At 46.4% G+C, this 118,274-nt stretch overlaps 1 protein-coding gene across 2 annotated transcripts; it reads left to right on the top strand.

Annotated features, from left to right (window-relative positions):
* The first annotated feature begins 7,096 nt into the window (after positions 1-7,096).
* LOC134572459 (torsin-1A-like) lies at positions 7,097-101,025 on the top strand. 2 transcript variants are annotated; one of them, XM_063431442.1, is made up of 5 exons: positions 7,097-7,142; positions 86,905-87,170; positions 94,434-94,609; positions 95,772-95,899; positions 100,485-101,025. In XM_063431442.1, the coding sequence occupies exons 1-5, from the start codon at positions 7,136-7,138 to the stop codon at positions 100,727-100,729; spliced, it is 822 nt and encodes a 273-aa protein (XP_063287512.1). In that variant the 5' UTR covers positions 7,097-7,135; the 3' UTR covers positions 100,730-101,025. The 2 variants fall into 2 exon arrangements, with proteins under 2 accessions (XP_063287512.1, XP_063287511.1); XM_063431441.1 differs by lacking the exon at positions 7,097-7,142 and adding an exon at positions 22,361-22,581.
* Positions 101,026-118,274: the final 17,249 nt, after the last annotated feature.

Genomic DNA, 118,274 nt, shown 5'->3' with positions numbered 1-118,274 from the left:
TTTGTTTGCCTGTGAGTGTGTGTGTCTGTTAGTGAGTGTGTGTGTGTGTGTGTGTGTGTGTCTGACTGTGTGTGTCTGTTAGTGTGTGTGTGTTTGCCTGTGAGTGTGTGTGTATGTTAGTGAGTGTGTGTGTCTGCTAGTTTGTGTCTGCTAGTGAGTGAGTGTGTGTCTGTTAGTGAGTTTGTTTGTCTGTTACTGAGTGTGAGTAGGTCTGTTAGTGTGTGTGTGTTTCTGTTAGTGTATGCGTATCTGTCAGTGAATGTGTGTGTGTATTTAGAATGCGGGGCGGGGTAAAGGTTGGGTGGGGGTGGTGCTGATGTAGATTCATTTAGAAATAAACAAATATGTTTAAATGTCTATCTGTTCCTGTCCAAATCTGAGATGATTAAATTGCGTATACGCAGAAGTAAGTTCACACTGACACATGCAGTTCAGGTTAAAAATAACTTCAGAAAATGTAATGGCATCTGACAAAAAACAGGCTTGCAAGCCCTTATAAGAGCAGAATTACATCATCATTGAATATCAAGATAGCAGTAAATAAACATCATTAATTGGATTAAATGTTAAGTGGTAGGTTAAATGCCCTCCCATCTGTATTAGTAATTGGTTTAGGGATTTGAGTGACTAGTGGGGCATCCTCCCATCATGGGATGTCGTAATTTCTGACCAGGATTCAGTCGCCATTGCTCTTTAGCACGAGGCTTTACTCGATGGGAGGGGGAATCTGGCAGCTAGCCATTTTAAGTACTTGGCATGGTTTTTGGGCAGTTAGTGATGTCAGACTCGTGATCAGGCTCAGGGTTCTTTTTATGAATAGAACATTTCATTAGGCCAGCTTCCCATGGCCTTCAGATTATACTATGTTGCAAATTACAGGAGATTCAGCAATTCCGGGGTCAGTCATGTCTTTATAGAAAATACAGTCTCTATTCATTACACTAAATGCTGTTAGGAAATTCTGTCATGTAATGTGGACAAAATGGAGGGTCTGTCATGGTGATGTGGGTTAAAATGGAGTTAGTACAATAATTCAATACAGGTTCAATAAAGATTTTTCAATAATTCTACATCAGCGCGGTGGGGGGGGAGGGGCTATAATGGAGCATGTAGGGGGCTAGGAGCTGAAGTAGGGGGATAGGGGCTGTAGTTGAAAGTTAGGTGCTATAATTGGAGTGTTAGTAAATGTACTGGGAGATAGGGGCTGTAGCGGAGCTCCAATACCACATCTAGGTATCTCTGCTGAATCCTCCTTGAAGCTAGAAGAAGCACTGGACAGTAATTATAGCTCTCCCTGGGGTTAGAGGATGTAGTAGGGGATAAGGGGTGCACGTGGAGGAAAAGAGGCTGTAGTGATTGGAATGTGTAGTAGAGGTTTTAGGGGCTGTAGAGGGGGTACAGGGGCTATGGAGGGGGTACATAAGCAGTAGAGAGGGGCTTCTTAAAAATAACTTTTTGATTCCCCCCTCCCTGAGGCTTACCTTGGGCCAGGGAGGTAGGAAACCTTATGCCTGGTGGTCGGGTGGGACAGGAGCTGGAGGCTGGAGCTGACTCCTGCAGGTAGAGTCAGGTCCGCTGGGGAGTCTAGGAGAATAACAGTGGAAATCACGCCCTCCTCCTGACATTATCAGAAGAGGCCAGCTGACTTCACTGCGAATCTGATGTGTGCTGGCTGCAGGGACAGTGAGGTAGGCTGCAGACAGTGATTTTATAAATTCCAGTCCCCAGCCAAAGGCATGGGATTTGGGTTTTTGCACCCCCCCCCCCCCCCCCCCTGCTCTGGCTCCCTAAGGTGGCTGCCTGTGTTGCCTTATGGGCGCGCCGGCCATATACTTCATAGAATGAAGTATACAAGTTACTGAAGGTATATAGTAAAAAGCCATTTAAAATGAAGGAGTATTGTAGCATCAACATGCATAGCATAGAGATAAGTTCCACCAGTAAACAGAAAACAGGTTACAAAATGGAAATCAAAATAAGTAGAACATAGAATTGAGAAATTTAGAGCAAAGTTCCAAAAATATATAAGGGTTTATTTACCAAAGTGAATGTTTAAAGTGATTTCAAAATTAATTTAAAATTTAAGATCAAAATAGACGAACAGGAAAAATTATCTAAGCTCTCAGTTTGGCTACTCTGACCTAAAATTAGAAATTCACTTTGATTTCTCACTTTAGTGAATAATCCTGATAAAGAAAGTGATAAAAGTTGGTTAACATTCATTAACACAATTAGGCCCTGTTGTATGCTGTAGAACTGGATACACAGTATCAAAGTAAATGTATTCAGAGTTATGTTATGGCTGGTACATAATCCAATTCGAACCATGATGTGTAAAACGTGTTTCCATTGAAGGAGCTTGGAGTTTCTTACCTTTCAGGACCCTGGACAGCACCCCAATATACCATTATAAACGTTACAATAAGACTGATGCTTATAACTTCAGTATATGTATCAGTTTACCATCTGGAATTTTACTAAACAAATCGAGGATGTTCCCACTAAAAGCTTGATTTAATTATTTTGGATAAACTTTTCAAATGATCACAATCTACAAGAAAAATGTTTTAAATGATTGATCTACATAAGTCACTATTGAAGTTTGTGGAGATCTTTGTAGATATATAATTTAAAAAGGTTTTTTATTTTTTATTTAATACATATATTTAATAATATTTTATCCAAGATATGTGTATACACAAGAAGCACAACCTGTTTATCTCAACAGACAGATCATGTTTTGAACTTAATTCAGTCATATAGTTTATTATAATGTGTTTAGAACTAACCATTCATTGGCTATAATTTCACACAATACATGCTTCACCATTATGTACATAAAACACCTTTTTTTGCTGGTTAGGCATGAAAGAAAGTTTGGAATGTCTTTGATATAGAGTAACAAAAGTAGTATTTAATAACACAAGTTAAAAGAGCCTAGTGAATGAATCAGCAGAGACAGGCAGATTAGAAATTCAATATACCATAAATCTCCATAATTGTATACATACAAATCTAGAAATGTCAGCTAAGGAGCAAAGATGGGGCTGTTGAGAAAGACTGGATACCACAGTAATATGTATAGCACGAGATATTAAAGGTTTACATACAATAACCACTTCAGTATTGTGTACGTGGTCATGGTGCAAATATTCTCTATATACAAAGTTTCAATATAAAATGCTGTCCCCTTAGATGGAAACAGTCCCAGGGTACTCCTAGAATCATAACCAGTGCACACCACCACTGTAGCCTGGAGGCTGAAACAGATATGGTTATATTTGTGAATGAATGTATGACAGTTGTGACACATAAATTATGCAAGGTGTTGTGACAAATTTCGTTTTACCCTTCAAGGCATACAATTTCCAAAGCTCTGACCATATATCCCAAACTTTATCATCAGAAATAGCAGTAGAATTATACTGAACAAAATTATAAACGCAACACTTTTGTTTTTGCCCCCATTTTTCATGAGCTGAACTCAAAGATCTAAGACTATTCCTATGTACACAAAAGGCCTATTTTTCTCAAATGTTGTTCACAAATCTGTCTAAATCTGTGTTAGTGAGCACTTCTCCTTTGCCGAGATAATCCATGCGATGAATCCCCGTTTTCACAGTACAGGGCAGATGGCAGACAGTGTGTATGGCGTCGTGTAGGTGAGCGGTTTGCTGATGTTAATGTTGTGGATCGAGTGGCCCATGGTGGCGGTGGGGTTATGGTATGGGCAGGTGTATGTTATGGACGAGATCCTGAGGCCCATTGTTGTGCCATTCATCCACGACCACCACCTCATGTTCCACCATGTTGCAAGAATCTGTACACAATTACTGGAAGCTGAAAACATCCCAGTTCTTGCATGGCCAGCATACTCACTGGACATGTCACCCATTGAACATGTTTGGGATGCTCTGGATCGGCGTATACAACAGCATGTTCCAGGTCCTGCCAATATCCAGCAACTTCAGGCCACAATCACCAACCAGAACACCGAAGGAGAGGTGTTGCACTGCGTGAGGCAAATGGTGGTCACCCCAGATACTGACTGGTTTTCAGACCCCTCCCCCCGATCCCTCCAATACAGTAAAACTGCACATTTTAGAGTGGCCTTTTATTGTGGCCAGCCTAAGGCACACCTGTGCAATAATCATGCTGTCTAATCAGCATATTAATATGCCACACCTGTGAGGTGGATGGATTATCTCGGCAAAGGAGAAGTGCTCACTAATACAGATTTAGACAGATTTGTGAACAATATTTGAGAGAAATATGCCTTTTGTTTACATAGAAAAAGTCTTAGATCTTTGAGTTCAGCTCACGAAAAATGGGGGCAAAAACAAAAGTGTTGCGTGTTCGACATGCTTGGTGTAAAGCCTCATGCAAATAATCCTTTTTTTTTAGAACTACCACACAACCTCCCTTGTCTGCCTGACTTCAGTATAACAATACTGAATTCATGTTTAAGTGCTTTGATAGCCTGATGCTCAAGATTAGACAGATTAGCTATTTATTCGTTTGTTTTACATTTTATAAATTAAACGTACAATTAGCTAGACAACATATATCCTTTTCAACCAGTGAGCTTTATAGCTCAATTGTTTTACCGCTAAATTGTATGGGGTAAAAATGACTTTCATTTTTGAATTTATCACAAAGAGAATTACTGATACAACTCTAATCAATTACCTGTAAAGCTTCATGAGTACTATCAAAGGCTAATGACTCTAAATTAAATTGACTCAGTTGATCTGAAAACACAGCTGGACTATCAGACAAAACCTCATTAGAAGAAGAATTCAAAAGGCCATATTCCTCAGAAGTTAGCTGGGAGAAATGGCCAGAGAGCGTAAGTTTTCTAACAAACCGATTAACATCCACCACAGTTTGAAACAAATTAAAATCTTCACAATACAACTTGCTGTGCCACCTGACCACAGAGTTAAGTGGTGTTTCTAGGCATTAATGTAAAGCATGTACAGTACTCAGCCTGCAGGGACTACTTTGTCTGATGTATGTATTTTTCCTGTGCCTGACATTCTCTGACACAAGGAAGAGTTTAGGTTACCTCCATTTCCTGTGTCAGAGAAAATTTTCCCACAATACTTACCCCCTCCATGTTCTCACGTATACTCGATTTGCGATTTTGAACGTCCTGTCATTTAGACTAGGGTGCCGGCAAATTGACCAATTTCGTCTGAACCAATTTTTTTTTATTATAATAGGTGCCCCATCATGTGGACAAGGGGGACCTGTGCAATGTCCCCCTTTATTGGATTTGGGGTGTCTTTTTTTTTTTTTTTTACAACAGTGAGCAGTCACTGGCTGCTTACTGTTTACTAGATATGCCCTGTAACGGATCGCCTGGCACCCCGACTGGGTACCTCCGTTAAAGGATGCTCCTAGCGTTTCCTGAGGACTCCAAGCACTCTGGCAGACACCACAATCACCGTATCGGAGAAGCATAGGAATCCTCTCAAGCCTCTGAATGCTGTAGACAGTTGAATAGGAACCATACGAATAGGTTTGCACTCCTAGCAGTCAAACTGGAACAGCATGCAATAAATCCTCCCCCAATAATGAGACGACACTTCACTTTGAGGGTTAAACAGGAACTCCCTGTACTGGCCCATACGGCCTCTTTTATTCCCAATCCCCAAACACATTACAGCCCACAGGGTTTTGCAGAACAACCAATAAACACATTACAACTCATACAATGCAAGTACATCGGCCAATCAGACACAATGGGACAATAGAAACACACCCAGCATATTCCTCCCCTCTGCTTAGGAGATAATTGAGTCAATTACTGTATCTACTCAATTATCTCCAAGCTGAAAAGTTACACTTTTTATACATTTTAATAACTCCCTGATCTTACATCACATACGGATAAAACAGGGACCAAAGGGGAAGAAAAATTGTCCAAAAAGTTTCCATGTGTCCGTACACTGTTTTTTAAAAGGGCCAGCACTGTACAATAAAAGTACCATAAGCCCAAATGCAGTTCTTAAAGGATCAGCAATGTATAATAGTAGTCCATGATTCCCAACTCAGTCCCTTAAAGGGCAATATCTCCCAGGGGCCATAGTCGCAGGGCAGGAGGCTAGCAACCAGGCTTCTCCAGTTCACAGTGGCGAGGTTGGTTCCGCCACATGCCCCCTCTCACAGCATAGCGAGGCAGGGGTGGTCAGTACTTATAAGGTGCGAACAAGGTAACCACACAGAGTTGGTTCGATAAACAAGCGGGGGTGTACGGACAGCCGAACAAAAGGGAATAAAAGTGTATTAAGAGCGTCCATTCCGCTAAAAAGAAAAGACTGGATATACCCCATTTTGAATTCTCGGGGTTGTCTACTTTTACAAATAGCATGACATGATGGGGTAATTCTCATTCATGGGCTGCCATATGGTCTCAAAGGCAACATAACTAGTCTGGCAAATTTCAGTGTGTTAAAAGTCTAATTGGGCAAGCCTCATATTTGACCCTGTAACTTTCCAAAAACCCCTAAAACCTGTATGTGGCTGGCATCATTCAACTTCTCATGTGATGGGATTTCAGCTTGTCCCAAAATTTAGTAGGCCTAAAATCTCCATGTGGCATATACAAGTACAGGTGTCAGTTAGTTACGTGTAGCTAAGTTACTGTCATCAATGTACTGAGCATGTGCGAGACCTGAAACCACATTCCAATTTCTCCTAGTTCCATATTGCCTGTCCATATAAGGTAATGCTGTAAATAGGATCCTGTTTGCTGATTGGTGTAAGGATACAGATGGGGGATGTATAGTCTATAAAAAGCCTGTACTCCATGTGATCTGAACATTTTGGTTCAGCTGAGACCCGATTGGTGAGAATAAAGACCTTTGCTTCCTGAACTGACCTGTGTCCGGACTCTCTGTGTGTGGTTCCCCTATAACAATGCTAGTGCTTATAGGCCGGGAAGTCATCGCAGGACCGCCGATACGGTGATATTTTACCCACCTCTCCACAGCAACACCCCTGGGCCGATACTGCGTGGACTTCCTTTCGTCTCTGTGCCACTGGGCCTACTTCGTCCAGGATACCACCTGCTTTTGCGCAGTGGGTATTGGGGTGTCCCTGTCGATGAATTCTGATCCCAGGTCCAGGAATGGAAGGTAAACCCATTACGGGTTAGATCTGTATCTGGTATCTGACCTTTCCGAATTGGAAAGAAGAGAGGGCTAATCACTTACTTAAGCTAAATGCTCTGTAGCTAGCCCGTTTAGCATAGGGTCTGTTTGTCCGGCGGAATTCTGGTGTATATATGTTCAGTCGGATTCCGGTTTCTGGACTAGTTGAACTCTGTTGTAAATTCCGTTCACTAGATCGCGGATTCTGGAGTAGACTAGTTGAATTCTGGCTAGACTGCAGACCACCCACTGATGCACCTTTGATGACTAGCGCACTTATGCATACGGATTACTTACATGCCTCAACGAACGCAATCTATCAGCAGTGGTGAGACCTGGGTGTTCAGACGTTTTGATGTTCTGCTTTAGTAACAGATAGTGACAGCCAGATTTCTTCTCTGACAGGTGCCTTGAAGGCACAGAATAGTCTATCATTGCAGGGTTTCTATCTGCCGATCAGCCAATATATTTCTTCAGCTACAGATAGAGCTAGAAGAACTTACTTCTTTTCAGGTGCCCTTGAAGGCACAGAGTAGCGAACCCTTGCCTAAATATTATTTATTTATTCTCCTTTAGTGCACAGCTACCTTTAGGCACCACTGTTTATATATATCTCTAGCTGAATTATTTCCCGTCCTTTTAGTGACCCTGATTACCAACTTTATTTACTCTGCCCTAACAGTCCTTACTAGGACCTCACCTTCTACTATATTTAGCAGCCGTTGTACTCTGCCTGCAATTCTATATTGCCGAGGGTTTCTCCCTGGCATTACATTGTAAACATGATGATACTGTTTCAGGTTGCACTTCAAAGATGAACTGCAACAAAGTATATACATACAGTTGCAAGAAAAAGTATGTGAACCCTTTGGAATTATATGGATTGCTGCACAAATTGGTCATAAAATGTGATCTAATCATCATCTAAGTCACAACAATAGACAATCACAGTCTGCTTAAACTAATAACACACAAAGAATGAAATCTTGCCATGTTTTTAATGAACACACCATGTAAACATTCACAGTGCAGGTGGAAAAAGTATGTGAACCCCTAGACTAATGACATCTCCAAGAGCTAATTGGAGTGAGATGTCAGCCAACTGGAGTCTAATCAATGAGATGAGTTTGGAGGTGTTGGTTACAGCTGCCCTGTCCTATAAAAAAGACACACCAGTTCTGGGTTTGCTTTTTACAAGAAGCATTGCCTGATGTGAATGATGCCTCGCACAAAAGAGCTCTCAGAATACCTATGATTAAGAATTGTTGACTTGCATAAAGCTGGAAAGGGTTATAAAAGTATCTCTAAAAGCCTTGCTATTCATCAGTCCACGGTAAGACAAAATGTCTATAAATGGAGAAGGTTCAGCACTGCTGCTACTCTCCCTTGGAGTGGCCGTCCTGTAAAGATGATTGCAAGAGCACAGCGCAGACTGCTCAATGTGGTGAAGAAGAATTCTAGAGTGTCAGCTAAAGACTTACAAAAGTCACTGGCAAATGCTAACATCCCTGTTAGCGAATCTACAATACGTAAAACACTAAACAAGAATGGATTTCATGGGAGGATACCACAGAGAAAGCCACTGCTGTCCAAACAAAACATTGCTGCACGTTTACAGTTTGCACAAGAGCACCTGGATGTTCCACAGCAGTACTGGCAAAATATTCTGTGGACAGATGAAACCAAAGTTGAGTTGTTTGGAAGAAACACACAACACTTTGTGTGGCAAAAAAGAGGCACAGCACACCGACATCAAAACCTCATCCCAACTGTGAAGTATGGTGGTGGGGGCATCATGGTTTGGGGCTGCTCTGCTGTGTCAGGGCCTGGACAGATTGCTATCATCGAAGGAAAAATGAATTCCCAAGTTTATCAAGACATTTTGCAGGAGAACTTAAGGCCATCTGTCTACCAGCTGACGCTCAACAGGAGATGGGTGTTGCAACAGGGCAATGACCCAAAGCATAGAAGTAAATCTACAACAGATTGGCTTAAACAGAAGAAAATACCCCTTCTGAAGTGGCCCAGTCAGAGTCCTGACCTCAACCCGATTGAGAAGCTGTGGCATGACCTCAAGAAAGCGATTCACACCAGACATTGCAAGAATTTTGCTGAACTGAAACAGTTCTGTAAAGAGGAATGGTCAAGAATTACTCCTGACCGTTGTGCACGTCTGATCTGCAACTTCAGGAAACGTTTGGTTGAAGTTATTGCTGCCAAAGGAGGTTCAACCAGTTATTAAATCCAAGGGTTCACATACTTTTTCCACCTGCACTGTGAATGTTTACATGGTGTGTTCAATAAAAACATGGCAACATTTCATTCTTTGTGTGTTATTAGTTTAAGCAGACTGTGATTGTCTATTGTTGTGACTTAGATGATGATCAGATCACATTTTATGACCAATTTGTGCAGAAATCCATATCATTCCAAAGGGTTCACATACTTTTTCTTGCAACTGTATTACAGAATACTACAGTGGACACAGCATGCTGCCACTTATTTATTAACATACTGACATTAGAGAGTAAACTTTTATTTCTAAATATATATATATTTTGATTGTTTTGTGTTATCATCTTTTCATCCTCCATATCCTACACGGTATATACATCTCAATATGCTTTTCCCTTGATGCTTGTTATTAAAGGACCACTATAGTGCCAGGAAAACATACTTGTTTTCCTGGCACTATAGTGCCCTGAGGGTGCCCCCACCCTCAGGGTCCCCCTCCTGCCGGGCTCTAGGGGGAGGAAGGGGTTAAACTTAACTCTTTCTCCAGCGCCTGGCGGGGAGCTCTCCTCCTCCTCTCCTCCCTCTTCTTCCATCACTGGCTGAATGCGCATGCGCGGCAAGAGCCGGGCGCGCATTCAGCCAGTCTCATAGGAAAGCATAATCAATGCTTTCCTATGGACACTGGCGTCTTCTCACTGTGAAAATCACAGTGAGAAGCGCGGAAGCACCTCTAGCGGGACAGCCACTAGAGGCTGGATTAACCCATAGGTAAACATAGCAGTTTCTCTGAAACTGCTATGTTTACAGAAAAAAGGGTTAATCCTAGCTGGACCAGGCACCCAGACCTCTTCATTAAGCTGAAGTGGTCTGGGTGCCTATAGTGGTCCTTTAAGCACAGTCTGGTTTTGTCTCCATCTAGTGGCAAACTTTTGTGATTGTTTCCACTTATATTTCTCCTTTTTTTCTACATATTAAAAGTTAAGTCTAAATTATTCATTCACTATACTCTTGGGTCAAGAGCTAGTTCCTTTCGGCTCTTATTGTTGATCCTTTGTCTTGCATGCTAAAGAACTTTTCTAAGGGATATGCTATGATGACGGTGTAATGCTGTCCCCAAAAAGGTTGAATACTGTGTGTAACAGAGAATGGCCTGTTCTGGTAGCCAAATGGCCTCCACGTGGCAGTCTTGATCCAGATCTAGTGCAGCAAGTCTATACAGTCATAACTAATAGGCCAGGACTTTATGATCAGTTTACGTATATAGATATTTGGAAACAGATTGTTGAAAAACAGCCTAAATGGATCAAGCTGTGCCACGAGGAACAATGCCGCCTCATGGTTGCTAGAAATTGCCTGTCCAGTAAGGCCTCAACTCTACCTATTTTGGACACTCCTCCTGTAAATGACCTCTCCTTACCACCCCCTTACTCCTCCTCCCGAGCTAGAACCGGTGCAGCTGGTAATTCCATTTCCCCTGCCCTATTGTCTCCGCCTACCCACATACCTACGTCAGATATCAGCCCTCCTGCCTTAAGCCCACGCATCTCTACACCTACCCCCACTAGTTCTTTGTACCCTGAATTGTCAACCTTTTTAGTTACTGGACAGGCCCCTCCCAGCCTTGTCCGAGATATTCCATTAACTAAGTTACCAACTGATATGCCTGATGTGCCTTCCTCTGCCCATTTGACAACCCCCCAACTGGAACCTGTTAAATCACAGTGTTCTACAAATGTCCGTAGTCCTGTTTTAACACGCATGATGACTGGTATCCTCCAACCCCGGCATTTACAGATGCCTCCCCGACTTACTCCTGGCCCAACACACATTGATGGCAATGGCCAGTTGCAATTGGGAGATCCTGTATTTGTATAGTTACGCTATTGTCCTTATACCAGCACCTCTGTCCCAATGGACTCCGGTGTATAAAACTCAGGAGAAGGGGTGGCTGAAAACTGAACCTGGTAAATACTTGAAGAATAATTGGTATCAGTTCGAAGATGAAAGAATAGTTATTCCTGCACCTCTGGCCATAGAAATTGTTCAGAACTTTCATAGCGGTACACACTCGGGAAGAGATAATATGGAAGACTCTCTCAGCAAACATTTCTATATACCAGGATTATCTCATCTTTCCTAAGCTATTGCCAGAAGATGTGTACAGTGCGCCCGTAACAATGCAAGACAAGACCCTGTTAAGCCTCCTGGATTTCAGTATATGTTCTATAGGGTCTGATAATGGTCCAGCTTTTGTTCATCAATGTGTGCAACAACTAACTCATGTACTTTGTATTAAGTGGCGGCCACATACTTCTTGTAGACCTCAGAGATCTGGAAAGATGAAAAGAATAAACAGAACAATAAAGACTCAGTTAGCTAAAGTGTGCCAGGAAACTCAGCCTAAATGGAATGTTCTTTTGCCAGTAGCATAGAAGGATGGGACTGTCTCCATTTGAAATCATGTATGGACGTCCACCACCCATACTTAGCCAAACCACGAGGGGATTTATGCCAGTTGGGGCGACGGCATTACTCGGCAGCAGGTTGTGGAGTTGGGTAAAACTATGGAGGAGGTACAGAAATGGGTGCAAGATCGGTTACCTGTGAATATATATTCACCTGTTCATTTTCATCATTCAGGTGACCAAGTATGGATAAAAGAATGGAATACTGTTCCCTTGGGCCCTATATGGAGAGGTCCTTATACTGTTATTTTGTCTACCCCAACAGCTGTAAAAATGGCAGACGTGACTCCCTGGATCCATCACTCTAGGATTAAACCAGTGGCAGATTCTTGGAAAGCTACCCCAGATCCTGAGAATCCTTGTAAGATCTGGTTGAAGCAAACTACCCAGTCCCTGAAGTTTGATTAAAGTGACATAAGAAACTACGAGACAATTTTCAAAAACCGTGGTTGAGAAATATATCAGAGAGCTGCACGTAGGTGTTTTTACGGCCATAATAAAGCCTGACCACCTACCAATGTCCCATAGCCAGAGTGTCTCGAAGGGACCTCTGTGAAGGGAAGAGAGAATCAGACGGACAACACTCCCTGCAGCCCTCACCAGAGGCAAGCTCAGGTGCCGTCGCAAGGTTGAAAATGTGGATGAAGACTTCCATCATAATGTATTTTTTTCTGTGTTTTAGTGTTTTTACTATATGTACGGAATGCAAAGGTGATGACATACAAGGCTGTGATAGTTGTATTAAGACTACAAAAACAGTTAACATGATATTCCAAACTCTTATTTGGCACTCGCATTGTGAATGTAAAGGATCTGTGTGTAAATGTAGATACTTAGACACTGATTATAGTGTGTGTCAACCAGTGTCAGGTGAACCCAAGTGCTTTGATCCCCAATTCCAACACCGTAAAATGTGGCTGGTGCTTCTCTCAGGGGACATTGATAAATAGAACTTTAAGTACCACCTCTTCCCTAGGCATCCTACTATTCGATGCATGCAAAGCAATTTCTGGTACTGGAAAACCTTGGAATATATGCAGTAACCTTAAGTGGGAGCTGTGACGGACCGCTGGCACTCCGACTGAGTGCCTCCGCCAATCTATGCTCCTAGTACTTGCCGTGGACTCCGAGCACTCCAACCAACACCATCAGCACTGCGGACCCCACTTCCAGCGATGCAGCTGCGCCGAGGTCTTGCCGTCTCTCTCCACGACCAGGATCCAGCTCCCAGTGGGTGAACCTCTCCTAAATCCAGAAAGCGTAGCAGGAACAAATCAAGCTCTTACAAGTGATTATAGCAATCCCCAGAGTGTAGGTATCCCTTCCCCCAAGCATGAGCCAAGGCTTCAAGAAAGGTGCAAGTAGGTCTGATTTATTGACGGCTACCTGCCCGGTATTTATGCAAGTGTCCACCAGGGGGACACTCCCCTAGGGGACCTGATGGAACAATGGGACACATATTGGATATTAGCCAATCACAGACAATACAAACAATACACTCCCACAGTGACATCACAATCCCTCCTCTCTATCCTGGATATCATTGGGAAGTAATCAAATTATCTCCCAGGGCAGAGGCAAGACTCCATTAACTACATGGTTACAAAAATACATAAAATTACACAATGTTACAATTACTACATAAAACATATACATGCAACATATCCCCATATAGCTTAGATTTGAGCGCACATTGTTACCGAATGGCGCTCAGATCACCTATATACAGTTCAATTGCCATGGAGCCAAAGTATTTTCCATAATCTTTTGTTACACGAATAGGCTTCATGGCATAGCTATCTGGGGTACCACTACTCACATACTGAAAGTCCTGAACGCACCGGCAGAAATACACAAATAAACCTTTCTGCAGGGGAAAATACAGCTATCAGCACAGGGGCCATAGTCGGAAGGCAGGTGCCTCCAGGCACAAGAGGCGAAGGGCACTTCGTCACAGGAGCGAACATATGGGTTTAATGATCAATACCTATGCCCTGGTAGAGGAACCATTGACCCTGATTGTCCAAATAGGAACTTCAACTTCTGCCCAAATTGGTCATGTGTAGGTTAGGCAACCTGGGGATAATCTACTACTCCTCATTGTAAATCAATAGAGTATAATCCTGTACACATGACAATTTCTAACCCCCAGCAATTTATTAACAAGTTTGGGAATATGTTCGGTTTCCAAATATATGGTACAGGGACAGACCCAGGACCCATCCTATATATAGGCCTTGAAACCAAGACCCTGAATGCCCAAACTCATCAGGTATTCCATTCCGTTTATGAGGAGATGAGTGTTGAAGATGAAGTTTCCCATACTGTTAAAAACCTGTTACTCAATCTGGCTGAGAGTATTGCAAGAAGTGTTAATATAACTAACTGCTTTGTATGTGGAGGGACAAATAAGGCAGACCAATGGCCATGAGAAGCGAGAGATGTATGGTACCCTGGTTCTGAGACAAATGAGCAACAGATGCCTTCAAGCAAAATTAAGCAGGCAATTAAAATCATCCATAATCGGTCATGTATGCTTAGCTAAGGGAGTTCCAATATAAAAAACACCTGTAGGCGAGTTGACTTGTCTAGGGTAGAAAGCATACAATGCTAGTAGCTATAATACTACCTGGTGGTCAGCTTCAAATGTCTCAGAGCCTATCAAACATTTTGTTAATTACACCAATTTAAGAGAGGTATGGTTTGATCTATCGGCTACATATAACTGAAGAGCCCCAGAAAATGTATCCTGGATTTGTGGTAAGAAGGCGTATTCATAATTACCACAAGATTGGACGGGGGCATGTGTGCTAGGTATGCTCAAACCATCCTTCTTCTTGTTACCAATCAAAACAGGAGAGACCTTGGGAGTTAAGGTCTATGATGTAAACCATACGAAGAAGCGAGTACCATTAAATATAGGTAATTGGGAAGATGAATGGCCAGCCCAGTGAATTATTAATTACTATGGACCTGCTACTTGGGCTGAAGATTGTACTTATGGTTATCGAACCCCCATATACATGCTCAACCGCATCATAAGATTACAGGCGGTGGTTGAGATTATAACCTCCTGGCAAAACAGAATACCTGTATGAGGTCAGCCATTTACCAAAATAGGCTGGCTCTTGACTATTTATTAGCAATAGACGGAGGTGTGTGCGGAAAATGTAATCTTAGTAATTGCTGTCTGCATATAGATGACGAAGGGCAAGCTGTGGTTGACCTTACTAGCCACATGGTTAAATTAACGCACGTACCTTCTCAGATCTGGAATGGGTATAATCCAGGTAGTTGGTTTGGAAGCTGTTACGAACAGTTTGGAGGGTTAAAGGCACTGGTAGGAGGGATAGTATTTATTATCTTATGCCTCTTACTACCCTGCTTGATTCCATTAATAATTTGGTCCATACATAGTGTTATTGAGAGCATTATAGAAAGGAAGACAGCAGCTCACGAAATGGCCATCTGGAGATATGAACCTCTAGCCCAGAGAGAGAAATAAATTGTAATCAGGACGATGAGTTCTGAGAATTCATAAGATTCAGCTAGAATGCTCACATGGTCTCTCATGTTTTGTAATTTTATAACATGACAGGAGGCTTCATATTTGCTTAAGTCTCTCTTTACTAGAACTCCACAGCAGCAAAAAAAACACAGAGAGTAAAACCAATCAGAAAACAGTAAGGAGACCATATAACTCCCTTCCCAGCATTCCATTTCCTCTTTCTTTGCTGCTCCGCATCAGTAACAGGTCAGAGTACCACTGCCTCCTGCTTTTGTTAGTTGGTGGCTTTGGGTTATATGCTTTTATATACTTTATATATTTGGTTTTATGCTTTTTACTTTCTGGCTTGTGGTGATCTGGGGACTTCATATTGCTATCCTGTATTCTATCCTCTGGGGATCTCACTTCCCCGTGTTTCACTGTCCCCCTCTTTCTGCCTTTGGGTTTTTTTCCCACGTTTTTCCCTGCTCGGGGGTTTCTGGAGGCTGACCCGTTCTGCCTCCTCCGATCCCCCCGAGCACCGGGACCGCGGAGTACGTCTCCAGCGGTCCGTGAGCTTTCTCTCGGCTCCGGTCGCGGGGCGCTCGTTTCGTTCCCCCACGTGGCCGCACCTCGCGGCCGCCCCGATCCGCGGACCGCGTGTGTCCGCCGGGCGGAGAAGGGAGCTCTTGCTCTCGCCCCCTCCCCCGCCCGTTTAACTTCTTGGCGCCGATCTCTCTGCTGCTTAGCCGGCGCGGGGGCTCCAACTCACACAGATCGCGGCCGCAGGCCTGTGTGGGGTCTGGGTATTCCCCCTTTCCCCTCCTTGGCCTTTTTTTCGTTACATGTGATTTATACAGGGTCCCTCTTTTCATGGCCCTGCACTAGCTGCATTGAGTTGCTGTTACACTTTATGTTTATGCATGCATTTCTGTCCGGTTTACCTTAAAGGTGTATACCCCAATTTCGTCTACACTGGTTTATTGGGGTCCCTTTACCCATGTTGGCCCTAAGTATACTTCATCCTGCACTACACTTTGAGAGCACCCTACCAGATTGCATATGTGACTGTACATGCATTGTTGACCTGCTGACCCTGTGCCCATAATACTGGCCTGCTGTGTCTGTGCCCATAATACTGGCCTGCTGTGTCTGTGCCCATTATACTGGCCTGCTGTGTCTGTGCCCATAAGATTGGCCTGCTTTGTCTGTGCCCATAAGATTGGCCTGCTTTGTCTGTGCCCATAAGATTGGCCTGCTTTGTCTGTGCCCATAAGATTGGCCTGCTTTGTCTGTGCCCATAAGATTGGCCTGCGTTTGTCTGTGCCCATTAGATTGGCCTGCTTTGTCTGTGCCCATAAGATTGGCCTGCCTCGTCTGTGCCGTAAGATTGCCTGCTGGGCTTGCGCCTTTACCGGCCTGCCCTGCCTATATTTACGCTCGGACCACCCCGCCAGTACCTTATTACGAAGCCGGCTCTGACCGTGCCTAACCCCCATCGGCTGCTGGCCCATATTATTCAGTGGGGAGTTTATGCGGGGGTCCTCTGGGGCCATACTGTTGACACACTTATATTGCTCTCATATTAACCGGGTCTCACCTGTCATTTTTACTCCAGGGTCACGCTGCTGCTCTGAAATGGACGCTTCGACCCAAGAAAACTTGCAGGCTATGATCAATGCGGCCGTTGCCGCTTCAGTGGAAAAAGCGCTCTCACGCGCTATGCCCCAATCACCCCAAGAGAGGGAGGTATCGGAGGCCCAGCGCATGCTGGTCGAGTCCGACCCCGACTCCCCAGACAGGAGCCAGGCACGCGCGCCTAAGCGCTACTGGAAGGGTGCAGGCCCTGAGCATACTGCCCGGAAGGGCAAGGCTCCTGCTAAGCGACCTAAGCGGGCATCCGCTTCCTCTCCAGCACGCCCGTGATACTTCTCCGAAGAGGAGGAAGATTTCACCCTTCCCGCGCCTCTATCTGTCCTGGATGAATGGCGGGCGGACCAGTCCCCCTCGGAGGACGAGGGCGGGTGGGGTGGGGAAGAGTCGGAAGAAGAGGCATACCATCAGGATGCCGATGAGACCACCTCGGAGAACCTGCGCGCCCCTCTGGGGGAGGACGTGTTCCTGGACGCCACAGGCGTACCCCTCTTTGATCCACGCAACATCCGGAATCCCCGGTCTCCCGAGTGGTCTCTGCCTGAACACCTGGCCCAGTTTGTTCACTATTGGGTCCGCAGGCCCCTCGACTGGGCAGTTCGAAAGAGGCTGAGGGCAGAATGCCCAAGACCTACCTTGCCTGACAAGGTCGCTGTAACACCCGAATTTGATCCGATGGTCTCCACCTACTTGACCCGGACTGGTCGCGACCCAAAGAAAGGGGTCGAGCGCAACCTCCGCCTCGCACAGGGTAAAGTGCTGGACGTACTGGGACCGCTGTCACGGATCCTAGCCATGGCGGACGAAGCTGTCACACAGGGCTCACCCCTGGACGCCACTGCCATCAGGGATTGGGCATTGCGCTCCGTTTGCCTGCTGGGCAACTCCAACTCGGCCCTGTGCACGGAACGGAGAAGAGCAGTCCTCATGCGCATGGACGGCAAGTTGTCGGAGCTGGGTTCCAAGGAATTGGGCCCGTTGGCCAAGGGCCTGTTATTTGGGGAACCCTTCATCAAGGAGCTCCAGAGGCATGTTAACCTCTACACCACCCTGAATAAGGCGCAGACTTCGATAAAAAGGGTGTTTCGTTCCCACTCTGCACGTGTTTTTGGCAGGGCTGGTAGGCAGCGGGGTCGTGCCTCCAGCCGCTTCTGGCATTCGGGCCAACGAGGATCCCACTCTCCATCCTTCTTCCCCAGCTACCGCCCGGGGTCCTTCGCTTCCTGGAGGTCGGACCGCGGCAGAGGTAACCGCGCCCGCGGTCGAGGCAGACTGCCACCAGGTGAGTCACATGACACCACATGTTTATCAAAGGTATTTGCATGCCGGCCGTTTACGTTTTTGTCTTGACAGGTGGAAAGACATCTCTTCGGACGCATGGATCCTCCAAACGGTCCGGGGTTGCGTCATAGACTTCCATTCCCCTCCTGTTCAGGAATCCCGCCCCCGGACTCCGGTATCGTCGAAGGAATCAAAGGCCCTGGTGGACGCCGAGATACGAGCCCTCTTTTCGACAAAGGGGCAGTTCAGTGGGCTCCGGACGACGGCGGTTTCTTCAGCTCGATTTTTCTAGTCAAGAAAAAGTCTGGAGAATTCCGACCGGTTATAAACCTGAGGAGTCTGAACGCCTTTGTTTCTTACCACCACTTCAAGATGGAAGGCATCCATCTACTGCGGGACCTCTTACATCAAGGGGGTTGGTTCACTCGCTTGGATCTGAAGGACGCATACCTGTCCGTTCCGGTGGCGACAGGACATCGTTGTTTTCTACGATTCGTTTGGGAAGGAAGGCCATGCCAATTCACCTGCCTCCCCTTCGGCCTCAGCTCGGCTCCGTGGTGTTTCACCAAGCTACTGAAACCGGTGACCGCATGCTTGCGTTCCAGGGGCATTCGATGCCTGATATACCTGGACGATTTGCTTCTCTTCTGCGAGGACGCCTCCAGGCTGAAATCTCAGACGGCCTTCGCGGTCTCCTTGTTCAAATCCCTGGGATTTGTGGTCAACCAGGAGAAGTCGGCCCTGAAGCCGACGCAGGTGGTTCAGTTTCTGGGTTTCGAGATCGATGCGGTTCAGTGCATCCTACGACTTCCCCAGACGAAGATCACGGCCATTCGGAAAGAGATTCGAAGGATTCTACGCCAGGCCACGATTCCTCTCAGGGTTTTGGCGCGGATAGTGGGTCTCCTGTCCGCCTCTATCCAAGCCATCTACCCGGGCCCCCTTCACTACAGGGCCATGCAGCGCCTGAAAGCACGCTTCCTGCGCCGGACGCCCTCTTACGACCAGCGGATTACCCTCACTCAGGAAGTCAAGACCGAGCTCCGATGGTGGCTGTTACACATGTCTGCCTGGAACGGCAAGGCGATTTTCGGGCCGACCCCAGACTTTGTCCTAGAATCGGACACGAGCTTGTGGGGCTGGGGTGCAACTTGCACGACTGCCTCCACAGGAGGCCCCTGGTCAAACACGGAGGCTGGATACCACATCAACTGCCTGGAAATGATCGCGGGGTCGTTCGCTATACGCTGCCTTGCGGGCCACCTGTCGGATTGCTGCATCCTCCTGAGGATGGACAATATCTCAGCGGTGCAGTATATAAACCGCCTGGGGGGGGCCCGTTCTCAAGCTCTGACGGAAGTCACGAAGGAGATATACAACTTTTGCCTTCAACGCAATATCACCCTCCAGGCGCAGTATCTCCCAGGTGTATCGAACCTGACGGCAGACTGGTTCTCCAGACACTGGAGAGATGCCAGCGACTGGCGACTGCATCGGCAAGTCTTCCTCGAGGTGGCACGACGGAGGGGCCCTTTCACGGTGGACCTGTTCGCATCCAGAACGAACTTCCAGGTCCCGAAGTACTTCAGCTGGCTCCCAGACCCGACGTGCACAGCGGTGGACGCTTTCCTTCAAGACTGGCCGTCACAGGGAGCCTATGCTTTTCCGCCTTTCACTATGATACCCAGGGTCCTACTCCAGTTACGACGTCAACGGGTGTCGTTAGTATGGCTGACTCCTCTGTGGCAGGGCCAAGCCTGGTTTCCGGAACTTCTGGAACTGTCTTGTCAGGATCCGCTCCTTCTCCCTTCCTACCGACGCTCCTGTCGGACACTCGAGGCAACCATCACCCCCTCGTTCTGGAGGGCCATCTCAGCTTGGTGGCTTGGACTCTTTCCGGGGCTCCTGGAGGATCGATGACCTATCGGAAACGGCTAGAGACCTCCTACGGGACTCGTGGGCCCCAGGCACGAGGAAATGTTATCTATCCGCCTGGAACGTTTGCCGTCGTTGGTGCGTGGAACGGAGTGTCGATCCCTTTACAGCACCTGTCTCCAGCGTTCTGAATTTCCTTTCACACCTGTTTGTCCAGGGAAAATCATATCGCTCAGTGAACGTGGCCAGGTCGGCCATTTCGGCGGCTCATGTCCCTCTTCTAGGGACGCCGATTGGACAGGATCCCTTGGTTTGTAGACTGTTGAGAGGGATCAGACTGTCGCGCCCCCCGGCTCCTAAATATACATCGCTCTGGGACGTACACCGGGTCTTGGATTTCATTCAGTCTTGGCCGGAAAATCAGGATTTATCTCTACGACAACTGTCAGCCAAATTTGCGCTTCTGTTATGTTTGGTGTCATTTCGTCGGGTTTCCGACGTTAGGGCTTTCGATGTTAACGCCTTCTCCTTTTCTCCTGACGGGGTGACATTTTCGGTTACAAGGCGTACCAAATCGGACTCTTCTGCAGTATTCTACCCCTTTTTTCGAGAAGCCCCTAGACTCTGTGTAGTTTCTACCCTGTCTCGTTATGTGGCTATCACCAAGCCGCTTCGACCCTCTCAATCAGGACAGCTGTTGATTTCCTACGTACGACCACATAAACCGGTTTCGACCGTTACCCTGGCTCGCTGGATCAGATGGCTACTGTCGTTGGCCGGCGTGGATTCAACGTTCGGTGCTCACTCAGTTAGGGGTGCGGCAGCCTCTGGAGCACTGATGGCGGGTGCTTCCCTATCCGATATTCTACGTTCAGCAGACTGGTCTCGAGAGGACACCTTCCGGAGATTCTACTTCAGACCAGCGGAACATGCATCGTTGGTTCTTCTGAATGAGCGTTGAAACAGCAAATATGAAGCCTCCTGTCATGTTATAAAATTGTAGATTATGCTAGCTTTAGTGTACCTATAATCTTAATTTTATTAATGACAGGAGGCGAATATTTCCCACCCTTTTCTTTCCCGACCCTTGGTTTTCTCTTTGTTATTGTACGTTTGTTGAATAAAGAATTACCCTACTAATCAGTTTCTTTAGTGTTTATTTCGGTATTTTCTATTCCTGGGGCGGGCCCGATAGACTTGGTGGTTCGCTTCTTACAAATTGTGTTGGGTGGCTACATGATTTTAGACGTACATTTCGTTGGCTAATCACTTTTTTCGACTGTCTTTCTCTCGTTTCAGTGTAAAGTTCTCAGGATGAGGTCAAGTTCTCATCTTCGTTTCGGTTGAACAGTTTTTCTGCGTGAATCGTTATCTATGTCAAGATGGACCTTTCTGTTATATTGTGTTATGTTTTTCCTGACTGTGTTTGTTGTCGCAGCTCGAAAGAGGAAATGGAATGCTGGGAAGGGAGTTATATGGTCTCCTTACTGTTTTCTGATTGGTTTTACTCTCTGTGTTTTTTTTGCTGCTGTGGAGTTCTAGTAAAGAGAGACTTAAGCAAATATTCGCCTCCTGTCATTAATAAAATTAAGATTATAGGTACACTAAAGCTAGCATAATCTACAATTACCTGAGTGGTATTGGCAAAGTATGGTAAGTGATGCATCTGGAGAGTAATTTAACAAAATTCACCAATATAGACATAAATCTGTGACTGATAAATCTCCCTTTGTTGAAAGTGATTTATTTGTGATATGAAAGTGATTTATTTATCTATTTCTGTGATATGAAAGTGATTTATTTGCGATATGAAAGTGATTTATTTGTGAAATGAAAGTGATTTATTTGTGATATGAAAGTGATTTATTTGTGAAATGAAAGTGATTTATTTGTGAATTGAAAGTGATTTATTTGTGATATGAATGTGATTTATTTGTGATATGAATGTGATTTATTTGTGATATGAATGTGATTTATTTGCGATATGAAAGTGATTTATCTATTTCTGTGATATGAAAGTAATTTATTTGTGTGAAATGAAAGTGATTTATTTGCGATATTAAAGTGATTTATTTATTTATTATATGAAAGTGATTTGTGAAAGTGATTTATTATATGAAAGTGATTTATTTATTTATTTGTGATATGAAAGTGATTTATTTGTGAAAGTGATTTATTTGTGATATGAAAGTGAAAGCTGTGTCTCTGTCCTCCATGGCGGCTGCTGACAGACAGAGCATGGCCGCCGGTCACTACATGCTGCTCCTCGCACTGCTCTGCTCCCCAGTCACCGCTCTGGAGCCATTCAGCACGGGAGCCGCCCTCCTGGGCACGGGCTCGGTGCTGTACGGCCTGTACGTGGCTTTCCCGAGATTAAAGTGCTACGTGAGCCGCTGCTGCGGGGAGGAAACGCCGTTCAGCTATGATGGTGAGATACCGGGGATGGCCTGAGGGGGGCAGCAGAGAGAGCGATCACACCATAGACATAGTCACACAGCTTCCCGCCCTTCAGCCCCCGCCCTGCCTGACTGCCGCAAGCCCCCGCCCTAATATATTCATAGGGCAACCGTCAGCCCCGCCCATTAATATGGCCACAATGCAACAGATAGCTTCGGATCTTAATATAGTCACATTACAGATAGCCCCACCCCTTCATATATTCACATTACATGTAGCCCCGCCCCTTAATATAGTCACATTACTGATACCCTCACCCCTTCATATATTCACATTACAGATAGCCCCACCCCTTCATATATTCACATTACATGTAGCCCCGCCCCTTGCTATGTTCACATTACAGATAGCCCCACCCCTTAATATATTCACATTACATGTAGCCCCGACATGACAGCTACTCGGGTCCAGGCTATACTACTGCCTGACTGACACTGAGACAGACTGACTATCACTCAGAGACTGTTACTCTGCTATCAGAAACAGACAGTGAGAGACTTACCATACACTGAGACTGAGACTGTTACCATACCCTGAGAGACAATCACTGAAAGACTTACCATACTCAGAGAGACAGACACTGAGAGACTGTACCATACTCTGAGAGAGAGGCACTGAGAGACTGTACCATACTCAGAGAGACAGACACTGGGAGACTGTACCATACTCAGAGAGAGAGGCACTGAGAGACTTACCATACTCAGAGAGACAGACGCTGAGAGACTGTACTATACTCAGAGAGACAGACACCGAGAGACTGTACCATACTCAGAGAGACAGACACTGGGAGACTGTACCATACTCAGAGAGGTAGGCACTGAGAGACTTACCATACTCAGAGAGACAGACACTGAGAGACTGTACCATACTCAAAGAGACAGACACTGAGAGACTGTACCATACTCTAAGAGAGAGGCACTGAGAGACTTTACCATACTCAGAGAGAGAGGCACAAGAGACTAACCATACTCAGAGAGACAGAGACTGTACCATACTCAGAGAGACAGACACTGGGAGACTGTACCATACTCAGAGAGACAGACACTGAGAGACTGTACCATACTCAGAGAGAGAGGCACAAGAGACTAACCATACTCAGATAGACAGGCTGAGAGACTGTACCATACTCTGAGAGAGAGGCACTGAGAGACTGTACCATACTCAGAGAGACAGACACTGGGAGACTGTACCATACTCAGAGAGAGAGGCACTGAGAGACTGTACCATACTCAGAGAGACAGACACTGGGAGACTGTACCATACTCAGAGAGAGAGGCACTGAGAGACTTACCATACTCAGAGAGACAGACGCTGAGAGACTGTACTATACTCAGAGAGACAGACACTGAGAGACTGTACCATACTCAGAGAGACAGACACTGGGAGACTGTACCATACTCAGAGAGGTAGGCACTGAGAGACTTACCATACTCAGAGAGACAGACACTGAGAGACTGTACTATACTCAGAGAGACAGACACTGAGAGACTGTACCATACTCAAAGAGACAGACACTGAGAGACTGTACCATACTCTGAAAGAGAGGCACTGAGAGACTTTACCATACTCAGAGAGAGAGGCACAAGAGACTAACCACACTCAGAGAGACAGAGACTGTACCATACTCAGAGAGACAGACACTGGGAGTCTGTACCATACTCAGAGAGACAGACACTGAGAGACTGTACCATACTCAGAGAGAGAGGCACAAGAGACTAACCATACTCAGAGAGACAGGCTGAGAGACTGTACCATACTCTGAGAGAGAGGCACTGAGAGACTGTACCATACTCAGAGAGACAGACACTGGGAGACTGTACCATACTCAGAGAGAGAGGCACTGAGAGACTGTACCATACTCAGAGAGAGAGGCACCGAGAGACTGTACCATACTCAGAGAGACAGACACTGAGAGACTGTACCATACTCAGAGAGAGAGGCACAAGAGACTAATCATACTCAGAGAGACAGACACTGAGAGACTGTACCATACTCAGAGAGAGAGGCACAAGAGACTAACCATACTCAGAGAGACAGACACTGAGAGACTGTACCATACTCAGAGAGAGAGGCACAGAGAGACTTACCATACTCAGAAAGAGAGGCACAGAGAGACTGTACCATACTCAGAGAGAGAGGCACAGATAGACTGTACCATACTCAGAGAGACAGATACTGAGAGACTGTTACCATACTCAGAGAGACAGATACTGAGAGACTGTACCATACTCAGAGAGAGAGGCACTGAGAGACTGTTACCATACTCAGAGAGACAGACACTGGGAGACTGTACCATACTCAGAGACACAGACACTGAGAGACTGTACCGTACTCAGAGAGAGAGGCACAGAGAGACTAACCATATTCAGAGAGACAGACACTGAGAGACTGTACCATACTGAGAGAGAGGCACAGAGAGACTAACCATACTCAGAGAGAGGCACTGAGAGACTGTACCATACTCACAGGGCCGCCACCAGAAATTTTGGGGCCCCTGACAAAGCACAAAGTCTGCCCCCCCTAACACACATACTGCATTCATTGGGGGGGGGGCAGGCCGGCCTGCCCCCCCCCCCCCCCCGGCCGGCCTGCCCCCCCCCCCAATGAATGCAGTATGTGTGTTAGTGCAGTGAATGCAGTGTGTGTTAGTGCAGTGAATGCAGAGTGTGTGTCAGTGTAGTGAATGCAGTGTGTGTCAGTGTAGTGAATGCAGTGTGTGTCAGTGTAGTGAATGCAGTGTGTGTCAGTGTAGTGAATGCAGTGTGTGTCAGTGTAGTGAATGCAGTGTGTGTCAGTGTAGTGAATGCAGTGTGTGTCAGTGTAGTGAATGCAGAGTGTGTGTCAGTGCAGTGGATGCAGTGTGTGTGTGTGTTAGTGCAGTGTGTGTCAGTGCAGTGAATGCAGTGTGTGTGTCAGTGTAGTGAATGTAGTGTGTGTCAATGCGGTGGATGCAGTGTGTGTCAGTGCGGTGGATGCAGTGTGTGTGTCAGTGCGGTAGATGCAGTGTGTGTGTTAGTGCAGTGTGTGTTTGTGCAGTGAATGCAGAGTGTGTGTCAGTGCAGTGAATGCAGAGTGTGTGTCAGTGCAGTGAATGCAGAGTGTCAGTGTAGTGAATGCAGAGTGTCAGTGTAGTGAATGCAGAGTGTGTCAGTGTAGTGAATGCAGAGTGTGTCAGTGTAGTGAATGCAGAGTGTCAGTGTAATGAATGCAGTGTGTGTCAGTGTAATGAATGCAGTGTGTGTCAGTGTAATGAATGCAGTGTGTGTCAGTGCAATGAAGGCAGAGTGTGTGTCAGTGTAGTGAATGCAGTGTGTGTGTCAGTGAAGTGAATGCAGTGTGTGTGTCAGTGTAGTGAATGCAGTGTGTGTGTCAGTGTAGTGAATGCAGTGTGTGTCAGTGCAGTGGATGCAGTGTGTGTGTTAGTGCAGTGTGTGTCAGTGCAGTGGATGCAATGTGAATGCAGTGTGAGTGCAGTGGATGCAGTGTGTGTGTCAGTGTAGTGAATGCAATGTCAGTGCAGCGGATGCAGTGTGTGTGTCAGTGCAGCGGATGCAGTGTGTGTGTCAGTGCAGCGGATGCAGTGTGTGTGGCAGTGCAGCGGATGCAGTGTGTGTGTCAGTGCAGCGGATGCAGTGTGTGTGTCAGTGCAGCGGATGCAGTGTGTGTGTTAGTGCAGTGTGTGTCAGTGTAGTGAATGCAGTGTGAGTGCAGTGAATGCAGTGTGTGTGTGAGTGCAGTGTGTTAGTGCAGTGAGTGTCAGTGTAATGAATGCAGTGTGTGTATGTGTTTAGTAGTGTATGCATGTAAATGTAGTAATAGTAATTTAAATGTATTTTTGTTATTCCCCCCTCCCTGTTTCTTACTTGCAGAGGGGGCCCAGCGGACTGCAGGAGCACTTTACAGCATTTCCTGCTCTCACTCCCGCGAGATGTGGTGTGCGCGCCGCGCGGAGCGTTGCCATGGCAACGCTCTAACGGACGCCCGTCTCGCGGGAGTTAGAGCGAGTGAAATGCTGGAAAGTGCTTCTGCAGTCCGCTGGGCCCCCTCTGCAAGTATAGGGAGCCGGGGGGCCCGCGGCTGCACATATATATAGCGATGATCGCTATATATATGTGCAGAAAGTAATTGTGGGGCCCTGGACTGCCAAAGCAGTCCGGGCCCCCCAGGACCGCCGGGCCCGTGACAACCGTCACGGTTGTCACCCCCTGATGGCGGCCCTGCATACTCAGAGAGAGAGGCACAGAGAGACTAACCATACTCAGAGAGAGGCACTGAGAGACTGTACCATACTCAGAGAGAGAGGCACAGAGAGACTTACCATACTCAGAGCGACAGACACTGGGAGACTGTACCATACTCAGAGAGACAGACACTGAGAGACTGTACCATACTCAGAGAGAGAGGCACAAGAGACTAACCATACTCAGAGAGACAGACACTGAGAGACTGTACCATACTCTGAGAGAGAGGCACTGAGAGACTGTACCATACTCAGAGAGACAGACACTGGGAGACTGTACCATACTCAGAGAGAGAGGCACTGAGAGACTGTACCATACCCAGAGAGACAAACACTGGGAGACTGTACCTTACTCAGAGAGACAAACACTGGGAGACTGTACCATACTCAGAGACAGACACTGCTAGACTGTACCATACTCAGAGAGAGAGAGGCACTGAGAGACCGTTACCATACTCAGAGAGACAGACACCGAGAGACTGTACCATACTCAGAGAGAGAGGCACAGAGAGACTTACCATACTCAGAGAGAGAGGCACAGAGAGCCTGTACCATACTCAGAGAGAGAGGCACAGAGAGACTGTACCATACTCAGAGAGAGGCACTGAGAGACTGTTACCATACTCAGAGAGACAGACACCGAGAGACTGTACCATACTCAGAGAGAGAGGCACAGAGAGACTTCCCATACTCAGAGAGACAGACACTGAGAGACTGTACTATACTCAGAGAGACAGACACTGAGAGACTGTACCATACTCAAAGAGACAGACACTGAGAGACTGTACCATACTCTGAGAGAGAGGCACTGAGAGACTTTACCATACTCAGAGAGAGAGAGGCACAAGAGACTAACCATACTCAGAGAGACAGACAGTGAGAGACTGTACCATACTCAGAGAGACAGACACTGGGAGACTGTACCATACTCAGAGAGACAGACACTGAGAGACTGTACCATATTCAGAGAGAGAGGCACAAGAGACTAACCATACTCAGAGAGACAGGCTGAGAGACTGTACCATACTCTGAGAGAGAGGCACTGAGAGACTGTACCATACTCAGAGAGACAGACACTGGGAGACTGTACCATACTCAGAGAGAGAGGCACTGAGAGACTGTACCATACTCAGAGAGAGAGGCACTGAGAGACTGTACCATACTCAGAGAGACAGACACTGAGAGACTGTACCATACTCAGAGAGAGAGGCACAAGAGACTAACCATACTCAGAGAGACAGACACTGAGAGACTGTACCATACTCAGATAGAGAGGCACAGAGAGACTTACCATACTCAGAAAGAGAGGCACAGAGAGACTGTACCATACTCAGAGAGAGAGGCACAGATAGACTGTACCATACTCAGAGAGACAGATACTGAGAGACTGTTACCATACTCAGAGAGACAGATACTGAGAGACTGTACCATACTCAGAGAGAGAGGCACTGAGAGACTGTTACCATACTCAGAGAGACAGACACTGGGAGACTGTACCATACTCAGAGACACAGACACTTAGAGACTGTACCGTACTCAGAGAGAGAGGCACAGAGAGACTAACCATATTCAGAGAGACAGACACTGAGAGACTGTACCATACTGAGAGAGAGGCACAGAGAGACTAACCATACTCAGAGAGAGGCACTGAGAGACTGTACCATACTCAGAGAGAGAGGCACTGAGAGACTGTACCATACTCAGAGAGAGAGGCACTGAGAGACTGTACCATACTCAGAGAGACAGACACTGAGAGACTGTACCATACTCAGAGAGAGAGGCACAAGAGACTAACCATACTCAGAGAGACAGACACTGAGAGACTGTACCATACTCAGAGAGAGAGAGGCACAGAGAGACTTACCATACTCAGAGAGAGAGGCACAGATAGACTGTACCATACTCAGAGAGACAGACACTGGGAGACTGTACCATACTCAGAGACACAGACACTGAGAGACTGTACCGTACTCAGAGAGAGAGGCACAGAGAGACTAACCATATTCAGAGAGACAGACACTGAGAGACTGTACCATACTGAGAGAGAGGCACAGAGAGACTAACCATACTCAGAGAGAGGCACTGAGAGACTGTACCATACTCAGAGAGAGAGACACAGAGAGACTTACCATACTCAGAGAGAGAGGCACAGAGAGACTAACCATACTCAGAGAGAGGCACTGAGAGACTGTACCATACTCAGAGAGAGAGGCACAGAGAGACTTACCATACTCAGAGAGACAGACACTGGGAGACTGTACCATACTCAGAGAGACAGACACTGAGAGACTGTACCATACTCAGAGAGAGAGGCACAAGAGACTAACCATACTCAGAGAGACAGACACTGAGCGACTGTACCATACTCTGAGAGAGAGGCACTGAGAGACTGTACCATACTCAGAGAGACAGACACTGGGAGACTGTACCATACTCAGAGAGAGAGGCACTGAGAGACTGTACCATACTCAGAGAGACAGACACTGAGAGACTGTACCATACTCAGAGAGAGAGGCACTGAGAGACTGTACCATACTCAGAGAGAGAGGCACTGAGAGACTGTACCATACTCAGAGAGACAGACACTGAGAGACTGTACCATACTCAGAGAGAGAGGCACAAGAGACTAACCATACTCAGAGAGACAGACACTGAGAGACTGTACCATACTCAGAGAGAGAGGCACAGAGAGACTTACCATACTCAGAAAGAGAGGCACAGAGAGACTGTACCATACTCAGAGAGAGAGGCACAGAGAGACTGTACCATACTCAGAGAGAGAGGCACAGAGAGACTGTACCATACTCAGAGAGACAGATACTGAGAGACTGTTCCATACTCAGAGACACAGACACTGAGAGACTGTACCGTACTCAGAGAGAGAGGCACAGAGAGACTAACCATATTCAGAGAGACAGACACTGAGAGACTGTACCATACTGAGAGAGAGGCACAGAGAGACTAACCATACTCAGAGAGAGGCACTGAGAGACTGTACCATACTCAGAGAGAGAGACACAGAGAGACTTACCATACTCAGAGAGAGAGGCACAGAGAGACTAACCATACTCAGAGAGAGGCACTGAGAGACTGTACCATACTCAGAGAGAGAGGCACAGAGAGACTTACCATACTCAGAGAGACAGACACTGGGAGACTGTACCATACTCAGAGAGACAGACACTGAGAGACTGTACCATACTCAGAGAGAGAGGCACAAGAGACTAACCATACTCAGAGAGACAGACACTGAGCGACTGTACCATACTCTGAGAGAGAGGCACTGAGAGACTGTACCATACTCAGAGAGACAGACACTGGGAGACTGTACCATACTCAGAGAGAGAGGCACTGAGAGACTGTACCATACTCATAGAGACAGACACTGGAGAGACTGTACCATACTCAGAGAGAGAGGCACAAGAGACTAACCATACTCAGAGAGAGAGGCACTGAGAGACTGTACCATACTCAGAGAGACAGACACTGGGAGACTGTACCATACTCAGAGAGACAGACACTGGGAGACTGTACCATACTCAGAGAGACAGACACTGAGAGACTGTACCATACTCAGAGAGAGAGGCACAAGAGACTAACCATACTCAGAGAGACAGGCTGAGAGACTGTACCATACTCTGAGAGAGAGGCACTGAGAGACTGTACCATACTCAGAGAGACAGACACTGGGAGACTGTACCATACTCAGAGAGACAGACACTGGGAGACTGTACCATACTCAGAGAGAGAGGCACTGAGAGACTGTACCATACTCAGAGAGAGAGACACTGAGAGACTGTACCATACTCAGAGAGAGAGGCACAAGAGACTAACCATACTCAGAGAGACAGACACTGAGAGACTGTACCATACTCAGAGAGAGAGGCACAGAGAGACTTACCATACTCAGAAAGAGAGGCACAGAGAGACTGTACCATACTCAGAGAGAGAGGCACAGATAGACTGTACCATACTCAGAGAGACAGATACTGAGAGACTGTTACCATACTCAGAGAGACAGACACTGGGAGACTGTACCATACTCAGAGACACAGACACTGAGAGACTGTACCGTACTCAGAGAGAGAGGCACAGAGAGACTAACCATATTCAGAGAGACAGACACTGAGAGACTGTACCATACTGAGAGAGAGGCACAGAGAGACTAACCATACTCAGAGAGAGGCACTGAGAGACTGTACCATACTCAGAGAGAGAGACACAGAGAGACTTACCATACTCAGAGAGAGAGGCACAGAGAGACTAACCATACTCAGAGAGAGGCACTGAGAGACTGTACCATACTCAGAGAGAGAGGCACAGAGAGACTTACCATACTCAGAGAGACAGACACTGGGAGACTGTACCATACTCAGAGAGACAGACACTGAGAGACTGTACCATACTCAGAGAGAGAGGCACAAGATACTAACCATACTCAGAGAGACAGACACTGAGCGACTGTACCATACTCTGAGAGAGAGGCACTGAGAGACTGTACCATACTCAGAGAGACAGACACTGGGAGACTGTACCATACTCAGAGAGAGAGGCACTGAGAGACTGTACCATACTCAGAGAGACAGACACTGAGAGACTGTACCATACTCAGAGAGAGAGGCACAAGAGACTAACCATACTCAGAGAGAGAGGCACTGAGAGACTGTACCATACTCAGAGAGACAGACACTGAGAGACTGTACCATACTCAGAGAGAGAGGCACAAGAGACTAACCATACTCAGAGAGACAGACACTGAGAGACTGTACCATACTCAGAGAGAGGGGCACAGAGAGACTTACCATACTCAGAGAAAGAGGCACAGAGAGACTTACCATACTCAGAAAGAGAGGCACAGAGAGACTGTACCATACTCAGAGAGACAGATACTGAGAGACTGTTACCATACTCAGAGACACAGACACTGAGAGACTGTACCGTACTCAGAGAGAGAGGTACAGAGAGACTAACCATATTCAGAGAGACAGACACTGAGAGACCGTACCATACTGAGAGAGAGGCACAGAGAGACTAACCATACTCAGAGAGAGGCACTGAGAGACTGTACCATACTCAGAGAGAGAGGCACTGAGAGACTGTACCATACTCAGAGAGACAGACACTGAGAGACTGTACCATACTCAGAGAGAGAGGCACAAGAGACTAACCATACTCAGAGAGACAGACACTGAGAGACTGTACCATACTCAGAGAGAGAGGCACAGATAGACTTACCATACTCAGAAAGAGAGGCACAGAGAGACTGTACCATACTCAGAGAGAGAGGCACAGATAGACTGTACCATACTCAGAGAGACAGATACTGAGAGACTGTTACCATACTCAGAGAGACAGATACTGAGAGACTGTACCATACTCAGAGAGAGAGGCACTGAGAGACTGTTACCATACTCAGAGAGACAGACACTGGGAGACTGTACCATACTCAGAGACACAGACACTGAGAGACTGTACCGTACTCAGAGAGAGATGCACAGAGAGACTAACCATATTCAGAGAGACAGACACTGATAGACTGTACCATACTGAGAGAGAGGCACAGAGAGACTAACCATACTCAGAGAGAGGCACTGAGAGACTGTACCATACTCAGAGAGAGAGACACAGAGAGACTTACCATACTCAGAGAGAGAGGCACAGAGAGACTAACCATACTCAGAGAGACAGACACTGGGAGACTGTACCATACTCAGAGAGACAGACACTGAGAGACTGTACCATACTCAGAGAGAGAGGCACAGAGAGACTTACCATACTCAGAGAGACAGACACTGGGAGACTGTACCATACTCAGAGAGACAGACACTGAGAGACTGTACCATACTCAGAGAGAGAGGCACAGAGAGACTTACCATACTCAGAAAGAGAGGCACAGAGAGACTGTACCATACTCAGAGAGAGAGGCACAGAGAGACTGTACCATACTCAGAGAGACAGACACTGGGAGACTGTACCATACTCAGAGAGACAGATACTGAGAGACTGTACCGTACTCAGAGACACAGACACTGAGAGACTGTAGCGTACTCAGAGAGAGAGGTACAGAGAGACTAACCATATTCAGAGAGACAGACACTGAGAGACTGTACCATACTGAGAGAGAGGCACAGAGAGACTAACCATACTCAGAGAGAGGCACTGAGAGACTGTACCATACTCAGAGAGAGAGACACAGAGAGACTTACCATACTCAGAGAGAGAGGCACAGAGAGACTAACCATACTCAGAGAGAGGCACTGAGAGACTGTACCGTACTCAGAGAGAGAGGCACGGAGAGACTTACCATATTCAGAGAGACAGACACTGAGAGACTGTACCATACTCAGAGAGACAGATACTGAGATACTGTTACCACATACCCTGAGAGACTGTACCATACTGAGAGAGAGAGGCACAGAGTGACTGTACCTTACTCAGAGAGACAAACACTGGGAGACTGTACCTTACTCAGAGAGACAAACACTGGGAGACTGTACCATACTCAGAGAGACAGACACTGCTAGACTGTACCATACTCAGAGAGAGAGAGGCACTGAGAGACCGTTACCATACTCAGAGAGACAGACACCGAGAGACTGTACCATACTCAGAGAGAGAGGCACAGAGAGACTTACCATACTCAGAGAGAGAGGCACAGAGAGACTGTACCATACTCAGAGAGAGAGAGGCACTGAGAGACTGTTACCATACTCAGAGAGACAGACACCGAGAGACTGTACCATACTCAGAGAAAGAGGCACAGAGAGACTTCCCATACTCAGAGAGACAGACACTGAGAGACTGTACCATACTCTGAGAGAGAGGCACTGAGAGACTTTACCATACTCAGAGAGAGAGGCACAAGAGACTAACCATACTCAGAGAGACAGACACTGAGAGACTGTACCATACTCAGAGAGACAGACACTGGGAGACTGTACCATACTCAGAGAGACAGACACTGAGAGACTGTACCATACTCAGAGAGAGAGGCACAAGAGACTAACCATACACAGAGAGACAGGCTGAGAGACTGTACCATACTCTGAGAGACAGACACTGGGAGACTGTACCATACTCAGAGAGAGAGGCACTGAGAGACTGTACCATACTCAGAGAGAGAGGCACTGAGAGACTGTACCATACTCAGAGAGACAGACACTGAGAGACTGTACCATACTCAGAGAGAGAGGCACAAGAGACTAACCATACTCAGAGAGACAGACACTGAGAGACTGTACCATACTCAGAGAGAGAGAGGCACAGAGAGACTTACCATACTCAGAGAGAGAGGCACAGATAGACTGTACCATACTCAGAGAGACAGACACTGGGAGACTGTACCATACTCAGAGACACAGACACTGAGAGACTGTACCGTACTCAGAGAGAGAGGCACAGAGAGACTAACCATATTCAGAGAGACAGACACTGAGAGACTGTACCATACTGAGAGAGAGGCACAGAGAGACTAACCATACTCAGAGAGAGGCACTGAGAGACTGTACCATACTCAGAGAGAGAGACACAGAGAGACTTACCATACTCAGAGAGAGAGGCACAGAGAGACTAACCATACTCAGAGAGAGGCACTGAGAGACTGTACCATACTCAGAGAGAGAGGCACAGAGAGACTTACCATACTCAGAGAGACAGACACTGGGAGACTGTACCATACTCAGAGAGACAGACACTGAGAGACTGTACCATACTCAGAGAGAGAGGCACAAGAGACTAACCATACTCAGAGAGACAGACACTGAGCGACTGTACCATACTCTGAGAGAGAGGCACTGAGAGACTGTACCATACTCAGAGAGACAGACACTGGGAGACTGTACCATACTCAGAGAGAGAGGCACTGAGAGACTGTACCATACTCAGAGAGACAGACACTGAGAGACTGTACCATACTCAGAGAGAGAGGCACTGAGAGACTGTACCATACTCAGAGAGAGAGGCACTGAGAGACTGTACCATACTCAGAGAGACAGACACTGAGAGACTGTACCATACTCAGAGAGAGAGGCACAAGAGACTAACCATACTCAGAGAGACAGACACTGAGAGACTGTACCATACTCAGAGAGAGAGGCACAGAGAGACTTACCATACTCAGAAAGAGAGGCACAGAGAGACTGTACCATACTCAGAGAGAGAGGCACAGAGAGACTGTACCATACTCAGAGAGAGAGGCACAGAGAGACTGTACCATACTCAGAGAGACAGATACTGAGAGACTGTTCCATACTCAGAGACACAGACACTGAGAGACTGTACCGTACTCAGAGAGAGAGGCACAGAGAGACTAACCATATTCAGAGAGACAGACACTGAGAGACTGTACCATACTGAGAGAGAGGCACAGAGAGACTAACCATACTCAGAGAGAGGCACTGAGAGACTGTACCATACTCAGAGAGAGAGACACAGAGAGACTTACCATACTCAGAGAGAGAGGCACAGAGAGACTAACCATACTCAGAGAGAGGCACTGAGAGACTGTACCATACTCAGAGAGAGAGGCACAGAGAGACTTACCATACTCAGAGAGACAGACACTGGGAGACTGTACCATACTCAGAGAGACAGACACTGAGAGACTGTACCATACTCAGAGAGAGAGGCACAAGAGACTAACCATACTCAGAGAGACAGACACTGAGCGACTGTACCATACTCTGAGAGAGAGGCACTGAGAGACTGTACCATACTCAGAGAGACAGACACTGGGAGACTGTACCATACTCAGAGAGAGAGGCACTGAGAGACTGTACCATACTCATAGAGACAGACACTGGAGAGACTGTACCATACTCAGAGAGAGAGGCACAAGAGACTAACCATACTCAGAGAGAGAGGCACTGAGAGACTGTACCATACTCAGAGAGACAGACACTGGGAGACTGTACCATACTCAGAGAGACAGACACTGGGAGACTGTACCATACTCAGAGAGACAGACACTGAGAGACTGTACCATACTCAGAGAGAGAGGCACAAGAGACTAACCATACTCAGAGAGACAGGCTGAGAGACTGTACCATACTCTGAGAGAGAGGCACTGAGAGACTGTACCATACTCAGAGAGACAGACACTGGGAGACTGTACCATACTCAGAGAGAGAGGCACTGAGAGACTGTACCATACTCAGAGAGAGAGGCACTGAGAGACTGTACCATACTCAGAGAGAGAGACACTGAGAGACTGTACCATACTCAGAGAGAGAGGCACAAGAGACTAACCATACTCAGAGAGACAGACACTGAGAGACTGTACCATACTCAGAGAGAGAGGCACAGAGAGACTTACCATACTCAGAAAGAGAGGCACAGAGAGACTGTACCATACTCAGAGAGAGAGGCACAGATAGACTGTACCATACTCAGAGAGACAGATACTGAGAGACTGTTACCATACTCAGAGAGACAGACACTGGGAGACTGTACCATACTCAGAGACACAGACACTGAGAGACTGTACCGTACTCAGAGAGAGAGGCACAGAGAGACTAACCATATTCAGAGAGACAGACACTGAGAGACTGTACCATACTGAGAGAGAGGCACAGAGAGACTAACCATACTCAGAGAGAGGCACTGAGAGACTGTACCATACTCAGAGAGAGAGACACAGAGAGACTTACCATACTCAGAGAGAGAGGCACAGAGAGACTAACCATACTCAGAGAGAGGCACTGAGAGACTGTACCATACTCAGAGAGAGAGGCACAGAGAGACTTACCATACTCAGAGAGACAGACACTGGGAGACTGTACCATACTCAGAGAGACAGACACTGAGAGACTGTACCATACTCAGAGAGAGAGGCACAAGATACTAACCATACTCAGAGAGACAGACACTGAGCGACTGTACCATACTCTGAGAGAGAGGCACTGAGAGACTGTACCATACTCAGAGAGACAGACACTGGGAGACTGTACCATACTCAGAGAGAGAGGCACTGAGAGACTGTACCATACTCAGAGAGACAGACACTGAGAGACTGTACCATACTCAGAGAGAGAGGCACAAGAGACTAACCATACTCAGAGAGAGAGGCACTGAGAGACTGTACCATACTCAGAGAGACAGACACTGAGAGACTGTACCATACTCAGAGAGAGAGGCACAAGAGACTAACCATACTCAGAGAGACAGACACTGAGAGACTGTACCATACTCAGAGAGAGGGGCACAGAGAGACTTACCATACTCAGAGAGAGAGGCACAGAGAGACTTACCATACTCAGAAAGAGAGGCACAGAGAGACTGTACCATACTCAGAGAGACAGATACTGAGAGACTGTTACCATACTCAGAGACACAGACACTGAGAGACTGTACCGTACTCAGAGAGAGAGGTACAGAGAGACTAACCATATTCAGAGAGACAGACACTGAGAGACCGTACCATACTGAGAGAGAGTCACAGAGAGACTAACCATACTCAGAGAGAGGCACTGAGAGACTGTACCATACTCAGAGAGAGAGGCACTGAGAGACTGTACCATACTCAGAGAGACAGACACTGAGAGACTGTACCATACTCAGAGAGAGAGGCACAAGAGACTAACCATACTCAGAGAGACAGACACTGAGAGACTGTACCATACTCAGAGAGAGAGGCACAGATAGACTTACCATACTCAGAAAGAGAGGCACAGAGAGACTGTACCATACTCAGAGAGAGAGGCACAGATAGACTGTACCATACTCAGAGAGACAGATACTGAGAGACTGTTACCATACTCAGAGAGACAGATACTGAGAGACTGTACCATACTCAGAGAGAGAGGCACTGAGAGACTGTTACCATACTCAGAGAGACAGACACTGGGAGACTGTACCATACTCAGAGACACAGACACTGAGAGACTGTACCGTACTCAGAGAGAGATGCACAGAGAGACTAACCATATTCAGAGAGACAGACACTGATAGACTGTACCATACTGAGAGAGAGGCACAGAGAGACTAACCATACTCAGAGAGAGGCACTGAGAGACTGTACCATACTCAGAGAGAGAGACACAGAGAGACTTACCATACTCAGAGAGAGAGGCACAGAGAGACTAACCATACTCAGAGAGACAGACACTGGGAGACTGTACCATACTCAGAGAGACAGACACTGAGAGACTGTACCATACTCAGAGAGAGAGGCACAGAGAGACTTACCATACTCAGAGAGACAGACACTGGGAGACTGTACCATACTCAGAGAGACAGACACTGAGAGACTGTACCATACTCAGAGAGAGAGGCACAAGAGACTAACCATACTCAGATAGACAGACACTGAGAGACTGTACCATACTCTGAGAGAGAGGCACTGAGAGACTGTACCATACTCAGAGAGACAGACACTGGGAGACTGTACCATACTCAGAGAGAGAGGCTCTGAGAGACTGTACCATACTCAGAGAGACAGACACTGAGAGACTGTACCATACTCAGAGAGAGAGGCACAAGAGACTAACCATACTCAGAGAGACAGACACTGAGAGACTGTACCATACTCAAAGAGAGAGGCACAGAGAGACTTACCATACTCAGAAAGAGAGGGACAGAGAGACTGTACCATACTCAGAGAGAGAGGCACAGAGAGACTGTACCATACTCAGAGAGACAGATACTGAGAGACTGTTACCATACTCAGAGAGACAGACACTGGGAGACTGTACCATACTCAGAGAGACAGATACTGAGAGACTGTACCGTACTCAGAGACACAGACACTGAGAGACTGTAGCGTACTCAGAGAGAGAGGTACAGAGAGACTAACCATATTCAGAGAGACAGACACTGAGAGACTGTACCATACTGAGAGAGAGGCACAGAGAGACTAACCATACTCAGAGAGAGGCACTGAGAGACTGTACCATACTCAGAGAGAGAGGCACAGAGAGACTAACCATACTCAGAGAGAGGCACTGAGAGACTGTACCGTACTCAGAGAGAGAGGCACGGAGAGACTTACCATATTCAGAGAGACAGACACTGAGAGACTGTACCATACTCAGAGAGACAGATACTGAGATACTGTTACCACATACCCTGAGAGACTGTACCATACTGAGAGAGAGAGGCACAGAGTGACTGTACCTTACTCAGAGAGACAAACGCTGGGAGACTGTACCTTACTCAGAGAGACAAACACTGGGAGACTGTACCATACTCAGAGAGACAGACACTGCTAGACTGTACCATACTCAGAGAGAGGCACTGAGAGACCGTTACCATACTCAGAGAGAGGCACTGAGAGACTGTACCATACTCAGAGAGAGAGACACAGAGAGACTTACCATACTCAGAGAGAGAGGCACAGAGAGACTAACCATACTCAGAGAGAGGCACTGAGAGACTGTACCATACTCAGAGAGAGAGGCACAGAGAGACTTACCATACTCAGAGAGACAGACACTGGGAGACTGTACCATACTCAGAGAGACAGACACTGAGAGACTGTACCATACTCAGAGAGAGAGGCACAAGAGACTAACCATACTCAGAGAGACAGACACTGAGAGACTGTACCATACTCTGAGAGAGGCACTGAGAGACTGTACCATACTCAGAGAGACAGACACTGGGAGACTGTACCATACTCAGAGAGAGAGGCACTGAGAGACTGTACCATACTCAGAGAGACAGACACTGAGAGACTGTACCACACTCAGAGAGAGAGGCACAAGAGACTAACCATACTCAGAGAGACAGACACTGAGAGACTGTACCATACTCAGAGAGAGAGGCACAGAGAGACTTACCATACTCAGAAAGAGAGGCACAGAGAGACTGTACCATACTCAGAGAGAGAGGCACAGAGAGACTGTACCATACTCAGAGAGACAGACACTGGGAGACTGTACCATACTCAGAGAGACAGATACTGAGAGACTGTACCGTACTCAGAGACACAGACACTGAGAGACTGTAGCGTACTCAGAGAGAGAGGTACAGAGAGACTAACCATATTCAGAGAGACAGACACTGAGAGACTGTACCATACTGAGAGAGAGGCACAGAGAGACTAACCATACTCAGAGAGAGGCACTGAGAGACTGTACCATACTCAGAGAGAGAGACACAGAGAGACTTACCATACTCAGAGAGAGAGGCACAGAGAGACTAACCATACTCAGAGAGAGGCACTGAGAGACTGTACCGTACTCAGAGAGAGAGGCACGGAGAGACTTACCATATTCAGAGAGACAGACACTGAGAGACTGTACCATACTCAGAGAGACAGATACTGAGATACTGTTACCACATACCCTGAGAGACTGTACCATACTGAGAGAGAGAGGCACAGAGTGACTGTACCTTACTCAGAGAGACAAACACTGGGAGACTGTACCTTACTCAGAGAGACAAACACTGGGAGACTGTACCATACTCAGAGAGACAGACACTGCTAGACTGTACCATACTCAGAGAGAGAGAGGCACTGAGAGACAGTTACCATACTCAGAGAGACAGACACCGAGAGACTGTACCATACTCAGAGAGAGAGGCACAGAGAGACTTACCATACTCAGAGAGAGAGGCACAGAGAGACTGTACCATACTCAGAGAGAGAGAGGCACTGAGAGACTGTTACCATACTCAGAGAGACCGACACCGAGAGACTGTACCATACTCAGAGAAAGAGGCACAGAGAGACTTCCCATACTCAGAGAGACAGACACTGAGAGACTGTACCATACTCTGAGAGAGAGGCACTGAGAGACTTTACCATACTCAGAGAGAGAGGCACAAGAGACTAACCATACTCAGAGAGACAGACACTGAGAGACTGTACCATACTCAGAGAGACAGACACTGGGAGACTGTACCATACTCAGAGAGACAGACACTGAGAGACTGTACCATACTCAGAGAGAGAGGCACAAGAGACTAACCATACTCAGAGAGACAGGCTGAGAGACTGTACCATACTCTGAGAGACAGACACTGGGAGACTGTACCATACTCAGAGAGAGAGGCACTGAGAGACTGTACCATACTCACAGAGAGAGGCACTGAGAGACTGTACCATACTCAGAGAGACAGACACTGAGAGACTGTACCATACTCAGAGAGAGAGGCACAAGAGACTAACCATACTCAGAGAGACAGACACTGAGAGACTGTACCATACTCAGAGAGAGAGAGGCACAGAGAGACTTACCATACTCAGAGAGAGAGGCACAGATAGACTGTACCATACTCAGAGAGACAGATACTGAGAGACTGTTACCATACTCAGAGAGACAGACACTGGGAGACTGTACCATACTCAGAGACACAGACACTGAGAGACTGTACCATACTCAGAGAGAGAGGCACAGAGAGACTAACCATATTCAGAGAGACAGACACTGAGAGACTGTACCATACTGAGAGAGAGGCACAGAGAGACTAACCATACTCAGAGAGAGGCACTGAGAGACTGTACCATACTCAGAGAGAGAGACACAGAGAGACTTACCATACTCAGAGAGAGAGGCACAGAGAGACTAACCATACTCAGAGAGAGGCACTGAGAGACTGTACCATACTCAGAGAGAGAGGCACAGAGAGACTTACCATACTCAGAGAGACAGACACTGGGAGACTGTACCATACTCAGAGAGACAGACACTGAGAGACTGTACCATACTCAGAGAGAGAGGCACAAGAGACTAACCATACTCAGAGAGACAGACACTGAGCGACTGTACCATACTCTGAGAGAGAGGCACTGAGAGACTGTACCATACTCAGAGAGACAGACACTGGGAGACTGTACCATACTCAGAGAGAGAGGCACTGAGAGACTGTACCATACTCAGAGAGACAGACACTGAGAGACTGTACCATACTCAGAGAGAGAGGCACTGAGAGACTGTATCATACTCAGAGAGAGAGGCACTGAGAGACTGTACCATACTCAGAGAGACAGACACTGAGAGACTGTACCATACTCAGAGAGAGAGGCACAAGAGACTAACCATACTCAGAGAGACAGACACTGAGAGACTGTACCATACTCAGAGAGAGAGGCACAGAGAGACTTACCATACTCAGAAAGAGAGGCACAGAGAGACTGTACCATACTCAGAGAGAGAGGCACAGAGAGACTGTACCATACTCAGAGAGAGAGGCACAGAGAGACTGTACCATACTCAGAGAGACAGATACTGAGAGACTGTTCCATACTCAGAGACACAGACACTGAGAGACTGTACCGTACTCAGAGAGAGAGGCACAGAGAGACTAACCATATTCAGAGAGACAGACACTGAGAGACTGTACCATACTGAGAGAGAGGCACAGAGAGACTAACCATACTCAGAGAGAGGCACTGAGAGACTGTACCATACTCAGAGAGAGAGACACAGAGAGACTTACCATACTCAGAGAGAGAGGCACAGAGAGACTAACCATACTCAGAGAGAGGCACTGAGAGACTGTACCATACTCAGAGAGAGAGGCACAGAGAGACTTACCATACTCAGAGAGACAGACACTGGGAGACTGTACCATACTCAGAGAGACAGACACTGAGAGACTGTACCATACTCAGAGAGAGAGGCACAAGAGACTAGCCATACTCAGAGAGACAGACACTGAGCGACTGTACCATACTCTGAGAGAGAGGCACTGAGAGACTGTACCATACTCAGAGAGACAGACACTGGGAGACTGTACCATACTCAGAGAGAGAGGCACTGAGAGACTGTACCATACTCATAGAGACAGACACTGGAGAGACTGTACCATACTCAGAGAGAGAGGCACAAGAGACTAACCATACTCAGAGAGAGAGGCACTGAGAGACTGTACCATACTCAGAGAGACAGACACTGGGAGACTGTACCATACTCAGAGAGACAGACACTGGGAGACTGTACCATACTCAGAGAGACAGACACTGGGAGACTGTACCATACTCAGAGAGACAGACACTGAGAGACTGTACCATACTCAGAGAGAGAGGCACAAGAGACTAACCATACTCAGAGAGACAGGCTGAGAGACTGTACCATACTCTGAGAGAGAGGCACTGAGAGACTGTACCATACTCAGAGAGACAGACACTGGGAGACTGTACCATACTCAGAGAGAGAGGCACTGAGAGACTGTACCATACTCAGAGAGAGAGGCACTGAGAGACTGTACCATACTCAGAGAGAGAGACACTGAGAGACTGTACCATACTCAGAGAGAGAGGCACAAGAGACTAACCATACTCAGAGAGACAGACACTGAGAGACTGTACCATACTCAGAGAGAGAGGCCCAGATAGACTTACCATACTCAGAAAGAGAGGCACAGAGAGACTGTACCATACTCAGAGAGAGAGGCACAGATAGACTGTACCATACTCAGAGAGACAGATACTGAGAGACTGTTACCATACTCAGAGAGACAGACACTGGGAGACTGTACCATACTCAGAGACACAGACACTGAGAGACTGTACCGTACTCAGAGAGAGAGGCACAGAGAGACTAACCATATTCAGAGAGACAGACACTGAGAGACTGTACCATACTGAGAGAGAGGCACAGAGAGACTAACCATACTCAGAGAGAGGCACTGAGAGACTGTACCATACTCAGAGAGAGAGACACAGAGAGACTTACCATACTCAGAGAGAGAGGCACAGAGAGACTAACCATACTCAGAGAGAGGCACTGAGAGACTGTACCATACTCAGAGAGAGAGGCACAGAGAGACTTACCATACTCAGAGAGACAGACACTGGGAGACTGTACCATACTCAGAGAGACAGACACTGAGAGACTGTACCATACTCAGAGAGAGAGGCACAAGAGACTAACCATACTCAGAGAGACAGACACTGAGCGACTGTACCATACTCTGAGAGAGAGGCACTGAGAGACTGTACCATACTCAGAGAGACAGACACTGGGAGACTGTACCATACTCAGAGAGAGAGGCACTGAGAGACTGTACCATACTCAGAGAGACAGACACTGAGAGACTGTACCATACTCAGAGAGAGAGGCACAAGAGACTAACCATACTCAGAGAGAGAGGCACTGAGAGACTGTACCATACTCAGAGAGACAGACACTGAGAGACTGTACCATACTCAGAGAGAGAGGCACAAGAGACTAACCATACTCAGAGAGACAGACTGTAGCGGAGAGCCGATCTTGCACAGCTATTCTCCACTAGAGATTCCAGTGAGGCTCAGGAACAAGGTGATGTTAAGTCCATAGGCAAGGTTTCCAGCAGGTAAAGTAATACAGCAGTATCCCCATCGCAATCCCAATAACTGGACGACACACAGTTTCAGGAGTAGACTGACAAGCTTTATTCCACAGTTCCTTATAAAGCCCTCTCCCATGCAAGGGAGGAGGTTCTATCACTTAAGACATTATCCAATCTCTAAGTAGTAACCTCCCACATATCTCCTCCCCTCCTCTAGCATCATAATCCCCTTATTGTGTACACAGTTTTCCCCGAGTTTTGGATGTACCCTAAATACTTGGGGTACATCCACAAATCCAACATCCCCAGATAGCTCTATTCTGGGGGACCAACATACTTAAAAATTAGCCCATTCGGATGAATGGTTCGTGAGATATGGGGTTCCAAAGATTTGACCGACCGCATGGGTAAAGTATCCGAAAACAGTTCCATGCATTTTGGCCCTGCGGTCGGTCACAAACAAGGGAATGAAAACAGGCGAATTGCCTGTGTTATAGAGCCTGGAGAGGGTTTGAATGAATTCCCTTGTTTATGGGGCTCTTTCTACCGAACGGCGGGTCATTCGGTAGTTTCCATACGAATTTCTGGAAGTATGGAGGTCTCAGCGGTGTTTGCCTAGTCAAGTGTCCGATTTTAGTTCCAGACACTCAACGGCAAAACACCGCTGTTCGGTAGTTTAAGATGGCCGCCGCCACGTGTTTGTTTCCCGAATGGCGGCCACCCAGAGGACAAAGACCACACTGCACTGATTGCCAATTACCTGTTTGCAACATTGTTGCAAACGGTAATTGGAGGCACACTCATTCCTGGGTGGTCTGGTTGTTCGGTAGTTTCATTCCCTTGTTTTATTTGAATGATTCTACCGAACAACTAGAGGAATACAATTCTTTACATACATTTAACTGTCATTATACCCGGATACCATGCTTTCTATACATGTACATACACATTAAACCAGCCATATGACCAAATACACTTATTCTCATACATGTCGTGGGACAGCCCGGTACCAATCCGCTACACTGCTCCCCCTTGCCCACAAGCCGGCATACACAGTCTGATCCAACACGGATCGGCTTGGGGATGTCCGGGGGCTCACGGATCATTTCTCTAAGTCAGTTTGTCTTGACAACCCGTCAGCATTCCCATTCTGCTTACCCGGCCGGTACTGGATATTAAAGTCAAAAGGCTGTAGCGCCAAACTCCAGCGCAGCAGCCTGGCGTTGTCTCCAGCCACCCGGTTCAGCCAGACTAACGGGTTGTGATCCGTGAGCAAGGAAAAGGGCTGTCCATATAAATAGGGTTGTAGCTTCTTTAGGGCCCACACCACAGCCAGGCATTCCTTTTCGATGGCGGCGTAGCTTACTTCTCGAGGTAACAGTTTGCGACTGATGTAAGCCACTGGATGTTCCCCGCCATCGGCCCCGACTTGACTCAGTACTGCCCCCAATCCAAACATAGAAGCGTCTGTGTGAACAAGAAAACGTTTAGTTGGATTGGGAGCTGCCAAGACAGGGGCATTTATCAGTGCATTTTTCAATTGTTGGAATGCCTGCTCACACTCCGGGGTCCAGTTTACTTGGCGGGGAAGGCTCTTACGGGTCAGGTCAGTGAGGGGTTTGGCCAGGGCGCTATAATTGGGAACAAACTTCCGGTAATACCCTGCTGTCCCTAGAAACGCTAAAACCTGGGTCTTAGTCCTAGGGGTGGGCCACTGGGCTACAGCCTCTACTTTGGCGGGTTCGGGTTTTTGTTTACCGCACCCTACTCTATGTCCCAGGTATTGTACCTCAGCCATGCCGATACTACACTTGGCCGGCTTCAAGGTCAGACCTGCTTCCCTTATCCTATCTAGTACAGCTCCGATGTGAGCTAAGTGTTCCTGCCACGTATTGCTAAAAATAGCAATATCGTCCAGGTAGGCACATGTATAGTCCTGGAATCCATCTAGGAGTCGATCCACCATCCTTTGGAAGGTGGCTGGGGCGTTTTTCATCCCAAATGGCATGACCTTAAACTGGTACAAGCCAAATGGGGTGACAAAGGCCGACTTCGGGATGGCGTCTGGGGCCAGGGGGATTTGCCAATACCCTTTACACAAGTCAATAGTGGTGAGGTATTGGCCCCTGGCCATTCTGTCCAGTAACTCGTCTATCCGGGGCATCGGATAGGCGTCAGATACAGTCTTCTCGTTCAATCTCCTATAGTCCACGCAGAAGCGGGTCGTACCGTCTCGCTTTGGTACGAGGACTACAGGAGATGCCCAAGGACTGTCTGAGGGTTCAATCACCCCCAGTTGGAGCATTTCGTCGATCTCCTTACGCATGTTTGCCCGTACCGCTTCTGGAATGCGGTATGGCATCTGGCGCATGGGTAGTTGCCCTGGGGTCTCGACCCGGTGAGTTGCCAGAGGCGTGTATCCAGGTACATTAGAGAACGTGTCGCGTTTCTCTTCCAATAGTTGCTGTACCTCGATCCGCTCCTGTGGGCTCAGCCGATCTCCCAGCGTAACCTCCCCTAAATCTCCGGACAGCTGCCCATCCCCCAGCAAATCGGGGAGGGGTAAGCTGTCAAACTCTTCCGTGTTAGGGGCACAGATGGCGGTTACCTCCTCAGTACGCTCGTGGTAGGGCTTCAGCATGTTCACATGGAGCATGCGTCGCCCCCCAGTCCCTGTGCAGGGGCCGATAATATAGGTGGTATCGCATCTTTGCTCCACCACCTGATATGGGCCCTGCCAGGCGGCCTGTAACTTATCATGTCGGACAGGTTTTAAAATTAGTACCTTCTGCCCGACCTGAAAGCTACGGTCCCTGGCTCCCCGATCATACCATGTACGCTGGCGGGTCTGGGCCTCCTGAAGGTTTTCCCGTACCGTCTTGGTCAACGCTTCTAGGCGGTCCCGAAAGGCCAACACATATGGTAGGATGGGAGTGCCATCTGTGCTCCGGTCTCCCTCCCAATGCTCTCTAATAAGATCCAATGGGCCTCGGACCCTCCTTCCAAACAATAATTCAAACGGGGAGAACCCTGTGGATTCCTGCGGCACCTCCCGGTATGCAAATAGGAGGTGCGGCAGGAATCGTTCCCAGTCCTTGTGGGTCTCTGCGAAGGTTCGGAGCATCTGCTTCAAGGTACCATTGAATCGTTCGCAGAGCCCGTTCGTCTGGGGGTGGTAAGGGGCGCTGATAATAGGCTTAATGCCACAGATCCTCCAGAGGTGTTGGGTGAATTCTGCGGTAAACTGGGTACCTTGATCCGAGATAATCTCCCTGGGTAATCCCATCCGGGAGAATATCCGCATGAGGGCATCCGCGACCGTCTCAGCGTGGATGTTGGTCAGAGCCACTGCTTCTGGATACCTGGTGGCATAATCTACGACCGTTAAAATATACCGTTTTCCTGACGGGCTAACTTTATTGAGGGGGCCTATCAGATCCACTGCTATTCGGCTAAAAGGTTCCTCTATTATGGGTAAGGGGTGAAGTTTAGCCTTCCTGCGATCCCCCCTTTTTCCCACTCTCTGGCAGGTATCGCAAGTCGTGCAATATCTGCGTACTTCCTGGCTAATCCCTGGCCAGAAGAAACTCTGGGTTAGTCTGTACCTGGTGCGACTAACCCCTAGATGTCCGGATAGCGGAATATCATGCGCTATCCGGAGTAATTCAGCCCGGTACCGCTGTGGTACCACTAATTGTCTCCTCGCTATCGGGTCTAACCCCGTAATCTGTTTGGTTGTTTCCCTGTATAAAAGTTGTTTATCCCAGATAAACTTCTCTCCCTCCGCCCCGGGGGAACCCGTGCCAACCTTGTCCCTATACACCTGAAGCGTGGGGTCTGTTGCGACTTCAGCTACAAATTCATTAGGTGGAGCCCAGGGGACACATTCTAGAGGGGGGGTAGGGTTGCTTACCTGGACCTCCGGCAGTGTGTTGTGGTCCTGGGTGCGGGCCTGTTGTCGGGTGACTACAGGGTTGACCTCTCCTGTGGTGGGTGACTGGGGCTCAAAAGCAGAAGTGAGCCTCCCCAGATCGTTCCCCAATAAAACCTCCGCCGGTAAATGTGGCATCAACCCCACCTCCACTTCCCCTGCCCCCGCTCCCCAATGTAAATGTACCCTTGCTGTAGGTAGCCGGTACACTGCTCCCCCAGCTACCCGGACGGCAACAGTTTTGTTCAGTTTTGCCTGATCTGAAATCAGGTGGCTCTGTACCAAAGTGATGGTGGCTCCCGAATCTCGTAATCCCCGGACTGCTGTACCATTCAGATATACCGTCTGTCGATGGTGCCGTAGATTATCCACATTGGCCTGGACCGGATCTGCCTCGTGCAGTACCTCCCATTGTTCCACAGTAGTAATGGGGACTGCGGAACCATATGGGGTGGTGACTAGGTCCTGGTAGTGGTGGGCTGCGGCCGCCCTGGGTGGAGGTGGGCCTGGACGAATCCAGGTGGAACGGTCCCGTAGCTGTGGGCATTCCCTTTTATAATGTCCCCACTTCTGGCAGTGATGACAGGGGCCAGCGGTGGGTTGTCGGAACCGGGGCTGTGCAGCGGGTGGTGGAGGTGGTGGTAGCGGTCTCGGTGGAGCTGGGGTGTAGTTGTTTCCCCCGAATGTTTTAAAGGTTGCTTTTGGAGCTGCAGGTTTTTGTGACCTGCGTGCATCCAGGTAGTCATCCGCTTTCCTAGCCGCCTCGGTAAGGGAAGTAGGGTTTCTGTCCCTTACCCATTCCTGGACCTCATTGGTTACTCCCTCATAGAACTGCTCCATCAGCAACATTTGTATTACATCCTCCATAGAACGTGCCTTGCTAGCTTGCACCCACCCGAGCGCTGCCCCCTGTAATCGGCATGCCCACTCTGCGTGCGAGTCCTTCTCTGTTTTCTTTAGATCCCGGAACCTCCGCCGGTATGCCTCGGGTGTTATAGCATACCTGGCGAGTATAATTTCTTTCACTTTACTGTAATTCCTTATTTCGTCATTAGGTACAGTCCGATATGCCTCTGCTGCCCTCCCGGTTAACCTTCCGGCCAAAATAGGTACCCAGTCCTCTGCGTTAATTTTATGCAGTGCACACAGTCTTTCAAAGTCTTGCAGGAAAGCGTCTATATCTTCCTCTGCCTCCACATATGTTTTAAAAGCCTGGTATGGTATTTTAGGCTTACCTTCCTGTGGCACATTAATTGCAGAGCTTTGTTCTGGTGCCTGTGTCCTTAGGATGAATTCTTGTACCTCGGCCATTGTCCTGGTAACAATTTCTGTTGGGGGGTTTTCCCCATAAAAGGATAGCCTGAACTGAACCTGCCTCTGGAATTCCGATCCTTGTGGTGTTCCTCCCGGCTCCCTCTGTGCCGGAACTGAATCGCCCTCCATTCTGTACTCTGCCATGAGTTCTGTAACAAGTACTGCTTTCTTCTTATTGCTGGCTTGTATACCCCTTGCCTCTAGGAGGTCCTTTAGCGTGGAGCGTTTTAGCGCAGAAAAATCAATCTCCATCCGTACTCCATTTACGCTTGTTCCTCTGTGAGTTTGGATCCCAGCGCTGCCAACCAATGTAGCGGAGAGCCGATCTTGCACAGCTATTCTCCACTAGAGATTCCAGTGAGGCTCAGGAACAAGGTGATGTTAAGTCCATAGGCAAGGTTTCCAGCAGGTAAAGTAATACAGCAGTATCCCCATCGCAATCCCAATAACTGGACGACACACAGTTTCAGGAGTAGACTGACAAGCTTTATTCCACAGTTCCTTATAAAGCCCTCTCCCATGCAAGGGAGGAGGTTCTATCACTTAAGACATTATCCAATCTCTAAGTAGTAACCTCCCACATATCTCCTCCCCTCCTCTAGCATCATAATCCCCTTATTGTGTACACAGTTTTCCCCGAGTTTTGGATGTACCCTAAATACTTGGGGTACATCCACAAATCCAACATCCCCAGATAGCTCTATTCTGGGGGACCAACATACTTAAAAATTAGCCCATTCGGATGAATGGTTCGTGAGATATGGGGTTCCAAAGATTTGACCGACCGCATGGGTAAAGTATCCGAAAACAGTTCCATGCATTTTGGCCCTGCGGTCGGTCACAAACAAGGGAATGAAAACAGGCGAATTGCCTGTGTTATAGAGCCTGGAGAGGGTTTGAATGAATTCCCTTGTTTATGGGGCTCTTTCTACCGAACGGCGGGTCATTCGGTAGTTTCCATACGAATTTCTGGAAGTATGGAGGTCTCAGCGGTGTTTGCCTAGTCAAGTGTCCGATTTTAGTTCCAGACACTCAACGGCAAAACACCGCTGTTCGGTAGTTTAAGATGGCCGCCGCCACGTGTTTGTTTCCCGAATGGCGGCCACCCAGAGGACAAAGACCACACTGCACTGATTGCCAATTACCTGTTTGCAACATTGTTGCAAACGGTAATTGGAGGCACACTCATTCCTGGGTGGTCTGGTTGTTCGGTAGTTTCATTCCCTTGTTTTATTTGAATGATTCTACCGAACAACTAGAGGAATACAATTCTTTACATACATTTAACTGTCATTATACCCGGATACCATGCTTTCTATACATGTACATACACATTAAACCAGCCATATGACCAAATACACTTATTCTCATACATGTCGTGGGACAGCCCGGTACCAATCCGCTACACAGACACTGAGAGACTGTACCATACTCAGAGAGAGAGGCACAGAGAGACTTACCATACTCAGAGAGAGAGGCACAGAGAGACTTACCATACTCAGAAAGAGAGGCACAGAGAGACTGTACCATACTCAGAGAGACAGATACTGAGAGACTGTTACCATACTCAGAGAGACAGATACTGAGAGACTGTACCGTACTCAGAGACACAGACACTGAGAGACTGTACCGTACTCAGAGAGAGAGGTACAGAGAGACTAACCATATTCAGAGAGACAGACACTGAGAGACCGTACCATACTGAGAGAGAGGCACAGAGAGACTAACCATACTCAGAGAGAGGCACTGAGAGACTGTACCATACTCAGAGAGAGAGGCACTGAGAGACTGTACCATACTCAGAGAGACAGACACTGAGAGACTGTACCATACTCAGAGAGAGATGCACAAGAGACTAACCATACTCAGAGAGACAGACAATGAGAGACTGTACCATACTCAGAGAGAGAGGCACAGAGAGACTTACCATACTCAGAAAGAGAGGCACAGAGAGACTGTACCATACTCAGAGAGAGAGGCACAGATAGACTGTACCATACTCAGAGAGACAGATACTGAGAGACTGTTACCATACTCAGAGAGACAGATACTGAGAGACTGTACCATACTCAGAGAGAGAGGCACTGAGAGACTGTTACCATACTCAGAGAGACAGACACTGGGAGACTGTACCATACTCAGAGACACAGACACTGAGAGACTGTACCGTACTCAGAGAGAGATGCACAGAGAGACTAACCATATTCAGAGAGACAGACACTGATAGACTGTACCATACTGAGAGAGAGGCACAGAGAGACTAACCATACTCAGAGAGAGGCACTGAGAGACTGTACCATACTCAGAGAGAGAGACACAGAGAGACTTACCATACTCAGAGAGAGAGGCACAGAGAGACTAACCATACTCAGAGAGAGGCACTGAGAGACTGTACCATACTCAGAGAGAGAGGCACAGAGAGACTTACCATACTCAGAGAGACAGACACTGGGAGACTGTACCATACTCAGAGAGAGAGGCACTGAGAGACTGTACCATACTCAGAGAGACAGACACTGAGAGACTGTACCACACTCAGAGAGAGAGGCACAAGAGACTAACCATACTCAGAGAGACAGACACTGAGAGACTGTACCATACTCAGAGAGAGAGGCACAGAGAGACTTACCATACTCAGAAAGAGAGGCACAGAGAGACTGTACCATACTCAGAGAGAGAGGCACAGAGAGACTGTACCATACTCAGAGAGACAGACACTGGGAGACTGTACCATACTCAGAGAGACAGATACTGAGAGACTGTACCGTACTCAGAGACACAGACACTGAGAGACTGTAGCGTACTCAGAGAGAGAGGTACAGAGAGACTAACCATATTCAGAGAGACAGACACTGAGAGACTGTACCATACTGAGAGAGAGGCACAGAGAGACTAACCATACTCAGAGAGAGGCACTGAGAGACTGTACCATACTCAGAGAGAGAGACACAGAGAGACTTACCATACTCAGAGAGAGAGGCACAGAGAGACTAACCATACTCAGAGAGAGGCACTGAGAGACTGTACCGTACTCAGAGAGAGAGGCACGGAGAGACTTACCATATTCAGAGAGACAGACACTGAGAGACTGTACCATACTCAGAGAGACAGATACTGAGATACTGTTACCACATACCCTGAGAGACTGTACCATACTGAGAGAGAGAGGCACAGAGTGACTGTACCTTACTCAGAGAGACAAACACTGGGAGACTGTACCTTACTCAGAGAGACAAACACTGGGAGACTGTACCATACTCAGAGAGACAGACACTGCTAGACTGTACCATACTCAGAGAGAGAGAGGCACTGAGAGACCGTTACCATACTCAGAGAGACAGACACCGAGAGACTGTACCATACTCAGAGAGAGAGGCACAGAGAGACTTACCATACTCAGAGAGAGAGGCACAGAGAGACTGTACCATACTCAGAGAGAGAGAGGCACTGAGAGACTGTTACCATACTCAGAGAGACAGACACCGAGAGACTGTACCATACTCAGAGAAAGAGGCACAGAGAGACTTCCCATACTCAGAGAGACAGACACTGAGAGACTGTACCATACTCTGAGAGAGAGGCACTGAGAGACTTTACCATACTCAGAGAGAGAGGCACAAGAGACTAACCATACTCAGAGAGACAGACACTGAGAGACTGTACCATACTCAGAGAGACAGACACTGTGAGACTGTACCATACTCAGAGAGACAGACACTGAGAGACTGTACCATACTCAGAGAGAGAGGCACAAGAGACTAACCATACTCAGACAGACAGGCTGAGAGACTGTACCATACTCTGAGAGACAGACACTGGGAGACTGTACCATACTCAGAGAGAGAGGCACTGAGAGACTGTACCATACTCAGAGAGAGAGGCACTGAGAGACTGTACCATACTCAGAGAGACAGACACTGAGAGACTGTACCATACTCAGAGAGAGAGGCACAAGAGACTAACCATACTCAGAGAGACAGACACTGAGAGACTGTACCATACTCAGAGAGAGAGAGGCACAGAGAGACTTACCATACTCAGAGAGAGAGGCACAGATAGACTGTACCATACTCAGAGAGACAGATACTGAGAGACTGTTACCATACTCAGAGAGACAGACACTGGGAGACTGTACCATACTCAGAGACACAGACACTGAGAGACTGTACCGTACTCAGAGAGAGAGGCACAGAGAGACTAACCATATTCAGAGAGACAGACACTGAGAGACTGTACCATACTGAGAGAGAGGCACAGAGAGACTAACCATACTCAGAGAGAGGCACTGAGAGACTGTACCATACTCAGAGAGAGAGACACAGAGAGACTTACCATACTCAGAGAGAGAGGCACAGAGAGACTAACCATACTCAGAGAGAGGCACTGAGAGACTGTACCATACTCAGAGAGAGAGGCACAGAGAGACTTACCATACTCAGAGAGACAGACACTGGGAGACTGTACCATACTCAGAGACACAGACACTGAGAGACTGTACCGTACTCAGAGAGAGAGGCACAGAGAGACTAACCATATTCAGAGAGACAGACACTGAGAGACTGTACCATACTGAGAGAGAGGCACAGAGAGACTAACCATACTCAGAGAGAGGCACTGAGAGACTGTACCATACTCAGAGAGAGAGACACAGAGAGACTTACCATACTCAGAGAGAGAGGCACAGAGAGACTAACCATACTCAGAGAGAGGCACTGAGAGACTGTACCATACTCAGAGAGAGAGGCACAGAGAGACTTACCATACTCAGAGAGACAGACACTGGGAGACTGTACCATACTCAGAGAGACAGACACTGAGAGACTGTACCATACTCAGAGAGAGAGGCACAAGAGACTAACCATACTCAGAGAGACAGACACTGAGCGACTGTACCATACTCTGAGAGAGAGGCACTGAGAGACTGTACCATACTCAGAGAGACAGACACTGGGAAACTGTACCATACTCAGAGAGAGAGGCACTGAGAGACTGTACCATACTCAGAGAGACAGACACTGAGAGACTGTACCATACTCAGAGAGAGAGGCACTGAGAGACTGTACCATACTCAGAGAGAGAGGCACTGAGAGACTGTACCATACTCAGAGAGACAGACACTGAGAGACTGTACCATACTCAGAGAGAGAGGCACAAGAGACTAACCATACTCAGAGAGACAGACACTGAGAGACTGTACCATACTCAGAGAGAGAGGCACAGAGAGACTTACCATACTCAGAAAGAGAGGCACAGAGAGACTGTACCATACTCAGAGAGAGAGGCACAGAGAGACTGTACCATACTCAGAGAGAGAGGCACAGAGAGACTGTACCATACTCAGAGAGACAGATACTGAGAGACTGTTCCATACTCAGAGACACAGACACTGAGAGACTGTACCGTACTCAGAGAGAGAGGCACAGAGAGACTAACCATATTCAGAGAGACAGACACTGAGAGACTGTACCATACTGAGAGAGAGGCACAGAGAGACTAACCATACTCAGAGAGAGGCACTGAGAGACTGTACCATACTCAGAGAGAGAGACACAGATAGACTTACCATACTCAGAGAGAGAGGCACAGAGAGACTAACCATACTCAGAGAGAGGCACTGAGAGACTGTACCATACTCAGAGAGAGAGGCACAGAGAGACTTACCATACTCAGAGAGACAGACACTGCTAGACTGTACCATACTCAGAGAGAGAGAGGCACTGAGAGACCGTTACCATACTCAGAGAGACAGACACCGAGAGACTGTACCATACTCAGAGAGAGAGGCACAGAGAGACTTACCATACTCAGAGAGAGAGGCACAGAGAGACTGTACCATACTCAGAGAGAGAGAGGCACTGAGAGACTGTTACCATACTCAGAGAGACAGACACCGAGAGACTGTACCATACTCAGAGAAAGAGGCACAGAGAGACTTCCCATACTCAGAGAGACAGACACTGAGAGACTGTACCATACTCTGAGAGAGAGGCACTGAGAGACTTTACCATACTCAGAGAGAGAGGCACAAGAGACTAACCATACTCAGAGAGACAGACACTGAGAGACTGTACCATACTCAGAGAGACAGACACTGTGAGACTGTACCATACTCAGAGAGACAGACACTGAGAGACTGTACCATACTCAGAGAGAGAGGCACAAGAGACTAACCATACTCAGAGAGACAGGCTGAGAGACTGTACCATACTCTGAGAGACAGACACTGGGAGACTGTACCATACTCAGAGAGAGAGGCACTGAGAGACTGTACCATACTCAGAGAGAGAGGCACTGAGAGACTGTACCATACTCAGAGAGACAGACACTGAGAGACTGTACCATACTCAGAGAGAGAGGCACAAGAGACTAACCATACTCAGAGAGACAGACACTGAGAGACTGTACCATACTCAGAGAGAGAGAGGCACAGAGAGACTTACCATACTCAGAGAGAGAGGCACAGATAGACTGTACCATACTCAGAGAGACAGATACTGAGAGACTGTTACCATACTCAGAGAGACAGACACTGGGAGACTGTACCATACTCAGAGACACAGACACTGAGAGACTGTACCGTACTCAGAGAGAGAGGCACAGAGAGACTAACCATATTCAGAGAGACAGACACTGAGAGACTGTACCATACTGAGAGAGAGGCACAGAGAGACTAACCATACTCAGAGAGAGGCACTGAGAGACTGTACCATACTCAGAGAGAGAGACACAGAGAGACTTACCATACTCAGAGAGAGAGGCACAGAGAGACTAACCATACTCAGAGAGAGGCACTGAGAGACTGTACCATACTCAGAGAGAGAGGCACAGAGAGACTTACCATACTCAGAGAGACAGACACTGGGAGACTGTACCATACTCAGAGAGACAGACACTGAGAGACTGTACCATACTCAGAGAGAGAGGCACAAGAGACTAACCATACTCAGAGAGACAGACACTGAGCGACTGTACCATACTCTGAGAGAGAGGCACTGAGAGACTGTACCATACTCAGAGAGACAGACACTGGGAAACTGTACCATACTCAGAGAGAGAGGCACTGAGAGACTGTACCATACTCAGAGAGACAGACACTGAGAGACTGTACCATACTCAGAGAGAGAGGCACTGAGAGACTGTACCATACTCAGAGAGAGAGGCACTGAGAGACTGTACCATACTCAGAGAGACAGACACTGAGAGACTGTACCATACTCAGAGAGAGAGGCACAAGAGACTAACCATACTCAGAGAGACAGACACTGAGAGACTGTACCATACTCAGAGAGAGAGGCACAGAGAGACTTACCATACTCAGAAAGAGAGGCACAGAGAGACTGTACCATACTCAGAGAGAGAGGCACAGAGAGACTGTACCATACTCAGAGAGAGAGGCACAGAGAGACTGTACCATACTCAGAGAGACAGATACTGAGAGACTGTTCCATACTCAGAGACACAGACACTGAGAGACTGTACCGTACTCAGAGAGAGAGGCACAGAGAGACTAACCATATTCAGAGAGACAGACACTGAGAGACTGTACCATACTGAGAGAGAGGCACAGAGAGACTAACCATACTCAGAGAGAGGCACTGAGAGACTGTACCATACTCAGAGAGAGAGACACAGATAGACTTACCATACTCAGAGAGAGAGGCACAGAGAGACTAACCATACTCAGAGAGAGGCACTGAGAGACTGTACCATACTCAGAGAGAGAGGCACAGAGAGACTTACCATACTCAGAGAGACAGACACTGGGAGACTGTACCATACTCAGAGAGACAGACACTGAGAGACTGTACCATACTCAGAGAGAGAGGCACAAGAGACTAACCATACTCAGAGAGACAGACACTGAGCGACTGTACCATACTCTGAGAGAGAGGCACTGAGAGACTGTACCATACTCAGAGAGACAGACACTGGGAGACTGTACCATACTCAGAGAGAGAGGCACTGAGAGACTGTACCATACTCATAGAGACAGACACTGGAGAGACTGTACCATACTCAGAGAGAGAGGCACAAGAGACTAACCATACTCAGAGAGAGAGGCACTGAGAGACTGTACCATACTCAGAGAGACAGACACTGGGAGACTGTACCATACTCAGAGAGACAGACACTGGGAGACTGTACCATACTCAGAGAGACAGACACTGAGAGACTGTACCATACTCAGAGAGAGAGGCACAAGAGACTAACCATACTCAGAGAGACAGGCTGAGAGACTGTACCATACTCTGAGAGAGAGGCACTGAGAGACTGTACCATACTCAGAGAGACAGACACTGTGAGACTGTACCATACTCAGAGAGAGAGGCACTGAGAGACTGTACCATACTCAGAGAGAGAGGCACTGAGAGACTGTACCATACTCAGAGAGAGAGACACTGAGAGACTGTACCATACTCAGAGAGAGAGAGGCACAAGAGACTAACCATACTCAGAGAGACAGACACTGAGAGACTGTACCATACTCAGAGAGAGAGGCACAGAGAGACTTACCATACTCAGAAAGAGAGGCACAGAGAGACTGTACCATACTCAGAGAGAGAGGCACAGATAGACTGTACCATACTCAGAGAGACAGATACTGAGAGACTGTTACCATACTCAGAGAGACAGACACTGGGAGACTGTACCATACTCAGAGACACAGACACTGAGAGACTGTACCGTACTCAGAGAGAGAGGCACAGAGAGACTAACCATATTCAGAGAGACAGACACTGAGAGACTGTACCATACTGAGAGAGAGGCACAGAGAGACTAACCATACTCAGAGAGAGGCACTGAGAGACTGTACCATACTCAGAGAGAGAGACACAGAGAGACTTACCATACTCAGAGAGAGAGGCACAGAGAGACTAACCATACTCAGAGAGAGGCACTGAGAGACTGTACCATACTCAGAGAGAGAGGCACAGAGAGACTTACCATACTCAGAGAGACAGACACTGGGAGACTGTACCATACTCAGAGAGACAGACACTGAGAGACTGTACCATACTCAGAGAGAGAGGCACAAGAGACTAACCATACTCAGAGAGACAGACACTGAGCGACTGTACCATACTCTGAGAGAGAGGCACTGAGAGACTGTACCATACTCAGAGAGACAGACACTGGGAGACTGTACCATACTCAGAGAGAGAGGCACTGAGAGACTGTACCATACTCAGAGAGACAGACACTGAGAGACTGTACCATACTCAGAGAGAGAGGCACAAGAGACTAACCATACTCAGAGAGAGAGGCACTGAGAGACTGTACCATACTCAGAGAGACAGACACTGAGAGACTGTACCATACTCAGAGAGAGAGGCACAAGAGACTAACCATACTCAGAGAGACAGACACTGAGAGACTGTACCATACTCAGAGAGAGGGGCACAGAGAGACTTACCATACTCAGAGAGAGAGGCACAGAGAGACTTACCATACTCAGAAAGAGAGGCACAGAGAGACTGTACCATACTCAGAGAGACAGATACTGAGAGACTGTTACCATACTCAGAGACACAGACACTGAGAGACTGTACCGTACTCAGAGAGAGAGGTACAGAGAGACTAACCATATTCAGAGAGACAGACACTGAGAGACCGTACCATACTGAGAGAGAGGCACAGAGAGACTAACCATACTCAGAGAGAGGCACTGAGAGACTGTACCATACTCAGAGAGAGAGGCACTGAGAGACTGTACCATACTCAGAGAGACAGACACTGAGAGACTGTACCATACTCAGAGAGAGAGGCACAAGAGACTAACCATACTCAGAGAGACAGACACTGAGAGACTGTACCATACTCAGAGAGAGAGGCACAGAGAGACTTACCATACTCAGAAAGAGAGGCACAGAGAGACATTACCATACTCAGAGAGAGAGGCACAGATAGACTGTACCATACTCAGAGAGACAGATACTGAGAGACTGTTACCATACTCAGAGAGACAGATACTGAGAGACTGTACCATACTCAGAGAGAGAGGCACTGAGAGACTGTTACCATACTCAGAGAGACAGACACTGGGAGACTGTACCATACTCAGAGACACAGACACTGAGAGACTGTACCGTACTCAGAGAGAGATGCACAGAGAGACTAACCATATTCAGAGAGACAGACACTGATAGACTGTACCATACTGAGAGAGAGGCACAGAGAGACTAACCATACTCAGAGAGAGGCACTGAGAGACTGTACCATACTCAGAGAGAGAGACACAGAGAGACTTACCATACTCAGAGAGAGAGGCACAGAGAGACTAACCATACTCAGAGAGACAGACACTGGGAGACTGTACCATACTCAGAGAGACAGACACTGAGAGACTGTACCATACTCAGAGAGAGAGGCACAGAGAGACTTACCATACTCAGAGAGACAGACACTGGGAGACTGTACCATACTCAGAGAGACAGACACTGAGAGACTGTACCATACTCAGAGAGAGAGGCACAAGAGACTAACCATACTCAGATAGACAGACACTGAGAGACTGTACCATACTCTGAGAGAGAGGCACTGAGAGACTGTACCATACTCAGAGAGACAGACACTGGGAGACTGTACCATACTCAGAGAGAGAGGCTCTGAGAGACTGTACCATACTCAGAGAGACAGACACTGAGAGACTGTACCATACTCAGAGAGAGAGGCACAAGAGACTAACCATACTCAGAGAGACAGACACTGAGAGACTGTACCATACTCAAAGAGAGAGGCACAGAGAGACTTACCATACTCAGAAAGAGAGGGACAGAGAGACTGTACCATACTCAGAGAGAGAGGCACAGAGAGACTGTACCATACTCAGAGAGACAGATACTGAGAGACTGTTACCATACTCAGAGAGACAGACACTGGGAGACTGTACCATACTCAGAGAGACAGATACTGAGAGACTGTACCGTACTCAGAGACACAGACACTGAGAGACTGTAGCGTACTCAGAGAGAGAGGTACAGAGAGACTAACCATATTCAGAGAGACAGACACTGAGAGACTGTACCATACTGAGAGAGAGGCACAGAGAGACTAACCATACTCAGAGAGAGGCACTGAGAGACTGTACCATACTCAGAGAGAGAGGCACAGAGAGACTAACCATACTCAGAGAGAGGCACTGAGAGACTGTACCGTACTCAGAGAGAGAGGCACGGAGAGACTTACCATATTCAGAGAGACAGACACTGAGAGACTGTACCATACTCAGAGAGACAGATACTGAGATACTGTTACCACATACCCTGAGAGACTGTACCATACTGAAAGAGAGAGGCACAGAGTGACTGTACCTTACTCAGAGAGACAAACGCTGGGAGACTGTACCTTACTCAGAGAGACAAACACTGGGAGACTGTACCATACTCAGAGAGACAGACACTGCTAGACTGTACCATACTCAGAGAGAGGCACTGAGAGACCGTTACCATACTCAGAGAGAGGCACTGAGAGACTGTACCATACTCAGAGAGAGAGACACAGAGAGACTTACCATACTCAGAGAGAGAGGCACAGAGAGACTAACCATACTCAGAGAGAGGCACTGAGAGACTGTACCATACTCAGAGAGACAGACACTGGGAGACTGTACCATACTCAGAGAGACAGACACTGAGAGACTGTACCATACTCAGAGAGAGAGGCACAAGAGACTAACCATACTCAGAGAGACAGACACTGAGAGACTGTACCATACTCTGAGAGAGGCACTGAGAGACTGTACCATACTCAGAGAGACAGACACTGGGAGACTGTACCATACTCAGAGAGAGAGGCACTGAGAGACTGTACCATACTCAGAGAGACAGACACTGAGAGACTGTACCACACTCAGAGAGAGAGGCACAAGAGACTAACCATACTCAGAGAGACAGACACTGAGAGACTGTACCATACTCAGAGAGAGAGGCACAGAGAGACTTACCATACTCAGAAAGAGAGGCACAGAGAGACTGTACCATACTCAGAGAGAGAGGCACAGAGAGACTGTACCATACTCAGAGAGACAGACACTGGGAGACTGTACCATACTCAGAGAGACAGATACTGAGAGACTGTACCGTACTCAGAGACACAGACACTGAGAGACTGTAGCGTACTCAGAGAGAGAGGTACAGAGAGACTAACCATATTCAGAGAGACAGACACTGAGAGACTGTACCATACTGAGAGAGAGGCACAGAGAGACTAACCATACTCAGAGAGAGGCACTGAGAGACTGTACCATACTCAGAGAGAGAGACACAGAGAGACTTACCATACTCAGAGAGAGAGGCACAGAGAGACTAACCATACTCAGAGAGAGGCACTGAGAGACTGTACCGTACTCAGAGAGAGAGGCACGGAGAGACTTACCATATTCAGAGAGACAGACACTGAGAGACTGTACCATACTCAGAGAGACAGATACTGAGATACTGTTACCACATACCCTGAGAGACTGTACCATACTGAGAGAGAGAGGCACAGAGTGACTGTACCTTACTCAGAGAGACAAACACTGGGAGACTGTACCTTACTCAGAGAGACAAACACTGGGAGACTGTACCATACTCAGAGAGACAGACACTGCTAGACTGTACCATACTCAGAGAGAGAGAGACACTGAGAGACCGTTACCATACTCAGAGAGACAGACACCGAGAGACTGTACCATACTCAGAGAGAGAGGCACAGAGAGACTTACCATACTCAGAGAGAGAGGCACAGAGAGACTGTACCATACTCAGAGAGAGAGAGGCACTGAGAGACTGTTACCATACTCAGAGAGACAGACACCGAGAGACTGTACCATACTCAGAGAAAGAGGCACAGAGAGACTTCCCATACTCAGAGAGACAGACACTGAGAGACTGTACCATACTCTGAGAGAGAGGCACTGAGAGACTTTACCATACTCAGAGAGAGAGGCACAAGAGACTAACCATACTCAGAGAGACAGACACTGGGAGACTGTACCATACTCAGAGAGACAGACACTGAGAGACTGTACCATACTCAGAGAGAGAGGCACAAGAGACTAACCATACTCAGAGAGACAGGCTGAGAGACTGTACCATACTCTGAGAGACAGACACTGGGAGACTGTACCATACTCAGAGAGAGAGGCACTGAGAGACTGTACCATACTCAGAGAGAGAGGCACTGAGAGACTGTACCATACTCAGAGAGACAGACACTGAGAGACTGTACCATACTCAGAGAGAGAGGCACAAGAGACTAACCATACTCAGAGAGACAGACACTGAGAGACTGTACCATACTCAGAGAGAGAGAGGCACAGAGAGACTGTACCATACTCAGAGAGAGAGGCACAGATAGACTGTACCATACTCAGAGAGACAGATACTGAGAGACTGTTACCATACTCAGAGAGACAGACACTGGGAGACTGTACCATACTCAGAGACACAGACACTGAGAGACTGTACCGTACTCAGAGAGAGAGGCACAGAGAGACTAACCATATTCAGAGAGACAGACACTGAGAGACTGTACCATACTGAGAGAGAGGCACAGAGAGACTAACCATACTCAGAGAGAGGCACTGAGAGACTGTACCATACTCAGAGAGAGAGACACAGAGAGACTTACCATACTCAGAGAGAGAGGCACAGAGAGACTGTACCATACTCAGAGAGAGAGGCACAGAGAGACTTACCATACTCAGAGAGACAGACACTGGGAGACTGTACCATACTCAGAGAGACAGACACTGGGAGACTGTACCATACTCAGAGAGACAGACACTGAGAGACTGTACCATACTCAGAGAGAGAGGCACAAGAGACTAACCATACTCAGAGAGACAGACACTGAGCGACTGTACCATACTCTGAGAGAGAGGCACTGAGAGACTGTACCATACTCAGAGAGACAGACACTGGGAGACTGTACCATACTCAGAGAGAGAGGCACTGAGAGACTGTACCATACTCAGAGAGACAGACACTGAGAGACTGTACCATACTCAGAGAGAGAGGCACTGAGAGACTGTACCATACTCAGAGAGAGAGGCACTGAGAGACTGTACCATACTCAGAGAGACAGACACTGAGAGACTGTACCATACTCAGAGAGAGAGGCACAAGAGACTAACCATACTCAGAGAGACAGACACTGAGAGACTGTACCATACTCAGAGAGAGAGGCACAGAGAGACTTACCATACTCAGAAAGAGAGGCACAGAGAGACTGTACCATACTCAGAGAGAGAGGCACAGAGAGACTGTACCATACTCAGAGAGAGAGGCACAGAGAGACTGTACCATACTCAGAGAGACAGATACTGAGAGACTGTTCCATACTCAGAGACACAGACACTGAGAGACTGTACCGTACTCAGAGAGAGAGGCACAGAGAGACTAACCATATTCAGAGAGACAGACACTGAGAGACTGTACCATACTGAGAGAGAGGCACAGAGAGACTAACCATACTCAGAGAGAGGCACTGAGAGACTGTACCATACTCAGAGAGAGAGACACAGAGAGACTTACCATACTCAGAGAGAGAGGCACAGAGAGACTAACCATACTCAGAGAGAGGCACTGAGAGACTGTACCATACTCAGAGAGAGAGGCACAGAGAGACTTACCATACTCAGAGAGACAGACACTGGGAGACTGTACCATACTCAGAGAGACAGACACTGAGAGACTGTACCATACTCAGAGAGAGAGGCACAAGAGACTAACCATACTCAGAGAGACAGACACTGAGCGACTGTACCATACTCTGAGAGAGAGGCACTGAGAGACTGTACCATACTCAGAGAGACAGACACTGGGAGACTGTACCATACTCAGAGAGAGAGGCACTGAGAGACTGTACCATACTCATAGAGACAGACACTGGAGAGACTGTACCATACTCAGAGAGAGAGGCACAAGAGACTAACCATACTCAGAGAGAGAGGCACTGAGAGACTGTACCATACTCAGAGAGACAGACACTGGGAGACTGTACCATACTCAGAGAGACAGACACTGGGAGACTGTACCATACTCAGAGAGACAGACACTGAGAGACTGTACCATACTCAGAGAGAGAGGCACAAGAGACTAACCATACTCAGAGAGACAGGCTGAGAGACTGTACCATACTCTGAGAGAGAGGCACTGAGAGACTGTACCATACTCAGAGAGACAGACACTGGGAGACTGTACCATACTCAGAGAGAGAGGCACTGAGAGACTGTACCATACTCAGAGAGAGAGGCACTGAGAGACTGTACCATACTCAGAGAGAGAGACACTGAGAGACTGTACCATACTCAGAGAGAGAGGCACAAGAGACTAACCATACTCAGAGAGACAGACACTGAGAGACTGTACCATACTCAGAGAGAGAGGCACAGAGAGACTTACCATACTCAGAAAGAGAGGCACAGAGAGACTGTACCATACTCAGAGAGAGAGGCACAGATAGACTGTACCATACTCAGAGAGACAGATACTGAGAGACTGTTACCATACTCAGAGAGACAGACACTGGGAGACTGTACCATACTCAGAGACACAGACACTGAGAGACTGTACCGTACTCAGAGAGAGAGGCACAGAGAGACTAACCATATTCAGAGAGACAGACACTGAGAGACTGTACCATACTGAGAGAGAGGCACAGAGAGACTAACCATACTCAGAGAGAGGCACTGAGAGACTGTACCATACTCAGAGAGAGAGACACAGAGAGACTTACCATACTCAGAGAGAGAGGCACAGAGAGACTAACCATACTCAGAGAGAGGCACTGAGAGACTGTACCATACTCAGAGAGAGAGGCACAGAGAGACTTACCATACTCAGAGAGACAGACACTGGGAGACTGTACCATACTCAGAGAGACAGACACTGAGAGACTGTACCATACTCAGAGAGAGAGGCACAAGAGACTAACCATACTCAGAGAGACAGACACTGAGCGACTGTACCATACTCTGAGAGAGAGGCACTGAGAGACTGTACCATACTCAGAGAGACAGACACTGGGAGACTGTACCATACTCAGAGAGAGAGGCACTGAGAGACTGTACCATACTCAGAGAGACAGACACTGAGAGACTGTACCATACTCAGAGAGAGAGGCACAAGAGACTAACCATACTCAGAGAGAGAGGCACTGAGAGACTGTACCATACTCAGAGAGACAGACACTGAGAGACTGTACCATACTCAGAGAGAGAGGCACAAGAGACTAACCATACTCAGAGAGACAGACACTGAGAGACTGTACCATACTCAGAGAGAGGGGCACAGAGAGACTTACCATACTCAGAGAGAGAGGCACAGAGAGACTTACCATACTCAGAAAGAGAGGCACAGAGAGACTGTACCATACTCAGAGAGACAGATACTGAGAGACTGTTACCATACTCAGAGACACAGACACTGAGAGACTGTACCGTACTCAGAGAGAGAGGTACAGAGAGACTAACCATATTCAGAGAGACAGACACTGAGAGACCGTACCATACTGAGAGAGAGGCACAGAGAGACTAACCATACTCAGAGAGAGGCACTGAGAGACTGTACCATACTCAGAGAGAGAGGCACTGAGAGACTGTACCATACTCAGAGAGACAGACACTGAGAGACTGTACCATACTCAGAGAGAGAGGCACAAGAGACTAACCATACTCAGAGAGACAGACACTGAGAGACTGTACCATACTCAGAGAGAGAGGCACAGATAGACTTACCATACTCAGAAAGAGAGGCACAGAGAGACTGTACCATACTCAGAGAGAGAGGCACAGATAGACTGTACCATACTCAGAGAGACAGATACTGAGAGACTGTTACCATACTCAGAGAGACAGATACTGAGAGACTGTACCATACTCAGAGAGAGAGGCACTGAGAGACTGTTACCATACTCAGAGAGACAGACACTGGGAGACTGTACCATACTCAGAGACACAGACACTGAGAGACTGTACCGTACTCAGAGAGAGATGCACAGAGAGACTAACCATATTCAGAGAGACAGACACTGATAGACTGTACCATACTGAGAGAGAGGCACAGAGAGACTAACCATACTCAGAGAGAGGCACTGAGAGACTGTACCATACTCAGAGAGAGAGACACAGAGAGACTTACCATACTCAGAGAGAGAGGCACAGAGAGACTAACCATACTCAGAGAGACAGACACTGGGAGACTGTACCATACTCAGAGAGACAGACACTGAGAGACTGTACCATACTCAGAGAGAGAGGCACAGAGAGACTTACCATACTCAGAGAGACAGACACTGGGAGACTGTACCATACTCAGAGAGACAGACACTGAGAGACTGTACCATACTCAGAGAGAGAGGCACAAGAGACTAACCATACTCAGATAGACAGACACTGAGAGACTGTACCATACTCTGAGAGAGAGGCACTGAGAGACTGTACCATACTCAGAGAGACAGACACTGGGAGACTGTACCATACTCAGAGAGAGAGGCTCTGAGAGACTGTACCATACTCAGAGAGACAGACACTGAGAGACTGTACCATACTCAGAGAGAGAGGCACAAGAGACTAACCATACTCAGAGAGACAGACACTGAGAGACTGTACCATACTCAAAGAGAGAGGCACAGAGAGACTTACCATACTCAGAAAGAGAGGGACAGAGAGACTGTACCATACTCAGAGAGAGAGGCACAGAGAGACTGTACCATACTCAGAGAGACAGATACTGAGAGACTGTTACCATACTCAGAGAGACAGACACTGGGAGACTGTACCATACTCAGAGAGACAGATACTGAGAGACTGTACCATACTCAGAGACACAGACACTGAGAGACTGTAGCGTACTCAGAGAGAGAGGTACAGAGAGACTAACCATATTCAGAGAGACAGACACTGAGAGACTGTACCATACTGAGAGAGAGGCACAGAGAGACTAACCATACTCAGAGAGAGGCACTGAGAGACTGTACCATACTCAGAGAGAGAGGCACAGAGAGACTAACCATACTCAGAGAGAGGCACTGAGAGACTGTACCGTACTCAGAGAGAGAGGCACGGAGAGACTTACCATATTCAGAGAGACAGACACTGAGAGACTGTACCATACTCAGAGAGACAGATACTGAGATACTGTTACCACATACCCTGAGAGACTGTACCATACTGAGAGAGAGAGGCACAGAGTGACTGTACCTTACTCAGAGAGACAAACGCTGGGAGACTGTACCTTACTCAGAGAGACAAACACTGGGAGACTGTACCATACTCAGAGAGACAGACACTGCTAGACTGTACCATACTCAGAGAGAGGCACTGAGAGACCGTTACCATACTCAGAGAGAGGCACTGAGAGACTGTACCATACTCAGAGAGAGAGACACAGAGAGACTTACCATACTCAGAGAGAGAGGCACAGAGAGACTAACCATACTCAGAGAGAGGCACTGAGAGACTGTACCATACTCAGAGAGAGAGGCACAGAGAGACTTACCATACTCAGAGAGACAGACACTGGGAGACTGTACCATACTCAGAGAGACAGACACTGAGAGACTGTACCATACTCAGAGAGAGAGGCACAAGAGACTAACCATACTCAGAGAGACAGACACTGAGAGACTGTACCATACTCTGAGAGAGGCACTGAGAGACTGTACCATACTCAGAGAGACAGACACTGGGAGACTGTACCATACTCAGAGAGAGAGGCACTGAGAGACTGTACCATACTCAGAGAGACAGACACTGAGAGACTGTACCACACTCAGAGAGAGAGGCACAAGAGACTAACCATACTCAGAGAGACAGACACTGAGAGACTGTACCATACTCAGAGAGAGAGGCACAGAGAGACTTACCATACTCAGAAAGAGAGGCACAGAGAGACTGTACCATACTCAGAGAGAGAGGCACAGAGAGACTGTACCATACTCAGAGAGACAGACACTGGGAGACTGTACCATACTCAGAGAGACAGATACTGAGAGACTGTACCGTACTCAGAGACACAGACACTGAGAGACTGTAGCGTACTCAGAGAGAGAGGTACAGAGAGACTAACCATATTCAGAGAGACAGACACTGAGAGACTGTACCATACTGAGAGAGAGGCACAGAGAGACTAACCATACTCAGAGAGAGGCACTGAGAGACTGTACCATACTCAGAGAGAGAGACACAGAGAGACTTACCATACTCAGAGAGAGAGGCACAGAGAGACTAACCATACTCAGAGAGAGGCACTGAGAGACTGTACCGTACTCAGAGAGAGAGGCACGGAGAGACTTACCATATTCAGAGAGACAGACACTGAGAGACTGTACCATACTCAGAGAGACAGATACTGAGATACTGTTACCACATACCCTGAGAGACTGTACCATACTGAGAGAGAGAGGCACAGAGTGACTGTACCTTACTCAGAGAGACAAACACTGGGAGACTGTACCTTACTCAGAGAGACAAACACTGGGAGACTGTACCATACTCAGAGAGACAGACACTGCTAGACTGTACCATACTCAGAGAGAGAGAGGCACTGAGAGACCGTTACCATACTCAGAGAGACAGACAGCGAGAGACTGTACCATACTCAGAGAGAGAGGCACAGAGAGACTTACCATACTCAGAGAGAGAGGCACAGAGAGACTGTACCATACTCAGAGAGAGAGAGGCACTGAGAGACTGTTACCATACTCAGAGAGACAGACACCGAGAGACTGTACCATAGTCAGAGAAAGAGGCACAGAGAGACTTCCCATACTCAGAGAGACAGACACTGAGAGACTGTACCATACTCTGAGAGAGAGGCACTGAGAGACTTTACCATACTCAGAGAGAGAGGCACAAGAGACTAACCATACTCAGAGAGACAGACACTGAGAGACTGTACCATACTCAGAGAGACAGACACTGGGAGACTGTACCATACTCAGAGAGACAGACACTGAGAGACTGTACCATACTCAGAGAGAGAGGCACAAGAGACTAACCATACTCAGAGAGACAGGCTGAGAGACTGTACCATACTCTGAGAGACAGACACTGGGAGACTGTACCATACTCAGAGAGAGAGGCACTGAGAGACTGTACCATACTCACAGAGAGAGGCACTGAGAGACTGTACCATACTCAGAGAGACAGACACTGAGAGACTGTACCATACTCAGAGAGAGAGGCACAAGAGACTAACCATACTCAGAGAGACAGACACTGAGAGACTGTACCATACTCAGAGAGAGAGAGGCACAGAGAGACTTACCATACTCAGAGAGAGAGGCACAGATAGACTGTACCATACTCAGAGAGACAGATACTGAGAGACTGTTACCATACTCAGAGAGACAGACACTGGGAGACTGTACCATACTCAGAGACACAGACACTGAGAGACTGTACCATACTCAGAGAGAGAGGCACAGAGAGACTAACCATATTCAGAGAGACAGACACTGAGAGACTGTACCATACTGAGAGAGAGGCACAGAGAGACTAACCATACTCAGAGAGAGGCACTGAGAGACTGTACCATACTCAGAGAGAGAGACACAGAGAGACTTACCATACTCAGAGAGAGAGGCACAGAGAGACTAACCATACTCAGAGAGAGGCACTGAGAGACTGTACCATACTCAGAGAGAGAGGCACAGAGAGACTTACCATACTCAGAGAGACAGACACTGGGAGACTGTACCATACTCAGAGAGACAGACACTGAGAGACTGTACCATACTCAGAGAGAGAGGCACAAGAGACTAACCATACTCAGAGAGACAGACACTGAGCGACTGTACCATACTCTGAGAGAGAGGCACTGAGAGACTGTACCATACTCAGAGAGACAGACACTGGGAGACTGTACCATACTCAGAGAGAGAGGCACTGAGAGACTGTACCATACTCAGAGAGACAGACACTGAGAGACTGTACCATACTCAGAGAGAGAGGCACTGAGAGACTGTATCATACTCAGAGAGAGAGGCACAGAGAGACTTACCATACTCAGAAAGAGAGGCACAGAGAGACTGTACCATACTCAGAGAGAGAGGCACAGAGAGACTGTACCATACTCAGAGAGAGAGGCACAGAGAGACTGTACCATACTCAGAGAGAGAGGCACAGAGAGACTGTACCATACTCAGAGAGACAGATACTGAGAGACTGTTCCATACTCAGAGACACAGACACTGAGAGACTGTACCGTACTCAGAGAGAGAGGCACAGAGAGACTAACCATATTCAGAGAGACAGACACTGAGAGACTGTACCATACTGAGAGAGAGGCACAGAGAGACTAACCATACTCAGAGAGAGGCACTGAGAGACTGTACCATACTCAGAGAGAGAGACACAGAGAGACTTACCATACTCAGAGAGAGAGGCACAGAGAGACTAACCATACTCAGAGAGAGGCACTGAGAGACTGTACCATACTCAGAGAGAGAGGCACAGAGAGACTTACCATACTCAGAGAGACAGACACTGGGAGACTGTACCATACTCAGAGAGACAGACACTGAGAGACTGTACCATACTCAGAGAGAGAGGCACAAGAGACTAGCCATACTCAGAGAGACAGACACTGAGCGACTGTACCATACTCTGAGAGAGAGGCACTGAGAGACTGTACCATACTCAGAGAGACAGACACTGGGAGACTGTACCATACTCAGAGAGAGAGGCACTGAGAGACTGTACCATACTCATAGAGACAGACACTGGAGAGACTGTACCATACTCAGAGAGAGAGGCACAAGAGACTAACCATACTCAGAGAGAGAGGCACTGAGAGACTGTACCATACTCAGAGAGACAGACACTGGGAGACTGTACCATACTCAGAGAGACAGACACTGGGAGACTGTACCATACTCAGAGAGACAGACACTGAGAGACTGTACCATACTCAGAGAGAGAGGCACAAGAGACTAACCATACTCAGAGAGACAGGCTGAGAGACTGTACCATACTCTGAGAGAGAGGCACTGAGAGACTGTACCATACTCAGAGAGACAGACACTGGGAGACTGTACCATACTCAGAGAGAGAGGCACTGAGAGACTGTACCATACTCAGAGAGAGAGGCACTGAGAGACTGTACCATACTCAGAGAGAGAGACACTGAGAGACTGTACCATACTCAGAGAGAGAGGCACAAGAGACTAACCATACTCAGAGAGACAGACACTGAGAGACTGTACCATACTCAGAGAGAGAGGCCCAGATAGACTTACCATACTCAGAAAGAGAGGCACAGATAGACTGTACCATACTCAGAGAGACAGATACTGAGAGACTGTTACCATACTCAGAGAGACAGACACTGGGAGACTGTACCATACTCAGAGACACAGACACTGAGAGACTGTACCGTACTCAGAGAGAGAGGCACAGAGAGACTAACCATATTCAGAGAGACAGACACTGAGAGACTGTACCATACTGAGAGAGAGGCACAGAGAGACTAACCATACTCAGAGAGAGGCACTGAGAGACTGTACCATACTCAGAGAGAGAGACACAGAGAGACTTACCATACTCAGAGAGAGAGGCACAGAGAGACTAACCATACTCAGAGAGAGGCACTGAGAGACTGTACCATACTCAGAGAGAGAGGCACAGAGAGACTTACCATACTCAGAGAGACAGACACTGGGAGACTGTACCATACTCAGAGAGACAGACACTGAGAGACTGTACCATACTCAGAGAGAGAGGCACAAGAGACTAACCATACTCAGAGAGACAGACACTGAGCGACTGTACCATACTCTGAGAGAGAGGCACTGAGAGACTGTACCATACTCAGAGAGACAGACACTGGGAGACTGTACCATACTCAGAGAGAGAGGCACTGAGAGACTGTACCATACTCAGAGAGACAGACACTGAGAGACTGTACCATACTCAGAGAGAGAGGCACAAGAGACTAACCATACTCAGAGAGAGAGGCACTGAGAGACTGTACCATACTCAGAGAGACAGACACTGAGAGACTGTACCATACTCAGAGAGAGAGGCACAAGAGACTAACCATACTCAGAGAGACAGACACTGAGAGACTGTACCATACTCAGAGAGAGAGGCACAGAGAGACTTACCATACTCAGAGAGAGAGGCACAGAGAGACTTACCATACTCAGAAAGAGAGGCACAGAGAGACTGTACCGTACTCAGAGAGACAGATACTGAGAGACTGTTACCATACTCAGAGAGACAGATACTGAGAGACTGTACCGTACTCAGAGACACAGACACTGAGAGACTGTACCGTACTCAGAGAGAGAGGTACAGAGAGACTAACCATATTCAGAGAGACAGACACTGAGAGACCGTACCATACTGAGAGAGAGGCACAGAGAGACTAACCATACTCAGAGAGAGGCACTGAGAGACTGTACCATACTCAGAGAGAGAGGCACTGAGAGACTGTACCATACTCAGAGAGACAGACACTGAGAGACTGTACCATACTCAGAGAGAGAGGCACAAGAGACTAACCATACTCAGAGAGACAGACAATGAGAGACTGTACCATACTCAGAGAGAGAGGCACAGAGAGACTTACCATACTCAGAAAGAGAGGCACAGAGAGACTGTACCATACTCAGAGAGAGAGGCACAGATAGACTGTACCATACTCAGAGAGACAGATACTGAGAGACTGTTACCATACTCAGAGAGACAGATACTGAGAGACTGTACCATACTCAGAGAGAGAGGCACTGAGAGACTGTTACCATACTCAGAGAGACAGACACTGGGAGACTGTACCATACTCAGAGACACAGACACTGAGAGACTGTACCGTACTCAGAGAGAGATGCACAGAGAGACTAACCATATTCAGAGAGACAGACACTGATAGACTGTACCATACTGAGAGAGAGGCACAGAGAGACTAACCATACTCAGAGAGAGGCACTGAGAGACTGTACCATACTCAGAGAGAGAGACACAGAGAGACTTACCATACTCAGAGAGAGAGGCACAGAGAGACTAACCATACTCAGAGAGAGGCACTGAGAGACTGTACCATACTCAGAGAGAGAGGCACAGAGAGACTTACCATACTCAGAGAGACAGACACTGGGAGACTGTACCATACTCAGAGAGACAGACACTGAGAGACTGTACCATACTCAAAGAGAGAGGCACAGAGAGACTTACCATACTCAGAAAGAGAGGGACAGAGAGACTGTACCATACTCAGAGAGAGAGGCACAGAGAGACTGTACCATACTCAGAGAGACAGATACTGAGAGACTGTTACCATACTCAGAGAGACAGACACTGGGAGACTGTACCATACTCAGAGAGACAGATACTGAGAGACTGTACCGTACTCAGAGACACAGACATTGAGAGACTGTAGCGTACTCAGAGAGAGAGGTACAGAGAGACTAACCATATTCAGAGAGACAGACACTGAGAGACTGTACCATACTGAGAGAGAGGCACAGAGAGACTAACCATACTCAGAGAGAGGCACTGAGAGACTGTACCATACTCAGAGAGAGAGACACAGAGAGACTTACCATACTCAGAGAGAGAGGCACAGAGAGACTAACCATACTCAGAGAGAGGCACTGAGAGACTGTACCGTACTCAGAGAGAGAGGCACGGAGAGACTTACCATATTCAGAGAGACAGACACTGAGAGACTGTACCATACTCAGAGAGACAGATACTGAGATACTGTTACCACATACCCTGAGAGACTGTACCATACTGAGAGAGAGAGGCACAGAGTGACTGTACCTTACTCAGAGAGACAAACACTGGGAGACTGTACCTTACTCAGAGAGACAAACACTGGGAGACTGTACCATACTCAGAGAGACAGACACTGCTAGACTGTACCATACTCAGAGAGAGGCACTGAGAGACCGTTACCATACTCAGAGAGACAGACACCGAGAGACTGTACCATACTCAGAGAGAGAGGCACAGAGAGACTTACCATACTCAGAGAGAGAGGCACAGAGAGACTGTACCATACTCAGAGAGAGAGAGTGTAGCGGAGAGCTGATTTCTCGCAGCTATTCTCCACTTTAGATCCAAGGAAGGCTCAGGAACAAGTCATTAGTAAATCCACAGCAGAGTTTCCAGCAGGTAAAAAGGTACAGCAATATCCCCACAGCACTCCCAATAACTGGACGACACACAGTTTCAGGAGTAGAACTGACAATCGTTTATTCCAAGGTTTCTTATAAAGCCTGCTCCCATGCAAGGGAGGGAACTACAGTAATTAGGACAGTAACCAATACCATTCTTGTTACCTCCCACACATCTCCTCCCCTCAGAGTGAGTCATAATCCCCTTAAGTTGTACAGTACTTTACCCCAAACTTGGATGTACCCCTAAACCATCACATATCCTTAATATCAGGGTACCGCTAGGTAGCCCTGATCTGGGTGAATATAATATCCAAAATTCACCCAGATCGGACCAGGGGTTCGGTAGTTACAGGCAGGTGAAGTTTGACCGACCGCACACGAGTTGGTATCCGAAAAGGGTTCCATGAGAATGGGCCCTGCGGTCGGTCTCCGTTCGGCAGTTAAAACAGACATTTATAATTGCCATCCACATTTACATTCACCTAGATAGTGATTCCCTCATTCGGTACTTTATTACTACCGAATGGGGATTCGTTATGTTTCTCCGTTCGGCAGTTACGGAGCTCTGGAGGTCTCAGCGGTGTTTGGTTGTTTGCGTGTCCGATTTGAGTTCCAGGCACTCGACGACCAAACACCGCTGGGATTTTCATGCGTAAGATGGCCGCCGCCACGTGTACGCATGCCGAATGGCGGCCACCCAGATACAATGTTAATGAGCCGGTTAACTTGCGGTTGGAAAGAATGTGAACTTTAATAGCTGGCACACTTCTCTCTGGGTGGTCCCTCCGTTCGGTAGTTTCCATAAGTATATAGTACGGATGGAAACTACCGAATACCATACAATTCACATAATACACAAACGAATAGCAATTTCAACATAGGGAAAACATATACGAACACAGTCACACAGGCATTTTGTAGGACAGGCTCACTGCATTCCGCTACACTGCTCCCCCTTGCCCACAAGCCGGCATACACAGTCTGATCCCACACGGATCGGCTTGGGGATGACCGGGGTGCTCACGGATCATTTTTCCAGATCAGTTTGTCGCGACAACCCGTCGGCGTTTCCATTTTGCTTACCCGGGCGGTATTGAATGTTAAAGTCAAAAGGCTGCAGCGCCAAACTCCAGCGCAGCAGCCTGGCATTGTCCCCAGCCACCCGGCTCAGCCAGACTAACGGGTTGTGATCCGTGAGCAGCGAAAAAGCCTGTCCATACAAATAGGGTTGCAATTTCTTCAAGGCCCACACCACAGCCAGGCATTCCTTCTCGATGGCGGCGTAGCTTACTTCCCGGGGTAAAAGTTTGCGACTGATGTAAGCCACTGGATGTTCTCCGCCATCGGCCCCGACTTGGCTTAATACTGCCCCCAATCCAAACATAGAAGCGTCTGTGTGAACAAGAAAACGTTTAGTTGGATTGGGAGCGGCCAAGACAGGGGCATTAACAAGTGCATCTTTCAAGTGTTGGAATGCCTGCTCACACTCCGGGGTCCAGGTTACTTGGCGGGGAAGGTTTTTACGTGTCAGGTCCGTGAGGGGTTTGGCCAGGGCACTATAATTGGGGACAAATTTCCGGTAATACACTGCTGTCCCTAGGAAGGCTAACACCTGGGTTTTAGTTGTCGGGGTAGGCCACTGTGATACTGCCTCTACTTTGGCGGGTTCCGGCTTCTGCTTACCACAGCCCACTCTGTGGCCCAGGTACTGTACCTCGGCCATCCCAATACTACATTTAGCTGGTTTTAGGGTCAAACCAGCCTCCCTGATCCTGTCTAGAACCGCTCCTATATGGGCCAAGTGTTCCTGCCAGGTATCGCTAAATATGGCAATATCATCGAGATATGCGCAGGTATAATCTTGGAACCCATCTAGGAGGCGGTCCACCATCCGCTGGAAGGTAGCCGGCGCGTTTTTCATCCCAAACGGCATGACCTTAAATTGGTACAGGCCGAATGGGGTGACAAAGGCGGACTTAGGGATGGCTTCCGGGGCCAAGGGAATCTGCCAATACCCTTTGCACAGATCAATCGTGGTAAGGTATTGTCCCCTGGCCATCCGGTCTAGTAACTCATCGATCCTAGGCATCGGGTATGCGTCGGATACGGTCTTCTCATTCAGTCTCCTGTAGTCCACGCAAAAACGAGTCGTGCCGTCCCGCTTTGGTACGAGGACCACTGGAGATGCCCAGGGACTATCTGAAGGCTCAATCACTCCTAACTGTATCATCTCCTCAATCTCTTTGCGCATATTCTCCCGGACCGCTTCAGGGATGCGGTATGGGGTCTGACGCATGGGAAGTTGACCTGGGGTGTCTACTCGGTGGGTAGCCAGAGGGGTGTATCCAGGTACATTAGAAAAGGTCTCCTGCTTTTCCTGCAGTAGTTGTTGTACCTCGATACGCTCCTGTGGGCTCAACCGATCCCCCAATACGACGGCTCCTAAATCCCCAGCCAGCTGTCCATCTTCTAACAGATCGGGGAGGGGTAGGCTGTCGCTCTCTTCAGAGGTGGGGGCGCAGATAGCTGTCACCTCCTCTGAACGTTCCTGGTAAGGTTTCAGCATGTTCACATGGATCATGCGTCGCCCCCCATTCCCTGCGCAGTGGCCAATTATATACGTGGTGTCACATCGTTGTTCTACCACTTTATAAGGGCCTTGCCAGGCGGCCTGTAGCTTATCGTGTCGGACAGGTTTTAAAATTAAAACTTTCTGTCCGACCTGAAAGCTGCGGTCCCTGGCGCCCCTATCGTACCAGGTGCGCTGACGCGTCTGAGCTGACTGTAGGTTTTCCTTTACCGTCTTGGTGAGTGCTTCCAGGCGATCTCGGAGGGCCAACACATATGGTACAATAGGGGTACCGTCCACGCTACGGTCTCCCTCCCAGTGCTCTCTAATCAAGTCTAGGGGTCCCCTTACCCTCCTCCCAAATAGCAGTTCAAAGGGGGAAAATCCTGTAGATTCCTGCGGCACCTCCCTGTACGCAAACAGTAAGTGTGGCAGGAATTTTTCCCAGTCTCGGTGAGTCTCGGCGAAGGTTCGGAGCATCTGTTTTAAGGTGCCATTGAACCGTTCGCAGAGCCCATTAGTCTGGGGGTGGTACGGAGCACTGATTATAGGTTTAATTTTACAGAACTTCCAGAGTTGTTGGGTAACCTCTGCCGTGAACTGAGTGCCCTGATCCGAGATGATCTCCCTGGGTAACCCCATCCGGGAGAAAATCTGCATCAGCGCCTCAGCCACCGTCTCTGCATGTATATTCGTTAAAGCTACCGCCTCGGGGTAGCGAGTGGCATAGTCCACTACGGTCAGGATGTACCGTTTGCCCGAGGGGCTAGGTTTCCGGAAGGGGCCTACAATATCTACGGCAACCCTATGAAAGGGTTCCTCAATTATGGGTAGGGGGTGCAGCCTCGCCTTACGCTTATCCCCCCTCTTTCCCACCCTCTGGCACGTGTCGCAGGTATTACAGTACCTGCGTACCTCCTGGCTAATCCCTGGCCAGAAGAAACTTTGGGTCAATCGATATCTGGTACGGCTGACCCCCAAATGTCCGGATAGCGGAATATCGTGCGCTATCCGGAGTAATTCGGTTCGGTACCTCTGAGGTACCACCAGCTGTCTTGTAGCAATGGGGTCTGACCCACCTATCTGTTTACTTGTTTCCCGGTACAATAACTGTCTGTCCCATACAAATCTTTCCCCCTCTGCCCCCGGTTGGATAGAGGTGACCTTGTCTCGGTATACCTGTAAGGTAGGGTCAGTGACTACCTCGGCTACAAACTCATCAGGAGGGGCCCAAGGGATACAGTCTAGGGAAGGGGAGGAATCTCTTACCTGGACCTCCGGCAGTGCGTTGTTTTGTTGGGTGCGGGCCTGCTGCCTGGTGACTACTGGGTGTGCTTCTTCAGTAGTTTGAGGTTCAAATGCGGAGGTGAGTTTGCCCAGATCATTCCCCAGGACCACCTCAGCAGGTAATTGCGGCATTAGTCCCACTTCCACATTCCCGAACCCCGCACCCCAATGCAAATGTACCCTGGCTGTGTCTAGCCGATACACGGCTCCCCCTGCAACCCTGACAGCCACAGTCTTATTCAGTTTGGCCTTGTCCGAAACCAAATGGCTTTGCACCAGGGTGATAGTGGCTCCCGAGTCTCTGAGCCCCTGCATAGGCTTCCCTTCCAGATATACGGTCTGCCTATGGTGCTGGCGGTTATCCGCCTGTGCCTGTAAGGGGTTGGCCTCATGCAGCACTTCCCACTGTTCCACAGTCGTGACTGGAACGGCAGAGCTGTAGGGAAGTGGCACCTCGTCCTGGTAATGATGCGCTGCTGCTCTTGGTGGTGGTGGTGGAGGTCCTGGTCGGATCCAGGTGTTGCGTTCCCTGGACTGCGGACAATCTCGCTGGTAATGTCCCCACTTCTGGCATCGGTGGCATTGCACAGAAGCAGGTGTGCGGTATCTCTGCTGCGCTGCTGCTGGTGCTGGTGGAGGAAGTTGCCTTGGTGGGGGTTGAGGGTTAGGAGAGAAGGAGTTCCCCCCCAGTGGTCGCATGACAGGTTTGGCACTCACTGCTTTGGTTTGTCTGCGAGCGTCCATAAAATCATCTGCCTTTTTGGCAGCCTCGGTGAGGGTGGTGGGGTTACGATCCCTCACCCATTCCTGTAGCTCTGAGGATATCCCCTCATAAAACTGCTCCAACAGCAGCATTTGTAACAAGTCCTCCATGGACCGAGCTTTACTCGACTGCATCCACCCAAGAGCTGCCCTTTCTAGTCGGCAAGCCCACTCTGCGTGCGAATCTTTGTCCGCCTTTTTCAATTCTCTGAAGCGCCTCCGGTATGCCTCTGCTGTTATTGCGTACCGGGCCAGGATAATTTCTTTTACCCGGCTATAGTTCCTAATTTCGATATCAGGCACAGTGCGGTAGGCTTCAGCTGCCCTTCCCGACAGCCGTCCTGCCAATATGGGTACCCATTCTTCCCTTGGTATATTATGCAGCGTACATAGTCTCTCAAAATCTTGGAGGAAGGCATCTATATCCTCCTCTGCTTCCACATACGTTTTAAACGCTTGATAGGGGATTTTAGGCTTACCCTCTTGTGCCACAGCTCCTGCTGCACTTCTTTCCGGTGTTTGTGGTCTCCTGTTTCTCATCACAAACTCCTGCACCTCTGTCATTGTTTTAGAGATGATCTCTGTTGGTGGGTTTTCCCCATAAAAGGCCAGTCTGAGTTGTAAATGCCTTTGGAACTCCTCCTGTTCTGTTTCAGGTCTTTGTTCCGTGGCCTGGACCTCTTCTGCTCTGTACTCTGCCATTACTTCGGTGATAAGCGTTGCTTTGGATTTGCTGCTGGCAGAAACACCTTTCGCTTCCAGAAGGTCTTTCAATGTGGTTCTCTTTAGCGTAGAAAGATCAATCTCCATTAATCCTTGTTCCTCTGTGAGTCTGGATCCCAGCGCTGCCAACCAATGTAGCGGAGAGCTGATTTCTCGCAGCTATTCTCCACTTTAGATCCAAGGAAGGCTCAGGAACAAGTCATTAGTAAATCCACAGCAGAGTTTCCAGCAGGTAAAAAGGTACAGCAATATCCCCACAGCACTCCCAATAACTGGACGACACACAGTTTCAGGAGTAGAACTGACAATCGTTTATTCCAAGGTTTCTTATAAAGCCTGCTCCCATGCAAGGGAGGGAACTACAGTAATTAGGACAGTAACCAATACCATTCTTGTTACCTCCCACACATCTCCTCCCCTCAGAGTGAGTCATAATCCCCTTAAGTTGTACAGTACTTTACCCCAAACTTGGATGTACCCCTAAACCATCACATATCCTTAATATCAGGGTACCGCTAGGTAGCCCTGATCTGGGTGAATATAATATCCAAAATTCACCCAGATCGGACCAGGGGTCCGGTAGTTACAGGCAGGTGAAGTTTGACCGACCGCACACGAGTTGGTATCCGAAAAGGGTTCCATGAGAATGGGCCCTGCGGTCGGTCTCCGTTCGGCAGTTAAAACAGACATTTATAATTGCCATCCACATTTACATTCACCTAGATAGTGATTCCCTCATTCGGTACTTTATTACTACCGAATGGGGATTCGTTATGTTTCTCCGTTCGGCAGTTACGGAGCTCTGGAGGTCTCAGCGGTGTTTGGTTGTTTGCGTGTCCGATTTGAGTTCCAGGCACTCGACGACCAAACACCGCTGGGATTTTCATGCGTAAGATGGCCGCCGCCACGTGTAAGCATGCCGAATGGCGGCCACCCAGATACAATGTTAATGAGCCGGTTAACTTGCGGTTGGAAAGAATGTGAACTTTAATAGCTGGCACACTTCTCTCTGGGTGGTCCCTCCGTTCGGTAGTTTCCATAAGTATATAGTACGGATGGAAACTACCGAATACCATACAATTCACATAATACACAAACGAATAGCAATTTCAACATAGGGAAAACATATACGAACACAGTCACACAGGCATTTTGTAGGACAGGCTCACTGCATTCCGCTACAGAGAGGCACTGAGAGACTGTTACCATACTCAGAGAGACAGACACCGAGAGACTGTACCATACTCAGAGAGAGAGGCACAGAGAGACTTCCCATACTCAGAGAACATGCACTGTTAACATACTGTAAAAGACAGACACACATGGGGGGCGTGGCCAGCAGAGCAGCACACCAGACGTGTTTACTTGGAGCTCCTGCTTCACGAAGACAAAACTGACCCAAAAGCCACAAAAAAGCCGAACTAAATCCCACAAAAGCAGACAGCAATAAACCCCAAACCCCCGACATAGGGATGGGGAAAAAAAATAAGAAAACCGTCCGCCAAGAGAGCTCCTACCAGCCCGACATTATGCGCTCCTTTGAAAGGCCGCAACCAGCTATGCAAGCCAAAATGGCGCCGAGTAGGCCCCGCAGCGAAAGTGACTCTGACTCCTCGGTGGAGAGAGAGGAAACCCAGACCGCAACCCCGACTCCCGCGTTATACGGGTCGGAGACACCCTCCACAAAAGGTGACATCAAGAAGCTCCTCATCGATCTCCGGGAGATGTGGAAATCCGACTTGGCCGGAGTGACGACAGAGGTCACTGGACTGAAGGGACGCCTAGACGCAATAGAAACCCGAGAAGGTAACAGAGATGACTCCCTGACAGACACCAGAAGGCAGGTGGAGGCGCTGACACTCCAGCTGCAGGGGCTCACGCGCACAGTCACGATGATAGACACACGCCACCGTAAACTGAATGTCCGCATACGCGGAGCCCCTGAGGACATAGACTCAGAGGCCCTACTAGATTACTCAAACCAAGTGGCAGCGGCAATGGGAGCACAACCAGATGGAGACACAAGGCCGATAACGGCCGCGTTCCGAATCCGGAAATCCCCGACCGCTCCAGCGGATGCCTCAAGAGACATAATAGCAGTTACCCGAAACGTCGCAGTTAAAGCGACGCTGATGGCCCACTCCAGGAAAAACCCCACCGTCACCGTGAACAACCACCAAGTAAGAGTATTCGCAGACATTCCATTCACAACTCTGCTTGAGCGGAGGAAACTCTCGCCAATCACCCAACAACTGCGAGACAAGGGAATCCGGTACAGGTGGGGCGCAACAGGCACATTGGTGGTCCAACAAAAAGACTTGATACTCACGCTGTCCGCAGACGAAGACCCTTCAGGGTTTATACAAACCCTCCAGCTACAGCAGCAGACACCCATGATGGGAGAAACGGAGATCCAGGAGGCCAAGAACCGGGGAAGCGTCAGCAAGGCAGAGAGGAAAAGGAGCAGACAGCACCCATACAACCTCCCACAGACCTGAACGAACAGGTGACTTCTGACTCTTACCGCAAACCAGCTGCACGGCTGCAAACGACATATGAGGACTTTACGGCAATACCTCCAGATAAAGACTCTAAGCCGGGACTTTATAGTTCTACGTTTTTTATTTAACAATTCATTATGTTTCCTTTATTATGTTTCCTTTATTTGCATTTTATCTTACTATTATATGTACATGATGCATACAGCTAAGAGAGGGGAGTCTTGGTACGAGAGGCATAGGCGATCCTTTCCCGGGCGCTAGAGACAACCAATCTGACCCAATAGGCCATCACCAGCGGATACACGCACCCATTAGGTTATTATCCCTCGTTAAGCTACACTAATATGAGTGAGCCATACGGCACTACTTGACCAACTAAATACTGTTCCTTGTATCTCATTTTGTTTAGAGTACCCCACTGCAGGACTGCCCGACATCAGCAGCATTATATTGGCAGTTAGTCGAGTGTCACTAATTCAGGGGTAACCCATAACTTATGTCTCCCACTATGGCATTGACGCCGCATAGATACCAGACATACTAACAAGCAGACGAAGTTGCTCGTTTTGTGACCCCAATAGTCGCTTGACTTGCAAACAGATAGGCCTTTAACTTAGCTTTTCCCCTTGTCATACTGGTTACCAAGCTTTTTAATTACTAATGTAGCGGGCCGGCAGTACCAGGCTGGGGACTCACCATCCAAGCCTAACCTATCAGAATTAAATGACCCAGTACCCACATAACATAACACCCGCTACCTCTCCGATTATGTATCTGTGGTTGGGCAGACAGTTAAAATGTACCACGCCTTGATGTTTATGCCTTGCCTGATATACCTAAATGAGCCATAATGGATGTGCAGCATCCGAACAAGCTTGCCCCCTTAAAGACTCTACCCTTTATTAATGCTAACCATGCGTAACTAAGAATGTATCATAACCTTTTTTTTAATTATAAATCTTTGTGTCTAGATAGACTCGCTTTCATGCCAACTTAATATTCATTAATCGCTTTAGCAGTATGATGTATACCTGTCTTTCGTACAAAATGTGCAGTTTCTTTTTTCGACATGTAAATACTGGATACTACTGTCACTAAGCAATGTCATGACTACGGATATCTTGTGTATTACATTGAAACCCAACAAAAATAAAGAATTACAAAAAAAAAAAAAAAGACAGACACTGATAATGTGAATATAATCTGAGGAACACAAACAGAGATTGTGACCTTACTGTGCTAGACAGACACTGAGAAAGGACAGAGAGATATTGTGAGGAACCACTAATTAGAAGAGTCAGATGTAGAAATAGTGACAGACACAGAGCAAAACAATTAGGGACAGACAGGGACTATTAAGACCAGACACTAAGAAAAGACAATCTGTGCGGGATAGACACTGAGAAGAGACAGCCAGAGACTATGAGGGACAGGCAATGAGAAGAGATAGACATGTAGCGTGAAGAACAGACAATGAGAAGAGACACCGAGAGACATACACTGAGAAGAGACAGAGAATGTGAGATAGACTCTGAGAAGACACAGAGAAAAAACAGACTGAGGGACCTATGGGCCTCAAAATAATTGTATTATTTAGGACTATAAGTTCCTTTATATCATTGAGACCACTATTCAGCCCCCTTTACTGAAAAAAGTAAGTTAAATAAAGATAATTCACCTGATTTCCAGTGCTGAGACTCCTCCACTGCATCTGCCTGCTCCTCCAAAGATGTCAGCATACCTGCTAACATCTTCTGTGATCTCGACCTATCCAATGCTTCTCATAGAGAAGCAGTAAATTGGAGACATTCATGCATGGCCAAACGCTGTGCTTCTCCAATCACATGCCGCTATAAGCAGCATGTGACTGCAAGACGGAGTTGTTCTCGGTTCTGGAGGAGGAATTGCCTCTAGTGGCTGTCATACAGTCACTAGAGGAGTACTTAACCCTGCAATGTTAACATTGCCGTTTCTACAAAATGGTAATGTTTTACATTGTAGGGTTAAAACTACAGGTCCATTGCACTCATTAAAATTAAAGGACCACTCTAGTGCCAGGAAAGCATACTCGTTTTCCTGGCACTAGAGTGCCCTGAGGGTGCCCCCACCCTCAGGGACCCCCTCCCGCCCGGCTCTGGAAAGGGGAAAGGGGTTAAATCTTACCTTTTTCCAGCGCTGGGCGGAGAGATCTCCTCCTGCTCTCCTCCTCCGATCCTCCTCTTCTCCTCCCCGTCGGCTGAATGCGCACGCGCGGCAAGAGCTGCGCGCGCATTCAGCTGGTCACATAGGAAAGCATTCATAATGCTTTCCTATGGACGCTTGCGTGCTCTCACTGTGATTTTCACAGTGAGAATCACGCAAGCGCCTCTAGCGGCTGTCAGTGAGACAGCCACTAGAGGACATAGGGGGAAGGCTTAACCCATTCATAAACATAGCAGTTTCTCTGAAACTGCTATGTTTATGAAAAAATGGGTTAACCCTAGAAGGACCTGGCACCCAGACCACCTCATTAAGCTGAAGTGGTCTGGGTGCCTAGAGTGGTCCTTTAAGTGGTCTGTGTGATTTCAGTGGTCCTTTAATGTGGTGTTACCATATAACTCCCACTTTTGTTCCCCTTTAGGACTTAGAATATGTTAAATAAATAATGCCTTAAAGGCACACTATAGTCACCAAAACAACTTTAGCCTAATTAAGCAGTTTTGGTGTATCGATCATGCTTCTGCACTCTCACTGCTCAATTGTCTGCCATTTAGGAGTTTAATCACTTTGTTTATGCAGCCCTAGCCTGCATGTTACTTACACAGCCTTCCTAAATACTTCCTTTAAAGAGTCATCTAATGTTTATACTTCCTTTAGTTCAAATTCTGTATAATTTAAAATGTCTTATTTCCTGCTCAATTAATAGCTTGCTAGATTCTGTAGGAGCCTCCTGTGTGTGATTAAAGTTCAATTTACAGAGCAAGAGATAAAAGCTTTTAAAGTAAGTTACATCTGCGGGGGCGGGGCCGGACCGCCGAGCTGGACGGTCGCAGGCAAGCAGAGCTCCTGCAACACCACGCTAAAAAAGACTAAAAATATGCCTTAAAATGAAAAACAGACCGACAGCTACGAAGCCTAAAGCTGAGGGACCAGGGAGAGGCTGGCTCACCGAGCTACAGTCCCCTGGAGGGGAAATTCTCGTTAACTTACCTGAGGCCTTCTCCGGCGGTGAGTGGGGTGGACGGCCGCTGCCCCACTATCCTGCCACACAGCACCCAACCTAGGGCACAAACCTGTGCGGGCCCGGCCCTGTTCCCCCCCCCCCCATGGACCGGGGGGGTGATCCCGGTCCTCACCCTAAGGCCTTGATCGGGATGCCGCGGCCGAAGCTGGGGGGTCGGACCACTAGGCCCAAGATGGCGGGTGCCACGTGCGCAAGCGACGAAGGGAAGACCAGCACCTAGCACTGGTACACACGGCTGACAAGGCGGCTCCTGCCTTCAGACACGGCTAAGCCGAGAAGCGAGATCACTTACTCCCCCGCAGCCACTTAAATCAGCTACAACAACGGCAGCACAGGGGAGTAGGAGGTAACCAGCGCACTGACTACCGCCGCCTGAATGGATTAAACAAGCAACCGGCACGAAGACGAACCGACCTCTCACTCCACACCCAGCCTGCGACAAACCCATCCAGGAACCGACAACCTCATGCAGACGACACCGAGCTCCCCTTCACGGCTGTTACCGACCCTCAGAGAAACGAGAGGGACAAGCATACTACAGCACAGCTGCAGACTCACAAGAACCAGTGAGAACCCCAAAGTGCAGCATGGGTGGACTGTGTCCTGATGCCTGCCCCGGTGGACATTCGCTTCCTGGTATACAGATAAGGCAGGTGTCGACAGATAGTGGGACTCTCATTGAATGTGGGGTCACTGGGCCGCCAGGAAGACGGCCACCCGCAGAGGCAGCGGGGGTGGTCCCGGTCGGCTGGGGTGATAAAAGCGTTGAAGCAATTTACCTATGCATGATTATTGTTAATTCACAAAGCTTTAGTTTATTTTCATGATGTATGTGTTGCTCCAGCATGATTTAGAGCATTTACAGCTAAGTCACTGCTTTGACCCAGCCTGAATTTACTATCTTCTTCCTTATGATTTCACTCTCTGTCACTCATCTGACTCTACTCTTATTAACCATTATAAAATTGTGCATGTTAAATATTTACCCCAGTGTATTACATGATATTAAGCCTGAGGAATGCCGTTGGGGTACCACAGGTCTGTTTGTACCAAGCTTATGCACTGCAAAAATATTAAATAAAAAAAATTAAAAAAAATAAAAATAAATAAAGTAAGTTACATCTGAATGAAAACTAAGTAATTTTGTTTTCATACAGACTGTGTCTGTCACAGCCAGGAAAAGTGAGGCAAAAACTGAATGAAAATTGATTTAACTCCTAAATGGCAGAGAATTGAGCAGTGAAACTTCAGATGCATGATCTGTACACTAAAACTGCTTCATTAAGCTAAATTAGTTTTGGTGACTATAGTGTCCCTTTAAAGCAGAATAAAATAACTAATGATTAAAACAAAAGTTTAAAATAAATGCCTGATATCTGTAACACAAACTAGTATTTTATTGTATTTATTTCCTCAGCACTGAAAAACGATCTTAATGAGAAACTTTTTGGGCAACACTTGGCTCACAACATGGTCCTGCGGTCACTGAATGTTTTTATGAAAAATACAAACCCTCTGAAGCCTCTGGTCATGCATTTTCATGGTTGGACTGGCACTGGCAAGACCTACATTACCTCAATCGTGGTGAAAAACATTTTTAAGTTAGGCATGGCGAGTGAGTCTGTACATCTTATTATGCCCACTTTACATTTTCCTCATGACAGCCAGATCTCACTATACAAGGTAAGTTTTATTCAAGGATTTACATAACATGGGTATTTAACCTTGTGGCAATCTGTATGCTCCCATAACTTCAGGAATTTTGTATTTAAGAATCAATTTATACCTAACCTAATGTTTTTCTATACGTGTACCAGGATTTTTTATCATATGTTTACTGTGACGGACCGCCTGGCACTCCGACCGAGTACCTCCGTCAATCGATGCTCCCAGTGCTTGCCGAGGACTTCCAGCACTCCACCCGACACCATTAGCACTGCAGACGCCACTTCCGGCGATGCAGCTGCGCCGGGTTCTCGCTGTCCTTCACCCACCCTGGACCCAAGGCCAGGATCCAGCTTCCAGGGGGCAGGCCTCTCTTCCTCCAGAGAGTGTAGCAGGAACAATTTATACAGTTTTTGCAGACCTGAGGCACACCCCCTGGACCAATAGTACACAAGAACACAAAGAATACAAACCAATAAAAACACTGTAGTAATGACCGACACTCCCACACACAGCAAACAATCCTTCCCCTCTGCCTGTGATATAATTAAAACAGCTAATACAGTAACCTAATTAAGCACAGGCAGAAAAAACACACATTTTCCCCAAAGTCCAGAAAACACCCCAAAACATAAGATATCCCCATAAATCTATTCCTGGATAGCCCTGATCTGGGTGAACAACATATCCAAAAATCACCCAGATCAGAGCAGGGGTTCCAAAGTTCCATGGAAGTCTCTTTTTGACCGACCGCGCGCATGATTTCATGCCCAAAACAGTTCCAGAGAATTTAGCTGTGCGGCAGGTCTATTTCCCATGTTAAGTTCAGTTCAAACAGGCGAACGGCCACCGTTCGTGCAATTGTCAATATTAAAGTGCAGTTCGAATTGTCGAAGGGTGTTTGACTCCATTCGAATGTGATAGTTCCAGGGAAGGTAAACTTCAGCGGTGTTCATGCCATTGAGTATCCGATTTTAGTTTGATGAACTCGACGGCAAAACACCATTGACCTCGTTCGACTGAATTAAAATGGCCACTGCCACGTGTTCCTTTGGAGAATGGCTGCATCCAAAGTGCCAATTTAGGTTGCAGAACTGCTCCAAAGTAACTTAAAGGGCCAGAAAGAGTAGTTTAAGGTCCAATAAGCCCAAACAGAGCTTTGAATGGCAATACAGTCCAGGGGCCATAGTCGCAGGGCAAGAGGCTGGCAAGCAGGCCCCTCCAAGCACAAGTGGCAAAGTTACTTTCACTACATTTACTTATCCCTATATTTATTTTGAGAGTTGGAAAATAAAGTTAAAAGGACACTATTGTCACCAGAACAACTGCAGATTATTTTAGTTGTTCTGGTGAGTATAGTCAGTCCCTGCAGGCTCTTTAATGTAAACACTGAGAAATGGCAGAGTTAATATTGCAGCTTAGGAACACCTCTAGTGGCCACTTCTCAGACGGCCACTAGAAGTGCTTCCTTTGGCAGTCATTCAGCATCTTCACACTCTGCATGGAGACACTGAATATTCCCCATAGAGATGGGGATACACTTGGCTGAGATTATCAGAATTCACAATCTCAGTCAATCCAATGCTTTCCTATGGGATTGGCTGTGATCCCAAGGAGGTGGATTGTGACAGGACCAGATGCAAGGAGGCCAGTGTGGCGCTGGAAAAATGATGAGTAAATCACCTTTCTAACCCGAGGTTAAATGTACAAATTCATACCTGCAACTGTGTGCCTCAATTTTAGCTTCCTGTGAGTCATTGTTAAAAGCTCTGTTCTTTGCACCTGAAAGATGGCAGAGGGAATGCAAAAAGATATAAGTGAAAAATGAAACAACGTTACTATTTCATTTTATTCGCAATATTTGCCTTGTGTTTGCCTTATCTGATGTAATTTGGTGAATCTTAAAGGCCAAGCACCATGACCACTTCAGTGATTTGAAGTGTACATGGTGGGTACAAGGCACTGGCTCCGCCCCCTTGTGTTAAATCCGTTTTTCTTGATAACAGTTCAGGAAACAGATTTCCCACGCAGGGGATACAGTAGACATGCAATAAACGGTATATGTAGCAGTAAAAGTTTAGCAGTGTTAAAGTAACATTTGCCTACGCAGAGGCTTATGATTTGGTAGAGCAGTTATGGAAATTGTCAACAAAATCAACTGGTTGTCCCCGTAGGAGAGGTCTGTGGTGCAGTTAGCATGGGACATGGTTACTGCGGTTAATGTGGGTTATTCATATTGGTAATGAGTATAGGCGTTTATGAGCCTCGTGGCTGTCTACGATTATGATATGTAGCTTTGGTTTGGTTGTTCGTCTGCGAGTTTGCATCCATTTCCCGGGATTGTGTAGGATGGAAGGTGTGGGTCCACTTCCGTGGAGTATGTCGGAGAGCACCTGTCAGGGGTCGTCTGTTATTGGTCTGATTCTGTGTCAGGGTAGTGGGCCGGGTCAGGTATGAAAGGGTGGATGGAAAAGGGAGAGCGGGGGAGAGGAAGAGAAATAGCACTGCCTCAAGTCACTGCCCCAGCACTCCGTGCCCTGAGGGCTCCTTTTGGGGTATCTCTCTGGGTGTCCCCAGTCTGCCCTCCGGCTGTTCAAGTTGTAGCCAGGAGTTGTACGAACTTGTTTGAGGAGATATGTCTCAGCCAGTGGAACCATCTATTCATGTAACTTTCTTTATCTTTGCCAAGGTCGCCTTCAGGTCTTCAAATTTCTTTGTATCCTCCACCTCCTCCACCCATTTCCTGAGTGGGGCGGTGCGTGGTTGTCTCCAGTATAAGGGGATGATAGCTTTCACTGCGTTGAGGAGTTTTGGAGTCACTGATCTTTTATAGGCCGGCGTTGGCATTGTAGTGTGATGGAGGAGATATGGGCTGGATTTTGTGGTAGGATTTCATCTGTCACTTCCCTGATCACTCGGCCAATTGTTTCCCAAAATGGTCTAATGAGGGCGCAGTCCTGGTCCATAGGTGGATGAAGATTCCTCCCTCCTCTCCACATCACAAGCAGGTGTCAGGCATTGTGGAATCCCGGGCGTGGAGGGTGGCGGGGTGATGTACCATCTTGTGACGACACTATATGCGTTTTCCTGCAGTCTTGTCGACCCTGGAGTCTTTTGGACATGAGTGATGATCTTGCGCAAAGTAGATAGTGGGAACCGCACTCAATCCCAACGGCCAAGGGATCCGGATAAGGACCAGCAATCCCAGAATAATACACGAAAAAGAGAGGACCACAGGCACTCCAAATTGAAACCGTATGCAGATTTATTAGGAAAAAAATGCAATGGACCACAGGCACTCCAAATTGAAACCGTATGCAGATTTATTTTTTTCCTAATAAATCTGCATACAGTTTCAATTTGGAGTGCCTGTGGTCCTCTCTTTTTCGTGTATGAGTGATGATCTTGTCCCATTCTGCTTCCAAGAGTGTTTCGCCGAGATCCTCCTCCCACCGTCTGATACATGGCGGTGTAAGAAGGTACTGGCCCGTCACCAGTGTGGCATAGATCATGGAGATTTCTCTCGGTGGTACCGCGTCCTGACGGCAGAGGGATTCGAAATCAGTTCGTTCTCGAAATAGGCACGATCTTTGGGGAATTGAGCGTCCGTAGTGCGATATATGTTCTCTTGCCATAGTGTGTAAAAATGTGTGCCGTTGTTCTGGAAAGAGGGCGGTTGTCGGGCATATTGCAAATGGTTTTAATAGCACATCGGCTATAAGGAGTATTGTGTTACTATTTGTCAGGCATGGGAAATGCCCCTGGTCTCCTGCTGGGAAGTCCGGGTTGCCTCTCAGGGGGAGCAAGGGGGTGGGATCTGTCGTAAGGTAGTATTTGGTGCCATTTTGGTGCCAGATATGGAGTGTGGCTTTCACAAAAGTGTTTGCTCGCTTCCTTCGTGATCCAGGGCAGAGTCCTGAGGTCGCAGTTGGTGCTATCTGCCTCTAATTGCACCCAAGATTTGTCGTGTGGTGTCACGGACCAACTGATAATTCTCGTAAAGTGAGCTGCAAGAAAGTACTTTCTGAGATCTAGTAAGGCTAGGCCGCCTTTGAGTTTGGGTAGTGTCAGTTGTGAATGGGCTATGTGGGGGGATTTGCCTTTCCAGATGAATTTGTTTCATTGCCACCTGAATGGTAGTGAAGAAGCTCTTCAGAGCCGTGACTTGTACTATTTGGAAGCTAAAAAGGAGTTTGGGTAGCAGGGTTATCTTGACCGCATTCACTCGGCCAAGCCAAGAAATGTAGTACGAATTCCAGGCGTGTAATTCCTCCACTGCGGTTTGGAGGATAGGTGCGAAGTTGTGAGCATAGAGGTCCACCGTGAGCCATATCCCCTGGTAGAGCATTTGGGTTTCGCACCAGCTGAAGGGAAAGCGGTGTTGTAGCGTCCGCCATTGGGAATGCCTGATGGTAAGGCCCAGGATTTCGAATTTGGAGTAGGTTAGGTTGGTCAAGTCAAGTCCGGGTGTAGTGACAGGTCAATGGACAAGTGTTCAGGCAGTGAGCCTCACAGGTCCAGGAAGTCTGGGCACCTGGGGCTACTCCTGGAGGGTAGCGTCCCCCACGCAAAGGGGGTGCACCATGTCCTTATCCTACGGGGTGGGTAAACACTCAGTGCCGGCCTCTGTCTCTATGGTTTGTCTATTCCCGTCTCTGGAGATTCGTCCTTATTTCTGTTTGGTGTATAGGAATGCGTGGGTACTGGGTGTGATGTGGCGGGGTCGACTATTGTGTGCATATAGTATAAAACGGTATACACCCAATGTATACACCTAAATATACTTATGTGTGTTGAAGCAGCACACGTTCAATACATCTGAAAATAAAAACATAGTGCTTTCTGTATAATAACAATAAACATAAGAACAGAATGAATGGAATCAAACTCACAAAACTAGAGCTGTGCCAGGTTCTATATAGTCAGTCACCTATACATGTTTCATGGGCTGTCAGCCGTTCTGCCCTGCAATTTTAGTGAAGCGCTGTTGTCCTCTGTTTCACAGTTTATTTAGGTTTGCCTGTTCCCACGATTCACTTCCAGGTATTTCAAGTTAATACCCTCACTGGGCATCTTATTTTTGCTACCCAGTCTATTCACTGTGATTTCCTGCATTTGCCCTTTCAAGTACTTGACACTTATACTTCCTGTCATACATTTACATTGTCTGTTCTATGTTACGTGGCCATCACGTGGCTTTTGCACGTCTACATGGGTAGTTGCTTAGCCAGGATTACACTCGCTAATATGCCCCTATCTGCTAGGTTGACGAGGGGCTTGTCTCATTATGATTTGACCCACGTCGGGTACAAATTCATCCATACTCAATCATTTTATTTTCTGGTAGGAAAAGTATTATATTGGTATTTGGGGTCCTTTACCCAATTCTCTCATATTACTTGTTACTTCTGCTTAGTGGATCTATTGTCTTACTTGGGCGAATTAAGATTCAGTGATAGTGACTGTTGGCGACTGCAGGTTTTCTATAGGTATTTACAGTTTACACCTTTTCCACTTTCTGTCAAATAAGTTTTTAAGCAGTGCAATAGTCATTTAGCATGATTGTTTTTTAGTTATAGGTTACTGCCAGTCTCTTACTCTTCTTGCAAGAATGTATATTTACTTTTATTTAAGGGTATGTTGGTATATTTACACATTTTACTTTCCCTCTTAGTTATTCATGATCTGTGGTTCATTTACTCATTTGCATCTATAGGTGTCTGTCCATTCATCATTATTACTCCTAGGGATTGCCTCATATGTCAAGGTATGTCTGCTTTACATTACGTTCATTCTTCAACATGGGTCAAGCCCCTCTCTAGGGACAGAGAACTGACTGGTTTATTATAACTTAATAAACCTGTCCCACGAGGCCAGCTGGTATACCGTAGTTCCCGGTACGGAAAGGCGCGCCACCGACGGAACTGATATACCGGCTTCACAACACCCTCTAACGCAATACTAACTGCATTACCTACGGAGCCTACACTCGAACATTACTTCCCCTGTGATCTTATTTTTTCTATCCAGGATCAGCACGAGACTGCAAGCATCCAGCGTTAGCTTAAATAAACTTTCTTTACCATAGAAGCCCCCTTTGTTTCTGTTTTGCGCTTTTTAGGTATATCAACTAAGCTGCGAGGCTAGCTCCCTGCCTCAACACTGAGGTTTTTTGTCCAAACAGCCCGTGTTACAATTTTTACCTCCCCTACCCTCTTTTAGGGTTACAGTTATTCCTCACATGTCACGACCACACATTTTTGAATCTAGCATTGTCACAGAGAGGCCATCACCTCGCCACCTCATTCTGTGGCCACAGCCATAACCCAATTCATAGCTAGTGCCTCTCACTGCCGCTTAGCAACTAGCAGGACCTCACCTGCCACGAGGTATCTTAATTTTTTTCACCTACAGGCTCTTGCTAGCAAGTTAGTTCTGTTCAGTTTGTCTGGTTCTTATCATATTGTGACTTATTAAGTTTTCTTCTTCAGTATGTCTCTGGAATCCGTACACGAAGCACCACCACTAGGCCCTGCACCCCTGTCGAACCCGGTACCCTAGCCGAATCTCCTGACCCCGCTACTCCTGGATCTCTCAGCTCTTGGACTATTCCCAAAATAGCTGGACTGCGTTGTAGAGCTATCAGCTTCCCTGCTACAGATAGGCAGGCAGAACTTTATAGATTCCTGTCTTCTCATTCTATAGACCCAAGGCCTGGCACAAGCTTACAGTGGGGCAATGCGAACAGCCTAGTGCGGACAAACACATTACCTAGCACAATGACTTATGGGGCTCACATGCACTATTTTTCCAGGGCTGCTTTGTATTCCTAGTCTGGCCCTGCGGATGGCGGTATGGCCAACCCCTCTCTGCTGCCTATGTCGCCTTTCACTAAGCCCACCCTCCCTAACATTTGTTGTTTTCCTGCGAGGGGGGGGTGACATCATCTGAGGAGGATCGAGCTGCAGAGAGAACATGGAACCTAGGTAAGTTTTACCTATGTTCTTTATTTTATTTTTTTCAATTTGTGGGGGGAGAGGGTCATCAGTATAAGAAGAGTTACTCTGACCAAAAACTGTCTTTTTTTTACAAATAATACCTTTAATGTCATGTTCAAATCACTCACTTCTAAATGTACAGTAGCTGATATTAACAGATGAAACAAATGTGAATAATATCAATTTAATTGTATTTACCACATTATTCATATGAATCTATTTACTCTCGAAAAACAGTCAGTAAACAAAAACCCAAAATACTAAAACTCAATCTTTCCTACAGGACCAACTGAAGTCCTGGATTCAAGGCAATGTCTCAAGGTGTGAACGGTCCATATTTATATTCGATGAAGCAGACAAACTACACCCAGGACTTCTTCGTGTGATGCAACCATTTTTGGACTTTAATGAATATATAGATGGTGTGTCCTATCGCAGAGCAATCTTCATTTTTATCAGGTAACATACAGTCTTGAAGATGAAATGCAGCATGGTTGAAATGCAGATTTAGACAATTTTTTGACCTTCCAACTTTCATGATCAGACGATGAGTAAAAGGATCATGGACGTTGTAGTTTATAAGCTAGATAAGAGCATTTGCATGCATACATTTATACTATAACCATGTACACACCTTCATGACAATGGAAGGTGTGTATATATATATATATATATATATATATATAATATGACTATGTACACCCCTTCATGGCAATGGTGTTCCCTGATGGCAATGGCCTCTTTTAAAAGGATAATGCACCCTGCGTGACTACAAACATTGTTCAGGAATGGTTTGAGCAACATGACAAAGAGTTTAAGATGTTGTCCGATTAGGCATCTGTGGGATGGGCTGGAACAATAAATCCGATCCTTGGAGGTCCCACCTCACAACTTTCCAGAATTTAAAGGATCTGCTGCTAATGTCTTGGTGCCAGATACCACTAGACATGTTCAGAGGTCTTGTGGAGTCCATGCTTCAATGCATCAGAGCTGTTTTGGCAGCATGATAGGGACCTACACGATATTAGGCAGGTGGTTTTAATTTTGTGTCTGATCAGTGTAGATATGTTTATATATATAATCTTGAATATACATACCTATCTGATTGTGAACTTATTAAGCACACAATGTATGGATTCAGTTGAAGTTTGATCTTCATGATGTAGCTGTTACTTCTAAGCCTCAACTTCTCACTGCTAAAATGCTACATTTACATCATATTAAAGGGCTACTCCAAGGACCATAACCATTTTTTGGCTCTTGTTGCTTTATATTATTTGACATCTTCACTGTGCAAATCAGCTTCTAAGCTAGGAAGTGAAGAGTACTGTGTGTGCTCTTTTACTTCTTGCAGCTACTGAATGAGAAGATGGCTGACCAGCGTTATATGACCAGGCAGTGTGCGATCACGCCAAGTAGATACTTGGACAACTCAATAGAGAACCAATCCTTTGCCATATAACACAGAATAAGACAAAAATAAAAATAGCAAGAATTTAAAATATACCATGGACAGCTTTCACATAAGTAGTATAAGTAGTATAAAATAAAACGTAAGCCTGAATGATACCTTCATAGTGGTACAGTCTTTGTAATTCTTGATACTATTTTGTATTTTTAGTAATGCAGGAGGAGAGTTTATTAACCGTAAGATGGTTGAAATTTGGAAAGACAAGAAAAAAAGAGAAGAATTGGTGTATAGCGATTTTGAACATGTGTTGTCAAGTGAACTATTCAACAGTAATAAAAGTAAGTGCCTTGGATAAAGAGCTCCACAATTTCGTCTGTGTTTTCTATTTGCAAAGTAGAATTTGATATTTTGTCTGCAAATATATTATGGAATCTTAAACAATTATACTATGCCAACAGCAATGAAGCTGGCACCATGCAAGCTAAAAGCACCACCTCTACCTTTAGGTATTTGCTTACTGCTCAGGGCACAAACATTTACAGCCCGGCTAACATTACAAAATTATTTGATTCTTCCTACTTTATGTTATAAATAGTGATGTCCCGAACTGTTCGCCGGGAACCGTTCGCCGGCGAACATAGCTTGTTTGTGGCGAACGCGGCGGGCGAACATATGCGATGGTCGGTCCGCCCCCTATTCGTCATCATTGAGTAAACTTTGACCCTGTACCTCACAGTCAGCAGACACATTCCAGCCAATCAGCAGCAGACCCTCCCTCCCAGACCCTCCTACCTTCATGACGAATAGGGGGCGGACCGACCATCGCATATGTTCACCCGCCGCGTTCGCCACGAACAAGCTATGTTCGCCGGCGAACGGTTCCTGGCGAACAGTTCGGGACATCACTAGTTATAAAGACTCTGTTTAGATAACACTACACCCAAGCCAACTCCGGGAAACGTGATCTTGGATAAATTAAAGAGATTCTATTGGCACTATAAACATTCTTATTGAATTAGTTGTAGTGCTTATAGTCCCTTAGCACTGCTTCTCCATATAGTGTTAAACAATTTTTGAGCGGTTTAACATTGAATGAGGGTCCCTGGCTTGAAACAGTCCCAACCCCACATTGGTGTGGCTAAGTCAGAAATTATACACTTCCTTGTAGCCATAGTAATTCATACCTGCAATGGCATGGTCAGGGCCGAACTGGAAAAATTAGTCCTGGGCATTATTGAGTCACAGCAGCCCACCAAAAGGGGGTGAGGCCAAAGAGAGTCCATTATGGGAGATGTAGTCCGCAACATCTGGAGTGCCAAAGGGTGGCTACTCCTGGTCTATTGGATCAAGACATTCAGATATAGACTTGGACATTTCCTTGGACATATTCCTTTCCTTGAGGTACCTTCTTCCTTTTAGTTTGAGAATTCTTAGCCAGCCACTGGCGCTTTTATAGAGTCAAGGACATTTTTCATTGGATGCATCTACCATAAGGTATGGTAGACCCTTTTGTCTTTGACTTCTCTTATATCACGTAAAATCCCTGGAATCCCTTTAACCTTCCAGAGTTTGTGAATATTTCCACATTGTTCTTGGTGTCATTTGTCTTCATTTAATATAGAGTCATATTTCTGACCTTCCTGTCAGAAATATGACTCTATGTTCTGCTATTAGTCTATGGTCCAGGTAGAGTATTTGCAATGGGGTGTCTGATTCTACTTGGAATTTTAATCTGGTTCTCAAGATCAAAAAAATGTCAAAACTATTCATAAATGACTCTTGGCCAAGTGGCTTAAAAGGTTACTTGATAGAATATATATGGCTCTGATAAAACCTAAATCTAGTGACCTGAATATGTAACAGCAGCAAGTCGGAGATACAACAATTTTTTTTTTATTTTTTATTTTTTTTTTTAATCTTTATAATTCTTTATTTTTCAAAGGAAACAAGAGGATCCCAAGAATTAGGGTAGATGGAAGGAAGAGCATGGGTCCTGCTTCCAAAGACCACTAATCGAGGGTGTGCCCATACAGGGGGGTACGTAACTCACTAGAGTCCCATGGCTGAGTACATGAAGTACACCCAAAAAATAATGGAAAATAAAAAAGTCTTTATTAAGTTAAATTACTAAAAACCAAGAATTGGTAACCCAAGAAGGTACAAACAAACTGTGCATAAAAAAGGAAAAAAAAAGGGAGGGGGGGAGGGGAAACAGGGGGTATGTATGTAGGAAAAACGTGCTGCACACACTAGGTCTCAATCATAAATTAAGATAAATAAAGGTCACATAGGTATACCCTTCAGAGAAAATATACTAAGTATAAAGTATATTATAGGGGGACCATACAGTAGCCAAATGCTCAATAGGCAAAAATAAGAGAATCAGCGGTGGGCTAGCAATGGTATGAACAGGTAGAGATATCTATATGCTTAACCAAGCTCCACTATGTTAGCACACCCCAATGGCGTGCCGCAGTCACTTATGTGAGTCCTGGGATGGGCAGACCCGTGGTATGAGCTGCACTCCTAGTAAAGGTAACGGTAGTAGTGTATAAATTAACTGAAGACAGCAAGCAGCCAGTGAGTGCCCTCTGCTAGGAGATATATAAATATCGGTAGAGCTAGAAAAAGCAATAGAGAAAATGAGAACAGCTGTAGAGGTGCCTCTAGATAACCCCCATAAAAAATAATGCGTGTAGGAAGACAGGCTCCACTAGTTTAAAGCTACAGAGCCCCTCTTCAGTTAGAGTGTGAGGGGTAGATAACCTAAACTCCTATCTGTATCAAATATTCAGAGCGCTCAATAGCCCTATCAAAAGAGATAATGAGTGCCAGGTTATTACACTAGGAGGTATAGGTAGAAGATTTCCTAGAAGACTAGATCCTAGGAGGTAGGTAGATAAAGCAAAGCTATACTAGTGCTGTTCGGCATACACGCCGGGCAGAGTCCAGCCCTAAATCTAATAACCGCTAGAAATCAACATAATGGCTAAAGGAGAGACCTAGAGTGGTAAATAAAAACCCCCAAAGCCCCCAGCGTCTTGCTCGACGCGCGTTTCGGCGCTATGTGGCGCCTTTATCAAAAGCAGTGGAATTTTAATCTGGTTCTCAAGATCAAAAAAATGTCAAAACTATTCATAAATGACTCTTGGCCAAGTGGCTTAAAAGGTTACTTGATAGAATATATATGGCTCTGATAAAACCTAAATCTAGTGACCTGAATATGTAACAGCAGCAAGTCGGAGATACAACAATTTTTTTTTTATTTTTTATTTTTTTTTTTAATCTTTATAATTCTTTATTTTTGTGTGCATGAGATTAACAGACATTTTCCCAATGCCACAACAGCACTGGCAAGGAAAATTGATTAAACAAGACAAATCAGTTACATGGCATTTGAGTATACTGCACAATTTTTAGTATAGTGTAGAGTACAAGTTAAGCATTACATGTCTGGCAGATTGTTGTGGGATAACTACGCATCAATACAAAGTCATAGACATGGTGAGAATTAAGTTAGTGTGGGGTGTAGTGGAAGGCAAAATTGCATGATAGTATTGGGACAGCTGCAATAGAACCACCTTCCTGTTGCTTTATGCCCTTAGATTGACCACCCGGGAGGCCACATAGATAGGTCAGACTGGTGCCTAACAATTCGCTGTCTATGCTTGCAGCTGGCAAGTGAATTAGCGATAAAAAGACAGAAGCAGAGTGTAAGAGGGGAAAAACAAAATAGCAATGAGCTGTTGGCTACACATTTGACTTATGTAGGGAACGTGGTGAGGATCTACCCCTTAGTAGTACCAGTCCCTGTTCAGCCGATTCCCTCCTGGGGCAAGCGAAAGTCCCGCAGTGCATCACAGGTTGGCAGGTCTGGCTCCTCTCTCCGCTCGTCTTTCCTCCGCATTTAGAGGGCTTTGTGAGGCCATGCTTCAGACCGGCTAAAGTCAAGCTGTGCGTCGTCTGTGCTGGCTGTGATGAGAAGTGCAGTCCTCCAGGCGTAGGGTGCAGCATCTTGTATGGGAGACTGGTTCTCCTGTATATTGTTTCCCGTCTTCACTGGATTGTATGCTCGTGTGTCAGGAGCTGCATTGTGGGTCGTGATCGCGGGGAGGTAGCAGATCTCTCTCCCGCCTCCTGGGCACATGGCGCCCGCCATTTTAGGTGCCGCGCTGGGTTCCCCACAGTTCCAGCTGCGATGCCTCGGTTGGGGTCTCCAGGTGGGGACCGGGATCACCCCCCCGGCCCATAGGGGGGGAAGCAGGGCCGGACCCGCTCGGGATTGCGCCTCGGGTTGGGGTCCATGGAGTAGGATAGCGGGGCAGCGGCCGTCCGCCCTGCTCACCACAGGTGAAGGCCCCAGTGTCGACCACAAGAGTTTCTCCCCCAGGGGACTGCAGCTTAGTAAGCCAGCCTCTCCCTGGATCCAACGGTCCCCTTGCTCCGGGCACCATCGTCGTCGGTCTAATTAAGGTGGTCAGTGCATATTTTAGTAGGCTTGTTGCAGGAGCCGGTCCTGCTTGCGACCGTCCAGCTCGGCGGTCCGGCCCCGCCCCCGAGATACAACAATTTAATGACCGTACACGTTTTCCTGAACCACCAGCAGAGGGAATTGTGAAAAATTTACAAAGGCATATTAGAGTTTCAGAAAAAGTATCAGAGCTGTAAAAATAGCTGTGTTACAGAGTGTGTTCACTTAAATTATTTTGGCCTAAAATTTCCAATTCAGCTTTATTGAAGATGAAGCATCTTATGACTGTTTCCCTTTGCATTTATAGATTTTTGAATATATGTATGTTGAACTTTGGATTGTACATAGACAGAGCCTGGGTTTTTGAAATCTAATAGATTTGCAACTTTGCTCATTGTCTGATCCTTTGCTTTTTGATGCCAGTCTAATAATATCTCTTCTACCCCATCCAGGTGGATTTCGGCAGAGTGAATTTATTGCTAAGGACCTGATTAATATATATGTCCCCTTTCTACCACTGGAGTTTCTACACGTAAAAAAATGTGTACTGGCAGAGCTAAAACGCATGGGCTTGCGTGAAGATGAGACACTGGCAAATAAAGTAGCCAAGGAAATGGATTATTTCCCAAAAGAGGAAAGAATATTCTCAACCAAAGGATGTAAGAGTGTGGCAGCTAAACTGAACCTTCACATCTAATGTCTCCCCACCTGACTATGAGCTTGTACAGCTCATAAACAGAGCAAGTCCTGTCTCTATGGTTATATGGTTATTGTTAACCATGTGGCCAGGCCTCGTCACCAGGCCACATTACCAATCTTACTCACTGGTTAAGCACACATGCTATAAAGATCTATGTGTCCTGTCCAGTAACAAGATTTTTCCTGTCCCTCGTCAGCTCATAGTGTTCTTTATCTTGAAGATTCCGGCTTGTTGCAAGAAAAGCTCACTACTGATTACTGAGGTTTTAAATTATATTATGGTTGCAATTAAATTTTTGGGATTTTTTTTACCCTTGTATAAATAAACGGGTATCCAATTTGCATAATTTATTTACTCCTATATGGTCTGAATGTTGGTCTGACTCATCGTCGCTCTAATCTATGTGGGTTTAACCTGTTAGATGGCCAGCATACAAATACCCAATGTTATCTCCATGTATGATTGAGAATTAGATGTCTGGGTAGAATCCCATTTTTTAACGCATTATATATCTAGTGCTGCTGTATATTTTATATATATATATATATATATATATATATATGAGGAATGTTCCATATCTCCACGCAGAGTGTGCAGCACTGCCCCAGGAAGCACCTATATTAGCCATATGAGGAGTGGCCAGTGGAGGTGTTCCTAGGCTGTAATGTAAACACTGCATTTTCTCTGAAAAGACCGTGTGTACTGAAAAATCCTGAAGGGAATGATTCTACCCACCAGAACAAATGCAATAAGCTGTAGTTATTCTGATGACTATAGTGTCCCTTTAACCCCTTAACGCCGTTACGGCGTTCCATGCCGTCGCGCTTTAAATGGGCTTTAAAGCCGTTGCGGCGGCATGGAACGCCGTAACGGTTTAAGCCCCCAGGAGCCAGCAACCACTCACCTCCGCCGCGATCCTCTTCTGGGGGGCTGCCTGAGAGCCCAGGCAGCCCCCCTCCGGCAAATGAGGCCCTCGGGGGCCATGTGATCGCTCTCAAAGAGCGATCACATGGCCCCCTATAGCTGGCTATGGATCTGCCAGCAGGGGGACTGTTTGAAATATCAGACAGTCCCCCTGCTGGTAGGAGGTGTAAAAAAAATAAAATAAACATGTTTAAAAATAAATTAAATATATTTTAATATATATATAATATGTACATATATTATATATATAATATATATACATATTATATATATGTAACGTCATGCAAAGTGTATTTTAATATTAATATAAGTATATAAATTAATATTAAAATACACTTAGAATGACGTTACATATATATAATATGTATATATATTATATATATAATAGATGTACATATATATATTATATATAAATACGTATAATTAAAATAATAAATAAATAAAATAATAAAATAAATAAATAAAATATTGAAACAAAATTTAATATAAATTATATATGCATATGTAATTTCATTCTAACTGTATTTTGTTATTAATATATATATATCGGTAACAAAATACACTTAGAATGACATTCTATATATATCTATCTATGTATAAAATACAAATAACCGCAAATATATATATATAGATAAATACATATAATTACATAAAAGATTACATTAGTATACACGTAGAATTTAAATACCTATAAATGCATATATATTAAAATTCTACGTGCATATTTAAATAATCTTTTAACGTAATTATGTGATTTGATTAATTAAAATTTGATTGACATGCCTGACAACACAGGGAGAAAGTGCAGAGAATTTAATTCGCAAGCACTATATTTGACCCTGTAACTCTCCAAGACACCATAAAACCTGTACATAGGGGGTACTGTTTTACTCGGGAGACTTCACTGAACTCAAATATTAGTGTTTCAAACTGGTAAATTGTATTACAACAATGATATTTTAAGTAAAAGTGACGTTTTTCGCATTTTTTACAAGCGAACTGCACTTTTATGGTCTATATTATTGTTGTAATATGTTTTACGGTTTTAAAACACTAATATTTGTGTTTAGTGAAGTCTCCCGAGAATAACAGTACCCCCCATGTACAGGTTTTATGGTGTTTTGGAAAGTTAGAGAGTCACATATAAGGCTTGCATTTCATTTTTTTTCACATTGAAATTTGCCAGATTGGTTATGTTGCCTTTGAGAGCGTATGGTAGCCCAGGAATGAGAATTACCCCCATGATGGCATACCATTTGCAAAAGTAGACAACCCGAGGTATTGCAAGTGGGGTATGTCCAGTCTTTCTTAGTAGCCACTTAGTCACAAACACTGGCCAAATATTAGTTTTTTGCTTTTTTCACACAAAAACAAATATGAACGCTAATTTTGGCCAGTGTTTGTGACTAAGTGGCTACTAAAAAAGACTAAACATACCCCACTTTCAATACCTTGGCTTGTCTAATTTTTCAAATGGTATGCCATTATGGGGGTAATTCTCTTTCCTGGGCTACCACACCGTCTCAAAGGTAACATTACTAATCTGGAAAATTTCAATTTGAAAATGGAACGTTCTATATTTGACCCTGTAACTTTCCAAAACACCATAAAACCTGTTAATGGGGGGTACTGTTGTACTCGTGAGACATCGCTGATTACAAATATGTGCATTTTTTTGCAGTAAAACCTAACAGTATTATGACATTCACAGCTAAAATGGCAGACGGAAATACAAATTTAAAAAAAAAATCTTATTTTCTCACCTTTTTTTTTATTTTATTCATAATAAATGATGTTCCATATATGAATAGTTAATGATAGATTAAAGCCCTGTTTCTCCTGAACAAAATGATATATAATAAGTGTGGGTGCATATAATTTGAAATAGGGGAACTACGGTTGAACAGACATATAGCGCAAATTCCAGTTTTTGTTTACGTTTTGTTTTGATCAGAACGTGCACTATTGACTCCGTCCTGAAGGGGTTAATCCAGTTCATACAGTGATACACAACAGGTGTTCCAATTTAAGAAGCTTGGAATTTCTTACCTTTCAGGACCTTGGACAGCATCCCAATAGACCATTATAAATGTTAAACTAAGACTGATGCTTATAACTCCTTACAGATATCAATTTATCATCTGGCATTTGACCAAACAATGTCAGGCTGTTCCCACTAAAGCATCAATGTAATTCTATGAGAAGAGCTTTTCAAATGATTTATCTACCATTGACGTTTATGTGGATTTATGTAGATAAGTCATTTAAAACAATGTTTTTAACAGAGTGTGATAATTTGAGAAGTGTATCCAAAATAATGAAATGGAAGCCTAAACCTTGTATAATTCCAAGATATATATATATATACAAAGCAGTATAATCTGTGTATTTAAACAGATAGAACATGTTTTCAAATTCTTTTAGTGTTATAGTTTATTATGATGTGTTTATAATCAACCATTCAATGGTTCTATTTTTTTTTACACAATATATGCTTCACCATTATGTATTGGATTTAGATATAGATATATAAGACACTTTTTTTGTTAGTTAGGCATAAATGCACGAACGAAAGTTTGGAATGCATTTGATATATAGAATTAAAAGTAACATTTAATAACACGAGTTAAAAGAGCATAGTGAATGAATTAGCAGAGGCAGTCAGATTAGCAATTCAATATACCATACGACCAAATAGCTATGTAAGTGTTCATCGTTGTAAAAATACAAATCTAGAAATATCAGCTAAGGAGAAAAGGTGGGACTGTTGAGACAGACGGGATACCAAGGTAGCATTTATAACATTAGAGATTGATGGTTTACTCTTTACACCATAAAAACTTCAGAATAATGAAGTGGTTATGGTGCAAATACTCTCTATCAGCAGCTTTTCAGTATAAAACGCAACCTGCTTAGCTGGGAACAGTCCCCAGGGTACTCCTAGAATTATAACCACTGTACACCACCACTGTAGCCTGGAGGCTGAAACAGATATGGTTATAATTGTGAATGAATGCGTGAGAGTTGTGACACATAAATTATGCAAGGTGTTTTGACAAATTAGAGTAAAAAATGAGTGATCTCTTGGAAAACACCATTACAGCAGTATGTAGTAAAAACATTTATTAAATACCTTATTTAGCCTAGACAGTGCAAACAAAAGATATTCAGTACAACATGTACAACAGGCACCAGTGGGTAAGCATATAAAATGTACTTGAGGTTCACAGTCATAGTTCAGAGTTTTTACATTTTTCATGAACACATTAGGGCAATAAGCCGTATTAAGAAGAGAGAGAGAAAGAATTAAAAAAAAAAAAATAGAGGAAAAGTGGCAAAAAAAAATAGAGGAAAAGTGGCGAAAAACAAACTCAGTTTTACCCTTCAAGGCATACCATTTCCAAAGCTCTGACCATATATCCCAAACTTTAGCTAATGCTGAATTAGGGACCAAAATTTCAAGTTCATCCATTAGTGGGATTTTAAATGTTCATCTAACTATTAAGTGACTTTTGCCCTATGCTTCATATACACAGTCTGGAGGCATGTGATTTGCTATCGAAGGGAGTGGTAGATGTATTTTTTTCAACAGCAGATGGCGATAGAATACAAAACCAGCAATGATCTCCAAACACATTGCCAACTGGTACAAGAGATTCGTACTTGTAAAGCTTTATAACCGAAGGCTGAGGATTGATAATTTTTTATGGCATAATCTTTGATTCTTTTATCAAGTATATACATTTCAGTCATATTACCCAATGCTGTCTGTTTTCAATGGGAACTTATGTTAGGTATGACATCTTAATATGTCTGGCAGCTCATTTCATGTCTAGTTTATAACCCTTAAATGCAAGAGAACACGCAGTGCTTAGGTAAAATGACCCTTGTGAAAGAAGTCTGCTTGGCCTACTAGATCTCTTTCCCTATTGGTTGTTTATGTTCCCCAACCTACTCTCTACAACCTATTCTTAACTGTTCTTTCCCTAGAACAGTGTGTACCCTCACACTTCCTTCATATTCCATTTTCTTTTTCAAGCCTTTCTATCATTCATACCTATTGTGTTAGCAAGCCCTATAAATGGCGCGTTTTCCATAGCCTTTCCAAATAATTCCCCTAATCGTATCAAGACATACCAAATCATTTTAGCCGTCATTGAACGTAGTACTGCCTGTCATCCACTGAACCTTAACAAACCCCGAAATTTCAAATCAGCAATAAAATATCTTTCAAATTAGACAAGAGCTGGTCCTCTTTAATTTTATAGGAAAGCACTTCGACATGCATTGACCTAATAAAAAATGTATTCCAAAAGCCTTATTGAATCAAGCAATTTAACAAAGATGGAGTAGAGTTAAGCTAAGATAGGCACTGCTCTGTAAAATGGATTATGTAATTTAACCTGGTACAGTTATCCTACCTAGACTATCTGAAGGCATAACCATGGAGGATTAGATCGGGTTTTTTTTTTTATAACAAAGATTACAGTTATTATATAAAAAAAATGCCTTTTTACCAGGTTTGGAATTATAAAGGTTATATATCAGGTGCATAGACACTGGATAGAAGTAAGCCAACCAATCAGAGCACTCTGACAGCTAGGTCTCATTTTTCACATAAGCTATAGTCCCAACATGGCTTTTTGAGGCTTAAGTTTGCCATTGCAATTTACATTTTCTACCAAACGCAACTATTTTACTAAATGCTACTGTATGGAAACAAGTCAAAACACATCAATCCAACTGGAAGTCAAGGCCACGGTTTTGCATCCCTCCCTGTCACAAGTACCTTATTTAACCTTGCACTGCAGAGACCCCCAGGAGGTAGGACTTTTCAATTAAATAGGTTAATCCACTAAGAGCGACATTAGGTTGCTAGAATTGGACCTGCCAAAAATGGGGCACATTGGCGTTGTGGTAGGTTTATGCAATGCATGATCATATACTATAACTAAACCCCCATTATTTTGCCTAAGTCAGGTGATTTAGAAACAATTACATTTTGTGAGCTTTGTTGGTGTTTAGTGAATGAGTGAGTGCGCTGGATTGTGTATGTTATAAAAAAAAACGTCATTCTAAACTAAGGTTGTCCTTGTATGTACAGATACTCTGCAGTACCCGATTCTCCAGATAGGGGAAATAGATTAAGCTCTTCCCAATTTCTACACCATTCCATCCAATGACAACTTTGATTCGCTTGTTCTTCTCTTAAACAAATTCTCCCATTTTTTGTTAGAGTTCAAGTAAGGTCGCCCAGAGTTCTAGGGCACCTTACTAATCCTGATCCAAATATTATAATCTCCTTATCATAGAGGGACTCTTCATTATATTGTAAATCGCTGCTCAATAATTTGGTGCTATATAAAGGCCAATAATAATAAATTATATTTTTATAAATTCTAGAAACTTACAGGGATATTTACTAAACTGACCATTGCTGGGAATAAAAAACAGAATTCAAAGTCAAATTCATATTTAAGGCCAAAGTAGCCGAACAGGAAGCACCGCTGACTTTGAGAATTTTTCCAGTTCAGCTATTTTGGCCTTAAATTTTAAATTCACTTTAAATTTACTTTGAATTCCTGAGAATACTCACTTTTTAATAATTAGACAACAAATAAATGTAAAATATCTGAAAATATTAATAAGAACATTCCACGAATAAACCAGCAGTGGTATTACAGCAATAAAAGAACTGGAAAATCAATAAAAAAAATTGAAAACAAAAATGTAAGACAGAAATAATAAAAATAAATAGTAGAAAATGATAGGATACATCTGTCGCCACTAAGTATCGCTAATCAGGGCCGGATTAAGAGCACAGTGGGCCTGGTGCTGACAATTATGATGGGCCTAATTACGGAATCTTATCGACCAAAAACATTAAAACAGTCATACCTCCCAAGCGTCATGTATCTGATGGAGATGGTGCTGGAGGGAAACTCATAGGATGCAGCTATAAGAAAACACATACTCTATGCTAATTTCGCTCTAATTTATGCTTTCATCTTTCAAGTAAATTCATAACCCCTAACAGCAGTGTCCAGTGAAGCAGGAAGTCAATGGGCGGGATAAAAGGGTGTGCCACTGGCGTGAATCACATGACAAGACCTGCCAAAAGCGGTGATGCCCAAAAAGTTGGCATGCTTGTCCAAAGAATTGGAAGGTCAGCTTGGCATGAATGCATGTCAGGCTGCCTGCCAATCCTGCAGGCTGTCCAACTAAGGGCATACTATGCAGGCAGCACCTTGATCTTGACATAAATGCGTCTAATGATGCGCTCACTCCATGCTTTCTAAGGACTGTCCCCTAGCCCTCGCTGGTCCCCTTGTCTCCTTACCTTCTTACTAGCAGGCAGAAGTTCCTGGTATATAGTCTGAGACAGAGAAAAGGTGTATGTAGTGAGTGTAGAAGAAAGGGACATGCCACAGTGTTAGAGAGACCAACGTCTGCATTACCTAAATTAATTTTAATGTCAGTCAGTTCACACAAGTTTTGTTCCCATACATCCCTCTTAAGCTTCCAAACTTAAAGGGACACTATAGTCACCAGAACAACTACAGCTTATTGTATTTGTTCTGGTAAGTAGAATCATTCCATTCAGGCTTTTTGCAGTAAACACTGTCTTTTCAGAGAAAATAACTCAACTGGCCGCTCCTTAGATGGCTGCTAGAGGTGCTTCCTGGGGCAGTACTGCCTAGTGTGCAGCGCTGCCATTCAGTGTCTCCACCCTCTGCATGCAGACACTGAACTTTCCTCATAGAGATGCATTGATTCAATTTATCTTTATGAGGAGATGCTGATTAGCCAGGGCTATGTTGGACTTGTGCTGGCTCTGCCCCTGATCTGCCTAGTTGACAGTTTCAGCCAATCCTATGGGGAAGTATTGGAATTTGCTCAGACCACCACTTATGAGCCAGCAGCTGCAGACTTGAATACAAGTAATATTTTACTATATTTAGGGAGGCAAGAAGGGGCCAGGGTGGTGGTTTTAACATAATAGGGTCAGAAATACATGATTGTGTTCCTGACCCTATAGTGCTCCTTTAAGCAAGAGTATGTGAACAGTAGTTAAGGTTGCCCCCTTTCTTGGATTTAAATACCAGCCTTAATCATTTGTATAATTAATTAGTTATGCGTGACATCACATGATGTAAATCACAAGGAGTGACATCAGAGAAAATTCTGTAAAATCACCAACAAACTACTCACAGTTTGATTCTGCTGTATAGATGGATTGCTCCCAGTGTCTCCCTGTCTCCAAGTGTCTCAGTCTCGCAAGTCATCCAGTGTCTCAGTGTCCCTATGTATCACAGTGTCAGTGTCCCCATGTCGCCCAGTCCCCTAGTCTCCCAGTGTCTGTGTCCCAATTTCTCCCAGTGTCCCAATGTCTCAGTGTGTCCCTATGTCACTAGGATACTGGGGACACTGAGAGACATGGGGACACTGAGAGACCCAGGGACACAGAGAGACCCAGGGACACAGAGAGACCCAGGGACACAGAGAGACATGGGGACACTGGGAGACATGGGGACACTGGGAGACATGGGGACACAGATATTTAGGGAAACTGGGAGAAATGGGGACACTGAGACACTAGGGACACAGACACTGGAAGACATGGGGACACTGAAACATTTGGGGACACTAAGACATGGGAACACAGACACTGGGAGACTAGGGGACACTGGCTGGGAGACAGACACTTGGGGACACTGGGAGACAAGGAGACAGTTGTGGACATAGACATGGGGACACTGGGACATATAGGGACACTGAGAGGCATGGGGACACCAGGCACACTGAGACACTAGGAACACAGACACTGGGAGACATGGGGACACTGAAACATTTGGGGACACTAAGACATGGGAACACAGACACTGGGAGACTAGGGGACACTGGCTGGGAGACAGACACTTGGGGACACTGGGAGACAAGGGGACAGTTGTGGACATAGACATGGGGACACTGGGACATATAGGGACACTGAGAGGCATGGGGACACCAGGCACACTGAGACACTAGGAGCACAGACACTGGGAGACATGGGGACACTGAAACATTTGGGGACACTAAGACACTAGGGACACAGACACTGGGAGACTAGGGGACACTGGCTGGGAGACAGACACTTGGGGAGACATGGGGACAGTTGTGGACATATAGACATGGGGACACTGGGACATATAGGGACACTAGGCACACTGAGAGACGTGGGACACAGACACTGGGAGACTTGGGGACACTGAGACACTAGGGACACTGGCTGGGGGACATGGGAACATAGTGTCTCTGTGTCCCAATGTCTCAGTGTCTCCCAATGTCTCTATGTCTCACAGCATCCCCATGTGTCTCAGCATCCCCATGTGTCCCCTAGTGTCTCAGTGTCCCCATGTTTTCCAGTGTCCTCAAGTGCTGCGGTCACCGGCCCGCCGAGCCTCACGGTCGTGCCCGACCGGCACGACCGCACCGACTACACGAGCTTACCTGCTCGTCGGCGAGCCGGGAACCGCGCACGTAGTTCTTCCGGGCATCACGCCCGAATCCAATATGGCGCCGACCACGTGGTCGCGTCTATGGATAGCCCCGCCCCCGAGAATTATACTAACGTGTGCGTGACGTCACGACATCAATGCACACGCACGTTCTGGGGTCAGAGGTCGCCCTCTGACCAATCATAGCTTAGAGAGGGGTATTTAAACCCCTAATTCACCCCAGTACTTTGCCATGTCGTGGTTTCAGTTTCCTGATTTCCTGAGAGTGCTAATTCCGTGATTCTGATTTCCTGGTATCCTGATCCTTGGCGTTTCCCTGGTTATTCTGATCTCTGGTTTCCCTGACTTGGCTTGTTTTATCGGTATTGAGTATTTTCTGGCTTCCTTGACCTCGGCTTTCCCTTTGACCATTCTCTGTCTCTAGCGTATTAGTCCGGCCATTCTAAGGTCCGGTTTACGCTCTATCCTGTTATTTTCCTTTTCTTACCTATGTATATGTTTACATAGTTTCTGCGTGCTGGACCACATTACTAGTCGTGACATTACGACATGGCCATGGATCCTGCAGAACTATGCAAGCATATGATCGCCTGTGAGAGTAGGGTGGAGGATATGGACCACAGGATAGACCAATTTGCCCAGGCATTTCAGACCTTGCTCCAGAGGACTGCCTATTTAGAGGTCCCTCCGGAACCACCTGTGGTTCCGCCACCTGTAGTGGTTCCCGTACCACATAAACCACCGTCCATAACCTTGTCACCGCCCCCTCGCTATGGAGGTGATTCTAAGGAATTCAGAGGTTTTTTAAACCAAATTGAATACCACTTTGAGGCCTCCCCAGGTCCATTCCCAACAGATAGATCAAAAATAGGCTATCTGATGAACCAATTAACTGGAAAAGCCTTGACCTGGGCTAACCCCTTATGGGAAAGTGGTGACGCAGTAGCCCGTGATTACAGTACTTTTCTTACGGCCTTTAAGGCTACGTTTGAACCTAAAGGCAGGGAGAAGAACGCTGCCAAAGCCCTTATGAGAATCAAGCAAGGCAGTCGTTCTGTAGCCGATTATGCAATAGAGTTCAGGACATTAGCGTCTGAGGTTGATTGGACCAATAGTGGTCTGGTGGCTGCTTTCTCTGAAGGTCTAGCTGAGAGTATACAAGATGAGACTGCAGCTAGAGACCTTCCGGTTAATCTTAATGAGTTTATTGCCTACATGATAGACATTGATAACCGGCTCAGAGAGAGAGAGAAAAACAAACAACGTAACAGACGTTCTAATTTGTCCATAGCTCCTCGTTTCTCTAACCCAGTGGTGAGTAGCCAAACGCCTCTTCCAGAACCTGAACCCATGCAATTGGGTAGCGCTAAACTCACCGAGGCAGAGAGACAACACAGACGTAACGAGGGGTTATGTATGTATTGTGGCAAGAAGGGACATCTAAGATCGTCATGCCCGGTTCGGCCGGAAAACTTGCACACCTAAGGCACGTACGGGGACCGACCTTAGGTGTGATGTATATGTCCCCTAAATTGACTAAGAACCGTTTCCTTGTCAAAGTAACCTTATCTTTCAAGAACACTACTGTTCAGTGTGAGGCTATGATTGACTCTGGGGCAGCGGAGAATTTCCTAGACAAAGAATTCTCTGCAAAACATCTCCTGCCCTTAAAACATAAAGAGAAACCGATAGCAGTCGAGGCCATTGATGGAAGGCCTCTTACCCAGCCTTTCATCACACACGAAACTCTGCCAATCACTGTTTCAGTGGGTATTCTCCACTCTGAAGAAATGACCTTTCAAATCATATCTTCACCTACAGTGCCGATAATACTCGGTTTCCCTTGGCTCCTGAAACACAATCCACGTTTGGATTGGATTGAAGGAGAGATTGTGAGTTGGGGTGAGAGATGCAAAGGTGTCTGCTTTAAGCAAATCCCACAACCTATTGGTACCATTAATGTTCCTGTTGCACCTCCCTTGACCACACAAATTCCACCGCAGTATATGGATTTGAAAGAGGTATTTAACAAGGTCCAGTCAGAAGGGTTACCTCCTCATAGACCTTATGACTGTACCATAAACTTATTACCAGGGACTATGCCTCCCAAGGGAGGAGTCTATGCCTTGTCCCCCCAGGAAAATCTTTGTTTGGAGGAATATATTAAAGATGCTCTCAGAAAGGGTCATATCCGTAGGTCCTCCTCACCAGCCGGGGCTGGATTCTTCTTTGTCTCTAAAAAAGAAGGAGACCTACGCCCTTGTATTGATTATAGGGGTTTGAATAGGATTACCATAAAAAATGCCTACCCTATTCCCCTTATATCAGAGCTGTTTGACAGATTGAGGGGAGCTCGAGTCTTTACCAAGCTCGATCTCCGAAGCGCATACAATCTAGTCAGGATTAAGGACGGTCACGAATGGATGACCGCATTTAACACCAGAATGGGACATTACGAATACCTGGTTATGCCGTTTGGATTATGTAACGCTCCAGCGGTATTCCAGGATTTTATTAACGATGTCCTAAGAGAGTACCTTCACATGTTCGTTCTAGTGTACTTGGACGACATTCTCATCTAAGACCTAGAGACACATCACGAACATGTGAGAATTGTACTGAAAACCCTGTTACAGAACGGTCTTTACTGTAAACTGGAGAAATGCCAGTTTGACCAAACGGAGATACAATTCCTTGGTTACGTTATATCTCCGTCTGGTTTCCAGATGGATCCCCGTAAACTGGAGGCAGTCTTACAGTGGCCATTACCCAAGGGCCTTAAAGCCACTCAACGCTTTATAGGTTTTGCGAATTACTACCGCAAATTCATAAAGGGTTTTTCCTCCGTGATTTCCCCTATAACCAATTTAACCAAAAAAGGAGCAAATTGTACATCTTGGCCCAAAGAAGCAAGAGAGGCATTTGAACTGTTAAAATCTTTATTTTCCTCAGCACCTGTCCTGACCCATCCTGATCCAACCAAACCATTTATCCTAGAGGTGGATGCATCAGAGACAGGAGTTGGAGCCATTCTGTCTCAAAGAGAAAGTCCTGATACACCTTTACATCCTTGTGGATTTTACTCTCGCAAACTCACACCTGCAGAGAAGAATTATGACATAGGGAATAGGGAACTTTTGGCCATTGTACTTGCCCTTAAGGAATGGAGGCATCTCTTGGAAGGTTCCAAAGAGCCACTTTTGATCTTTACTGATCATAAGAATTTGGCTTATATTGGGGACGCTAAGAGACTGTCCTCTCGTCAGGCTAGATGGTCATTGTTTCTCTCCCGATTCAATTTCATAATTACGTACAGGCCTGGTACTAAAAACACCAAGGCAGATGCACTTTCTAGGCAGTTTGAGACAGATGAAGCTCCGGAACAGGTGATATATCCTATTATACCTCCTGAATGCCTCATTGCCACTACAGTTACCGAAGTGTCTTCTCCACTCTTCTGTGCCATAATAGCAGATCAAACTCAGGCACCTGTGGGAAAACCTCCGGACAAACTGTATGTGTCACCTCAGTTTCGAAAGAAGGTACTAGATTTGTTCCATGACAACCTCACAGCAGGTCATCCTGGAGTCCATAAAACCCTCTCTGCCATCTCCCGGAGGTTTTGGTGGCCTGCTCTTAGAAACGATATCAAAGAATATGTTGGGGCATGTCAAATATGTGCCGTTTCTAAAGTTCCTCCTAGATCGCCTCCTGGACTCTTACAACCGCTGCCCATACCCAGTGCTCCTTGGACCCACTTAGCCATGGATTTCATTGTGGATCTACCCAGTTCAAACGGGTTTAATACAGTCCTTATGGTTATCGATAGGTTCACAAAGATGGCACATTTTGTCCCCCTTAAAAAATTACCATCTGCTCAAGATCTAGTTCAAATATTCTTGAGAGAGATCTTTCGGTTGCACGGTGTACCTAAAAGCATAGTATCTGACAGAGGTACCCAGTTTGTTTCTAGGTTTTGGCGTTCCTTTTGTAAGCAATTAGGCATTGAACTCTCCTTTTCGTCGGCGTATCACCCCCAAACTAATGGAGCAGCAGAGAGGGCGAATCAGTCTTTAGAAGCCTATTTACGTTGCTTTATAAATGCCAATCAGTCTAACTGGTGTGAGCTCTTACCCATGGCTGAGTTCGCCAGGAACAACGCCACTCATGAATCTTCTAATCATAGTCCATTCTTTGTAAATCAGGGTTATCACCCCGCTGTTTTTCCTTCTGAATTCTCAGACACGGAAATTCCTGCCTTGAACACCCGTTTGGAATCAATTCATGATACCTGGGATTCCGTCCATTCAGCTCTGCAGAAAGCTTCATTACGAGCAAAGGCCCAAGCTGACAAAAAACGGGGCGCTAATCCTGTATATCTTCCAGGTGACAGGGTGTGGCTCTCCACAAAACATATCAAACTTAAGGTCCCGTCCATGAAATTCGCCCCCCGGTACATAGGTCCCTTTCGGGTTACCCAACGTGTCAATCCAGTGACCTATTCTTTGGCACTTCCGGCTCATATGAGAATTGCAAATACTTTCCATGTGTCTCTGCTCAAGCCCCTTACTTGCAATCGCTACACCAGATTATCCACTCCTCCTCCGCCCTTGGTAGTGGGTGATCAAGAAGAATACGAAGTCCGTTCTATCATGAACTCCAAATTATCCAGAGGTGTCTTGTCCTATCTCGTTGACTGGAAGGGTTATGGTCCCGAGGAACGTTGTTGGGTTCCTGCTGACCGGGTCCATGCGCCCCGTCTTATCCGGTCATTTCACAACCGCTTTCCTCTTAAGCCGGGTCCTTCCCGCCCGGTGCGCGGTCTTCGAGTGGGGGGTACTGTTGCGGTCACCGGCCCGCCGAGCCTCACGGTCGTGCCCGACCGGCACGACCGCACCGACTACACGAGCTTACCTGCTCGTCGGCGAGCCGGGAACCGCGCACGTAGTTCTTCCGGGCATCACGCCCGAATCCAATATGGCGCCGACCACGTGGTCGCGTCTATGGATAGCCCCCGAGAATTATACTAACGTGTGCGTGACGTCACGACGTCAACGCACACGCACGTTCTGGGGTCAGAGGTCGCCCTCTGACCAATCATAGCTTAGAGAGGGGTATTTAAACCCCTAATTCACCCCAGTACTTTGCCATGTCGTGGTTTCAGTTTCCTGATTTCCTGAGAGTGCTAATTCCGTGATTCTGATTTCCTGGTATCCTGATCCTTGGCGTTTCCCTGGTTATTCTGATCTCTGGTTTCCCTGACTTGGCTTGTTTTATCGGTATTGAGTATTTTCTGGCTTCCTTGACCTCGGCTTTCCCTTTGACCATTCTCTGTCTCTAGCGTATTAGTCCGGCCATTCTAAGGTCCGGTTTACGCTCTATCCTGTTATTTTCCTTTTCTTACCTATGTATATGTTTACATAGTTTCTGCGTGCTGGACCACATTACTAGTCGTGACATCAAGTGTCTCAGTGTTCCCAGGTCTCCCAGTGTCTGTGTCCCCATGTGTCCCCTAGTGTCTGTGTCCCCATGTGTCCCCTAGTGTCTGTGTCCCCTAGTGTCTCAGTGTCCCCATATGTCCCCTAATGTCTCAGTGTCACCATGTGTCCCCTAGTGTCTCAGTGTCCCCATGTGTCCCTGCTGCCTTCCCCCCCCCCCCATCCCTCACTTACCTGAGCTGTAGAGCTGCTGTCTGGACTGTCTGGACCACGGATCAGTGAGTAGTAGAGAGAGGCAGGGATATGCTGTAACTTCTTATCCCTGCCTCTCTCCACACACAGTGACCCCTACTGGCCGGTGCTAGTATTGCAGAGTAATCTCCATTTATTCTGAGAAAATTACCTGCATTTGTATTGCCAGTATTACTGCAATACCGGCACGGCCAGGCAGCCTCAAATACCGGCTGTTACATTGGCCTGGGCCTGGGCCTGGAGCTGCAGCTCCATCAGCCCCTATGTTAATCCGGCCCTGTCGCTAATGCATTCCACGACTTTTACTCTAATTTGTATAATATATCTTCTAATAAAAACTCTAATCAGAAAATCTAATAAATTCTTTCAAAAATTAAAATTCCAAAAATAAACAAGGAACAGCTAGATAGTTTGAATAAACCAATCTCTATAAGCTAGATCAAAAAGGTAATCGATACTCTGAAATGAAATAAAGCACCTGGACCGGATGGCTTCAGGTCTATTTTTTATCAAAAATTCCAGGTTTTAGTGGCTCCATTGCTATTAAAGGTATTCTCTATACTCCCTGAGCAGGCACAGCTACCAGAGGAATATCTCCAGGCTTACATTCTTCCTATACTAAAAGAGGGTAAAGATCCCACTAAAACCGCTAGCTACAGACCTATTTCCTTGATTAATTTGGATGTCAAGATCTACTCGAAGATTTTATCAAACCACCTTAACGAAATTATACAATTTTTAATACACGGAGATCAGGCATGGTTTGTTAGGAACAGAGGTGTGGCTGCCAACATTTGCAGATTCCTTAACCAAATTCATAGAATTAACTCTAAAAATTGGATGCCAAAAAGGCTTTTGACAGGCTGAACTGGCAATTTATGGATTTGGTTTTACAAATGGATTTTGGCCTTGTACAAAAACGGTACAAGGCAGGGATGCCCCTTGGCTCCCTTGCTATGTATTATACTGGCTATGGAGCCTCTAGCTGATCTTATTAGACAAAAGGAAGAAGTGCAAGGCATCAGGATCAGTCATGCCAAACAAGATAATTTTATTTGTGGATGATGCCCTCTTGATCTTAACGAATTCCCTTGAAACTATTCAAATCGCGATGAAAGCGACATCAGGATCCACCACCGACCCCCGCAAGGGAAGAACTCGGTCTCCTATATGAGCAACCAAGTTCGTGGTACATGGATGCAGGCCTTCATGACTGCCTGGGGCTGTGGGGAGGACTTGCTCAAACACTGCCTCATGCTACCGCCCATCCCCCTCAGACTGCCTCTAAGCCTGGGCATTAGCTGATTCGAGACTCCACATCCCAAGTACCTGGATGGTCGGTGGTCTGGCCCTAATGCTGCTGTACTCCACTAACCACGGCAGGCCTGCCTACATTTACATTTCACCATATGTTGTTACTTACAGCGAGCAACATCCTATCTTTAATTGACTATTCACCTGACAACATGCTGTATGCCTGCATTTCTTTTTTGTATGCTTGGAACTGGGAGAAACAGCTTACGCTATTACACCAGCTATAAGCTGGCTGCTATGTCACCGCCTAGCATAGGTATACACCCTAAGCACACACTTGGCCTTAGCACCTACCATCTACTCCAAAGCTCATAGCAGAGCCACAGACAAACCCCACTCACTCACCATCACACCCATCTCAGGGAGCCAATGCCCAGTGCCCGGTTTATGTAAAACACAAACATCCAAAGGGAAGTGGACCCAGTGGTCTTGCAATCGAGTCTCCCTAACCTGAGACAAAACCTATATATTCTGCCTGCCACATATTTAACGCCTAAACTAAACTACTCCAACAGGCATTTACCTCTTAACCACACTCAAGCACCTAGCTATGCCAAATACTCCACTATTGATCGATATTCTAGGAATTCTTGTTCTTTCTTCTCTATTCTTAAAAAAATGGCATGCTCTATCACAGTTACCTTGATAATGCAGTAATGTGATATATAATGTGTATGCATTCAGACGTTGGTTCTAATATGTTTGTCTTTATCATATGACTTAAGCTATGTATGTCCAACGCGCTTTACTGTATCTCATGCTTAATACCTGCTATAATAAAACAAAGAATGACAAAATAAAATAAAAAATATTGAGCTCCTTTCAATCCAGTATTTCCAAGTATATTTGGGCATATAAGAAACCTAGAATTTCACATAGAATTCTCAAGAAATCAAGCAGGAATGGAGGTATAGGGTTTCCAGACATCTTCGCATTACACAAAGCCTGTATGCTATCCCATTTTTTAGCTAGGGATTCAAGTAACATCCGTATAAATCTATGGAAGGAAATGGAAGCTCAAGAGTTTAAAACAGATATACTTTATGATTGTTTTTGGAAGGAAAAAAAATTGATCAAACAAATGGAATTGCACTATCCGCCCCTATAGAATTATTA

Source organism: Pelobates fuscus, chromosome 9 (genome assembly GCF_036172605.1).
Source record: "Pelobates fuscus isolate aPelFus1 chromosome 9, aPelFus1.pri, whole genome shotgun sequence".
Taxonomy (NCBI): Eukaryota; Metazoa; Chordata; class Amphibia; order Anura; family Pelobatidae; genus Pelobates; species Pelobates fuscus.
The sequence above is the reverse complement of the archived record's forward strand: the minus strand, read 5'-3'. Positions and strand labels throughout refer to the sequence as shown.

Coding starts and splice junctions, on each gene's coding strand:
- LOC134572459 (XM_063431441.1), top strand. CDS start 22,368: ATGGCGGCTGCTGACAGACAGAGCATGGCCGCCGGTCACTACATGCTG. Junction 22,582..86,904: donor AACGCCGTTCAGCTATGATG/GTGAGATACCGG, acceptor TTATTTCCTCAG/CACTGAAAAACGATCTTAAT. Junction 95,900..100,484: donor ACTATTCAACAGTAATAAAA/GTAAGTGCCTTG, acceptor TACCCCATCCAG/GTGGATTTCGGCAGAGTGAA.